The sequence below is a fragment of the Haemorhous mexicanus genome, chromosome 15 (genome assembly GCF_027477595.1).
Source record: "Haemorhous mexicanus isolate bHaeMex1 chromosome 15, bHaeMex1.pri, whole genome shotgun sequence".
NCBI lineage: Eukaryota > Metazoa > Chordata > Aves > Passeriformes > Fringillidae > Haemorhous > Haemorhous mexicanus.
The window spans coordinates 1435991-1574562 of NC_082355.1; the positions used below are offsets into that span (position 1 = coordinate 1435991).

Below are 138572 nucleotides of genomic sequence, written 5' to 3' on the forward strand. Positions count from 1 at the left end.
TGTCTCCATGGATGAAGTTCAAATCCCCTGACACCCCTCCCTGACAATGCCCCAAGTCTCCCCAGCTCATCTATCAAATGTTTTCTTGCCTTTACCCAGAAACTTCAGCAGGTATTTTTTCCCAAAGGTTTTCAGCTTTCCCAGGCACTGCTCTGACTCTCCCAGTTTTGTAGCTGAATTTCAAGGGCTTGTTTTTCATCCCTCTCTGTACAATTCTGGTTCCTGTATGTTGTTCAGCTACTCAGTGTACTTGTTTATTAAAATAAAACTTCACTCTGTTTCTTTTGTCCATGGTGAACTTTGTAGAGAATTTATTGCATCTGTGACTAACAAGTATTTCTAAAATTACAGAAAACGGTGGTGGAGCAGGGGCTGGGTCCAGAGGTAAAAATCCAAAGCTGGGATACAGAAGTTGTATATTCTGGAATTTATCCCCCAGTCTGGCTCTTTTCTTTTGCTTTAAATGAGACCAATCTGGTAAAATGTAAGACTGTAGCAGTCTGTTAAATCCTGTCATTTAAATGGGAACATTCATTAATCTTTTCGCTTGATAAATTTCAGAACCTAAAGAAATTTGTCCTGCTCTTGAATCCTGATTATCTTCACTGTCAAAGTAATTCATGTCTTTTACTCAATACTTGGTCATGGGAATGTATTTTCCCAGAATTAAAATTGTGAATGACTGAGGAATTATTGGAGGAAAATTTTGGAGCAGCTGGACACAGAACAAATCCAGCGCTATCCTTAATTCTGTTTATCTGGAAACCAGGTCCCAGCAATTAGGCAGCAGGAATGAAAATGAGGAAGGTAATATAAAAGCTCCTCATAGTTCAGAGGCTTCAATAAAGAAGTTCCTAGAACAGACTGCAAAATATAAAGATAAGAAAACAAAGATCAGATTGAGAAAACAAAGGGAATCTCAGAGTTTCCTCACAGTGTCAGAAAAACCTGATTTGTGGATTTTTGCTGCCTTCCAGCCTCATGGATATTCCCAGCCACTGCTTTGGTTTGTTGGGATATTTAATGGGCTGTGCTTGTGCACCAGACCTAAGGCACCACAACTCTCAGCAGCCCCAGGAGCGATTCAAGAAGCTGCAAGTCAGAGGTGTGAAGCACCCCCTGCATTTCCCTGGCACTGCAGTCTGCCCCTGATCATTCCTGACGTGGGATCCCTGGGATCCCTGGACATGGATCCTCCCAGGAGCAGCAGGAGAGCAGGACCTGCCCACCTGGGAGCTTCTGCCCACCTGGGAGCTTTCCCTCAGCTCAAAGCTGGCAGAGCCCAGAGGCACAGCAGCTCCTGCCACATACCAGAGCACAGCACATCAGCTGCAAATTGCTGCAAGTGACACCTGGAGGAAATGCTGGCCAGGCTGGCCAGTCGGGTCTGGGGGATGGAGCAGAGCCATGGAAATGTGGGCAAGGGAAAATGAGCAGAGCCTGAGCGAGCTGAGCTCGGCTTCTGTGAGACAGAGAATAAAATGCTGGTGTGGAATAGGAAACAGAACAGATCCTGCACTCAGGGAAGATGAGAGTGCAAAACTCTGCCCTGGAAAGGTACTTAAACACCTGGTGTGTCTTTATAGCTGCTGTATTTACAGCTGAGGGACAAGGAAGGGCTTTCCTGAGGTCCTACAAAACATTTTCTTCATTCTAGGGCAAGAGGTGATGAAATCTGGAAGCCAGACAGTGGGATCCCTGCAAAAGCAAAGCCAGAATAAAGCTGGCTGGGGTGAGCACAGCACCATTCTCACCTGAGCTCGTGCACCTCAGATGTTCTCTTAGACGCTTTAATTTTGGAATGTTGAGGTTCTGCTCCCTGCAGAATTAATTACTGTGTAATTAACATCTCCTTTGGTGATCAGGAGTGTCCAAGCATGGAGCTCTGGGGCAGTGGGAGGGTCCCTGCCCATGGCAGGGGTGGGGTGAGATCTCTGAGGTCCCTCCCAGCCCAAACCATTCCATGATTTACCATCAGCTGGGATGGAGAACATTCATCCCTCAGAAGGTGAAAGATTAAAAACATCTCCTAGGGATGCTGCTAAGCACTGAGGGTTTGTGGGGTGCAGAACTTTGGGGTTTTAAAGGAAGGCATTAATTCCCTCAGTCCTTTTATTTTGATTCAGCAATAGCTGTGTCAGAGAACCAGGATTCTGAAACCTTCCTAAAATAGAAACTGTGTATGTCCAAACAGCTTCCACCAGCAGTAACTGAGAAACAAGAAATGCAATGTGATCTTTTGTTTGGCAGCTGATCAAGACCAGAACAGAATTTTTATTGATGACTGTTCAGCATCTCTGATTTCTGATTGTTTTCCTTTGGGGTTTAGTTCAGATATCCCTGGGTGCCTCAAATTCTAAATTTTCCCACAGGTGGCAGTGGAGGGAGAAAGAAATGGAGGAACCCAAAACCCTTCAGAGATTCATAGAGCTGATCTATGGGATAAATCACAGGGTTTCTGTTAGGGAGAAATGGGGTGGTTTTGGTTTCTGCTGTCTGTCTTGTAACCACTTCACCATTCACATTCTGTGACTGTTCCAATGACAGCTCAACCCTAAGCCCTGCCCAAATTCCTTAATTCCATTTAGGTTTGCTGTGTCCTTCAGGCAGCCTCCTCTTGCTGCCACCCGTGTCCCCTGCCTTGTGCTGAGGGAGGGCAGGACAAGCTCTGCTGGACCTGGCTCTGCTCTTCCCACAGGAACCCTCACCTGGCTCATTTTTGGGGCTGATTTTTTGGATGTTCTGCTGTTTTTGAGGCTGTGTTGCTGTCTCAGGTTGGACTCGGTGACCTCTGAGGCCTTTTCCAACCTCAGAGATGCTGTTGACACATCCAAAATCCACAGGGATTGCCAAGAATTTATTTTGTTATTCCTACTTTGCCACAGAGCGTTGTGGATTCCTCTGGGATTGTCACTGAACCAGCAGCTGAGTCTTTGCACGCTGTCATTCACAAAAAATAACTCACCAGCAGTCTGCTGGCTGATGAACGAGCCTTGTCACCCAATCCCTCGGGGCCTGCATGAAACATGACTTTAAAACCGTGAGGGAATTGTGATTTCTGCTGGGATCCACCCAAACACAGCCATTAAAACAAGGCTTGGGTGCAGACCTGCCCAATGCTGCAAATACACCTGTGGGGCCAGGGTGAACTCTCCAGGGAAAATCCCTTATAAACCTTGCAGAGCCTCCAGAGGAGGGACATGGGGTGGGGAAGGGTCTGGAGAAGCCATGGAGCAGCAGCTGAGGGCACTGGGATTGTGCAGCTGGAGGAGGCTGAGGGGAGACTCCTTGGGGTCTGCAGCTGCTCCCGAGGGGCAGCTCCGATCTCTGGGACAGGGACAGGGACAGGGAAAGGCTGGGGCTGTACCAGGGGAGGGTCAGGGTGGATTTAGGAGAAGGTTCTTCCCCCAGAGGTGCTGGCACTGCCCAGGCTCCCCAGGGATGGGCACAGCCCGAGGCTGCCAGAGCTCCAGGAGGGCTTGGACAGCGCTCCAAGGATCTCAGGGTGGGATTTTGGGGCTGTGCAGGGCCAGGAGCTGGGCTGGATGCTCGCGGAACCCTGCGATGGTTTGGGCTGGAAGGACCTTGACGCCCATCTCATCCCGCCCTGCCACGGGCGCCTCCCGCAGCCGCGGCCGCTCCGAGCTCCATCCCGCTGTGTCCCTCAGCTCGGCACAGCTGGGACTGCAACCGCGCCAGCACGTCCGCTGACTCCCACGGCTGCCGCTCTGTGCTGAGCGAGCCCAGCCCCGAACGGAGCCCTCGGAGCCCCCGGTGCCCTCGGAGCCCCCGGTGCCCCCGGTGCCCTCAGCGCGGCGCGGGCGGTGCCGCCCCCCCGGGCGGGGCGGGCCCGCAGCGCGGCCGGAAGCGGAAGCGGCGCGCAGGAAGCGGCGGCGCTGGCGGAAGGGGCCGCGCAGGAAGCGGGGCCGGGGCTGCCCCGCGGCCACAACCGGGGCGAGGGCGGCGAGGGGAGCCAGGGCAGGTGAGGGCAGCGAGCGCCAGGGGAGGGCAGCGAGCGCCAGGGGACGGGGGCGCGGCCGGCTCGGCCCCCGGGGCGGCGGGGCGGGGAGCCGGAGGCCGCCGCCGCCTCCCGGCCCCGCGGGCTCGGGCCGGCCCCGCTGTCACAGGCCCCGAGGGCCCCCCGGGAGTGAGCGGAGGTGACGGGGCTCTGGGGCAACCTGGTTTTCCTCGGTTTCTCTCGGCACAAACCACCGCGTCCTGGCGTTTCCCCCGCTCCGGGAGCGCCCCTCGCTACCGGCGCTGCCAGGCCGGCCCTGGCTGCTCTCGCCGCGTTTTCCCTCGTTTCTCGCTGCTGCGGAGTCTCCCCGTGGTTCTTTAACCTTTCTAAGGTCCGTAGGGTGTTTACCCATCAAGAACAGAGCACGTCGAGCTGTTGTTTCGTGCGACGTTCGTTGTCGGGAATAAATTGAGGTGGGGCCGCAGAATCCCGTTTGCTTTATTGGATACATAAAGCTCTTCCTGCTGTGGAGATTTGTCTTTTATGTTCAAATGGGGTCAGCTCGCTGATGTAGAATGAGGTGTTAAAGCTGTGCTCATTAGCTCAGAATAACCCCAGGAGGAGCTTTTATTGTGCAGAAAATGCAGACTCATGGAGACAAATCCTTCTTCTCTCCCTTCATGGCAGGGACGGGTTGTGCTGGTGTCATTGGCAGCATTTTTCCTGCCTTGGTTGTTAATATTTTCATTTCTCTTGCCTTTTGCCCCAGTGCTTCTGCTGTTCTCTTTCCTGCTGGATTGTTCCCAGCACCTGGCTGTGCCAGCCTGGAAGGTTTTAGGTTGTGTTGCAATCCTCTGTTCAAGCTGAGCTATCCCAGGTGACTGGGGATTGATGTTTGCCTCGGAATTCAGTCTATAAATAGTTAATTTTATGAGGTTGATCACCCCAAACTGAGCCCTTATATCCTGCCCCCAACAGAACAAACACAGGGTCTTCACTCCTGGCTGGAGAATTCCCCCAATCCAGAGGAGCAGAGATCCAGTCAAACAATAAATCCAAGTGGGGATTTATAGTTTGAATATTCCCCTTTAAAATAAAGTAATAGCAGCAGGCAGGTGGTAATTTAAAATGCACCCAAAATGTGTGGAACCACGTGTTTTGCAGTAACTGGATCACAATGGAGCTGTCAGCATTTCAGTTTTTGACTGCCACGAGGCCTTGCTGAAAGCTTTTCCAAAATCTGCCTTTTTTTACCAGTTGTTTTTCCTCGATCCAGTGAATTTTGGCATCCAACCTGTTTAACAGGTTTACTGAGCTGGGGATGCTCTGCCCTCCTCATTCTTGTTCTTGTGTTAGAATGAAATAAATCTTTGCCAGGTGCAGTCATGAAAGGATCTCTCAGCATCTGTGGAAGGTGATTTTCTGTTAGCAGTGAGTTCATCTTTGTTTTAGTTGCTGATGTGTTGCTTCCATGGTAATTGTGGGTGTTTTTACACGGAGCCTTGGAGCCCCAGAGCCTGGCAGTGCTGCAGAGGGGAGGACACAGCTCAGGAAGGAGCAGAGGGAGGATCCTGCACGCTGCTTCCAGTGACCCCCAGTTGTTCTGTGCCTTTGATCTGTAACTCAGCAACCTGAATATTTTTCTTGCTGTTCTCACCTCCCAAGAGGAACTGGTTTGAGGGCTTTTAATGGGGCTTTTTGGGAGAGTGATCAGCGGGAGCCTATTTTTTTCCAAAAAGAAGAATAAATCATTTTTCTGCTGGACAGACTTTGGACTTTTATTTTGCACTGGAACCTTGTAGTTGGTGCTGAGCTGGTGATCCCTGCACAACTTCCCTGTGACTGCCTTGATCCCAGGGTGGGCACTCTGAAGGTTTTTATTCATAAAAAAAGCTGATCTCTGGTTAAACCTGTGGTGATATTTCTTCATCACCCCCTCAGCCGGGAGGGTTTGTCTGAGAATCCTCAGGTTTTGTGTGAGCCCTTCTGTCTAATCAAGCCACAGCCTGTTTTTTGCAGCTTCACTGCTGTTCCCTCTGTGCTGTGTCCCTCTGTGTTTCAGGTGCCTGAATTTCATGACTCTGTGCCCTTCTCCTCCCAGCAGAGCTCGCAGCAGAGATGGGGCCCCGGCGGAAAACTGCGAAAGCAGTGAGCAGGGAAGGGGCAGAGTCTACCAAAGCTGAGGAGCCAAAAGATTACATGAACCAGCTCTCTCATGAAGTGCTTTGCCACATCTTTAGGTGAGCACCTGGCAGAAATCAGTTCAGTGCTTCTTCTTACTTTGGAGTTGTTTGTTTTTTCTCCGACTTCACCTGTTTCTGAGACAGCAAACAGTGGATCTACCACAGGTGGAGAAGTGGCTAGAAGGGGGTGACAAATGTTTTTTTCAGTCTGCAAAATTCGTTTGTAAACTGAAAATTAATTTGTGTGAGTGTCTTGAATGTTAGAATGAAGAAGAAGTAAACAAGTGATTTAATTCTGTTATAAATACTGATTTTAGAGCAGAAATGCACTTCGGGTAGGGCACAGTTGAGGTGATTGTTTGGGAATTGTTGCATCTGCAGAAGGGTACTGGCATGAGGATGTGACCTCCCCTGCAGCAAAGTCCTTCTCCCAGGTGTTCACTCAGCCCTGTTACCCAAAACATAATGGGTCACCCACAAGTTCTTGGAAAACAGCAGCTCTCCAAAACATTTGGGAATTGAGCTTGCAGTATGTGCTAGAAAGAAAGTAACTTAATCAAACCTGTTGAGGGAAATGGCTTGGTCAGCAGGGTTTGGGTTGGTTTGCATTGTCTTTAAGGAAGAAATCCTTCCCTGTGAGGGTGGGCAGCCCTGGCACAGGTGCTCAGAGCAGCTGGGGCTGCCCCTGGATCCCTGGCAGTGCCCAAGGCCAGGCTGGAGCCACCTGGGACAGTGGAAGGTGTCTCTGCCCATCGCAGGGGTGGCACTGGAAGGGCTTTAAGATCCCTTCCAACCCAAACATTCTGTGTTTCTCTGATATACCAGAACCAAATTATCTGTGCATTTAAGACTCCATTTGTGTGACTCTTCCACCCTCAGTGCCAGGAGCTGCTGAGTCACTGCCCAGCAGAACTCCGGATTGAACTCGGGCAATGCCATGTGAGAAATGCCCCAGTGCTGCAGGCAGGCTGTGCTTTGGGCCAGCTGGAGGCTGCAGCAGGGGCTGTTTCTGCTGTCCCCAGGTACCTGCCCTTGCAGGACATCATGTGCATGGAGTGCCTGTCCCGGAAGCTGAAGGAGGCGGTGACGCTGTACCTGCGCGTGGTCAAGGTGGTGGATCTGTGTGCGGGGCGTTGGTGGGAGTACATGCCCACAGGTGAGCTCTCCCTGCCTCTCCCCTCTGCTCAATAAACCTGCACTTGTGGGGTCTTCCCTTCCTTGGCCTGGCTGCCTTGGGGAGTGGCTTGCCAGGTCTCTGGCTGCGTGCAGATACAAATTTGGCATTGCTGTATTAGGTCATAGGTTGGACTTGATGATCTCAAAGGTCTTTTCCAAGCTGGTTCATTCTGTGACTGGGAGTGCTCTGTAGGCACCTGTCAACACAATCTGTGTTTGTCTGATTGCTGGAAGGGAGCTGTTTGCATGCAGGCAGCAAAAAATACAATGGAGTGAGAAAGCAACTCATCTGCCAGCACTTAACAATGTAAGGATAAGTTTTGATGTCACACCTCGAGTCACCTGCAGATCAATAGATAAATTTGTCAGTCTGGGTGAACCCTGTGAGTACCAGGATTTCTGCTGGGTTTAAAATGCACTGCTGAGATTTGGTGGGGGGCACAGCTAAAATGAGGGAATTCTGAAAATGAGAGGATTTGCAAATTGAGATTGACTGTGGCTGGTATTAAGCAGGTGTTTAGACCTAGCCTAAAATTGGTGTAAATACAAGTCACTTAGCCAGTTAAAATCCTTTTTATATGCTGTCTTTCACTAGAATAAAATAAACCTTTGCTTTAAGAAACCATCCTGTTTCTGTGAGAAATGTGAGTTGTGTGGTGAATAGTGAGCTGAAATAAGGGATCCAGCTGGGATCTTTTGACCCATGGAGTTGATAAATGGAATTCCAGGAAAAATAGACCCACAAAGCTTCCTGTGAGGGTGGAAAGAGCAGAGTGAACCCTGCAGCCATGCAGCTCCTCTGAAGGAAACCCGTAGCAAACCTGCAAAATTCATGGCAGAGGAGTATTTAGGTCATGATTTCTAGAATGTGGAAGTAAAAGAAAAGCTATTGCTTCACCAAGTGCATCTTTTCAACACCGCAGAACTTGTACTGCCACATAGAGAGAGAAGTGTGTTTGGCTTTCCCTTCAGAGCCGAGTGTCTGCTGCCACACCAATACCAAATGTGTTGTTGTTGTCTTAGGTTTCACTGATTCCAGCTTCCTAACGCTGCTGAGGAAGATGCCAGACATTGAACAACTTTATGGTCTTCATCCCAGGTATCTGGAAAGGCGCCGGGTCCGTGGCCATGAAGCTTTCAGCATTCCTGGAGTTTTAGAGGCTTTGCAGGCCTGTCCAAATTTGCTGGTGAGTGGCTGGACTTGGGAGAGAACCTCCTTCAGCACTGTTAAAAATTGTGACAGGGACTTGGTGCTTCCAGGGCTGTGGTTTAGGCCTGGCTGCACAGGGAGGAATTAATTGTGACCCTGTTTGCTGATGACAGCTATTTTTAGTTGCACCACTGGGAATCCCAGGTGCTCTTAAGCCCAGCAAGGAATTAAAGCTCCAATCCCTCTGCTTTTAAACAGACAAGTCTTGCTAGAAATGAAAAGTGAAATAAAGTTGCATTCTGTAGTTTACATGGTTAAGAGGATGTTGTTGTTGAACTGGTGTTAGAGCATTTGCTTTGCTTCCTTTTATCCAGGGTGTTGAGACCTCTCATTTAGAGCTGGTGGAAGCTATTTGGACATACATGCCCCAAGTCCACATTTTAGGGAAGTTTCGTAATCGTAATGGTGCTTTTCCAATTCCTCCTGAGAACAAGCTGAAAATTCCTATAGGAGCTAAAATTCAGACTTTGCACTTAGTAGGTGAGTGTGGTCGTGGTGAAGTAGTTGGCTTCAACACAGGTGGATTTAAAGGCTTTGAAACTCTGCAGATTTGTAATTCTTTGGAGGAGAGGGAGTTTGGGCTGTGGCATCTTGGAGATCTTAGTTGGATATTTGATAGCAGGTGCAGGGGGCAAGTTCTAAAGAGTTATTGACAAACCAAGGTGAAGAACTTGTGTTTCAAGTGTTCACAGCTTTTCTCACTTGCCACAAAGCACAGAAAAGCTTCCTTTTGAGAGCCAGGAATTTGTCATGCAGAGGATTAGTTTAAAGCTTGTTTAAAATGTTTGTTTGTTTTGTTTATGTATTATTAGGGGTGAATGTCCCTGAGATTCCTTGTATCCCAATGCTGAGGCACCTTTATTTGAAGTGGGTGAGACTCACCAAACCACAGCCTTTTAAAGATTTCCTTTGTATCAGCTTACGTGCTTTTGTCATGAGGAACTGTGCTGGTAAGAGGGATTCTTCCTGTCTGAAGGGGATGGTAGAGCATGGAGGAAATCTGGTTCTGTTAAAGTCTTGGAATTTCGCATTCTGAGAGCAGCCCTTGTTTGATTTGTGGTGTTGGACAGAAATCTCTCCCTGTCCTGTCCCTTACTTGGTGCTGTGTGGTTCTGTTGACTTCCTGCTCTAGAGGGATTTGTGTGGATGTGTTTTAGTTCTTCCATGGGAAAATTCAGGGAGAAGTGAACAATGTGCTCTGTTTTTCTGGCCTTGTTGTGTGCAGGACCCACAAACTCTCTGAAGTATGTTCCCCTGGTGACAGGCCTGGCTTCTGCCAGGAATCTGGAGCACTTGGAGCTGGTCCGTGTTCCATTTCTTGGAGGACTTATCCAGCACGTGGTAGAAGACAGCTGGAGATCTGGTGGGAAACTCCTACTCCCTCATACCTAAATAAAAATAAATAAATAAATAAATTAGCAAATTCTGGGGGCTTTTTGTCTGTAGCATGTTTTTTTTTTTTTTTTTTTTGAGTGTTTGGAACTATGGTCATAGTGCTGAACATGCTCTGTATTGGGTGTAATTCTGATATTCTAACTGCAATTAATTCTTAATGAGCTACCTATGTTGATGAGCAGAACCAGGATTGGAGGAGTTGGGTGCAAATATTTGTTTTCTTGATTTGCTGGAAAAGATTAAGACAACACTGGTGAAAATGTGTAGGGCTGAGGGCTGTGATGTGAGGCTGAAGTGTAAGAAGGCTGTTCTTTATTTGCCAGGTGGTTTTAGGAATTTGCACACTATAGTTCTGGGAGCTTGCAAGAATGCACTTGAAGTGGATCTTGGCTACCTCATCATAACTGCTGCACGAAGGTACCTCCCTTCAGATCTCTCTTGGCTTCCCCTTTTTCAAAATGAAGGTTTAGAAATGACATCCAAGAGCCAGAACAACCATCAGAGCTTAAGGAATACACATACAAACTGTGCATAACGAGAGTGTCCTGTGGTCAGAATAACTGCAAATGCCCTCTGAGTCCTGCCAGAGTCTCTGTTTTGTTAGAACAGGGCACCTTCTTGAGTGTTTTCTGTGTTTTGGCCTGAATTTTTGATAGGAGCAATTCTGAATTCCCTGCAGGTTGCACGAAGTGCGGATCCAGCCTTCCTTGACCAAAGATGGTGTTTTTTCTGCTTTGAAGATGGCTGAACTGGAATTCCCACAGTTTGAAACTCTTCACCTAGGCTACGTTGATGAGTTTTTACTACAGTGTATGACACTTTTTATATCCATAAAACCCCCCAAGGATTTCAGAAATTGCTGTGTTTTCCATCATGTTCTCAGTGATTAATAAGAATATTAATGTTGCATGTGTTGAGGCTGCTGATCTCATACAGCCAATCTGGTTTTCCTCTTACCTGAGGCTGGGAAAGCTGAGCTTTAGTAAAGGAATGATTTGATCAGTAAGGAGTTAAAAAATCCTGCTATAAAAGGCAAATTTACTGCTGTGTCTGCTCCTCTCTTTTGTAGGTAAAATGACGAGTACGGACTTGGTGAGGTACGGCTTGGCTGATGTGGTTGAAAACCCAGGAATTATTACAGATATTGGTATGAAAGCTGTAAATGAAGTTTTTTCTTTCATCAAGTATCTGGTCATTTACAACTGCCCACATCTACATAACCCAAATAATTGGATCACAGGTATTGCACACCTTTGAAATTTCAGAGCTATTATATGAATTTCTGTGCTAAACCAGAATTTCTCTGCTCTAGTACTGCTTGTTCTGTTGTTAGTAAGTACAGTAGATGATGCTTGCTTTGGGGCCATGGTGATGCTGGGAGCAGGATGGAGATCCAGAGGATGCTGCTCTCAGATCTGAAAAGGGGGTGGTAAACAAGGAGTGAGGTGGGAATCCCTCAGGAAAGGCCTCTCTTGTGTTCCCAGACCACTCGAGGTGGACCCGCCTGGTTGACCTGACCCTGGTGAGGTGCCATGCCATCAAGCTGGACTCTTTCAGTCAGTTCATCGAGTTACTGCCAAGCTTGGAGTTCATTTCTCTGGACCAGATGTTTAGAGAGCCTCCAAAGGTAAATTCCAGGGAATGGTTTGGCTTTTTCTCATTGCCAGGGTTTTTACTTGTTTCCATTCCATTGGCACAACAGTGTGCATTCTTCTCAAAGCTGTCATTAATTGAAGGGATTGGTAATAAATGACTCTGGTTTGCAGCTGCTTTTAGCATGATATGCTGGGGAGAGTGGTGCTGCTTCTACAAATGGGAGCAGTGGCAGGGAATGAACATGAGACCAGAAAATAAAACTCCTTGATTCTATCAAAAGTAAAACTCACTCATTCTCTCAAGGTCTCTGCTGATAGTTCACTCTGCTGCTGCTTTTTGTGTTGTTCTTTCTTCCTAGACCTCTCTTTACAATACTAAGAGGTTTTTATGATTTTTTGCTGAGTGGAATGGGGGTAGCATTTCCCTTTGAAGTGCGTTCAGAGCTTAAGAATTTTATTTCTTCCTGTTGTCCCCTCCCACACTGTAACACAAACCCTTGGTAAGCTGCTGGCAGGCAATGGAAAGTGTAAAACCTGCTTCCTTTGACCATTAATGGCACCTCGTGTGCTGGGAAGGCTCTGATCTGCTGTTTGTATTCATGCCATCATCCCACAGCAAATTAATAGATTAGATTAACACCATTAATAGATTAAAATGAAGTGCTTTTAGGAGTTGAACAGTGTAAGTTCTTGGTTGCCAGCCTGAAGATGGACCTCTGCACTCAGGAAGTCTGAGGGACAGTTTCCCTGGCAGTGTTGTGCTGTCCCAGACATTGCAGCAGAGTGGTTTTCCTGGTGCCTTTAAGGGATGTTGAGATAACAGCTCCATCTTCTCAAATCTGAATTTCTGCTCTTTGTTTCAGGGCTGTGCTCGTGTGGGCCTAAGCGCAGGCACAGGAATTGGGGTTTCCTCTGCCCTGGTGAGCAATCAGAACTCCAACAATGACAATGACAACAACAACAACCACCAGAACAACAACAACAACCCCAACGTGCACCACAACAACCACCAGCAGCCCAACGAGGAGAACGAGCTGCGCCAGGAGGGCCCCGCTGAGGAGCAGCAGATTGGGGCTGAGGGTAATCCTGGGGGGCTCTGGGGGATTTGCAGTTGAGGGGAATCCTGGGGGGGCTCTGGGGGAGGATTTTATCTGCATTCCCACTCACACAGGCTCCTGGTGAAGACAGGAGTCTGCACTGAAAGCCTGCTGCTCTTTCAGCTCCTGGTGGGGAGCTTTAATCTGAATGAACTAAATCCCAAAAGTTAGGCTGGGCTTTGGCTACAGAAATGTAGAACAAATCTGTGAGATACTTTGTGAAACGCAGAGGCTCACCAAAGGAATCAAGGCAGTCTTTATTTATTTCCTGTGGGTGTTTGAGGGCTCAGTTTGTTCTGTTTCCTGTTCCTGACCTCCTGTTGCCCTCTGCAGCCCTGAATGAGATGGAGGAGGTGGCACAGGAGGAAGGGGAGGCTGCTGGGCAGGGCCAGGATGAGCTGCCAGCTCCCAGCCAGGCTGTTCCCATGGAGGTGGATGAGGAGCAAGCAGGTAACTGAGTTTGGGAAGAAATCACTTCTTGGTATCTCCCTGAGGGATTCACTTTCCACTCTAAATCTGGTTTTGGATGTTTGGCTTCAGCAGGGTTGCCTGATTTTGAATAATGATGTTAGCACAGCTTAGTTCTGTGAAGGAATTTATTCTCAGTTACAGCTCAGAGCTTTCTTTGCATGTGCCGGGAAATACCTTGACCTTAAACTTGGTTTTTGTGCTCAGCATAATAAAAGTGAGAAGGCCTGAATGAACTTGTCCTGTTGCTCTCTTGCTGTTCATGGCCTTAGTTCTCTCCATGCAGCACTTGGGTTGTTTTTGCCTTTTCTCAAGCCAGCACCCAACTTGTTCCAGTGTTCAGTCTTGATTCTTCTATTGCCATTTTTTGCTGGACAATATAATTTTCTACTGAATATCCCAACAACAGGAAGTAACACTCCATTGTGACACTCCTGCCCTTCCAAACCAGAAGGCTTTAATGCTGAAATGCAGTATTTTGCCCTTCTCCCATTTAGATTTTAGTGAGGGACCCATAGAATGGGTGGCTAAATGGACTCCATTTAATTCCTTACCAGTTTTTCAAGCAGTGCTAAAAGTTTTTCAGCCCTTTAATCCATGCTTGCTTAATTTTTACATGAAATGCTGATGTTCTCCTTCTCAGGACCAAGTGGAATTCAACCTGCTGTAAAAGCAGCTCCTATTACCATCCATGATTCAGACAGTGAGGATGAGGAGGAAAACATGGGCACTTCCAGAGCCTGCATCTCCAACAGCATTGCACAGAGTTACTCAGATGGGGAAGAGAAGAGCAGGGATCCAGTGGAAACCAGAGAACCTTCAGGTGTGCAACATTCCTTCTTAAGCTTCAGTCTTTCCATGTGGTTCAGGTTCATTTCTAGCTTGGTTTGGATTGTGGAATGAAGGTGGAAGGACATGTTTGAGCTGCAGTCACAGGTCTTGTACAGAAACACAGATGGTGCTGCTGCACTGATCAGAGACCTGCAGCTCCCCTTTGGGATTCCCAATGGACAGAATTTATCAAGCCTGTGAGTCCACAGTGTGGATGTCAGTTCTGGTTTCAGGGGGGGAAAAAAATCTGTGTTTGGAGAGAATTTATATCAACTTTTGTATTGCCAATATCTGGGATTTGGGGCTTGGGTAGTGTGATGAGCTGAGAGGATTCATACAGACATTCAGGTGGAATTCCTGCATGGAAAGGGTGCTCAGGCCCTGGAACTGCCCAGGGAGGTTTGGATCCCATCCCTGAAGGTGCCCCAGGAAGGGCTGGAGGTGGCTCTTAGTGCTCTGGGCTGGGGACAAGGTGGGGATGGGGCACAGCTGGGACTGGATGGGCTGGGAGGGCTTTTCCAACCTCAGTGATCCTGGGATTAGGTTCTGTTATGATTTGTGTGGGTTTTTATTCACCTGTGAGCTGAGCCTGCTGTTACTGCTGGCAGCACTGCCCAGACCCAGGAGGGGGAGCTGAGGGTTGCTGTTGAAACGTGAACTTCAGTCCTGTCTGTTCCTGTTTGATTCCTCTCATGTATTCCTCATATTTGAGAAAACAGAAGCCTCTCTAGATCTGATATTAGAAAAAAAATCCCCCCCTGGGAGGGTGTGATGCCCTGGCTCAGGGTGCTCAGAGCAGCTGGGGCTGCCCCTGGATCCCTGGCAGTGCCCAAGGCCAGGCTGGACAGGGCTGGGAGCACCCTGGGACAGTGAGAGGTGTCCCTGCCATGGCAGGGGTGGCACTGGGTGGGATTTAAGGTCCCTCCAACCCAAACTATTCCATATTCTTTGATTCTGCTATCAGTGTGTCTTTCCTATTCTGTGCCTGTGTGAGCAGTGAGCTGCTCTGGACAATCTGGTGGATTTGTGAGGCAAAGCCTCCAGCACGTCACTCCAAAAATAGCTGCAAGATGTTCCAAAGGTGCAGCAACAGCTACAAATACTAATAATTCCCATTCCTGGGGAGATTGTCATGGGCCTCTGGGCTGCCCTGTGTTTAGCAGCCTGCACAGATGAGCCCTCAGGTTTGTTGGGTTTCTCACTGTTCTCCCTCCCTTCACTCCCGCAGTGAGCGGCAAAGGCAAGACCCCCCTGCGGAAGAGATGCAGCACCAGCCACGGGGGCCAGGCCAAGCAGTTCCCCGTGGAGGAGAGCAGCTGTGAGAAGGGCTGCCAGGTGACCAGTGAGCAGATCAAAGCTGACATGAAAGCAGCCAGTGACATGCCCGAGAGGAGCAAGAGCAAGGATTCCTACGGCGGCTGCAGCAACGCCCCGGGATCCACGGCAACGCCCAGCTCCTGCAGCGCTGCTTCCCCCAGCCCTGACTGTGCCCAGGCAGCCCAGAGCCACTCTGCTGGCAGCAGCCCAGCTGCTGGAGAGGAGTGCAGGCAGTGTGGCTGCTCTCCCTGCAGGAGGGATGGGTGCAGCGAGAGGGAGCCCGAGGAGAGCTCCGTGTGCTCCCGCTGCTGCTCCCGGGCGCAGCACAGGACGAGCGGGGGGTGGGATGGGGAGAGCCCCTCCACCAGTGGGGCCTGCAGGGACGGGCCAGACTTTGCACTTAGGACACTGCCAGACTGTGGGGCTGCAGGAGAGCCTGGGCATGACAGGACTAGTGGGAGTGCCTGTGGGGCTGGCAGCCAGGAGCAGAGCACGCAGCCCCCGGGCTGGCAGCTGGACTGCAAGGAGGAGTACCCACGGAGACCCCTGACCAGGGCCAGGAGCAGGCTGTCCCACGTGCCTCTGGTGTCAGAGCCAGGTAGGACTCACACCCAGAGTAAGGGCTGAGTGCATGCAGTGCTGCCACGAGACAGCTCTGAGCAGCTGCAGCTCCCCAGGAGCTCTGAAGTGCAGCTTGTTAGTCAGGGGTTTAAACCTGAGTGGTTTGAAGGGGTCAGAGCTTGATGGAACAAAGGTGCCATCATCAGGTTTCTCTGAAAGTGCCACTGACTTTTTCTTCCATGCAACTCTTTGTGTTCTTCATAATTCTAACCAGTATTTGCTTTACTCCATTGAAAAGCAAATGCAATTTTTGGTTCTCTGCCTGCCTGTGGAAGCTGTGATCCATAGAAACAGAAGTTGTCTCTCCATTAAAATCCTCCCTGCAAAGGCAGGAGCTACACTTAGATCTGAACAAGAAGGCAAAGGTTATTACTGGTGCTTTATCAACTAATGAAGTCATAATTACAATTGAGCCAGGCTTGTGGACCTGCATTGGGTTCTGCTTCCAAGGGTTTAAGGCAGGGTGTTCAAACTTACTGAAAATTGTCCTTTTGTTAAACACCTTCATGCTTCACATCATTGTTTTGTTCACCTGACATAAAATAAAACCCCTGAAGGGCTGGAATGAAGGGAGAAAACAACAGATGTGAGAGGGGAACTTGCTGTATCTTTCAAATTTGCTTGGTTTCCAAAATAATCATCTTAGTGTGGCACAACCTCATATATCCAGGATTCTTTGCTGGGAATGTCTGGCAGGTAAAATGAAACTGAAAGATGAAATGTGCTGCTTACACAGCTGTGAGTGTTGGAGGTAGGGATGATTGAGGGTAAATTCCTGCCTCTGTTAACATGGAATGATTCCAACACTTCATATCCTGGTGTTCTTCCAGTTTATTTAGTGCTCCCACGTGTTAACAAAGCCTAAATCACCTCTGATCTTCTGCAGGTAGATGCAGCTCAGGTTTCAGGAAGAGATCTTGCTAATAAATTTAACATGTTTGGTTTCTACCTTAGGACCAGCAATTAATTTGGGGATCTTTGTGCACATATGTTTTAATAAAGATAGCTTAGTTTTAGTAAAATAATTTCTCATTTTGCTCTGTTAATGACAGAAAATTAATTCTAGGGCATTTTTTCCTCTTCCTGTTGGAGATAATGCTTGTGGTAATTTTTTTTCAAAGACTCATCTGTTAAATCAAGCAGGAATTAGAGGTCCCTGGTGGAGCTTGGGAGCATTAAAGGATTTTGTACCTGGGCATCCTTTGCAACATTAGGAAAAACTTAGTGACAGTTACAAAGAACAGATTTTCCAGGAGTTTGAAATAATTTCTCCTATTTAAACATTAAAGCTATTTTGGGTCTTGTATTTGTCAAGGATGTTCTGTTTCCTGCAGAGATTCAAGTGTAACCTAACCATGAATCTTTTCTTTTCCTGGCTCCACATCTTGCTGTGGTGTAGGTTCAGCATTCCTGGGTTTTCACCTGTAAAGTTATTTATTTAGTAATTCTGAGCACCAAGCTGACAGTGGGGTTTGAGCAAGCAGAGATTTGTTCTGAAGCCAGGCAGGTGTTTGGATTTACCTGTGGGAAGAGTTGTCACTGTCCCTGTGGGCTGTTCTCAGCTGTCCTGACATGGAGCAGAGGAAAGATTTTGCCTTGTTTTTGTTTCCAGAAGTAGCAAAGCCAAAGCCAAGGCAAACCACCAAGAGGAAAAGGACAGCTGACAAATCCACCAGCACCAGTGACCCTGTGATTGAGGATGATCATGTTCAGGTAAGGGCTTTTCCTTCCCCCTGCAGCTTCATCACCATGAACACCTCTTGGGAACTGAAGCTGTATTATATTCGTTCATATCCTCCTGTATCATAAAATTCAATTTATTTTTCTTTCATTTTTACCCTTTCATAATTTTTTTTTTTCATTTTTCCCCAGGTACTGACTTTGAAATCCAAAAACCTTGTAGGAATCACATTGACCAACTGTGGAATAACAGATTTGGTGCTGAAAGACTGCCCCAAAATGATGTTCATCCATGGTATGTGGTTCATGTCAGGGCTGCCTCCTCCCTCTGGCATTATTGGAAATTCCAGGAAGAATTCAAGTCAGGCCACTGCTCATTTTGTATTCATCAGCTGCATTGCTGATGAATTAGAACTCCAAATATTGCTGCTTCCCACTCTGAATGGCTCTTATAACAGCTTTAATAAAGATTAATATCTGAAAATCAACAGCTGAAATGATCTGACAATTAGGGAGATGAGATGTTTATTGAAGAGTGGTAATACAGTAATTAGGAGTTGATGAAATGACTTTGAGTACCTTGTTTTTCTCTCATTTCTTCACTCTGCCCTAGGTTTTTCAGCTGACAGGATGATGCTTTTGCTCCTTGACATGATAAAAATCTGTTTTCAGTGCTGGCACTTAGGTTGCATTAGTTTCACATGCCAGGGTGTGACTGCTCCTGGATTGGGTCATTTATTGTTTTCTGCACCATCCAAATGAAGACTTTTTCTTCTGACATCAGCTCTGTCTACTTAGCAGAAATAAGGGAATTCTTTCTTTATTCCAGAATACTTAGAACACACATTGGTTTTGAAGGAAATTTTCATTACACGAGCAGTGTTGCTAGAAAGGAAACAGTTTTATTTTCCATTGTGTGGCTTCCCAGTCCTCTGTGTTTGAGCTGATTTTGGAAGTTGTGGCAGTCCTCAGAGCATTTCAGTGAAAGGAAACAGAGGGAGGAAAAGGTTATTAGATGAAATCTGACCTGGCCTTTCAAAAGGCCACTTCTGGCAGGGTCACAGCAGAAAGGTTTGATGATAATATGGAGAAAATGAAGAGCTGGGCTATATCTGATATGTTTGTGTAATCTTTTGGGACTTCTATTGCTTGTTTGCCTTCTTTTGAACCTGCCAGCCTTGGAATGCTCTGACAGGGGGCTCCTGAGGTGTTTTATTTCCTTTTCCAGCCACCAGGTGCCGTGTGCTGAAGCACCTGAAGGTGGAGAATGCCCCCGTGGTGAATCGCTTTGACTACGCCCAGTGCAAGAAGCTGAACATGGATCAGGTGCTGGATCAGATCCTCAGGATGCCCCCAGAGAGGAACAGGATCATCTACCTGCGTCCCATGCAGCAGGTACAGAGCCAGCCTGGCCTCCCTGGGGCAGCCCTGCAGCTGGGGCAGGGGTGGGACAGCAGCACAACCCTGAAATTTGGTGTTCACACCCAGCAGGGCTTTTATTGCAGAGCCTGCTGCTTGGATTTTGAGATACTCTGCTGGATTAAATATTAAAGTTCACTATCTCCAGTATTGATTGCATTAGAGGATATTGTAAACTGCACTCCTAAAGGTGCAGAACTTCATATCCAGCATAAACAGAGCAGGTGACTGGGGATACAGACATCATAAAGTCACCCTAGGACAGGTGCATTGGGTTCATTTCAAACGGTAACTCAGACTGTGAGAGCCTGGGTGCTCCTTGTAGCTGTGTGTGAGCAGAGCCTGGCACAGGGATCTGAAATCCTTGATCCATGTCCTGCTAGACTGAGGAACAGCAGAGGTTGGGATTCTGGAGGCTCCATCCCCTCCTGATGCTGGAGTGTTGCAGGACACTGGTGGGACTGGGAGCCACCCTCTCCTCCCCCAGGCTGTGAAGGAGCTGGATGCAGGGACATTTAGGGAGTTGTTTAAATCATCTGATGAGGATTTATGAGGGCTTCATTTAAGATCTGGAAGGTTGGGAATGTTTGACTTTATCCCTCTGTGGTGCTGCTCCTCTCCTGCTTTCCTGTCTTGGTTTGCCAACAAGGAAAGGTTGATTTTACATAAAATCCATAAAATCAGCTTTGCTTTGAAACCACATCTCTTAAAGGATAGTGGTAAAAATATTAGATGGGAATAAAACCCCAAATCACTGATCCCCTCCTTGTAACAAAAATTCTGAGGAAAAAATGTAATTTTAGGCCATTCTGTAATTTTATTTCCATAGTGGAGTTGGGAAAGACATCAGAAATGAGACATTTCCCATCCAGTTCCAGTACTCAAGAAGATAAACTGGCAGAGCTGCCCTGGGGAGGTTTCACTCCCCTCAGTCCTGTGTTTCTTTGTGCTGTTAAAATTCTCTCCCATTGCTGCATTTCCCGGGGATTTGGTCAATATCTGTTTGCTCTTGACTCTGCAGCCCCCTGGCAGTGTTTGTGGTGCTCACACGTCTTTGTCCCCAGGTGGACACGCTGACTCTGGAGCAGAAGATCTTCAGTGGCCCCTACCCCTACCACATCTGCATCATCCACGAGTTCAGCAACCCCCCCAACGTCCGCAACAAGGTGCGGGTGAGGAGCTGGATGGACACCATAGCCAACATCAACCAGTGAGTACTGCCCTGGCCCTCCCCAGGGAGCCCTGGCCCTCCCCAGGGAGCCCTGGCCCTCCCCAGGGAGCCCTGGCCCTCCCCAGGGAGCCCTGGGACACCATAGCCAACATCAACCAGTGAGTACTGCCCTGGCCCTCCCCAGGCAGCCCTGGCCCTCCCCAGGCAGCCCTGGCCCTCCCCAGGCAGCCCTGGGACACCATAGCCAACATCAACCAGTGAGTACTGCCCTCAACCAGGGAGCATTTGCCCTCCATGGTGTCCTGGAGCAGCTGCAGCTCCAGATTTGCTCTATTCTGTCACCCAAATTTAAAAAAAAAACCCCTTTGGTTACTACTGAAGGTTGAATTCTGGGTGGTGCAGTGTAAATCCAGTGTTAAGATGCATTTAATATAAAACAGACTATGAGCCCATGTGGAAAATCCTGTAAATTCTCCAGCAATAACCTCATTCATCCAGCAATAATTCAGTTGTACGTGGAAGTTGTTGGAATAGCTGGGAAATGTCTTCAAAGCTGAAAACAAGTCATTTTTAAAAGAGTGATTTGCTTCAGGAAATAGTGTTGGGTTCTGTGGAAGGTGATGTTCAGTCAGTACCAGCTCCTGAAAATTCCCAGCAGCAGGGAATTGTGTCAGTGGATCTCATCCAGCAGTTCTGAACTGTCCCTGGTGGCTGTGGTTGCTCTCCAGAGTGAAGGGCTGGAGGCTGAGCTGCTGTGAGGGCCTTGGGGCAGTTTTTCCATGGATTCAGGCTCGTTGAAGGGAAGGTTGTGTAGTAGGAGTTCTCCTTTGCTCTTTGTCCCTCCCACCTGCCCATTTCCTGGCTGTGACCTCTCCCTCCTTCTCCCCAGAGAGCTGATTAAATACGAGTTCTTCCCTGAGGCCACCAGGACTGAGGAGGACCTGAAGAAATACCCCAAGTACCCCTGGGGCAGAGACATCTACACCCTGGAAGGTGAGAGCTGTGGGGAGCCAAGGGCTCTGCTCAGCCTCCTGCTCAGAGAAGAGCTTTGCATCATCCCCAGAGGTGTGGAGAATATTCCTTGTGAGGAGCTGGGGAAGCAGCTCAGTGGGGCACTAAGTGAGGAGCTGCTTTGTGTGATCAGAATTTGAGGGGTGCTGGTGCTGCAGGGGTGCTGTTTTCCTCTTGGCTCCTCACCTGTCTCTCTCCAGGCATTGTGGATGGTGCTCCTTACTCCATGATCACTGACTTCCCCTGGCTGAGGTCCCTGAGGACAGCAGAGCCCAACAGCTACGCCAGATATGACTTTGAGGACGATGAGAGGAGTGAGTAACCTGCTCTGGTTCTTCACAGATTTCCTTCTTTGGCAGTGCCTCCCTTTCCTTCTCAGTTTCCTGCTCCTCAGGCTGGTTTTGGTAGATCTGTTGTTAAGTTGGGCTGGAGAGAAGTGAGAAAACTCACAGAAATTTGATATAAAAGTCAAAAACTGGACTTGGAAACTCTGGCATGGTGAGGATGTGGGTTAGAATTTACTGCAGATGTGGCTCTTTCTGTTGAGGAGCGGCTGAGTCTGCTCAGATGTGATGGTAGGCAGGGCCTGGGGCTCCGTTGAAAACCTTGCTTGGTAGCAAAGAAAAATAATGTTCTTCCATTACTTAATTAGGAGAGTCCTGGTTAAAAATACCTCTACCTTCATTAGAGGTATTTTTAATTGATCCAGATTTGGATATTCTTACCCAGCTCCAGTTTAGGAATCTCAAGAGGACCAGGAAGGGATTTTTTTTTTTTTTGGGCTATACTTTTCTCTGGTTTTATTTTTTAATTTCTTTTTAAAATTTTATTGTGGCCTGATGTAATTTAATTTCATTTTAGCTTGGCTTGATGCCTGTAGTTCAGTATGAAGGCTGAATTACCAAAGAATTTGTTAGTATTTAGGAGTCAGGATGTTAAAAGAGTCATGGTGTTAAAGCCATGAAAACTCAGGAGAGTGCTGCTGCTTCATTTGCAATTTATAGCAATTGCTGTTGTTTATAAAGCATTTAAGCAATGGATAACCTGGAATTATGTCAGAGAGGACTCAGGGAGAGGCTTTCTGGTGCTGTGGGGTTCATTCCACTCCCAGACATTTGGACATGGGGGCTGGAGCTGTGGAAGCTCTGAGGAAGGCAGGAGAGAACATCCCTTAAACGCGGCCGGTCGAGGGAGGCCTTTCCTCTTTGCCTCTTTTGCCAAGTCTGAATGCAGAGCCAGCCTGGCTGGGCAACACTTCTGGGAGAAACATCCCCTTTTCCTTGCTGTCTCTGCCCAGCCACCATCTACGCCCCGAGGAGGAAGGGGCAGCTCTCAGCTGACATCTGCATGGAGACCATCGGCGAGGAGATCTCGGAGCTGCGCCAGGTCAGGAGGGGCGTGTTCCAGAGGGTCGTGGCCATCTTCATCCACTACTGCGACGTCAACGGGGAGCCCGTGGAGGATGACTACATCTGAGGGGTGCCCCCAGCCTGCCCTCCCTCCCCCTGGCACTGCTGGCCAAGAAAAAGCAGGGTTTTTGTTTTTCCAAATGCAAAGCATTTCCCGCCGAGGCGCCCTCGGCTCTCCCCGTGGCCAGGAGGATGTAGTTAAATGTAAAATGGAAAGTACAAATTGTATACTAAGAGTTGTACATAGAGGAAACAAAAAAAAAAAACCCCACAAAAACAAAACTTCCTAATACTGAGACTTTATTTCATATGTTTATACAATTTAATTTAAGTTCCATTTTAATGAAGGCCAATAATTAGGAAAGGGGAAGAAGATTTGAACTTTCCAACCCATACAATTCATAGCAGTATTTTTTTTTCCTTATAAACAACAATTCCATTTGCTGTGTTCAAAAGAGTCATCAGAGTCTCTTTTAATCTGTGCCTTTTTCTTGAGCATTTAAGAGTCCAGTCTGAGTAAACCTGTTGAGCACAACCTTGGTGTCTTGTGTGCATTTTTGGAAGGGTCAGAATATTCTCCAGCTGTTGCAAAGAAGGCCAGAAGCAGGAGAAAAAAAAACAGAAGTAGAGAATTTGGTGATCTGTGGTAGTTTCTAGAGATATTCAACCCATTTTTGGGGGGAAGGAAGCCCCCATGTTTAGCACCTTGGAAGCAGAATGTTCTCAAGCATTTTGTACTGTTAGATTTCATTTTCTTGGTGTATTTGACTCTGTACTATGGAAATCAAGTTGCTGATTGTTGGTTCCACCCTCCTGAACATAACTCTGCTCGTTCAGGCTGGCTGGAAGCTGAGCTCTCCCTTCAGGCAGGCAGAGCAGGGGATGTGGAGCTGCCTGGTGGCCGTGGCAGCACGGGCTCTGACACAGCCAGGGAGCTCTGGGGCTGCCTTGGGCTCCCCCTGAATGCACTGGTCAGTAAAAACTGCTGCTATTTGCCCAAAATGTGTGTGTGTGGTGTATTGAAAGGTGCTCCCAGTGCCCACAGGTGTTTGGTGGGGATTTGCTGCCAGTGAGGTGGGACGTGCACATTTTGGTGTGGCACTCCCAGGGCTGGCAGAGGCCACTTCCCACCTCTGGCCTGGTCTCTCATCCATGCTTGTTTAAAACTGGCTTTACCAGCCTAGAAAATGACACTTCTGAGGTAAAAGCTGTACAGTTTAGACCATTTTATCCAATTTTTCTCATCATCCTGATGGTGATTCTCTGAATTTGGGCTGAATGTGGCTAATGGGGATTTCTGTGCTGTTTAGCTCTGTAAAACTGAGGTGAAGCTGCTCCACACAGCCAAGGCAGTGTTGGTTTTCTCTCTGTGGGAATTCTTGGGATAATGTGGAACTAGAAATACGTGGGCTAAGAGGGAGAGAATGGTGCCTAGTGGGAGCATTTCCTCAGCCCTGCTCTGTGCTGACTGGAGGTGGAGCACTGAACAGCAGAGAATGTGAATGTTACTAAATTTGCTTTAATGCAGGATCACAGTCAATGGTTTATTATAACTCTTACATTTAATTAACCATAGATAATGTATTCCATGATATTCAGCCAAAACAATTGTGACCCTTTCTAGAAGTGTTTCAAGTCCTCTGAGTCATTGATTCTGTCAGATTTACCATTTTAGTCCAGAAAATGTTTCTGAGTTTCTGGAGTATTCACCACGTCTCCAGCTGGTATCTCCTCCCTGCAGCCTTTTGCAGAAGTATTTACACAAATAAAGTGTTTGTTTATGTTCAGTATCTCTGGAAGCAGTTGAACCTTGCAGTGATTTTGCCCTCTGAAGTGTGACACCCATTTTACACCAGTGCCTGCACGCCCTGAGTGCATCTCCTGAGGGCTGGGGACAGGGAGGAGCTGGGATCTTCTGGGGATTTGATCTTTTGGCTCTGAGCTTCCTCCTCTCTCCATCTCCTGGCAGTTTTGGGCACTTTTATTCAATCACCAGGGCAGGGGAGGCTTTCCCTAGCTCAGCTCTCCTTGGAGCATCCCAGCTGTTTCTGTGCCAGGCTTCTCCTCCCTCCCGTGCCTGGAGTGTGGCAGGAGGAGCAGCTGCTGTCCCTGCAGGGGAGGGGACAGTGCTCCTGCTGCTCCTGCAGCACAGGAGTTCCAGCTCTCTCTGCCCCTGTGGGGACAGGCTGGGGGCCAGCACAGCCCCTGGATCCAGGGCTGTTTGCACCTGGGTCCCAGAGGGAGCTCCCAGGGCAGCCTGGCCAGCACTGAGGAGATGATGGAGGAAATGTGACTGCACCACCTCTGTGCCCTGCCTCCCCCTGGGCGTGGCTTTGGGGAAAACATGGAGCAGGAATTTCTTCCCTGGGTCAGCTCTGACCCAGCCACTCCGGGGAGGTGAAATCTTGGTGGGGTTTCTGTCCCTCTGTGCAGGTGCAGTCAGAGGGGGCTCCTCTTACAGTCCCTGAGGAGCAATGAGCACCCCAGGTCCAGGAGCTGCTGGGAGTGAGCCTGAGGTGACTGGCACTGCTTTTCCCACAGCTCTTCCTGGAAGAGGATGCAGAGATCCCAGCTGGGAGAGGCTCAGGTGCCTGGAAATGTCATCTAAATAGTGCAGAAGGTAAACAGAGAAAGGCCAGGGTGTGTTTGGGCACAGCACAGGGGGCACAGCCTCCTGCTCACTGTGCTGGGGCTGCTTTTCCCTCTCCTTGAGGAGGAGGGCAGAACCAGTGCTTGGGTTTCAAAAAGGAAAGGATTTTGGAAGTGTTTTTGTGTGAGAAGCTGTAAGGGGTTGATGGAGCCAGGAATGTTGCCCCTGCTCTCCAGGCTGCTCAGGCTGTGAGGACCCCCTTGCCCAGGATTTCCTCTTCTAGTTCCCAGATAAGCAATTCCAACTCACCCTCTTGTCAGGGTGGGACAGGGACACCCTGGCCCTGTGTGCACTGCCTGTGACAGCAGGACAGCCAAAGCCAGGGCCCATCCCCTGGAGAGCTCCCTTCAGCTCCTCAGCACTCCCTGGGTGTTGGCAGGAGATAAACTGGGGATTCATTCAGCAAGATTTATACCAAAAGTGCAAGAACTAAAAGCTTTGGTATATTTTTATTGAGTCTGTATTATTAATCCCCTGCAGATTTCTTGCCTTTTGGCCTGGAATGCTCAGAGGTGGCTCAGGAGCTCAAATGTGGAGGAAAAGGGGATCCTAAACTGGGGAAGGGTTCCCAGCTGCCAGGTACAGAATGGAAATGCTCTCCTTGGCTTCAGCACTCCCAGAGCTGGGTGGGAATGACTCAGTGCCTGTGTGGGCTGCCTGCTCCCAAAGCAGCTCCTGGCTGGAGCTGCTCCCTGCTTTTCATCTGTGCTGGGAACGAGCTGGACACGATCTGGGCCCCATTGGTTGGTTCTGGGCACGTTATTGAGCCAGGCTGACACCAAGAAGTGCCTCAAATACCTTCAGATTCTCCCTCCTCTTGCTGAGCAGGGCCAGCTGGGAGTGAGCTCCACCCTGAGCCACAGTCCTGGGTGAGATGTGCTTTAGGCTGAAGATACCTGCAGTAATCCCTGAACTGAGAGTATCTGGAAATGCAAAAGCAGCATGTATGTAGCTAATGCAGCATTGCTGACTGTTCACAGAGCTCTGGAGCCAGAGGTAAAGTCAAAGGAGCAGATGAGGTAAAGTCAAAGCCATTTTGAGTCAGAGGCAAGGTGAGCATCATTTCCCTGTCAGCTCTGCAGGTTTTCAGTGACACATTCCCATGTCTGTCCTCCCTGAAGTGTCCTTTGGTGGAACAGACACCCTGGAGGAGCAGAGCTTGCCAAAAAAGTGTCTCTGGAGCAGGGGATCCACTGCCCCGCATCCAGGGGACCCTTGGCTTTCATTTCTCACACGAATCCCTTTGGATGGCTCTGATCCCATCAGCAGCTCCACAGGGACCTGGGACTCCTCCAGGTAAGGGGCCAGGACAAAGTGGGGCCTCCTGGACTGCAAATAACTCACAGCTGGGAAGGAACAAATTCCTGTGAGCAGGGGCACAGTCAGGACCAGGGCAGGGACTGTCCCCTGTGCTGGCCCTGCTGAGGGACCTCCAGGGGTCCCGTTCTGGGCCAGTTCTGAGCCCTCAGGCAGGAGGGACCCAGGGAAGGGAATGGAGCTGGGAAGGGGATGGAGCCCCAGGAGAGGCTGAGGGAGCTGGGAAGGGGCTCAGCCTGGAGAAAAGGAGGCTCAGGGGGAACCTTCTTGCTCTGCACAGCTCCCTGGGCAGTTCCAGTGCCTGAGCCCCCTTTCCATGGGGAAATTCCTGCTGTGCCCACCCTGAGCCTGCCCTGGCCCAGCCTGAGGCCGTTCCCTCTCCTCCTGTCCCTGTTCCCAGCCCAATCCCCCCGGCTGTCCCCTCCTGGCAGGGGTTGTAGGAAAAGCAGAGGGGCAGATTCCCCTCCCTGCTCCAGCCCCTGGAGCCTCCTGAGGGGCAGCTGGGAGGTGGCAGCTGCTCCCAGCCTGGGGCTGGAGTGCCAGCAGCACCAGAAATCAGCCCAAGCTGGAGTTCACTGCCATGTCCAGAGAGGAGCTTTTATTTTTAGGAACAGCCACTGCAGCACAGACACTGAGCACAGGCAAGGACTGGCACCACCAGCCAAGATGGGCAAAGCTGAACTGGGAGGCCACAGGAGCAGCCAGGGCAATCCAGAGTGGGGCTTTCCATGAGAGCCCTTCCTTTCCAGGGGAATTCTCCACTGCTGATGGCCCAGGGCACTGCTGGGTCACAGGAGCTGTGCTGGGGTTATTGGCTGAGTGAGCAGGAGCTGCCAGGTGGGTCCTGACAGGGTTGCTGAGCCCAGGGAGGGATTAGAGGTGTCCTGGTGTCCATCCAGGACATGGACATTTGGTGTTTGGAATTTCATCCAGTGGGAAGGGGGGAGCCTTTTCCCAGTGAGAGCCTTTGACCATTTTGGCTGGGGAGCCACTGCTCCCACTGACAGAGCCTTGGGAATGTTGTCCCTGGAGAAAATGGGAGTTTATTTTAAATTAAAAAGAGATCTTTTCCTAATGCACATAAAAATAAAGGAGAAAACAACACCTGAAGGACAAAGCAGAACCCAAGAACCTCTCCCTGTGCTGCTGGTTCCATCTCACTCCAGGAAATCTCACACCAAGATTTGATGCCCTTCAAAGGGGACAGAGAAAAGCTTTTTTTCAGGATTTCTTTAAGAAATTTGACACTTGAGGTGAAACCAACCAAGCTGTTCTGCAGCCTCGTGTGCCCAAAGCCCAGCAAACCCCTGTGGGCACTTCCACAGGGGGAGGATCACAGCACTGAGGCAGCCTTGGATGTTTTTTTCCAAATTTTCAATAATGGCTTTTTTTCACTCCGCAGTTCTGGTGTCGAGAGTAAAGTTAAATGAATTTTTTTGGAAACAAAACCCTGTAAAAACAGGTCATTGCCAACCAGGTCCCAGAGATGAACCAGGAGCACCTTCCACCACAAACACCAACAATTTGTGTCTTTCCAGCAGGCAGCAATTTTCTACCTCAGCATTCCAACTGGGGCTGTTTCTGCCCTGTGTCCTTCTGAATCCTACAGGAAAGGGATGTGAAGCTTTACCAGTGACTTTGCTGTGGAAGAAGTATTTAAAGAAGTCAGACACCATGGCCAGGAAGCCACTTGTTCTTCTCATGCACAACATTTCTCCTACTGAGCAACATTTGTGTTTGTTCCGAGCGGGGTTTGTCTGTTTGCAGTAAATACCTGTCACATAGCAACAGAAATATTACTAAATAATAATACATAGAATGTTAAGCTCCTTGGTCTAGAAGCTTTTAATGAAAAAAACACATGTTCCTGATAAAAAATAATAAATAATGTCAGCTTCTCTTTGTACATTAAAAATATCTGTACATGGTTCCACGACATGACAAAGTACAGTTGTATTTTCTAGGCTCAGCGTGGCATCTTGGGGTAGATCTTCACCTAAAAAGGGTCGAGGCTCGTGGTCTTCATCCTGCATGAAAATCCTTTTCCCAAATTTGTGGAGTTCAGAGCCTTGCCCACCCTTTCCATGCAAAGGGGGAAGCAGCCCACGAGGAACGTGGCAACACCGACATGCAGGAAGCAGCTGAGGGCTGAGATCTTTGCAAATGCAAGACTGGAAAGTCTGGAAAACTTCTTGCCTCGACTGGAAGAGACCAGCAACAAATAGAAAAATAAAGGTGGCAAAGGTAAGTGGAAGTCTCTCTTCCAAATGCAGCTAGAAAAGGGTTTAGGTGGTTTGTTTTCCAAGATGGCACTTAGTGATCCATTGGCTCTGGCTCCTGGCCAAGCTTCTGCTGTCTCAGAACGCCCAAAGTTTGCTGAGGGAGGGATGGGGACAGCTCTGGGCTCCAGGGCACGTCCCATCCCCTGGGAATGGCAGAGCAGGGCCATGGCTCTGAGCTGGGCTGGCCCTGCTGGTCCCACTCAGCTCCTGCACACCCTGGGATCCTCCCTGGGCACTGCAGAGCTCTGCAGGGTGGGGGAAGCAGCAGCTGGGGCTGGAACCAAAGGGCAGCAAACATTTCCTCTTGTTCTCCTGGAGAAAACGTGGGGCTGCTCCTCCCCTGGCAGTGCCCAGGCTCCAGGCAGAGCCAGCAGGGATGGGGCAGCTCGGTGCCACCCCACAGCTGTGACCTCCAGGGTGGGCTGAGCTGAGCAGGGGCAGCTGGAAGGGGAAGGAGCAGCAGGAAAGGAGCTGCAGGAGTCCCTGCTCAGGCTGGTTTGGAGCTGTTTTGGTCCTGGCTTTGCCAGGAATGCCTCGCTCCTGGAGCAGGGCTCTGGCACAGCTCCAGCTGCTCCTGCAGGGACAGGGACAGGGACAGGGACAGGGAAGGGACATCAGTCCTGACCCTCCCCATGCTCCCACCCAGCTCCTCCAGCTGGACATTCCTGGGAATTCACTGCAGGAGGCACCGGGACAATGCAGATGGATGGATTTTCAAGTGCTGCTGTCTGTGAATCCTTGGGATGTCCCAAAAGGCCTCTGTTCCTCCTCTGCTGGGCCAGGACTAGAAACAGGACTCTTGGGATTCAGGGTCGGTGTGGATGGGAAGCTTCTCCTGTTCCTGGTGGTGCCCGTTGTGTAAAACCGTGTACCTGGCAGGGGAACACAAACCTGGGTCAGTGCCAGCTCAAAGGCCAAACTGATGGAAAATGAGAGCAAGCAAACCCCAGAGTGAGTTCAGGAGAGTGATTCTTCCAGATATCCAGATCCCACATTAAAAAGTGTGAATCCCTGCTTCGGGAATGAAATCTTCAGTCAAAGCAATGCCTGAAAACCAAGAAGCTGCTGGGTTTCAGGTGTCTGAGGGGAGCTGCACTGCCTGAGTGTGGGCTGAGGATGCTCCTGCAGGAATTCCCAGCTGGATGCTGGCTCCCAGCATGGCCAGGGCACTGAATGTGCAGGTGTTTCCCTCCAACATCCCTTGGAACTCCAGCACTTCAAACAAGGATCGGGAATTTAAAAATGTGCTCCCAACGAGTCACAGACTGGATGTCAGAGACAAGCAGAGACATTTTGCACCTCACACTGAACAGACTCCAACGAGACAGCCACGAAGAGAGAACAGAGCTGGGACTGATGGACCAGGTCAGACAGGGACACTGTGGGACACAATCCACCCGGGAGACCTCGGGAATGCCAAAGGCTCTGCCAGAGATGGAGCCAGGGAGAGAGCCCTGACACCTGGGCAGCTCAGCACCATGGACAGGGACTGGGATATCCAGGGATCCAGAGAGACAGGGACTGGGGTATCCAGGGATCCTGATGGACAGGGACTGGGATATCCAGGGATCCTGATGGACAGGGACTGGGATATCCAGGGATCCTGATGGACAGGGACTGGGATATCAAGGGATCCAGAGAGACAGGGACTGGGATATCCAGGGATCCTGATGGACAGGGACTGTGACATCCAGGGATCCTGATGGACAGGGACTGGGATATCAAGGGATCCAGAGAGACAGGGACTGGGATATCCAGGGATCCTGATGGACAGGGACTGGGACATCCAGGGATCCTGATGGACAGAGACTGGGATATCCAGGGATCCTGATGAACAGGGACTGGGACATCCAGGGATCCTGATGGACAGAGACTGGGATATCCAGGGATCCTGATGAACAGGGACTGGGATATCCAGGGATCCTGATGGACAGGGACTGGGATATCCAGGGATCCTGATGAACAGGGACTGGGACATCCAGGGATCCTGATGGACAGAGACTGGGATATCCAGGGATCCTGATGGACAGGGACTGGGACATCCAGGGATCCTGATGGACAGGGACTGGGATATCCAGGGATCTTGATGGACAGGGACTGGAATATCCAGGGTTCCATCTGGACAAGGACTGGGACACCCAAGGATCCTGATGGACAGGGACTGGGATATCCAGGGATCGAGAGAGACAGGGACTGAGACACCCAAGGATCCTGATGGACAGGGACTGGGATATCCAGGGTTCCCAATGGACAAGGACTGGGACACCCAAGGATCCATCTGGACAAGGACTGGGATATCCAGGGTTCCTGATGGACAGGGACTGGGATATCCAGGGTTCCCAATGGACAAGGACTGGGACACCCAAGGATCCAAACCTTCCTCCGTGTTCTGCGGCCATCCCAGAGTGGAGCAAGAGCAGCAAGAGCAGGCGGTGCTGATTGTTAGAGGTTCATTAAGCTAAAGAGGAGTCATTAAGGTGTCCCAGGATGTCGTGTGGCACAAAGTGTCTGTCTGAAGCCTCTGGCAGTGAGTTCAACACTTCCAGCTGTTTACCCTGTGGGGAAAGAGGACTGCTAGGACAGGAGGGAAGAGCATCCCTGGCACAGGGAGTGCCAGCTCATGGATTGCTCAGGTACCAGCACATGGTTCCTAAAATATTCCCAACATCTCCAGGAGTCTGTTAAGGGTGTCCTCTGCTGCCAGGCCTTTGTGTTCTGTGGGGTTCTCCATACCCTGCAGCCTTTCCCTTCAAATATAAGTTCAGAGCCCCCTGCCAGTGGTAGGGCATTGATTTAGTGCTGGATAAAAGCTGGGATTTTACAGCCCTGCTTTTGTTCTCACAAAAAGTTTTTGTTCTCTCTCTTTCCCTGTGCCTTCACTGATCTCTCTCTGAAAACACACCTCATTTCTCAGCTCTTGGTACCTGTGGGGAGCAAGTTTCAGAGAAATTCTCATCTGCACTTGAAATTCAGCTGCTTCCCCTGCAGGAACACACCTGGTGTGCCTCAGCTCCCACCCCGTGGATTTGCCAGGGATTTGCCCTACAATGCCAGGAGGAAGCAGCAATGGAACCCTCCCTGTGTGGGCTAAAGGCTCCAAGAGAAAGCAGCCAGGTAGGTGTGAGAAACAAATACATCTGAGGGAGCTAGAATTTGTGTGCAGGGAAAAAACCATTAAAGGGGTTAAATGCATTAAGTAAATTATTTACAGCAAATTAATTGTGCTGTTTTCCTGCCCTGATGGGCTCCTTGATGGGATTTGTGCTCAAAGAGAATCCCAGGCTGTCCCTCCCCCAGATCCCAAGCACCCCCCAATAAATTAATTATAAAACAATAAATGCCAAGAATGGGAAGGCCCTGCCCCTCCAGGGCCCTGCTGCAAGCCCTCCCCATGGCCCTGGAATTGTGCTGATGGCCACTTTGGGGACAGTGGTGCTGCCAGCCCCAGGGAATGACAGCTGGGCTCAGCTCTGGGCACCAGGGGAGCTCTGGGGCTCTGCAGGACCAGGAGCTCCAGCTTGCTCTGGGAGTTTGGCAAATCCCAGGGAGAAGGCTCCAAGGGGAGGCAGTGGCTGCACTGCTCCCACTTCCACTCCCTGCAGAGCTGTCCCCCGCACCAACCTGGACATTTGTTAGGAAAGCAAAGCCCAGAAATGGCTGGGGTTTGGTTTCCCCAGCTGGAATGAAAACCAGACACCATTTCCCGGAGGTCCTGCTCAGTCCTCACCCCTGGGACCAGCCCTGAGCTCTCAGGGACAGGAACTGTGAGCGTTTGGATCACACTGGTCATAAATAAAATTGTGAAGAGAGGGAAAAGCCAGGCTGGCCCAGCCACAGCTGAACCCTGCTGGCTGAGGGATTTGTGGCTGCACTCCTGCCTTTCCCACCTTCCCAAACCCTCCAGGGTGTGCAGCTGCCTTTGCTCTCTGTTCAATAATCCCTTCCCACTTTACAGCTGCTTTCTTTATTAATTGCTTCCCTTTTGGACTGGCAGGAGGTGGTTCCTGCTGTCCTGACAGTCCCTGGACACTCAGGGGAGGTTCTGCACCTGGCCTTTGTGCAGGGAGGGACCTGAGCTGCCAGCTCTGGGCCTTTGCCACTAAACCCATTCTCCCTCTGCTCAAAAAAAAGGAGAAACAATAGGCAGAGATGAGATTTTAGTCCAGAAATAGGGATGGAGGGGGGATTTTTGGTGTGGGGTACCTCAGGTCTCACTGGGTGCACAAATGGCTCAGGAAGTTCAGACACGAGCTACCAAAAAGGTGCTAAAGCCCAACTTTGGCTGGGTTCACAAATCCCTTTGTAATTGTTGTATTATAAATGCAAAATAGTTACTGAGAGACCCCCAGAGAATGCAAGAACAGAAGAGAAAATCCAGGCATCAAATTCACTGAGTTCTGAGCTGTTCACTTCATTTGCTTTTCTCATTCTCCAAACTTTTCCACTTTCAGATATTTTCCCCTTTTCTGATCTGGAGAAAGTCTTCAACTCCTCGTGAGATAAAACAAAGAAGAAAGAAGCAGAAAAGAGCAGACTGCAGTTGATGTTCAATGCCTTTGCTGCTTTTATCAGGGGACTGATCTCCCCACTGTGATATTGCAATTTTGGGAGTGAACATGCCCTGCCTGTGTCTTCATTTCCTCCTTTTCCAGAGGCTGAAGCCCAGCTCCAAATGAAACAATTCCAAACACTTTTCTTCCTTCATCTACAACCAGAAACTCCCCCAGGAGCAGCCACCATCCCACCTGGAACAGATCTCCAAGGAAAAGGCAAGTAGGTGATGATGGCTCCCACCTATCACAAACCTTTTGTTATTTGCAGGAGCACCCAGGAAAGATTTGCTGGGACCAGAGGCAAACAAGATGAAATGATGTAAAATGGCATAAGCTGGGAGGATTTGCATTTGGCTTGAGCAGAATCCTGTTCTCAATAATGTATTTTTACACCATTTTTCTCCTCAACCACCTAAAATAGTGGAAGGTAGAAGAGGTTTTGAGGTAAAAGTTGGCTGGAGCCACATTTTAAATGGAACTGAGCTTCCAAACTGAATGAAGGATTGAAACTTTTCCAAGATTTGACAACTGTGTTGCTCCACTATTTATCTTGCCCTGCATTTTCCTTTCTCTCCCAAAGTGATTTTGCTCTGGAATATTTGCAGCACCACTGCTGGAGCTTCACCCTCCAGATCCACTGCTCAAAGCTCTGCTGCTCCCAGAGGGACTTGCAAGAGCAAGAACAAATAATTGATCTGCAGTGGGACTGTGGTGAACAATCACTTGGCAGAGGTTATTTCAATGAACACATCCCTGCAATCAGCCTTGCACCATCTGCTCAGCTCCAGAATTACAAATTCTCAATTAGAAAACAACAGAATTCATAAACCACTCTAGAAGAGAGGAGAAGAGAGCAGCTTCAGAAGATTTTTGTGCTTTATCCCAGCCTGGGCTGGCTCTGCTCTGCCCCATTCCTGTGTCAGGAATGGGTGGAAAAGAGGTTTTTTTTTTTTTTGTTTTTTTTTTTTTAAATCTGTGTTTTATGGCAGCCACAAAGCCCCAGGAACCAACCCCTGGAAGTGCAGGATGGGTCTGGGGGGGCACCAGGAATTCCCCAGGCTGGAAGCACCAGGAAAAGTCCCAGAGATGGAGCTGCAGTGGGTCAGGAACAAAATCTGAGCCTGTTCTCCAGGACATCAGCAAGGTCCCCTCCTGCTGTCTGCCTGGAAAGGAACTTCTGGTATTTTTGGAAAACAGAGAACTGGGAAAAGTGTGACACAAAACCCAAGAATCTCTGGAATCCCCTATTTTAATCTGTGATATTTTTGCACTTTGAAAGAGCAAAACCCTCAAATCTGAACTCCACCAAATGTCAGAATGAACTGGGAACAAAATGCATTATTCCATTTCCATCTTCTGCTGAAAAAATGAATCCACAGAGGCCAAATGAAATGGAATTTCACAAAGCATTTGCTTTTAATGCAGCTGCATACGAAACTTCCACAAATGAGAGCAGAATTATCCCTCTCTCAGCATTCCCAGGTTCACAGACTCCAGAAAATTAAAAACTTCCCAGTAACTCTGTAACCTCTGGGCTGAATTTATCCTGCTCCCATCCCTGCAGTGAAGTTCTGCACTTGGCCATCAGCATAAATCCATTAGAGCAGGGTAAGAATAAACTGAATTATCCCATTGCAGCCCAATGTGAAAACCCAGATCTTGGGAAAACGTTGGAATTGCTGAATTATTTACATGGCTCTGACAGCAATGTTGATTTTGGAGTCCTTTGTAGTCAAATCTAACCACAAATCTCTCTCTGTCTCATGACAAGTGTTTATTTTCCCACTCCTGAGCAGTTAAGCTGAATCTCTTAATTATCTTTAAATCAAATAATGCTGTTCCGACCTTGGGAGCTGAACTCAGCCCTCGTCATTCTTTGCTAAATATCAGGCAGAGGTTTTATAAAACATCTGTCTCCAGCCCACACCTCCCAGCTTTCAGTGCAGTTTGTAGGATTTCTGCAGAAATCCAGATTTAAAATCAGCAGTTCTCAAGTAAGTCAGTACTTATTTCTCTTGAATAACAGAAACATTAAAAAAAAAAAAAAAATAAAATGGAGATTTTTTTTTTCTCTCTGACAAGTCTCAGGAGACAAAGAGAGCATCTCCCAACACGTTTGTGTCTCTCCTTTTTTTCCCCATTGTTCCATGATTTCTCTTTTTTCTGGCAAACCAAGACTAAACCCCCTCCAGTCCCTTTATTTTTGTGTTTGCAGGAGCTGTGGATCCTTTTCAAGGAGAATGTTTAGAAGTGCAGGCAAATAATAACCTGAAATAGGATCTTGAAATGAAATCTCCCAACCCTTCAGCATCTGCTTTCCTTTTGGTTTTCTCCTGCTAAATTTCACCCAAATTTTGTTTCCCTGGGACTGCAGGTGCTCATTTCCATCTTCCTTTTTTATCCTCTTTATTCCAGGCTCTGTTAATGAATTTCTCTGTGATCCTTTCCAATCCCCCTCAGCACAATTGCTGAATTTGATCATTTTCCCCTTTTCCCACTCTCCTTCTGCTTTCAGCTGCTCCACCTGGATCATGTTTGTAATTTTCCCTATTTTCCACTGCAGGATGTTTTGCTCAACTTCAGCTGGAACCCCTGGAATTTGGGTATAATGAGGAGGAATTGGTGATGGAAAGCAAGGGAACCACGAGGTGGGGATGGCCCAGAGCTGCTGAGCTCTCCTCCTACAGATCTGTGCCACTTTAATGCTGCAGGGGTTGATGTTTCCACAACAGAAGCAGCGATTTGGGCACCAAAGGACAGAAATGAAGGAAATTTCAGAATCAACGAGGAGCTAGCTCCTTGTTTGCAGTGAGTGAAATGCATTTGCTCATTAGAAACCAGGGTAAACAAGTAAACAAATGAGAGAGGCCACGTGGGGATGTGGGGAAGAGGAGCCCTTTCCCCTTTTTCTCCCATGAACTCCCTATTTCCATTTCTCTCTCCTTAATGTTAAGCTTGGCACTCCATTACAGGCACTAATTAGCTGCAGATTTTGGCCTCCAGTTGGTTTTTGCACCATAATTAATGCAAGAGCCATAAGAGCCCCAAATGTGATAATGAGGAGAGCTCTTGGAAGTGCTCAGCCACAGCAGAGGCACAGAGCAGCTCACAGCCACCCCCAGATGGGAGCTGCTGGCTTTAAGTGCTTCAATTAATGAAACACAAGCAGGATCAATTAATAATATTCAAATGGAAGATAAAGATTTGTTTGCTTGTTTTTTTTTTTTAGTGGAGGTTTCACCACTGGCATAATTAAATCTTTTATCTGCTGGGGGAAAAGCCTACATTTGTTAAAGTTGTGGAGTGAAACAGTGGCAAAACCTGGAGCTGTTCAGTGGAGTTTGTCAGGTTTCAAATGTGCCACAGTGGGAGAATCCCAGAATTTCAGGCTGGAAAAGCCCTCCCAGCCCATCCAGTCCCAGCTGTGCCCTGTCCCCACCCTGTCCCCAGCCCAGAGCTCTGAGTGCCACCTCCAGGGATGGGGATCCAAAGCTCCCTTTCAGTATTTACCAGCCCTCTCCCTCTGGGAATTGATGGCTTTTCCCACTGAAATACCCAGTGGAAAATGGAATTACAGCTCGTTGAAGTCTGGCAAACAATTCCCCCCCCTTCCCTGCTCTGTGTGTGAACAGCAGAGCTTTTTTTAGGTGTCAAAAGCAGATTTTCTGCCCAGCATCATGAGTTTGATAACAAAAGGCTGGCATGTGCACATTGTTCCTGTCACTCCTTTGGGCTCCTTTCTCAGGAGCAAATGCCACCAACTCCCTCAGAGCAGCTGGGCCTCCCTCCCACCCTCCAGGCTGAGGGGAGAGTTCTGCTCCCCAGGGAATGGCTCACCCAGCCCTCCCTGCCTTCTGTCCTGCCAAATCCACAGTTTTGTGTCCTGGGGACTTCTGCACAGCCCCAAGGTGGTGCTGGGAAGCTGTGCTTGCCTTAAGGTGTTTCATTTAAGGGCTGAAAACTGTATTTTCTTCTAATGGAGTAATGACATAAAAATTAAATAACAAAATACCAGTTAAATAAGAGTCAATTAAAACCTGTTAAATTTAATAAGAAAAAAAAACAATTTAAAATTAATAGTAAATAACCTTGTGATGCCTTTAATATCTCAGTGAGGACCTGTTGTAGGTTAAGCTCAGTAAATCTTATGTATCAATCTCATCACAAGTTTAATTTAAGTTTATTTGGCTGCCTTTCCCCAGGTCTCCATCCTGCTGAGGGAGCAAACACCAGGTTCCACTGTCTTGTGTTCAGTGTGAGTTTCTTCTCCCTCTCCTTCTGTATCCAGATTTTCCAATTAATAATTCTGGGCTGTGATTAAAGTAGCACATTCCTGGCTTTGGACTTTCTCCCTTACAACCCACTGGGTGTGAACCTGTACAGCTTCATCCCTGAGACTGTGAACAATATTAATTAATTGTGAGCTCTGCTCCCCCTCCTCATCCTCTGTGAGCCTTTTATCAGGATTAAATGTCACACCACAGATGGGGACATTGGCAGTGGGTGCTGAATTTGAATAAAATCTCCAGATTCTCCCTGCACAGCCTTGGTTTTGAGTGCAGGCTGGGATTTCAGGCTCCCTGTGCTCACAGAGAACTCCCAGCCTCCCTCCCTGGGCAGTTTCAGGCTGTGCAGGTTCCCAGCCAAGGAGCACAGCTTGCCTGGGGCTGTGTTCCTTCCCCTGTTCTCAGGAAGGATGATGCTCCCCTGGCTCATCCCCTTCCCTGCCAAGAGCTCTCTCCCAGCAGGGTCAGATCCTCTGCAGGAGGGGGACAGGAGCTGCTGCTTCATCTTCCTGTGATTCAGAGGCTGCTGAGTCCCCAATTTCTGCCACCCTGTCCCCAGCCCTCCTGTGCTGCTGCTGTTATCCCACCTCAGCCTTCCAGGAGTCCTGGGATTTTATTCCAATTAATCCTCTGAGGATCTGTGCAGGTGGTGCCAGGCCCTGCTCCCTCTGGGATTTCAGGGACCCTCTGAACCTCTCTGGAACAAAGCCCTGAGGAAAACCTTTCCTAAAGAGCAGAGCCTCAAATCTCCTGAAGGTGCCCAAAAGAAAAATCTCCAGCTCAACATTTGAATGTGCCCTGTCCAGGGCAAGGAGGGGCAGAAATCTCAATATAAGGCACAGCTTATTTTGTGGGGAGGATGAGGGGAACCCAAAAAACAAGGGACCATAAACAAGGAGATATTTATTTATTCTCTGATGGGTTTGGGGTTTTCTTTTACTCAGAGTAAAACCAGCTCTCAGCAGCTCCTCTGGAGATCAGTCCTTAGAGAAATTCCCTGTAGAATGGGACATGACATGAAGAGTGCCACTGATCAATGAATTGATTTTGAGCACAGGAGGAGGCAACCAAGGCCATCAAAACCCTTTATTTCCATATCCCTGCTGCTTACACAAAGCTATTTCTGATATTTTGTGCTTTCTTCTGGTCCTTCTGCAGATCTGAGTGTCTTTCAGAGCCACCTGTGAGACCCCACCTGTCCATTTCCTGTTCCACATCAAATTTGCTGTGCAGAGCAAACCAATAATTTCAAACTCCTGAAGGTTGTGCCATCCCTTGGTTGCCCCTGGGCCTGTCTATTTTCTGCTCCAGAAGAGATGACACAGTCCATAAATCTCTGCCCTAGTCCCTGCTTTGGTAAATAAAATCTGCTCAGATTTATGTCTGCTCCTTCCTGAGGAAAAGCAAAGCAGTGATCCGTGTGGCAAATGGAACAGAAAATTGCTTTTCACCCATCGAGTTTCCAGTGTAACTGACTAAAGTTTGGGCTCTCCTACAGCAATAACTGGTCTCACAAAATGAACCCAATTTTGTAGCACAGGTCTTTGTGCCATGTAAAGGCAACAAAAGATGTGCATGCCCAATAATTTAGCAAGTGGTTTTAAACTGAGAGTAGGTTTAGGTTGGATATTGGGGGGAATTCCTTGTGAGGGTGGGCAGGCCCTGGCACAGGTGCCCAGAGCAGCTGGGGCTGCCCCTGGATCCCTGGCAGTGCCAAGGGCAGGCTGGACAGGGCTGGGAGCACCTGGGACAGTGGAAGGGGTTCTGGGGTTGGAACTGGATGAGGTTTAAGGTCCCTTTCAACCCAAACCACTCTGGGATTCTCTAAGGAATGAGGATCGTGCTGCTGCCTCAGAGAGGAAGGGAAGGAAATTTGTGTTTATTTTGGCAGAGCTTTAGCTGTGCTAAGGAGCCTCCAGAAATCCAGCCTTTCACTGCTCCAGCTGCCCAGGGATCCCTGTGTTTGGCCAGGAGAATGGGGCTGGTCCAGGGCTAAACCCAACCCCTTGGAATCAAGTTGGCTTCTGAAAAACAATTTATAAACCCAACATCCCACCCCTTTGCTGAGCCAGTTCTGAATTGCTCCCTTTCATCCTCTCCAGCTGTAATTCACGTTGCTTAATTAATCTTAATTAAGTGTTGTGGGCATCTCTGGAGCTCAGTTCTCTCTTTATTTAATTACACTAACACACCATATAATGGGCTCTGTTTGATGGGATGTTTTGCACAAGAGTTTAATCCAGAAGCTGAAAGAATTAATTAGTTCTTAGAATATCTCCAGAGGGTTGGCCAAGTAATCTGTGGGTTTGTCACAAATGCCTGGACTCTTCTGTGACCAGAACCCTCCCTGATACTGCACACCTTGAGCCACAAAACCATTTCCCCTTGCTGGGGCTCTCAGATCCCTGTGGGAACTTCTGGAGCAGGAATCAGAGAAACAGGGAGATCTGGGATTGGTCAGGAGTTTCCAGCTGGTTCCTGCTCCAAAAGCTTTACCCCTGTGCCCTGGCCCCTCTCTGCCCACCCACGGCCTGAGGCAGCCCCCAGAAGGGATCAGCTGCCATGGAATGGCAATTCCAGCAGGGAATGATGCCCCTGTTTGCCAGGGCTTGGTGGGAATTCCCTTCCCCAGCACCTCCTGGGACCTTGGCACACCCACGCTGATTTCTTTGCACAGCAAGGGCTGGAGCTGCTGGGCCTCCTCCTCTTCTCTGCCAAAAAGATCCTGGGATGGCAAAACACAGAGCACTGCAGGGCAACTCCTGGGGCAAGGACAAAGGGCAGCAAAGGCAGGGACTGTCCTGTGACCCCAGGGCTCCTGATGCTCCTGCTCTGCTCGACAGCTCCACTTGTGATGATTTTGTCACAGATCTTCTCTCCAGCTGGGATTCCTTCAGGAACACAACTGCAGGGCAGCCCAGGAGTTCCACAACAACCCTCCAAGGCTGGGCTGCTTAGCATGAGCACGTTGAGCACCAAACTCACTGCAGAAGAACGATTCTTCCCAAAAACAGACAAGCAGAGCCTGACTGGTTTGCTCCCAACATTTCCATGGACTTTCTGCTTCTTCTTGGCCCAAGCAGGGAGGTGTGGATGCATCAGCCATCTCTGCAGGGGTCTGTGGGTCAGGAGAGCGTGGTGATTGCCAGAGACTCAAGTTCTGAGGGCCAACTTCCATCCATTCTTCAGGAACTGGCTCCATCCCAGTGGAGGGAGATTCCAGGGGGGCCAGGCCCTCCCGAGCACGGCAGCTGGCAGTCCAGTGCTTATGGCAGAACCATTCCAAGAGCTATGACAATGACACTGTTGATAGCTCTGGAAATGGCGCTGCCATCGGCACCACGCGAGGCTCCGTCCCCCCCTGCTGCTCCTCGTGCTCCTCAGGGGGAAGGAACGAGGATGGAGGAGCAGCTTCGACTCAAATCCCTGAAATCTTGAGGAAAAGCTCCCAGTGAGGGTGGCTGGAGAAGCCTTGAGAGGTGCTGGCTGCAGTCTGCTGCTGGAATGTGCCCTTGGGACACAGAGCACACACACACACACACACAGACACACACACACACACACTCGTGCCTGTTTCCCCTTTTACCCTGGGGTTAACTGGAAAAAAAGGGAAAGCCTCCCTCTCTTTCCTCATTCCCCCATGGCAGTTTCTTCTCCTTCCCTTTGGATCCACGCCAGAGCTGCTGCCCAGCCCTGGAGTTCCTTGTGCTGAGAAGAGCACATGGAGCTGGCAGGGCACCCACTGCAGCTGCCCAGCAAAGTGCCACAAATCCAGCTCAGTTCATCCTGGGGATGCTCACAGGGAAGCACTGCTCATCCTTACTGCCCTTCCAGGCTGGGGATTTCCATTGCTTCTGTTCCTCAAAACAGAAGGATTGCTGCTTTGGAAAGCTGGGCAGCCCCTGGTTTCTGCTGCTGAAACCTCTTTCACATCCCTTGTACAGCCAGAACTGCCAGCAGGGATCATCCTTACCACACCAAGGGGTTGTTGATGTAGGAAAAAAGACCAAAGGGAGCTTTTCCTTCTTCTTCCAGGCACATCCTGCAGCCTCCAAGGATGGTTGTGGGGAAAGGTTCGAGTTACAAGTTGAAAGCACTTTTTCTGGTGCCTGAGGTGTTTCAGTGAGCTGTGCTCCTACAGCAGGTACTGACAACTTCTCTCTCAGTGCCTCTAAGCCTCAAAAAACCCCAGCATGATCTCCAATAACTTTTGTGCAGCCTCACTGAGGATCTCATCAATAACAGCTGTGACAAAATCAACTGGGGGACATAAACAAGGACAAAGAGAGGAGCAGAAGAATAAGAAGCAGTTTTCTCACCACAGTTCTGTCTTCAGACCAGGGAAAATTGGCCCAGAGCATGGAAGGGGCTGCCCAGGGCACCTTTTTCCAGTGTATTTTGATTTTTTTGTCCTTGCTCCTTGTTGCTTCCTGAATCTGAATAATTTTGCTGCTGTCCTGACCTTGAGGGAGGTATTTGTCACTTTGACCAGGGAAAATCCTACCAGACCAGATGGGAAAGGTTTTGTAACTACTTTGCATAGATATGATGGAAAATCAAGATTTTCCTCTCTGTGCTCAGCAGAACCAGGGGAGAGGTGTTATGCCCAAAGGTCACAGGGTTTGGCAGCAGCTCAGATTGGATTGTTCCAGGCAGAGGCAACAACTCCCCTGGAGAGCAGAGAGAGCAGCACACCCAGCAGAGCACACCTGCAGCCTCTCTCCAGTGCAGTTTTTTGGGAAAACTGCAGCCAAGATGGATCACAACAAAGGGGTGGACACGGGGATGCTTCCAGAGGGGTGAGAGCAGACAGAAACACTCACAGAGGACATTTCACAGACAGCTGGCACAAAGGACTGAGGAAATAACAGCTGGGTACAGCTGCCATGGAGACCTTTGAGTGAAGCCTTAGATCCCAAAATGTGAGGAATCCTGAGGTGTCCCAGGCCAGGTAGAGGGAGGGTGGAAGGTGCCCATGGCAGGGGGTGGAAGAGGTGAGCCCTAAGGTCCCTTCCAAGCCATTCCACGAGTCTGTGTGTCCTGCAGGCCTGGGAGGGATGGTGGCAGCTCTCCCTCAGTGCTGGGGGTTCTGCAGAGCAGCTCCAGGGAGCAGATTGCAGCCTGAGCTCAGCTCTGCCTCCCTGTGTGCCCAACCCTCCCTGGGGAAACTTCCAGATGGAGGGAACAGAAACTGCCCTGAACTCTGCTGGTGTAAAGGAACTGCAGAAATCTGCTGCCTCGCTGAAATCTGTGTGCCTAATGAGGAATAAACAAAAGCACTGAGGGGAGAAGGAGAGGAAGCCCCTGCCTGCCCCAAATCTGTTGGGATATTGCAGGTTCAGAGGGAGCTGTGCAGTGTGCCCAGGATTTGGAGCTGCAGGTGCCTGGGGGTGTGGCACTGAAGGGAAAGGGGCATTCCCTGGGTCCTGTCAGTCCCTGTGACTTGTCAGCCCAGGTCCCACACAGGGAGGCTGTCACTGTGATGACCACCAGGATTTTCTCAGTCTTGGGTGAGCCCTGCTCCTTTCCCCTGCCCTCCTTCCAAAACCATTTTGAGGAGGAAGCCAATTCCACACTTATTCCACTCTTCTGGAGCTGCACGTGGGAAGTGCCTGGCCCTGGATCATTCCCATGGTGGCAGGAGCCCAGCTGGAACCTCAGAGGGAAGGGGAAGCCTCTGAGCTGTCAGGTTTAACCAACTTAAAACAGGTCTTGGACTCTGCCAGGGATCCAGGGCCTCCCCACCCTCACAAGGAAGAATTTTTCCTGATATCCAAACCCACTCTCTGTATCCTGCTTCTCTCTGTGTGCTGCCCACTGAGGGACCCTGCAGTGCTGCAGCCTGGTCCTGGGAGGGAGAACAACTATCCCAAAGGGGAAAATCCCTCTTATCCACATTACCCTGCAGCAGGAGCCCACTCCCCATGCCCTGCCAGACACCCCTGTTCCCCTGGGGCTGCTGCCTCCACCCCACAAGTGTTAAGCCATAAATCAAGGAGGGTTTACAGTGGGTTGCAATAAACAGTGAACAGACAGAGCTGCAGTAATAAAAGAAGGGACTTACAGAGCATGGTCATGGCTAGACAGGAGCTGGTCTGCTGCAGAAGAGCAGGAGGAGCTTGGAGACAGAGGAACAGCCACTTTTAGTGCAGGAAGGAGCAAAGACAGACACAGTGAGGGAGTTAAAGGGGAAAAAGGAAAAAAACACAGCGCTGGTTAATTGGGAAACAGCCCCACATCAAACACTGAGCAGTCAATGCCATCAGAGCTACCTCCCCAAACCTCCCACTGGAAGGAGCCTGACTTCAGAACCATCTGAGCCATCAGCTGGACTCCTTTTCTCCTGGGGGCAGAACCTTTCCCAAAATCCCCCCTGACCCTGCCTGGCCCAGCCCCAGCCCTCCCCTGGCTGCTGTCCCTGTCCCAGGAGCAGAGATCAGTGCCTGGCTCTCCTCACTCCCACAGAGGCTGAACAGAGCTGTGCCCAGGGAGGGATTTGCAGGGATGTCCGGGGGCTGCAGGAGCTGCATCCCTGCCTGGGAGGTGGGTGGGACACTCCTGCAGGATAAAACATCCCCCCTCCAGCTCTTTGAAGTTCTCCTGGCAGCACTTGTGGCAGTGCCACTCCTAATTGCTTCCCTGCCTGCAGAGCAGTTGCTTTGTGCAGTTCTTGTCTCAAAAGCTGGCTCCAAGTGTTATGAAGTGCTTTCAGGGCTAATAAACACCAGCTCAGTGCTGGGAAAGCCTGTCACAAAAGCAGCCCAGGGCATGAATCTCCCTGAATGCATTAATGTGCCTTTAATATATCAGTGGGAAGTGGGACTGCTCCTGTGCACTGACAGATCAATCTGTGATAAAGTTACTCATAGATAACATTAATGTGAGACATGACCAGTTTCTTGATTTTTTTCTTGAGTTTGCCTGTTTGGCCCTGCTCTGTTTCGTGCAGCTTTGCAAAGGGATAAATCCATATTTTTTCCTTCAATTCTTAAATAAATCTCCACAATATATCGCTGTGCATTGCACTTAAAGTGTTGTTTATGTGTTTTTCCAGAAGTGGCTCCACTTCAGTGGTGGAAAAAGCACTGCCAGGACCAGAGCTTGGACAACACAGAGGTTAAAGGAGTTGTTAGACTTCATTTTGAGAGAAAAGGATTTCAGAGCAGGAAAAGGCTCCTGTGTGGATGTCACATCTTTGGGCTGTGACATCACATCAGGGCGAAGGATAAAAAAATGGAAGGGTACCCAGGGAGGGTTGGAGTGCCCATCCCTGGAGGTGCCCAAGGAATTCCTGGAGGTGGCACTCGGTGCTCTGGGCTGGGGATGGGGCACAGCTGGGACTCCATCCTGGAGGGCTTTTCCAGCCTCGGGGTTTCCTCGATAACACAAACACTTCAGCGATAAAGCAAAAAGCTCTTTAGTGCCACGTGCCCTTCCCGAAGTGCTTTGATGGCTCAGTGGGATGACACAAATTAACAGGCTCATTAGCAACCCTTCTGCCACATCTTCAGGAACATCTCCGAAGGGCTGTCAGTGACAGTGGCAGACACAATCCACACTCGGGGACGTGACTGACTTTGAAACCACTGCCAGGGAAGGCTGAATGAAGCAAGACGGGAATTCTGGCTGCTCTGAGGGGAAACAGCAGCAGAGGGAGGGAGGAATTCCAGAGGAACCGTGCAATGCTCCTGTTCCCAGCCCAGGACTGCCAGAGCAAGGAAAGGGCACACAGCCAAGCCTATCCCAAGGATTGCTGTGCAAAACTCATTTCAGACTGGGCCTGGAATGTGGCTGTGCCTTCCAATCCAATTTAAGGGCAGCCCAGCAGAAGGGCTGGGTAGGAGCCCCTGGGGAGTTCCCAAAGTGCCTCCTAAATCTGATTAGCTGCTTTTCCAAATGCTCTTTTCTGGGTGCCTGGAATGGTCTGTCACAGCCACAGAACAGAAATATCAATGCAGAAATGAGGACTGGAAATCATCAGCTCCTGCAGGACCAGCCTCAATCAGCTGGATTGAATAGGGATGGAATATTTGCAGAGCAGGATGTCATTCCCACATTCCCATAGCAAAAGTGCAGCTTCACTGGTGGCAAACCCAAAGCAAGGCTGGCTCTGGACCAACTCCCAGGCCAGGTCACCCACTCAGGATGCACTGAGCAGCAGATGGTGGCAAGGATCACCTTTGCTATGCCAAATAAATCAACCCAAACCCTCAAATGCCAATTTCCTGCTTTGAAATGGAAGGCTGAAGGTAGAAAGATGCTCAGAGCTGCCCAAGGGCTGGGCTCACAGGCGGGTGAGCACCACAGGCAATGGGAGGGATCCCAAAAATGGCAAACTGTGAAAAAACAGTAACATCACAACAGATGTGCTGAGAGTCCTTGACACCTTCCTGGAAATAACAAATTTCTGGCCAAAACATCTTGGGAATAACAAGGTTTTCTCTCCCACAGACGTTCCAAAAGCCTTAAAAGCAATTTTAACACAGCAACAGGGAGCTTTTCCACATTGTGACTTTACAATGGGGTGCTGCATACAATGCTTAAATAAATTCTCTAGCAATCAGAAAGGAAGAGAATTATTGACAAGAAGAACAAAGAAGTGAACCTAAAATTAAAATGCACTCACACAATTAGCTCTGAGTTGTAGATACTGCTGCCCCGAGGAAGAACAGAACATGACAATAATTGCTGAGGTTTTCATAGAATTTCTAACCCTAAGGCATGTACAGCTCTTTGCACATGCTGATTTGCATTGTCTGAAAACACTTTGCTGATAAACCAAATTAATCTCTGGAGAGGAGAGAACCAACCCAACACATTCAAAGGTCAGTTGAAACAGAAGGAGAGTAGGTGGAGAGCAAAGTTCTATCCATAATAGAGTTTATTCAGGCACCAAAATTAGTTTTAAATCCTGTTTTGGACCTCTGGAATGAGTGGAGAGTCTGGCAAAGGACTGGGAGCTGGATTCAATAGGTGCTGCACTGTGAGGGATGGCTGTGGTTTATCTAAATGCAGTTGGAATGTGGAGAACATGGGGCTGGGGGCTCTGCCTGGCCATGGATCCCTAATTCCAGCTGCAAGGCAGACCCTGCCCCACCACAACACCCTCACTGCCCAAAGCACAAATCATGCCACTAAAGCAGACAAAGATGAGTCACATCTGAGTCCTTTCAAAGCTCCAGGTGCCCTGCAGAGCCTCAGCTCCCCCACCAGACACAAACTGATGCAGAACTTCTGATCCTCAATCTTGTATTGGGCCAAAGGACAAAAAGGGGTTTAGCTGCACTGTAATCTCTTTTTCCAACATCCAAGCTTATTGAAAGAGATTATCTTTCAAAAATGGAAGGAAACTGTGCTATTGTAAAACTCTAATCCCCTCTCTCCTTTGTAGGAAACAAGACAAATATCTTGATTTCACTCAGCACAATTACAAGAAGCTTTTCTCTTATCAGAAGCTCTCTGCTCCCTCTGGGGAGGCATTTTTGGAGCTGGGACAGGGCTTCAGCAGTTCCTGCTCTTTGGGGAGCAGGGCTTGGGGGAAGGAGGCTCCTCTGACACAGGGTGGTAACTTGGGCTTTGTGGAGCACCCACACTCCTGCACCTGAGGGTTCCTCTGCTCCTGGACCCCACAGCAAATCCCAAATCTCCCCTGACTCAGCCCAGATGTGTCTGAGGGACCTCTGATGGTCACAGCACCCTGTGCCCTGACAGCCCCTGGCACAGGGAATGGCACTGTGCAGGCTGGCACTGATGCCAAGCTGGAAAACCACACCAGGGAAGATGGAACAGAAGTTTGGTGGTAAATATTGGCAAAGCTTCATTAAAAAATTAAGAAAGCTCCTTCAAGAAATGACAAAACTCTTTTTTTAGTTGTTTCTGAGTCTAACCATCCCCCATATTTTTAGAGAATCTCTTTCCAGGTTGGCAGCTAATGAAATTTAGGTGAAAATCAAATTACCTCTTGACTGTTTAACAATATTAGCATTTCCAGGCAGCAATCAGATCCCCTCAGCTTGGGCTTGGTCTGGAGCCACTTCTGCTGGCACAGGGAGCTGATCCCTGAACTGAAACCTCTGGAGTGGAAAACACATCTTGAGCAACCTCTGGCTGCCCTGCCCTGGGCAAAACAAATGAAATATCACTGAACTCACCATTTTTAAATGCTCATCATTTGCTGTGTCTCTCAAGCTTTTGCTCAGGAATTTCCAATAAAAGAATTTAGTGGGAATGTGCTTTATCAGCACCTTGGCAAGGGGGGAAACTTCCCTGGTGGTGCCATGAATAAAGGGACTGCTGGAGAAGGGGCAACACAGACCCCAAAGCTCTGCAGGTGCCACCAGCACAAAAACTCCACACTTGCCTCCAAAATCCCTCCAAAAATGCCCAGTGCAAATCCAGTGTGAAACAGGGAGTCTGGGGAACAGAGGAGAGGGCAGAGCAAGCCCAAAACATCCACCTGGTATCCATGAACTTGTCCTGAAGGAGACAGAACCTCTCAGAGCTCTGGCTCATCTTGCAGGATCATTAAAATTCCCCAAAATTTCATCCCTTTCCAACCCCCAGCACTGACTGTGCTGCTCTGCCTTGGGAAGCTCCGTGGTCTCTTCACCTGCCTGAGTGCTCAGGGAAGGATAAAGAACAGGAGGAGGAGGAACAGGAGGAGATATTTTACCTGTCAGTCCAGATCCTGAGAGACCTGCTGGGTGCACCAAGAACAGCTCTGAGGGACAACCCCCGTGTTTCCTGAGCTGAGCCACAGCTGCAGCCCATGAAATCCCACCCTCAATGAAATCCCACCCTCCCAGGTGGGGTGGGATCACTGCTCCACCCCCAGCACCACCTGTGCTGTGGGGGAACCCTGGCTGAGAGCCACACATCACAGACCATTCAAAAAACATCACAGACCATTCAAAAACCATCACAAACCATTCAAACACCATCACAGACCATTCAAAAACCATCACAGACCATTCAAAAACCATCACAAACCATTCAAAAACCATCACAAACCATTCAAACACCCACACAAGCCATCCTATGCTTCCAGGATTCTGTGATCACTCATCCTTTTGCTCCACAGCAGCTCTGACCACTTTCCTACCACCAGGGATTTATTTTTATTCCACTGGATCCATGGAGCTGTTAAACCTCTAAAAACTGGAGCCTGAGCTGCTGCACTCCTGTTCCAGTGGCAGCAGGGAGCACTGGGGCTCACTGCAGTTCCACCCCCCCAAGGTGCTAATTTCTGCTTTTTCCCACTTTGTTTCCCTTGGCTCATTCAAGAGAAAAATCAGGAAGTGTTTTCCCTTGGAGAAATTCAATTGACAGTTGGAGAAGACCTCTCAGTGGTGGAAAAGGAGTGGTAAATAAACCTCTCACCAGAGCTTCCCCTGAAGAGAGCAAGGCAGGGCTCTGAGCACTTCTGAGAGCAAATGGGAACACAGCAGAGTGACCTCCCTGACCCAGATGTCCCAGAGTTTGTCTGCTCTGATCATTGCTCAAATACATTTCACCCAGAGTCCTCTTCTTTGCTATGGCAAAATTTCACAACTTGTTTTATCCAGGAATCCCAGTAATGCTGACCTGGCTCCCCATCCACTTGTGCTGTACAAGAGTTCAGTGATTCCTGGAGGCAGGAGTTTGTTGGTTTGTGTTGAATAAATATCTACTCGTGACAGAAGAAATGCAAACACTCTGTTTCAAGGGGAGCACAGCATTTTTCAGATGATTTTGGCTTTTTCAGTCTGGTGTTGCACAGAGCCCTGAACACCCAGAAATCCCCATCTATTTCCAGCTCAGTGTTGTGCTAACTTTTGTCATAGCTGAGTTCAGCACAAGGTCTGTCCCTCTTGCCACTGCTCTCCCTGCCAGGGGACAAAAAGCAGCTGTAAAATCCCGCTGCCACAACCTCCCCATTTGCAGAAATTTTTGGTCCCTTTCCTAAAGAAGATGCAGCAGGCAACATCCACAGGGTCGAGCTGTTCCCTTCAGACCAAATGATGCCAAAATTCACACACAGCTTCTGCATTCTCCCAGCTCTTTCTGGGCACCTCTCTGGAGGAACTGCCCATACCTGTTCCTTACAAACCCAGGCTGTCTGAGCACCTCAGGATTGCTTTTGTCCCATCCCTTTCCAAGCACTGATACCACCAAGATACTGCAAAATGAAAGCAATCCTGTAGAAACTCCTCTTGCTGGTGGCTGCAGGCTCTGGGCAGCCCTGGGCTGATGCCTTCAGTTGGAGCTTTCCTATTTCCCAGACTCTGCCTTGGTGAATAACTCTGAGCTCCCTGTAAAGTGTCAGCAAGGTCTCCTCCCAGCTCAGTCCCACAGAACAATCCTTGTCCAGCCCCAGAACCAAGGACACCGCTGCAGCTTCAGCCCAAAGAGTGCAAACAGCAGGGAATGGAGGAGAGCAACCTGGGAGGGTGGGACTGCATCCCCTGGAGCTGGGCTTGGACACTGAACCCCAGCATGGAAATGGAGCCAAACTTATCAAAGTGGGAGAACTCGTGGCCAGGAGTCCATCTGGGGTGGAGCCAGGGCCGGGCTCTGGCACTGCCCAAGGATTTGAAGGCCTTTTCATAAATCCCTGCTTTATTCCTTTAACACAGCCCATCCTCAGCAGGCACCGGGGCAGACTCACCTCAGCACGTGCGTGGAGCCGTTGATGGTGGTGGTGGAGCAGGGCACGGTCTGGCCCAGGATGGAAGGCCTTCGGTAGCGCTCGTCGCCGCAGCACAGGATGATGAGGAAGGCACGTCTGAAAGCCTTGTTGAGGAAGGCGTAGAGGAAAGGGTTCAAGCCCGAGTTGATGTAGCCCAGCCACAGGAAGGCCGTCCACAGCTTGCCGGGCACCGTGTAGTTAATGAAGGGATCCACGATGTTGGTGACAAAGAAGGGGGCCCAGCAGAGGCAGAAGCAGCCCATGATGATGCACAGGGTCTTGGCGGCTTTGGTCTCCGTTTTCATGCGGTGGCTGCTGTGCTGGTCAGGGGGGCCCTGCCGTGGCTCCTGAGGGCCCTGCCGTGGTTCCTGAGGGCCCTGCCGTGGCTCCTGGTGGTGCCGTGGCTCCTGAGGGCCCTGCCGTGGTTTCTGGTGGTGCCGTGGCTCCTGAAGGCCCTGCCATGGCTCCTGGTGGTGCCGTGGCTCCTGAGGGCCCTGCCGTGGCTCCTGAAGGCCCTGCCATGGCTCCTGAGGGCCCTGCCATGGCTCCTGAAGGCCCTGCCATGGCTCCTGGTGGTGCCGTGGCTCCTGGTGGTGCTGCCATGGTTCCTGAGGGCCCTGCCCTGGCTCCTGAGGGCCCTGCCGTGGCTCCTGGGGGCCCTGGCGGGGCTCGGCCGGGTTCCCCGCGCGCTGCAGCAGGCGGATCTGCCGCGCGTGCGCCCGCGCCGTCACGTAGATGCGGTGGTAGGCCAGCACCATCAGCAGGAAGGGGATGTAGAAGGCCACCACGGAGCAGGTGATGGCGTAGGGCTTGTTCACCATGAAGATGCAGTAGGTGGAGTTGGAGGCCTTGTTGAACTGCCTTTGCTGGATCTGGGGTGCGGAGGGGAGGGTGAGGCAAGGAAGGAGGGAAGAAGTGGGAGTCAGAGAATGGGTTGGGCTGGGAGGTGTCAACTCTGTGCTCATCATCTCAGTGCTATCAATCAATTTATGAAGCTTTCTCTATGGCCTCGGGTCAAATGTAGTGCTCTCTTGGGAGTCAGAGTCTGTCAAAACAGAAAGTCTAAAATTCTCAGCGTCCAGGACTCCAACAGGGAGGGACCTTAAAAATCCTCTTGTGTTACTCCCTGTCATGGGCAGGGACACCTTCCACTAGACCAGGTTGCTCCAAGCCCCATCCAGCCATCCCTGGACACATCCACAACCTCCCTGGGCAACCTGTGCCAGGGCCTCACCACTTCCCAGGGAAGGATTTTTTCCCTAATATCCCATCCAACCCTGCCCTCTGCAGTGGGCAGCCACTCCCTTGTCCTGGCACTACAAGCTCTTGCTTTTTCTACCAAGAGAATAATCCTGCCTCGTATTTAAGTGGGAGCTGCAAAGGCCAAGGGGACCAAGGACTCCTGAGGAGTTGTCAGGGGCCAGCTGGGCTTGGCCTCCTTTCCAAAGACTCCTCACTGAACTCAGAGTGAATGTGGCTAAAATCCACTGCCAGGCCACCCCTGTCCCTGTGTCAGTCCTTCCAGGACAGAGCCACCTCAACCCCCTCTCAAAGACCCCTCCAGAAATTCAGCAGCCCCTCTGCACTGGCAACAAGAAGTTTCTCCTTCTTTTTCCCTTTCCCTGAAACTTGCTTTTTAGAGAAGAACCAGCACCCACCCAGCACACTGGATGGGTGTCCCTGCTTGGCTACTCACCAGATCAATGATGCCAATGCTATTCCAGCCCTGCATGATGGGGAGGAAGGAGATGAAGGTGGGGATCACCCAGCAGCCCCCCAGCATCAGCGCGATGCGCAGCGGGGTCATCTTGTTCCTGTACACCAGGGGCTGGCAGCAGATGGCATAGTACCTGCAGGGCAAAAATGGGTCACAAAGAAGGTTCTTGGTGCAGAAAAGCCAATTCTTTATTCCCATAACTCATTTTTCTGTAGTTTTCACAGACTTTGTGCTCGACCCCAACTGGCTGGCAGTTTTCCTGCCACTCAGTTCATTGGTTAGGAGGTCTTTGTGTGTACCTGTTCACACTTTTTCTGTTCACAGGTGTTTATGTATTTCCTTTGTGGATTCTCATGGGACAGATCTTTTGTTATTAAAGGTGCAAACTGGTTTTCTTCAAAAGACAAACTTGTTGTGTTAACTGGCTTTCATTTTCGAGATTCTTTCACATGGAACTTAGCTAGCTGCTTAGCTCTACTTAGGAAATTACCAGGCCTAAGCCCTGATTTGATAAAGCTTTTCTCTTAGAAGATTCCTACCTGTATGCAACACAAAACCAGGACAGAAACAGTCAGAAGAGACTTCCAAGCCTTCTAAAAATTAAATTCTAAAGCCCTTTCTCCAGCTGCCTTTCAAACCAGAGGGAAAACAGGAGTCTGTATCCTGCTTCCATGGGGCCTCTCACACAGAACTTGGGACATTTCCCCATGTGGCTGGCAAAGAAAAGCCACAGTTTTCTGCTTTCCAAGGAGAATGAGGCACAGGTAAATGCTGTGGGTTGTCTGAGGTGGCAGGGCAAGGGAGAAATCCCATATTCAGCCCTGCTCTCCCTCTGCACCGAGGATGTCCCCACCCTCCAAGGAATATCCCTTCCTTTCTGGCAGCCTTAACTGAATTTCCTGCACTGGGCATTTATTTTGACAAGGCTGCAAAAGCTGTTAGCACAAATTAACAAAGTCTCCCAAAGCTGTGAAACTGGCAGTGAAATGAGGTGTGTTCTTCCATTTCCCAGGATTTCACCTCTTTTCCAGCTGGGCTTTAACCTTCCCAAGGACAGGACAAAGGTGTCTTTGCACCATCAAGGGGATGTGCCCTGAACTCTCCTCCCTCCTCCCGATCCATTCCAAATATCCCAAGCACAACAGGTCCCTGATTCTAAAACAGCTATGACCTAAAAATGTCTTCTCAAAGAAATATGAAATCAAACTGTCTTTTTGTTTGACCCCTGTGCCACTCCCTGCAGGTGGATCTCTCCATCAGGAAGGGGTAGCAAACCTAAAACTGGAAATCTCTGGCTCTGAAATTATTATTTATTCCTAAGAAGAGCGGATCAGCAAATATCCAGTTGCAGACTTTCACTGGTCCTGACCTGACAATCAGTCTCAGGTTCCCAATAAAATATTTTTTGCTCTTTCAATTTTTGGATTTCAGCACCCTCTGTAAAAAAATTTTGTGAGGGCAGCAGAACCATGAATTAGAGGAATTAAATTAGCAAACACACGTGTGTGTATTAAAGAGCTGCTCTTCGAGCTGTGCATTTATTTAATCAAGATTTGAGTGGGAACCAAGAGCTTTGTCCTAAACAGGCACAAAAATACAAGAATTTCCATTTTTTCCTAAGGCTTTTTTTTTTTTTAGAGTCATGTGGAGTCAACGGAATTGCTTTATTTTGATAAAATCAGATGATATATTCCACACAGAGGCTTGAAATAATATCAAAGTGTCAAAAGAAAACATTTCTTAAAAGTCTCTTTGAAACAAGATTCAAAATGTCACAGGGGAAAAACGCTGAAACAGGCATTCAACTCCTGCAATTTGATAATTCCTCTGTTCTCCTCTGGTTTCCTGTGTGCATGAAAAGTCAGCCTGATCCTCTGGAAAGCTGCACTTCCAAAAAATAGGAATTGCCAGGAGCTGATCTTTTAGAGCTGTGGATGAAATGTTCCTCTGGTGGAGCTCCAGCTCCCCTGGGGCTGATCCCTATCCAGGAAATGACCTTGGAATTCCATCAGGAATTCTGGGCAGGTTTACTGGGACAGAGGGAGCTTCAGAGCTGCTCCTCTGACTCTGAACACAAAGGATCTATATTAAAAAATTAATTTAAACTATTTCATTGTTTCTGATCTCGAAGCCACCTGCAGGAAGTGCTGGACATCAAAGCCAAGGCATGAGAGACTCCATTTCTTTGCAGAAAGGGCAAAAGAAGAAATGCAATAAATGAAAGGATAAAACCAGCCAAGCCAGCAGCTAGCCTTTGACAGGTTGGATAAGCAAACAGGAAGAGAAAACCACTGTACACTGATAATTAACTGCAGCAGGAAAACAATTCTTGCCAGCAGTTTGAGTGATCCCATTTCTCTGCTCCTCTCTCTGCTGCAGCTGAAAGAATTACACTGAATTGTTCCTGCTATTAAAGGCCATTAGAGTAAAAATTATGCCTGTAAAAATGACACCTTAAGCTCTCATATTTCTTCCCTCCCAGTGATTCAGCAGCAATTTTCCTCCACTTTCACGTCAGAAGATTTTATTTTATTTCCCTTTGGCTGCTACCAGAACTTCCCCCGTGCTCAGGCAGCCCAGCTGGGCTCCTCCTGTCACTGTTTTGGGTGACAAAGTGCCCTGAGCAGGGTGTGGGTGACAATTGTGTGAGGGGGAGGGAGGCAGAGGAGCGCAGCACCCACCCCTCAGAGCCCAGCAGGGTTTCCATCCAGGGAATCAGGTATCAGACAGCTGTGGGTGCCTGGGAGTCACAGCTGGTGCAGGGGCTGCTGGTTTGATGTCTGTGGTGGCCTGAGCATTTTAGCAGCTATTTATTCACTGGGAGAAAAGTAATTCTCTCTGTGAGATTGTCAATATTCTTAGTCAGAGGCTGGAATAGAGACATGCTCTGTGCTTGTGCTCCATCCCAAGCAAAGCTGTTTTCCTGGGCTCCCAAGGAATGGCTGTCCCGTGCTGCTGTGGCAGCCTGATGGATGAACTTAAAATGCAATACATACACATGATTAATACCATGTCCAGGCCCAATTAAATATTAATTCTCTCTATTATCAGTCAACTTCCTCGCAAATGTTCACTTCCCTGCTCCCTCCAGCAGAGCAGCTGATGTGAAACCTCCTCTCCTCTGCAATGACATTCTCCACTGAAGGGGAAACACAGGAATCCCTTCCCAGAGCTGCAGCTCTTCCAATAAAGCAAAGGTTATTATACTGTAACACTTCTCCTTTTCCTTATCAGACATTTGCCACCGGAATGAATCAGGTGCTAACATTTCACAGGTGGCTGGAAGGAAGAAATCCATCATTCCTCTGGCCTCATGTCTCTCCTGGCCACTGCAGAAATCACAGAGTCACAGGGAAGGTGTGGAATCCTCTGAACTACAGGAAGGGACTTGGGAAGGGACCTTAAAGATAATTTAATTCCCCCCCAGCCATGGCAGGGACACCTTCCACTATCCCAGGAGATCCAAGCCCATCCAGCCTGGCCTTGGGCACTGCCAGGGATCCAGGGGCAGCCACAGCTGCTCTGGGCACCCAGTGCCAGGGCCTGCCCACCCTCACAGGGAGGAATTCCTTCCCAAATCCCACCTATCCCTGCCCTCTGTCAATGGGAACCATTCCTGGCACTCTCTTTCCATCTTCCCCCAGGCCCTGGAAGGTCCCAGTTGGAAGCAGTTCCACAGTTCCTGCAGCTCCTGCCAGCAGCACAATGGGCTGTGGGCCATGGCAGGGAATTATTGATTTATCCAAACACCTCCTGCATCCCCTGGCTGTGCCAAAGCTGCCCTGGAGTGCTCAGCTCCTGCCTCAGCCCCTCTGAGGCTCTGGCCACAGCCCAGCTCCTTCCTGCCTCCTGGGCCCTGCAGAAATGGAGTTACTGAGCTGCAGGAGACCCTTCCCTGGCCCTGGAGAGAAATGAAAGCATCTCCTGGTTTGCAGTGCAGTTTGGAGCTGGGAGCCTGCAGGCACCACCCTGCAAGGAGCTCTTCAGCTCTCACAGACAGACAAATCCACCCCCAGCCTTATTAACAGCCTGGCTCTGGGGGTGGCCCACACTTCAAAGCATTTGGTGTCATGTGCATATGGAAAATGATGTACAGAGCATATGCTGGATCATCCTGGGGCCAGGATGAGCCACAGAACACTCACTGAGCACTCACACTGAGTAATATTTCTCCCCCTTAAATCATCTAGGAAAAAAAGAAGCCAAAAGATAGGAAAACTGGGGGGAAAAGAAGGCAAAAGGATGGGAAATCTGGAAAAAAGAGGGCAAAAGGATGGGAAAACTGGAAAAAAGAGGGCAAAAGGATGGGAAAACTGGAAAAAAGAGGGCAAAAGGATGGGAAATCTGGAAAAAAGAGGGCAAAAGGATGGGAAAACTGGAAAAAAGAGGGCAAAAGGATGGGAAAACTGGAAAAAAGAGGGCAAAAGGATGGGAAAACTGTGGGTGCTACTGGCTGTCTCCCAAAGTTAGGGTGCAAGTGTCAGTGGGAAGGGAAGTCACTGCCCTTGTCCTTGTCCCTCAGGGAATCCAGGCTGGGACAGAGTCTCCAACTGAGCCCTGACCAAGTGATGAACCTGAGCCACAATTTCAATTTATTTGTGCCTTTGGGAAATTAATCCCACACTGCTGTTGCTGATATTTCAGTGAAAACAGGTTCTGGCCTCTGTATAACCAGATTTTAACATATTTTGGAAAGAACAGCTCTTTCTATTTTCCTTTTTCCCACTGAGCAAATAAGCTTTGGGCTCTCATTGTGCCAAAGAAAACAAAGTTCTGCATCGTTGGTCCAGAAAAAGAAAATACCCTAAAATGATTATATCTAACAAAATTAAATTCTTATTAGAAAAACAATGGCCTGCTGGTGTTGAGATAATTACACTGAGAAAAATGCAAAAGAGAACAGTTAATTGGAGCTGGATAAATTTAGCAGGGCACACAAACAAATGTATGTTGCCAAATGGAGAGAGAGGGGGCTCCTGATGGTCCCCGTGAGGCTGAGGTGTGTGAGGGTTGTTGGCAATGAGGGTGGTGAAATAAATGAAATATTTCTGGAGGGTCTGCAAAGATGGGCAAAGGGCAGAGCATCCCTCAGCCTGTGCTGCTGCCATCTGCTCTGGGATTTTCCTCGGTGCTCTCTGAGCTGGTGTCCTGCCTGGCAGGGACAGCTCCACAGCTGTGTCACCTCTCGGTGTCACCTGCCTTGGGGACAGGCCCAGCTGTCCCTGCCTGCGCTGCCTCCGTGCTCCCACCTGAGCTGTCAGATCCAGGTGAGACAGGCACAGGAATTCACAGCCTGGGCAGAGCTCCACCTGCAAACTGGGGCATTTAATCAGAGTGTAGCCATTAATTACTGCCAGCTAGCCAAAGCTGAATCACTGTCCCCACTAAGCATGTCCTGGTGGCCCTGGGCACAGTGGCTTCCTCCCAGCCTGGGCAAACACCCTGTGCTCCCAGCCACAGCCTGGGCATCCTTTGGGCACCAGGCAGTCCCTGGAACCCATGGGAAGGGGATGAGCAGGGAATGCTGGGCTGGAGCCCCAGAGCAGGGCAGTGCCCACCCGTGTCCCCAGGGCCACGCTGTGTGCCCTGGCACAGGGACAGGGCTGCTGTCACAGGATGTCACCACAGGGCTCGGGAGGCTTTACAGCATCACCTCTCCCATGGGGCTGAGCTAATTTGCCATCCATTAATGGTAATTAATGTTTGCAAGCAGCACAAGGAGCAGCTGTCCCTCTCCGGCTGCATCTGCCGTGCTTTAGCCCTGGCTTAGAAGGGATTTTGGGCTGGGCCTGAGCAGAGGATCAGTCTGGGATCAAAGGACACACTGAGGGCTGGTTTGTGGTGTGCAGGTGTCTGACACACTCCAGCAAACAGAGCAACCACAGGGACACAGCCCTGGGGGACCTTCCCGGGCTGGGGCAGCCAGGAGGGGGCAGGAGGCAGGCAGAGGATGCTCCAGCTGCACAAAGAGGGGCCAGATGTGCATCCAAACCCCAACCCACGGACATCTGGGACCTGTTTGTTCCTCTGTTGTTTTCTCCACCCCCCCAAAGACTTTGAGAAGTAATTGCATTGCAAATTGGACTGCAAATATTGGAGGAGAAAATTGCCTCTCCTGACAGGTTCGCTGTGTTTGGAGGCTCCAGCAGAGCTTCTGGGTCTGTTTATCTGCAGTGCAATTATTTTTTATTGCACTGGCACAAAGAATGGACATGCATGCATAAAACATGCAATAAATAAATACTTCAGGGGTAAATCTCTCTAATATATTAGAATATCAAAGAGATGATGAAAAAGCTTAAGGCAGTGGCAGCAAACTTGGGATTCAGTGAGCCCTGAGATACCTTTGCTACCTTGGAAAATCCCTTTTCCCACTGAGACTGTCAGAGGCTGTCTGCAGTACTTCTCTCCCTGTGTCTGAGCAGTAAAACCAGTTTATTAGTGGTGATTTCTCCAGATTCTCTCCAATGCCTTTGAGAATTCAAGCCTCAGAGCTTGTTTCCTTCTTTTCCAGAGGCAGCAGTGGAAATAGATACAAGACTTTATCAGATAAAAGTCTTTCCAAGCAACACTTTGTGAATATGCTGAAGGGAATGACTTTCAAACTGAGTCTTTAGGATTAGATTAACCACCCAGTTTTCCTAAAAAACCCTTAAAACTCACACCTGCATGCCCTGAAATAAAACAGAAGGCAGAAAATAGATCACAGAAAAACTACCAAGCAGAAGCAGCAGACTCCCATAAATTCTGAATGAACACAAGAGCAAACAGCTGGAAAAATTGAATTAAGTCCTGGGAAGGAAGCAGTGCTGCCCCTGCAGCCCAGGGAGGATCGATGCTGGGCTGAGTCATCCTTCCCTCCACAAAGACCTCTCATTCATCCACCTGCTCTGCCCTTTTGGGTCATCCACCACCCTCTCCTCATCTGGTCTGGCCCCTTCACACTGTTCTCAATCAGTCCTCGCTGTGGAAAAACCAACCCCAAACCAAGTAAAAAATGTCAGAGAAATTCAGGTTAATGCCAAGGGCTCAGGTGGAGGGGTGTCCCTAGAGCATCAACTCCGAGCCCAGGCTGTCCCAGGATCTTGGGGACAGATAGGGACAGGGAGCAGGAGCAGGAGCTCTGGACATGGGGGTCTCCAGGAGGGCAGGAGAAAGGGGGAACCTCCTCTCTGTGCCCTCTCACAGGAGGTTCCTCATCCCCTGCTGCAGAACTGGGGCTGAAATCCCATTTCCCCTTCTCTCCACAACCCTCTCTATTTAATTAAGAGCCTGGAGAATCAAACTCCAACATTTCAGAGAGCAAGGTCGTGTCCAGAGCACGGTGCCCAACATCTGCTTCCCTGGTAATTGGCCCAGAGTGGCAATTTGTCAATGGTTTGAAGATAATGAGCTTCCCATTTGTGTTCCAGCCATCTAAACTTGCAGATAAGGACAGGAGCTGTGGCTGTGGGATGTCAGCTTCTCCCTGGATCCAAACCTGCCTGTGCTGCTGCCCTGCCTCCCACCCCACAGCACTGCTGCCCATCAGCACAGAGGTTAAGCAACTTTTTTTTTGAAGTCTGGCTGCACTCAGACTCTCAAGGTACTGAAATGCCACACATTTAAATATCAGCTGCCACAATAACAAGAATAATTATGGTTATTTTGGCCCTGTTAGCAATACTAAGTAAAAGGGTTTTTAAAGGTATTGAAATCTCCAACAGAACTCAAAACAAACCCCAAAACCCAACCTCTAAAAGTATTATCAGAATAGCCAAAATGTTTTCTACTGAGTGTTTATCTTGTGAAAAACTCTTGTGGAAGTTCTGCCATTTACCCACAAATCTGCAGACAGCAGTCAAACAGAACTGCTCACCATAAATTATTGAGGCTTTGGGCTTCGTTTTCTGGTGGCAAGAAAAGTTTGAAAGAAAGGAAAATTTTTAGGAATCTTCCAGGAGTTTTAGGCTGGAGAAGACCTGTGCCCAATCCCCACCTTGTCACCAAAAGCTCTGAGTGTCACATCCAGGTGACACCTCCAGGGATGGGCACTCCAACCCTCCCTGGGCAGCTCCAAGGCCTGAGCACCCTTTCCATGGGGAAATTCCTGCTGATCCACCCTGAGCTCCCCTGGTGCAGTTTGAGGCTGTTTCCCCTCATCCCAGGAGCAGAGGAACCTCTCTGCTGGAACAACCCCTGTGCACAGTGTCCCTCCCTCTGCCCCAGCTCAGCTCCCACCGCTGGACACAGCTGAGGTGTTTTTACTCCAAAGGAGGAACAGAACCACACCTGGTCAGTGCTGCCAACAGAGCTGTGCCCAGAACAGCCCAGGCCCTCCCCACAAATCTCATCCCATTCCAAACTGCTCTGCCCTCAGCAGGATTCTCCCCAAATCAGCCCCTGGGAGGGATTTATTGCCCTGCCATTCCAAGCAGGTCCATCTTTGCCCTCTGGCAGCTCAGGATAGCCCAGAACTCACCGAGCCTTGCAGCAGTGCCCCTCTGCAGCTCCTACCTGTCCAGGGAGATGCAGCAGAGGTGCAGGATGGACGCTGTGGTCAGCAGCACGTCCAGGGAGGTCCTCACCAGGCAGAACATCTCCCCATAGATCCAGTTGTCCTGAACCAGCTCCATGGCTCCAAAGGGCATCACCAGCACCGACACCAGCAGGTCAGCAAAGGCCAGGGAAACAATGAAATAGTTGGTCTTGATTTTCCTGCAAGGCAGATCACACAGTTAGGGTGGGTTCAGTGCAGCAGCCTCCACACATGGACAGAGATTCCAGCTTGAATTTGGGGTTAATCTGCTCCATCACACTAAAAGCTCCTCTCTAACACACTCCTCACTTTTTATGGTCACCTGGGCTTGCTCCTGGTTTTTAAAGCTAAATATCCATCATTTTCCTGGCCTAAATCTTTCTGCTCACCCAGAGGAGGCAAATGGATGCTCACAGGCTCTGCATGTGGCTCAGCCTCCCAGCTTGCACTGGAGACTCTGGGCTGGAGGAAAGGGATTTTATTTTAACTTTTAAATGGAGGATATCCTTCCAGAAAGCACTGAGAATAATCTAGACTGAAGCTGTAATTTTAACTTGAAGAGTACTTTTAAAATCACAACAATAAAATAGAATTAAATCCATTAAAAATCCCACGCAGCACATGAATAGAGGCTGTTAAATCTCCCTCTCTGCTCCTAAGGCTAGGCTGACAATTCCCAGGGTTAGCAGCAGCCTTGAGACAGGAATTGTGCCTGTGACCCCCTCAAATCATGGGCAACATTTGCTAAGTTGTGCTGGTGCTGCTCAACCACAACCAGACCTTGGTCTGTGTGCTCCTGATGAGCTCATTGGGAAATCTGAGATGGAAAAGGGCCAGAGGCCAACCTGTATCTCCAGGGAATTGCTGCTTAGGGGTGCTTTTCACTGATTTGTCTGGTTTTCTACAGAGAATGCTAAAAAGATGAGGATGGGAATTAAAACGGTGCCAGCGCTGCAGGAGGAGCCGAGGGCAGGGAGGGTCTGCAAGGCAGGGGCACTCCCTGGGGGCTGCTCCTGCCCTTGGCTCACCTGGAGCCCTGGGTGGGCTCACCTGAGCTGCCTGTCTGGGCACAGAGCCACCAGGACCAGCAGGTTGCCATCTCAATACCACGATGTTCATGCATCTGGGACTTCACCCACGGTAGCTGTGATATTTCCTGAAAAATCCCTTCGCCAGGATTTTTCTCCTGAGAAGCTGAGAGGCCTCACAGGAAAAGAAAGACAATGATTATCTGCTGCTGTGGAATGCAACGGGTGCATCTTTGATTGGCCTCATGTGGTTGTTTCTAATTAATAGCTAATCACAGTCCAGCTGGCTTGGACTCTGAGAGTCACGAGCTTTTGTTATCATTTTCATTCTAGTCCTTTTCTTTCAAGCCTTCTGATGAAATCTTTTCTTCTATTCTTTTAGTATAGTTTTACTATCAGATATATCATAAAATAATAAATCAGCCTTCTGAAACTGAGTCAAGGTTCTCCTCTCTTCCCTCATCCTGTGAACACCAGCACAAGCCACGGCAGATTCCTGTTGTTCATCAGCCAAACAGCCTGTTTGCTTGCTCCTGAACAGCTTTTACAGGCAATTCAAGCACCCCCAGTGCTACACAGTCATTGGTCTGGCCCCTACACCCCCAGCCTCTACACCAGGTTTGTATTTCAGGAGAGCTGTTCCTGCTTGGAGCCTCTGTCAGTCAGCCCAGACTGGTTTATGGAGCTGGGCTGGGTTTCTTCTTTCTCACTGGATGAATGCTTTAAAAAACCCCAGAGCAGCCTGTGCTGCAGCAGCCAGGAGGGGCTGTGTCCCAGGGGGGCTCACCTGAGCTGCCTGTCCCTGCACACGGCCACCATGACCAGCAGGTTGCCCAGGATGGCCATGAGGATGACGGCGGAGATGAAGGAGAGCAGCAGGATCTTCTCCGCGATGCCGAAGCCCTCACTCCAGCTGGGGGGAACCAGAGACAGAAGTGGGAGAAACAAGGCTCACTCTTTACATTTTTAAAAGTTTGACAAGGGATAAAAGGGACAGGAGACAGCTTGACAAGCTGCCAGGGCACTCCAGTTAGTTAGAACAACTTCCCTTGTATACTTTTTCATTGCCCTGATCAGATGCATATTTATGAAGATTATGCATATTCAAATATTGCTTTGAGTTCTTTTACATGTTCTGGGAATTCTTTAGTTTTGTTTGACTCCTGACCTGCCATGCAATAGTGCAGATTTGAGTTTGGGGAGTTGTGTATGTCATTTCCTCACAATGTACATAACATTTCCTCACAATTTATTTGTTATTTCCTCACAGCTCCATTCTCTTTACACACAAATAGTGATTTTCCATGCAGAAGCATTTTGGGTTTGTTTGTTTGGTTTTTTCCTGTAGTTTTTTTCATTTTTTTAACAAGGTTTTAGTATCATATAACCACAGAATGGTTTGGGTTGGAAGGGACCTTAAAACTCATCTCATCCCACACCTTCTGCTGTCCCAGGGTCTCCAAGCCCTGTCCAGCCTGGCCTGGGACACTCCAGGGATGGGGCAGCCACAGCTGCTCTGGGAATTCCTTCCCAGCCCCTCCTCACCTCACAGGGAAGGTTTCTTTCTTCCCTGTAACCTCAATTTCCCCTTTTCCATTCTGAACCCATCACTCTCTGTCACCACAGCTCCTGCTGTGATGTGACAAGGACTAATGGGTTCAAACTTTCCTCAAGACAAGCATTTTACATCTTCAGTTTTGAAATCTACATAATGTTTTGCCTTTTTCTCTCTTCACTCTGTGCTACAAAACACAAAACAGTCTGGCTTTTTTTTTTTTTTTAACTTTTTTTTACTTACTAACCTTTCCAGAGTTAGGGAAAGGAAATAATTTTGTTTTCCAAGTGCCTAATTTTCCCCTTCTCTGAGATCAATAATTCCTTTCAGTTAACAAAGAGGAAGAAAAGAAAAAGGAAGAATTGCACAAACTCCCCCCCACCACCAATGTCAGCCACATTTTAAATCTGCATTTCTACAAATAATTTGCTGTATCAAAGAAAGCTTTTGGGTTTTCTTTTTTTTTTTTTTTCAGAGCTTGCAAAAGAGAAGGAAACACCCAGCATGTAATAAATTCCTCATAAACCTGATTTTATTACAAAATGTTGAGTTGTTTTTCTCCTAAAGCTATTTCTAATGATATATCCTGAATAAACTGCATCCTGAACCTTCACCTGCTTGTGTGACTTTACTTCCTCAGGTGGGGAAGGGATTTTTCCTGTTATCAAGTGTGGCTGGAGATAAACTGGCATTAAAAGCAACACTTGACACTAATTCAGCAGGGAAATTCCTTCTCAGCCTACAGAGTGGTGCTGGACCCCCAGGATTAACGCTGGGAGATTGCTCAGGGCACTGAGAAATGGAACTGTTATTCTGTTTTACCTTGACTGGCCCTGGGGTCACTTTTCATTTACTAAACAACATCCCGGCCTTTTCACACTTTATCTCACTCTCCTGATTTGGAGAAAAGCTGAAAGAGATTAGAACCTTCTGGCACACAGAAATGTTGAGTTTTACTCACCCAAACAAGCTCTGGAAACCCAGAGGAGCACAGCCCTGAGCCACTTCTCTTCAGACACTGCCTGGGGTTTTTTCACCTTGGTGAGTTTTAAATCCACATTTCCCACCCTGTGCTGAGGGTGGTGGCATCCTGGTGGCATCCCTGGGCAGAAGGGGTCACCACCAGGCTCAGAGCAGAGCCCAGCAGGGCAGGAACTGCCCCTGGCACACCTGGGAGAGGAACTTCAGCTCTGAAATCAGTTTTGGGAGTGTTTCCCTCGTGCCATTTCCCACTGCTCCCCTGGGGAACATCACCAGGCAGATCCCTCACTGGGGGGCAGGAGGGATTTCATCTGGGCTCCTTCTGCCTCTGCCATGATCCATCATCAGGAACACATGTTAATTATTCAGTCTGAGTAATTCCAAGTTGTTAATAATGGAAGAAGTGGATATTGCTGCAAATTGAAATCAATGGTTTGCATAACATCTTTTATCAGATCCGAGTGCTCTGGCTCCCAAGCCTGCTCCCCTCTTTAATAAAGCAGAGATTGATGGGTTTGCTATTATGAGGAAATGAGATTCAGGCAAAATGATTGCTGGTTAGCAGGAATACAGAAATCACTTAAGGAAAAAGGTGAAATACTGATGGGGAATGAATGCTTAAAACCCACATATGGACATATTGAAAAAGCTCTTCTGCATAGTCATTAATGTGAAAGTAAAAAGAAGGGTAATTACTCTTTCAAGCTCAATTTTCACTTTCCTGTAAACACCCCAACTTTTCCAAACGAGCTCAAGTGCTTTTGCATATTTTCTGCAGCAGTTAAAGAGCACAGAGCAGTCATGGGGGCAGAGCAGGCACCTTCCCTGGATCCCACTGCACGCAGAGGGGAAACCCTGAGATTCAAACCCTCAGAAAGAGCTCTCCTGATTTAACATTCCCTGGGTGTGGGGAATAGAGGGCTGGGCTGATCATTTCCAGCCAGGGCTTTTCCCTCGGTAATGTTTCATAACCACAAAGAAGCTGTCATTGGCCTCTCCTCTTTCCTGCTTCCCTGATTATTCCTAGGCATAAAAAACCCATCAGGTCTGCACCTACAAATCAAGATAAGCTGTTTATCAGTAAAGCTGATAATGTGGCTCAGTACAGGAACATGACAATGGAGAAGTGATGATTTGATCTCTGCCTTTCCAGCTGCCACCACATCCTTTTCTGAAATATTAATCAGGAGTCAGCATTAATCCAGAAGCATTTAATTTCCTTTAATGCCTTTAAATGCTGCACTGCTTCACTTCAGCCCGTGCAGATGGCAGGACAGCTCCCAACAGATCCCAGTCAATTATGTCCTTCACTTCTGTTTTAGAAACAGACTGAAATTAATTAAAGTATTGACAAGCCAGGAATAAACAGCACTCCACGTATCAAAATAACTCGGTCATATGATTTGCTTATTTGAGTGGTTTTTTGAAAAAAAAAAAAATCAAATAAATTGTGGCGGTGGGGTGGGAGGGAAGGGATGAGGTTTTCTCCTTTTGTGCTGGTTTGAAACAAAACTCCTGATACCATCACCAGCCCTGGCCCGTGAATCTCCGGAGGCTGAAAGCTGCAGTGCTCCAGAGAGTGAAGTGTTTTAAGCAGCTGATAATGATTAAAACCAATTGTCAGGACGAAGCAGAGAAGACAGGCTGTTTGAATGTTTCAGAAATTGCTGTGTGTGGGCTGGAGCAGTCAGTCCGTGCTGGGAGCTCTCCCCAGTTTGGGGACAGGGACCTGCTGGGGCTGCCACACACGGGGGGATCTGGGGAGACCCCGGGACCTCCAGCCCTGCTCCCACCTCAGCCTCCGGGACTGAATCAGGAATATCCTGAGCTGGGAGGGACCCACAGGATCACCCAGCCCCTGGCCCTGCACGGCCCCAGAATCCCACCTGGGCATCCCTGGAGCAGTGTCCCATTCCCTGGGGAGCCTGGGCAGTGCCAGCACCCTCAGGGGGCAGAACCTTTCCCAAAATCCCCCCTGACCCTGCCCTGGGTCCTGTCCCTGTCCCAGAGCAGAGACTGGAGCTGCAGACCCTGAGGGACATTTCAGATGCCAGCCTGGGTCTGGCTGCACCTCTCCTTTCAGTGCTCTGGTATCAGGTGCTCTGCCTGGAGAAGGGTTCAGGGCTCCTGCTGCTGTATGTTCATAGAATCACAGAACCACAGAAGGGTTTGGCTTGGAAGGGATCTTAAAGAGCATCCAGCTTCACTCCCCAGCCATGGCAGGGCCCCCTTCCACTAGAAATGAGTCAAGAATTTCTTCCTAACACCTAATCTAAATCCTTTTTTTTTTAGTTTAAAACAGTGTCCCCTTTCCTCATCTCTATCATCTCTGTCTCCATCATCTCTATCTCTATATCTCTGTATCTCTGTATCTCTATATCTCTATCTCTGTCTGTTTATCTCTCTCCATCTCCATCTATCTTTATCTCTCCATCCCCATCTCTCCATCCCCATCTCTCCATCTCTCCATCCCCATCTCTCCATCCCCATCCCTATCTCTCCATCCCCACCCCTATCTCTCCATCCCCACCCCTATCTCTCCATCCCCACCCCTATCTCTCCATCCCCATCTCTCTCTCCCATCCCCATCTCTCTCTCCCATCCCCATCTCTCCATCCCCATCCCTATCTCTCCATCCCTATCTCTCCATCCCCATCTCTCTCTCCCATCCCCATCTCTCTCTCCCATCCCCATCTCTCTCTCCCATCCCCATCTCTCTCTCCCATCCCCATCTCTCCATCCCATCCCCTCAGCCTCCTCCAGCTGCACAATCCCAGTGCCCTCAGCTGCTCCCCCATGGGCTCTCCAGACCCTTCCCCATCCCCTGTCCCTCCTGGGAGGCTCTCCCAAGCTTTGGAGAGATTTTTCCCCCTGTGGCCTGCCCCAGGACTGGAGGTGAGGCTCAGGGAGCTGCCAGTGCCCAGCCCCTGAGCTCTGCTCCCTGCTCTCTCCCCAGCTGGCAGCAGCAGAACTTCTGCCTTTGCCCAGTGGGAACTGGATCTGGGGCTGAGCACTCACCCAGGACAAGGAGCTGGTTTGTCATGGTCTGAGCCAGAGGCAGGAGTTTGCACCTGGGAATGAGGGAGGAAATAAAGCCAGGCCTGGGGAGCTCTGGGCTCTGCCTAAGCCCTGGCTCTGCGCCTTGGCAGGCAGCAGATCCCCGGTTAGTTACATAATTTACACCCACATGTGAGCAGATACCTCTGCAGGGCTGATGCATGTGAGTACAGCCCTCAAAACCCATTAGACTGTCACCTAGAATAAAGCTAAAATTAACTCATGAAATCTGCAGGAGATTAGGATCACAGTATTTACATGGAGCTGCTGCAAATCCTTTGTTTGGCATCCTCTAACAACTTCCAGAGAGCCACCAGATCCCACCCTGGCACATCCAGCTGGGCTCTGCAGCACCCTGCATTCCTGCATTAGCCTTTTTGCCCTGTGATATATTTGCAAGCCTGCAGACTTTAATCCAGCTGTCCTCTCCATGTGCTGAACATTCCCACTGTGTTCTCACACTTGGGGATGTGCAGCCCAGGGAGGACCTGGAGCTGCCCAGAGAGCCCAGAGGAGGCTCCAGGAGGCTCAGAGGGATGGAGCAGCTCTGCTGGGAGAGCTGGGGGTCTGTGCAGAGCCAGAGTGTTTCAGTGGAGGTGCCAAAGACCCCACAACAATGAAAAACCCCAAATCTCTGACTTAGGCAGGGATTCAGACACACCACAGAGCACAGCAGAGATGTTGTAACCATCATTTCTCTTTGTAAATGCTGAATAAAACCAAGGATCAAACACAGAAATGCCTTGATCAGTTCCTAATCAGAACTGCTCCTCCAAAGCCAGCTCATGGCCTCTGCCAAACCAACTGCAGCTCCAGAGGGGATGAAAGAAGCAGAACAGCAATCCTGAATTTTGGTGCACATTCCATAAGGATAATTGATTATCCCCTCTTTTCTAGGTGGCTTTGCCTCTCTGCTGTCACACCCAAGGCTGAGTGCTCAACAACAAACAGCCCAGAGCTCAGGAGAGCTGCTGGAGGGGAGCTCCTCATTTCCAGTATTCCCAATAATTCCCATTCATTTCCCTTCCATGTTCCCCAAAGGCTGGAGGCAGAGCCCAGGGTGCATTTCTGCACAAGAATGTTTGCCATTTGGCTCCTGCACAGAATCATTTTACCTGCAGAGACCTCCCCATGACACACATGCACCACCCGAGCTCCACCTCAGGGAGGGACTGGGTGCAGATCCACAGCACAGAGTGGGAAAATAAAGGTTTAGGCTCACACCAAACATACTCTGAGTGCCCAGGTTTCTCACAGAACTGAGAATTTGAGAATTATTGCCTCCTGCAATGGCCTGGAGCAGAACTGGGGTGCACAGAGCCCACAGCTCTTCAGGAGTTGTGCTGCTGCTCCTGGGCTCAAAGCATTTAATGCCCTGTCTCATTACACCTTTTCAAATTGTCAAAAATCCTCCAAAATAAGGCCTGCCCTATGCCCAGAGATTTGTACCTCTTGATCAAAACCCCCTCTGACAGTTCTCATTCTCATTCTGACTTCTTTTTCTCCAACCTTTTTTCCCATCTTTGCCCAAAGCCTGGGAGTTTCAAGATGCTCAAATCAGAAACCGTGAAGGTCCTGCTCTGCTTTTTCAAACAACATCTGCAGTCAGGACAATATTGTTAGAGGAGAGGCATTTAGTCAAGACCCTTGGAAGGGTCCTGGCACGAGGCTGGGTATTAAAATATCCAGGCTGTGCCCTTTTCCCACTGCCTGTTTACACCTTGGACAGCAAAAGACAAATACAGCTATTGGCTGTCTCACTTCTGATATTTCCTGGAGAGTTTCCCAGTTTCAAACCTCCAGAGGAACAAAAAAGTTCCTTGAAGTTACCTCTGCTAATGGAACTCTTGGCACAGATAGGATAAAGCATTGATTTCTAAAATACATTTTATTTGAGACCCTCCCCGACCCCCTGTGGGACTCCAAGCCACACAGGAACAGTTCCCAGCTCATTTTGAGCTTTACTATAAAAAAACCCAAAGTTTGTTAAAGGTAATTCCAGTGCTGGCAGCCAGAAACCTCCCAGCCTCTGGTGCTCACCAGCTCATTTTTATGCCCTCACTGGTGTGGGGGCTCCAGTCAGGTGTCCTCTCCAAGCAAGGACATGGAATGCCCTTGACTCTAGAGCAGAACACTTGGATTCCTTGGTTTTGTTTTGGCTAAACCTCCTCCTCCATCCCCAGCTAAGTGCAAGTTCTGAGTGCTCTCCACCAATCCCCCATCACAATCCTCACTCCAAATAAACAGGGGAGGAGGCCCAGGTGCTCTGAGGATGGGCAGGGCAGGCTCAGCTCAGATGGAGCTGATGCCACCCAGGAGGCAGGACCAGCCTGGGAAGCTCTGGGAGTGTTTGTTAATTGTGTTTAATTGGGGCTGAGCAGGGCAGGAGCTCCCAGCAGGGAGGAGCTCATCTGCAGAGGGCCCTGACTGCTGGACCAGCCACTCCTGGCAGAGAGGGCAAGGCAAACCTGGGGACAAGTGGAATTTTGCCAGCCTAGTGCTGAGGCTCAGCCCTGGAAATCGAGGGAGGTGTTGTGGAAATCCCCTGGCACTGCAGCTGCCCTGGGCAGAGGCTGGCAATGAGCTCCAGCCCATTTCAAGCCCTGGAGCCCAGGCTGCCCTGGGATATCCCAGTTTTTAGGATGGTTCTCACATCCTTCCAGGGCCTTTTCCAGATCTCCATCGCTGCCCCTCTGTGCACAGACACTGATGCTAAAAACGTGATGCCAGACATGAAAAAGTTCATGTTAGTGGGCCAGCTCCTAGTGCAGGGAATTTCCACGTGCACAGGCTGCTCTGATAAAAGCAGAGGAAGCCTCAGAGGCGTGGGGTGGCCTGAGCTCCCCGTGGGGCTGGGCACAAACACCAACAGGAGCTGCCCCTCTGCACCCCAGCTCTATTTCCAGAGCCTGTGGGTCTCCCTTGCACAGCTGCCACCAGAGCACACCAGTAATTTGCAGGAGCTGGAGCCAGGCTTAAAAACTCCATTAATTAAGTGTTGGCGGAGGTGTTTGGAAAGATGTTCCCATAAATACAGTGCTCGAAAGTGTTTCCCTAGAAACTGAGAAAAGAGTTGAACAATGTGAAAAATACCCAGGCTGTGACTCCCCCGTGGAGCAGGGCCTGGGCTGGAGGGAGCATTTAGCAAGGAGAACTTTTCCCCCAAGGCTTTTTTGGCTACTGGAAATGCTTGGCTGGGAGCACCAAATGCAAAACTGAGTCAATTTATCATTCCTTGCTCCCTGTGCCCTCCTGCCTTGCCCTGGTGCTGTGGGCAGGTGGGGGATGCTCTGTGGCTGCAGGTTCAGGAATGCCCCGGGTGTCTGAGTGCTCCCCAAGTGTCCCTGCTGTGCCCAACCACCCCAGCACCTCCAGGCACAGAGAGGATAAACCTGGCAAACCCCACAGCCTCTTTCAGCTGGCTGCTTACAGCATTTCATGGAATCACTGAGGTGGGAAAAGCCCTCCCACAGCACTGAGTCCCAGCTGTGCCTGATCCCCACCTTGTCCCCAGCCCAGAGCACCGAGTGCCACCTCCAGCCCTTCCTTGGGCACTCCAGGGATGGGCTCTCCAACCCTCCCTGGGCAGTTCCAGTGCTGAGCACCCTTTCCATGGGGAAATTCCTGCTGTGCCCACCCTGAGCCTGCCCTGGCCCAGCCTGAGGCCATTCCCTCTCCTCCTGTCCCTGTTCCCAGCCCGACCCCCCCAGCTGTCCCCTCCTGTCAGGAGTTGTGCAGAGCCACAAGAGCCCCCCTGAGCCTCCTGTGCTCCAGGATGAGCCCCTTCCCAGCTCCCTCAGGGATTCTCCAGCCCCTTCCCAGCTCCCTCAGCCCCTCCAGGTGCTCCAGACCCTTCCCCAGCCTGGGGGACCAGGTGGAGGAGACAGGGCTTGGCAGAAAATCTTCCCCATCAGTTCATTTACTCTGCAGAAATGCAAGAGCAAATCCCTCCCTGGCTGGGTGCTGCTGGTCCCACAGAAGGATTCCAGTTGATCTGCCCTTGGAAAGGGAAGGAGGAAGGGAGCTCCAGGCTGATTGTGGCCTGTTAAATGACATTTTATAGCCTGCTGTTTCTCACCTAAACACACGTGTGATCAAAGGACTGGAGATAAACGAGGATTTAATGACCCCAGGTGTAGGAGCTGGAGAGGTTTTGAAAGGAGCTTGTGTACACAGGAATAAACACTTTACTGCACCCTCAGCTGTTTGCTTTCCATGAATCCCCACTGCCAGGGCACTCTGAGCACTCAAACACTTCCCTCAGCTCCTTCCATTCCCACACTTTGGGCCATTTTGGTGCCTCTTTGGTTGCAACCACTCAGCCCAGCTCTTGTCCCCCTCAGGAGTGGCTGGCACTGTGCTGAGCAGGGGGGTGAGGCACCCCCAGCTCCTCCTGGAGCTCCAGGAATGGGACTTTGGGTCCCTGTGTCTCCCTCCACAGCTCCTTCTCCTGTTCCTCCCAGGTTTGGATGGGCAGAGGGGATTGAGGACCTTCCCTGCCTCCTCCTGCCCGTGCACAGCACAGGAGCCAAACCCATCCCAGCAGAGCTCCACAGGGAGAAGGAGCCAGCACAGCAAACTCCAGGATTTGGGGCTCCCCAGACCCACAGCTCCCTGCCAAGGGCGTGGATGGAGCTCAGCTGGCAGCACCAGTGCTCCCCGTGCTCTGTACCAGGGCTTTGGGTTAAAAAAATGGGATTTTGCCTTGGCTTCCAAACAAACTCAGCCAACCCCAGCAATGTGATTCCTTGTTCCCTCACCTTGCTGCTCATTCCTCAAAGTCAGGAGAAGATTAATGAGCTGCACACAGAACTGCTGGAGGGCTCTGCACTTTTCAAGCCACAAAAACACCTTCAGCAGCAAAGTGAGAAAACTAAAGCTGATAAAGCCAAGTTTGGAAGCAATTAACATCAATCTAAAATTCAGCGGGTTTGGGGGCTCAGCTTAAAAATAAAAAGCAATTACTGCTGTGGCAAACTGGAATAATCCCTTGTTTTTGCAAAGGGAGTCTGCCTTCACCAGCAGCTGGAATTAAATGGTTTTGTAGAAGCTGTTTACCAGCATTAAAGGTGCTGGTGATTTTTTTTTCCCACCTGTTTATCCAGGCTGTGACAACCTGAGGAAGGAAGAACCCTTTACTGAGTGTGAGGCACTCAGGACAATATCCCAAAATCTGCCTGGAACACAACTGTGGGATCAACATTCCCCTCGTGTGGGAAAAGGCAGCATCCATAAAGGAGACAGAGGAGCCCTGCAGCTTGATCAGAATAAAAGGAGATATTCCACTGGGGAGCCTCCAAATTCCTTTCATCCCAAACTCCTGGCTGCCTCTCTTCCTTTCCCCACAGGTTCTGCAACAGGCTTTGTGCCATGAATTAACACCCCTGGAATTGTTTGTAAAGACATTAGCACACACCTTAATGTCAGCATTGAGGAGATTTTCCAAGGAAAGCTTCAGCCAGCCCAGGAAAATCAGGTGCCAGCTTTGAGCAAAGCTCAGATTCTCAGTTAAATGCCATTTCCCAAATTGTTGCAATGGGTAAAGAGGAAAGAAATGGGAAGAAAGGTGAGGGGGGAAAAAAGGGTGGGAAAGAAAACCAAAAAGGCAGGGGGGGAAAGGATGGGGAAAAGGAAGGGGAAAAGGCAGGGAAAAAAGCAGACTAAAGAAAAAAAGGTGGGGAAAAAGGAAGGAAAAATCAGGCAGGGAAAAACCAGGTGGGGGAAAAATGGCAGAAAAAAAGTTGGGAAAAAGGGGGTGGAAAAAAAAAGGTGGGTGAGGGTGAAGGGAGGAGAAGGAGCAGAGGGAAAAGGGCAGGAAAAAAAGGCAGAAAAATGCAGGGCAAAAGTGCCATGCAGATCTGGGGCAGACAAGGGTCACCTGTGCTCCAAACCCACAAGAGAATGAGATTTGGCTCCCGTGACAGAAGGAGGGGCTGTCAGAGCATCAGAAGCTCTGCTTCACTCCTGGCAGCTGGGAGAGCTCTGCAGGGAGGTGATGGAGCCTTACCCAAGGTCTGGGGAGGTTTTCTCAGTCCCAGCCATGGCACAGTTGTGACTTACTCTGGTCAGAGCCCAAACCAGGCAGAGCTTGGCCTCTCTGGATTGCTGTAACCAAACTGAGGGTTTCATTTCAACCCCCCTGACAGGATCTCATTAACCTACTGCCTGTGATAAATGTACCCAATAACAATCTCTGAGCCACGTGAGATTAAAAAATCCAATAAAATATAAATAGGAAATACTCGTGGGTCATTTATTTTTCTGCTCTGGAATTAGAGAAAATGAGGTCTGCCACCTCCCTCGAGCTGTGAGGAATGCAAGTTCCAAACTGAACTGTCAAAAATTTCCAGGAATGTCTCTCCAACATCACACTGCAACCTTTTCAAAATTCATAACATTTTCCACTGAAAAGAAATCCTTGACTAGTCTAGGCCACGTTTGACACTTCCCCAAACACCAGGGTGATGTCACGTCCTCAGAGGAGCTCCAGGGAGCCCCAGAGCAGGCCCTGCTGCACCAGCAGAGAGTTCTGTCTGCAGGCAGGGAGGAAATGCTCCCTGCAGCCCTGCAGATGCATTCCAGGGTCCCTGCCCAGCCCAGGGGCTGCAGCAGCTGAGTCCCTGCTCCTACCTCACATTCACATCCAGCTCTTCCATCACAGGCAGCAGGCACAGGTAGCTGGGAGTTCAATGTCCATAGGAGAGACCTCATCCTGCAGGGGAGAGAGGAATACAGGGTTGGCTCCAGGGTCTCCCAAAAATGCAGATTTCCCCCTTGGAGACACCCACTGTGGGACCCAGGCCAGGTGCCCTCGGTGTTTTGGCCCCCTGGGCACCCCCAGCCCATGTCCAGCTGCCCCAGGCCAGCACTTCCAGCTCTTTTTCCATCAGGCAGCTCCCCAGCTCTCCCCCCAGCCTGCCTCTGCCCATGCCAAATCACCTGCACACCTGCAAGACTTCCCCAGCACCTCCCCAGCTTCCAAAGGTACAAAAAGTAACTCGAATAGAGGCAAGCTGGAGAAAGTTTGCAAAGCCCAGGTGGGAAAACACAAGCAAGAAGGCTTGGTAAATTAGTTTCTGTTTTTACACAAACCTAAAACATTGACTTACCACTAAATTAAACCAGGTTTCCTGTGACACTCTATTGTGCAGCCTTATGAATACTTAATAGCAGTGCTGTAATTACAAAGAGCTAAATGCTCTGCAGCTTGAGTTAAAATAAATGTACTTACTTCCAGCACCACTAAGTGATGTAAATATTAATGGGGTTTTTAACTCTATCAAAATTCCATCCTGACTCCAAAGAAATGAATGCACCATCTTAATAATGGGCTTGTGCATTTGCTGCTGCTAATCCAGTGGAAAAAATAGGCTCAGTTTGGAGCTCTTGAGGCTGTTGATTACCCCTTGTGCTGTCTCCAGGGAGCCAGGGATAAAGGCACCACCACAGCATGTCAGGGCCAGCCCAGATGCAAATGATGCCACTGTGGTTCCTTGGCTTCAAAGGAGAATCAGAAGAGAAGTGCCTCAGCCTTCCCAGACACTGATGGCAGCTCTGCAATGCAAATGAGCCCCCCACTCTGCAGACCTGGCTCAGGATGGGTGGGATTCAGGGTGTGGGTATTAGACAGCATTCTGCAAGGGAAATTTGCTGCAGTCCAAAGGAGATTTTTATCAAAAAGAAAGGCAGAGTTGGGCTGGCCCCTGTTTGCAGCTGGTGGTTCTGTGGGCACTCTGCTGATTCCAAAACTGCTGCTGTGTTCTGCAAAGAAAAGGGGGAGAGGTCCAGGGATTCACCTCTGTGTCCCTAAGGCCTGACCTCCAACCTGCCTTTGGAGGAAAAAGCCAAAAATCCACTGTCCTGTGCTCCTGCTCTGGAGCTCTTCCCCAGGACAAAATACCTGGTATGGTTTCACTCGTTAGATAGCAGCATAAAATTAATTCTGATTTCTCCTGCAAAATGGATTAAAAACTTTTCCGTGGTTTTGCATGTCAAAATTCCAGTTAAGGGCATCTTCCTTCCTTTGTTCTTCTGGGGAAATTGCAATTTTAGTGTGCACTGGTGTTACACAATATCTGTACCATCTTGCTATCATGGAGCCTTCTACAATAACTGAGACTTTCTATATAAGAGTGAAAAAAAAAAACCCAAACTAGCCCCCAACAAAATTCCTAAAATGGAATAAAAAGTCTTCACAAACAGACAAACCCCCCCAAAAAACAAAGGCACTCCAGGAGCCAGCATGAGAAGGCTGCACTGGTGGCATTGGGGAATGCAGGGGTGCTCCAGGGGTGCTCCAGGGGTGCTCAGCTGCCAGGCTGAGCTCAGCTCAGTCCCTCACCTGGCACACCACTGTCCCCTTGGCCTGCCTCTGCCCCTCCTCCTCCTCCTCTCCTCAGGGAAGTGGGAAAACCCAGTAAATGGATAAAAGGATAAAAGGATAAACCCCATCCATGGATAAAGGGATGGATCCATCCCCTGGGTTTAAGGCATTAACAAAGATTTCACCTGTCACAGCCACAGGGGTTGGCTGGTGCCACCAGGTGACCACAGGGCCCCACAGACTCACCTGCTCTGCCCAGGGGAGGGGGAAATGTCCCCCCAGGTGGCAGCAATGGCCCCACCATGTCCCCTGCCAGCAGCAGCTCTGAGACACTGCCACTCTCCATCCCACCCAGCCCCTCTCTGTCACTGCCAGTGGTGACAGCAGAGCTGAGTCATGCAGAGCTGCCACCCCCCTTTCCTGCAGGGCTGGGCTGGGCTGGGAAGCTGCTCCACCACTGTGCTGCTGTTCCAGGGGTCCCAGGACGAGGGGACAGATGAGAATCTTGACTCCATGCTTCACAAGGCAGATTTATTATTTTATGATATATATTTTACTAACAGAAAATGGTATATTAAAACTTCACTAAATAATAGAAGAAAGGAGTTCATCAGAAGGGTAGCAAGGAATAGAAAGGAATGATAATAAAATCTTGTGGCTGCTCACAGCCTCGACACAGGTGGCTGTCACTGGTCACCAAGTAAAACCAATTCACATGCTGGGTAAACCACTCTCCAAATCAAATTCCAAAGCAGCAAAACATGGGGAAGCTGAAACTTCCCAGTTTCACAGGAGGAAAGATCCTGGCAAAAGGATTTTTCATCAAATATGTCCGTGCCACACCACGGTCCCAGGTGGGCTGAGCACTCTGCAAAAGCCATTTCCCTGCAGACAGACCCACACTGGGCCTGCTGCTCTGGCAGGATGGGGTTGAGCCCTGAACCAAAGCAGCAACAGGGACAGGCTGCAGGGGCAGGAATTCCTCCAGGAAAACCTGAACCAATGCAGCAACAGGGACAGGCTGCAGGGGCAGGAATCCCTCCAGGAAAACCTGAACCCAAGCAGCAACAGGGACAGGCTGCAGGGGCAGGAATTCCTCCAGGAAAACCTGAACCAATGCAGCAACAGGGACAGGCTGCAGGGGCAGGAATCCCTCCAGGAAAACCTGAACCAAAGCAGCAGCAGGGACAGGCTGCAGGGGCAGGAATTCCTCCAGGAAAACTTAAACCAAAGCAGCAACAGGGACAGGCTGCAGGGGCAGGAATCCCTCCAGGAAAACCTGAACCCAAGCAGCAACAGGGACAGGCTGCAGGGGCAGGAATTCCTCCAGGAATTCCTCACAGGGCAGCAGGGACATGGAGCACATCCCAGAGCACTGGTGTCACAAGGAGCACATGAAGAGCAGCTGGCAGCTTTTCCAAGATTCATTTACCAAGGAACAAAGCAAGTGAGGAGTCTCACACACCTTTCCCACCTTTCCCACTGAGTGCAGTTTGACTTCCAGCCAAACACTTTTTTCCATAAATACAAAAAAAATTCCTTACCTGAGACTGAGAGATTCCTCCCTGGGCAAGGCTGAGACCCTGTGTCCATCACAGACCTCAGTGCCTGAATCAATTCTGATTGAATCCATGCAGCCAGCTCCATCAGACACAAACCTGTGCTCAGGAGACTCAGGCTGGACCCAGCTGCACCCAAACTCCATCAGGAGTTCAGAGAGCCAAGGGTTCCTCTGAGCCTCACAACGCCCTGGGGGAGTCTCCCTGACCCTTTTGGGTCCCTGTGGAAATCATTTGTAACTCATCCTACATCAATTTTAACTCTCTGTTCCTTTGTGTTCTCCCCCTGCAGTAAGGAGCAGAGTGAGCCTTGCCATTGAACGTTCTTAATTCACACTTTCACCACATCCTGCCAAAACTCTTCTGCCAAAGCCTTTGGACAGAACTCTGAGTGATCAAAATCACCCATTTGTGACACACTCTGCTGCACCACAGAGCAGGGAGGGGGATGTAAAAATAAACTAAACTAAAACAAAACTCAAACTAAAATAACTAAAAAACCCCCAACACTAAATAATAAAAAACTAAAAATACTAAAACGAAATTAAATTCATTTTCTGCACGTCTCATGCTCTCAGTGAAGAACTGGACTTGTCACTGAGTGACTTTGTTCTTCTCTTTGTAACTGTAAGGTTAAAAATCCTCTTTTTCATAGTGCTGTGCCAGCTTTCTGGAGCACAGTGTGGTGTGCAGGGATGGTTGATTCCAGGGCAGTTTTCTGGCAGACACAGTTTTTTTATGGGGTAACACAGAGCAGAAGATGTTTAGGGACTCCTCAGCCTCCCCCTGGACATTGCTGTCCCCCAGAGCTCACACAGGAGTTCTTGGAAGTGCAGGGAGTGATTTAGCTCCCATCCAGAGTGGGATTCCTGACTGAGGCCAGCAGAGCCACCCTAACATAAATAAAGACTGCATTTACCATTAAATCCAGGATTTCAAGAGGCTCCTCACTTTCTGTGGTGAGCAGCTGCTGAACTGAACTGGGATTGAATAAAAACAGAGCTGTTGCTTGATTCCCTACACAGTTCACTTTTGGGGTGGTGATTTTCCTCATAGCTCCATCATTACCAGAGAAAAAGAAGTTGTTAGCAGAGGTGAACTGGACCAGATCTCCCCAGCCCACACTAAATGCTATTTTTGCAGTGAGAGTCACCTCCATCCAAAGACAATTTCTTGCTCATCACTGCAGAGAAGTCCAAAACCCTTCAAGTGCTGTAAGAGAATATCCTGCTCATGACAACGCTTGAACAGGAAATATCAAAGTGATTCACCTTTCCCAGATAAAAATGGATTTATTTCCCCCCCATTTCTGCCAAAGGGGGGATCACTGCCCCCTCCCACAGCACCTCTTGCCTTCCTGGCTCTGGTGTCTCTTCCCTCCCCAGGAAGGGGATAAGGAGAGACAGATTGCTGGGCAGATTGAACCCAGCCTGACTCCAGCAGGGCTCCAAAAAATCCCCTGGGCTGTGCTGAATTACAGCACCTGAGATTTCAGCTCCACCCAGGGGTTTGGTGGGCAAACCCCCCTGGTTTTACAGAGCTGGAACAGGAGTTAAGCAGAGGGATGGAATGGAAGAGGGTGAGAAGCACCAGGTCACAAACCTGCAGCACCTCAAACCCCGCGGGCAGGCTCGGGGCAGAGCTCCCAGCTGTGCAGAAATAGAGGAGAAAAATGCTTCCAAACACACAGAAAAAGGGGAAGCTGGGAGCTGTGGATTTGTGGTAGAAGTTTAGGGATTGTCAGAAAGCAGTAAGAGTTGCAAACAAATCTGCAGAAGAGCTTGATTTTGAGCATATTGGTAAAAAAAATAATTAAAATGAGCCTGAGCAGGAAGAAAAGATTTAAGTTGATGATGATGAAGTTGATTTAAGAAAAGGCACACAGCCAATAAATACTTCAAAAGTTGGGCTCAGTGATCTTGAAGGTCTTTTCCAAGAATTGAACCCAGCCTCCCTCCAGCAGGGCAGAATGGAGCCCTTTGCTCAAACACAGAAATCACCAGAGAGATGTGCCACATCCCCAAAAATGAGATGGACTCCAGCTTGACATGCAGAGCACAGAAGAAATGTCTTTGTATTTTTCAGAAGCTCTTTAAGGAAAGTCTCTGGCTTGCCCACCCACACCTGGCTGAGGTAGGGGCTCCCAAGGGATGCCAGTCACAGGTGGCACTGGGGTGACAGTGGCAGCCACACCTCGTGTGCAGGCAGCATTTCTGGGTGCCAGCCTGGCCTGCACAGCCCCCAGCCGTGCCCCCCGAGCCTCCTCAGCCTCACCTCAGATTACTCTGTCAATGGCAAAGTTTAAATTTCATCCTTGAGTACCAGAATAGCCCCAGCAGGCAGCAGAGCCCAAGGGCTGCTCCCCAGGGAAGGGCACGGCCAGGGAAGGGCATTTGTCCCCTCCTGGATCAAATATTGACAGCAGTAAACTGCTCAGGGGTGACTTTGTTCCAAAGCAGAGACATCTGCAGCAGCTCCTGCCTCTGCCAGGCTGTGTTTGTGTGAGGGGAGAGGGAGCAGCAGGAAAACCTGCGGGTTATTGCCTGTGACAGGGGCATGATGAGCTCTGCCAGCTCGCTGCTCTCACCTCAGCAATTACTGTCAGCTCTGCTGTCCACACCCAGCCTTCAGCTGCACTCAGACCTCAGCCCAGAGACATCCCACGGGACAGCCTGGCTCTCTCAGAAGTCCAAAACCACAGTAAGAGATGTCAGTGAGGAGCTGAGGGCAAGAGGGAGGGGTGGATCCCTTCTCACCACCCGACTCTGATCCCTGCAGGGCTGCCGTGCTCCCTCTTTGCTCACAAATCACCAAACTTCCTCACAACCTTCATTTTCTCTCCTAAAATCTCTTTCCAGCTTTTCTCCTCCTCACACCAGCACCAGGGGGGTGGGAACTGCTTCCCCAGAAAGGCTCCAGCTGTGCTTTCTGTGTCAAACACCTGCTCTGTTTCCTGTCCATGCAGACTGGGAGTGCAGGTAAATGTGGGCAGCCCTCAGCTCTGCCACGGGGCTGCTGCTGCTGCTCACTCCCAGCCTCTGCAGGAGATGATGCCTCCACTTGGAGCTTTCCTATTTCCCAGACTCTGCCTTGGTGAATAACTCTGAACTCCCTAGAAAGTGTCAGCAAGGTCTCCTCCCAGCTCAGTCCCACAGAACAATCCTTGTCCAGCCCCAGAGCCAAGGACACCGCTGCAGCTTCAGCCCAAAGAGTGCAAACAGCAGGGAATGGAGGAGAGCAACCTGGGAGGGTGGGACTGCATCCCTTGGAGCTGGGCTTGGACACTGAACCCCAGCATGGAAATGGAGCCAAACTTATCAAAGTGGGAGAACTCGTGGCCAGGAGTCCATCTGGGGTGGAGCCAGGGCCGGGCTCTGGCACTGCCCAAGGTGTGTCCTGTGAAGGGCTTTTCATAAAAACCTCTTTATTGCTGTAACTCTGCCCAGCCTCTGCTCCAGGCAGCCTCTGCAGGCATCAGGGAGAGCACAACTTGTCCTTCCCATGCCCCAGCTCCTGCTCCTGCTCCAGGTGCTGTGCTGGGCTGGTGTCGCTCCCCATCTGGGACTCAGGCACGAGCACAGCTTTATTGGGTCAGAGTTAAAAGGCTCTGGTTGGTTTTTATTGCTGCCATAAGCTGGGTTTGGAGGCTGTGAAACACCAGCAGGAAATCAGCTTTGAGGCCAGTGCCAAGGCCCAGTTTGTGGATCTGCAGCTGGAGCAGGAACAGGAGCCTCCCCTGGCCTGGGTGTCCTTCCCTGCCCCAATTCTCCTCTGGAGCTCCAAAAAACCTCCTGGGCTGTGCTGAATTACAGCACCTGAGATTTCAGCTCCACACAGGGGTTTGGTGGGCAAAACCCCCTGGTTTTACAGAGCTGGAACAGGAGTTAAGCAGAGGGATGGAATGGAAGAGGGTGAGAAGCACCAGGTCACAAACCTGCAGCACCTCAAACCCCGTGGGCAGGCTCGGGGCAGAGCTCCCAGCTGTGCAGAAATAGAGGAGAAAAATGCCTCCAAACACACAGAAAAAGGGGAAGCTGGGAGCTGTGGATTTGTGGTAGAAGTTTAGGGATTGTCAGAAAGCAGTAAGAGTTGCAGACAAATCTGCAGAAGAGCTTGATTTTGAGCATATTGGTAAAAAAAATAATTAAAATGAGCCTGAGCAGGAGGAAATGATTTAAGTTGATGATGATGAAGTTGATTTAAGAAAAGGCACACAGCCAATAAATACTACAAAAGTTGGGCTCAGTGATCTTGAAGGTCTTTTCCAACCTGAAGGATTCTGTCATTTTATTTTGGGGACCCTATTAAGTGGTGATGTTTTCCATCCCCACAGATTAAACAGCAGTTACTAATGCTGGTCACTTCAAGATTAGCAAGCCCACTCCACTTCCTTCTGAAATTATCAAAAAGAAACTTCTAAAAATCCTCTGGAAGCATCCTGTAGTTCCCATGCTGCTCATGAGAAGAATTTTCTACTTTTTATTCCCATGCAGAAAGAGTCTCTGACTTTCTGCCACTTAACAGCCACCAGGAATATTCCAGCAAACAAATTGATCAGAAATCCTCCGGGAACAGCAGATTTTTAACTGAATATTGGGCATTAGTGATTAAATAGTTCTGAATTTACAGTGGCAAGGATTAGCAATGAAAACCTGAGTTGGTGCCTAAGATAATTCAACAGGACAAAGGAACCAACAGTCTGGGACTTTTATGTCCCTTGGAACTGAACAAAAACAGCTGCAGCATCAGCAACCAAAAAATTGCAATGAATGCCCCACAAATTGGCACAGAGAAGAATCTGAATGTTGTCAGAGTTTGTGATTTGTAGCTCTTAATCCAGAATTCATCCACACCTGAAAATCTCCAGTGTGAAGGTCAGCACTGAGCCACCTGCAGAGTTCTCAGGAGAGAGATTTTCCTTCTTCTTGAGCTCCCCTGGACTCAGGGTGGGTTCCTCCTGTGCTGAATTACTTTGGGGGCTGCAGCTCGCTCAGACTGCAGGGATTTATGGATGGGGTGGGTGCAAAGGGCTCAGGCAGCAACCCTGAGGGTCTTTAGTTTGAAATTCTGTGGTTTTCAACAAGAAAAAGGGTTGGTCACAACCAGGTAAAGCAGCTTAAGAAAGACCTGAAATCTCTGTGAAAAATACAATATCAAAGGTTGTCCTTGGTGGATTCATTTGGGGCAGGGGTCTAAGGCAGGGCAAGAGCTTCTGCTGGCCAGGAAGGTTGGAAATCCTCTTAATTCAAGGTGCTTTGGGGCATTTTCCAGCAAAATTCCTTGACTTTCACCTGCTGAAGCTCCTTTCTGTCCTGGTCTCAGTGCTTGTGCCAAACCCTGACCATGAATCAGCTGGGCCTGAGCGTGGCCAGCCCCAAACAACTGCAGAGGCTCCAAACTGTGCCAAGAAAATCCAAACTTGGCAAGTTTTCCATACAGGAGCTGCAGAAGGGAATTGCCACCTGACCTCTGGAATTCCCTCCTTGTTTCCAGGCTCCCACCTGGCAGCACAGGGATGCCTGGGGACAGCACAGCACCACTGCAAATTTTAACAAAAACCCCAAAAAGTGCCTTTAAAGTGGTGAATTCCTGTTTGCTCTCCCTCTCTGGAGCACAGGGACACACAGGGCTGGAGGAGGAGCTGCAGCCTACAGATGCAGTTTGAGGCTGCTTTTAAAAACTTCCATGTGGGTGTTTGCCAAAGGAGCTTTTTTTTTTAATTCTATTTTATTTTCTTCCCTGCTCGTGAAACAGCTGACTTTTATTCATATTTACACAGCCCCTCAGAAAGCAAACGAAAAACTCTTCCTGAGAAGTTGCAAAGTATTAAATTAGCCAAAAGTAAATGTTATTTTTGGAAAACAAGTTCCAGGTGTGGCTGCCAGACTCCTTCCACCCAAAGCTGCAGCATGGAAGGGAACAAAAGAGCCTGGATATGACAAAAGGAATGTCACTGCTACTGAAATAAAAACAGATTCTGCTCTCAAGCAAAAGCTGTTGGAGAGCCATTTCTTTCACCTGGATGCTTTTCCCAGGGCTGGCAAGGAATTCAGGGGGCTCTCAGTCCCCAGAATGGTCTGGCAGCCTCCCAAGACATTCACAGTCACTCGCCAGGAATAATTTGTCATTTTGGATTTTTTTTAATTTCTATTTTTTGTTCTTTCTCTCCCTGGTCCTTTAAGAACCCCCCCCACACATATTTATCATCACATACTTTCCTGCTTTGGGATTGTTTTACCCTGAAATCCCCTGACTCCAGCAGTGCTGCACCTTTTAGTGGGTCCTAACTTGCCCATAATGAAATTATTCCTTGGAGGAATAAAACACCCACCCCAACTCGAGAGCTGATTCTCCCACTGCATTAATTCTCTCAATTAATTCTATTTCCTTCAATTAAATATCATTTCTACCAGCACAAGAGACCCAGCCCAGTGTGGCCAGACCCTCTCTGTCAACCCCTTAGGAATTAACAGCAGCTCAGACTTTGGACTGCTGGTACCAATTTATTGATTTTTATCCCAAGAGGAGGTGCTGCCTGCCTTGTCAAAACCCCACCACCCCCAGCTGCCTCTGGAAGCTCCTCCAGACAGAACACAATCCAAAGCAGCAGTGGTGAAGGGTAAATTATCATTTTTAAAGGCTGCTGAGCACAAGGTTTGCAGCAGAGGCTGGAAGGGCCGGCCAAGGGCACAGTGCTGCAGTTGAAGTTAAATGTGGATTTCTCAGGGTTGGATCCCCTGTAACAAACCTGCCTGCACCCCTGACCTCCCTGAGATCTTTCCTAACATCCCAGAGGATGCACAGAAGCGTTTTTGCAGGATTTGGCACAGCCCAGGGCTCCTGCAGGTCACTGCACAGCCTGCTGTGGGTGACACTTCTCCCTGGGATCGAGGATGAGGATGGAGAATCCTGAGTTCCTTGAGCTGTGCCCGTGTCCCACCAGGATTTTGGAGCTTGCCCTGCATCCCTCCCAGCCCTGGCCTTGGAAATCCCAGCTGTGATGGCATCGTTTGAGCTGACCTCCCCAAACCTGTCTCATTTCTGCACTACCTGCTGCAGCCCTTCTGCTTCTGCTCCTCTTCTTCCTCTTCCTCCTTTTCTTCCTCCTGCTCCTTCTCTTCCTCCTTCTCCTCCTGCTTCTGTCCTTCCTCTTCCTTCTTCTCCTTTTCCTCCCCCTCCTTCTCTTCCTCCTTCTCCTTTTTCTCCTCCTCCTTTTCCTTCTCCTCCTCCTCCTTCTCTTCCTCCTGTCCATCTTCTTCCTCCACCTTCTCCTTTTCCTTCTTCTTTTCTTCTTCCTCCTCCTCCTCTTCCTTCTCCTCTTTCTTCTCCTTTTCTCCTCCTTCTTCTTCTCTTCCTCCTCTTCCTCCTGAGGGGAACGAGGGCAGGCTGAATTCCTGGGAGAGCCCCCTGAGCCCTTCCCAGGTCCAGAGGTGCCTCCAAGCCTTCCAGGAGCTCTGAGATCTCCCTTTGTTTGCTGAGAGCAGGGCAAGGTGCCCCCAGGCGTTCTCAGGCCTGTCAAGGTTTGTTGGGCTGTGAGAGCAGCACCAGGAGAGGTCAGAGGGATCTCAGAGACCCCCTCTCTGCAGGGCAGGGTCTGCTGTGTGCTCCCAGCAGTGATTTATCCCTGGAGCATTCCCAGGGCTCTGCTGGAGGAGGAAGGCACAGCCTGGACAGTGTTCCCTTCCTTCTCTGCACCAGTCTCTGCTCCCCTGGCTGCCTCCCCATCTCCCCCCTGCACAAACCTCCCTCGCTCACAGCAGCACACTCTGAATTCTCCCTTTGCCTGCCAGGAGATGCCACAGGCATCTGGAAGGTGCAGAAGTGAAGTTTGAGCTGCTGAGCACAAATCAGTGTCAGGGCAGGGAGGGACACCCAGCTGTGGTCACACCGACCCCCTGGAAGCTGCTCCCTCCAGGAATTCATGGGCAGCACTCAGGGGTTCCTCACCCTGCTTTCCATCCCAGCTCAGAGACTGGGATGGGGAGAGGGCAGGGGGAGGCTGGGGTGGGAGGAGGAGCAGACCCAGCCTCAGGAGAGGAACTGACGTTGCAGTTTTTGCCCCGCTCATTTTGCAGTAAAGAAAGAATTAGGGAAGATTGCTGGAAATGTGTCCATTCAGGCAGCAGCTGGATTTCCTGTTCATTGCTTTGGGAGGGAGGGAGGGAGGGAGGAGGGGAGATGTGGAGAGATCCCAATGAGCAGCCCGTGCCTGCTGAGTGCTGAGTGAGTTCCCAGCCCCTGGCTCTGCACTTGTGCTGCTGCTGATGGGAATGGAGAAGTGCTCTGACAAACCCCTGCTGAGTGACACAGGACATAAACCATGAACCCATCCCTCAGGGAGACAGAGTGCAAAGGGATTTATCCTGGAGTGGCACCAGTGCCACGAGCAGGGCAGCCCCAGTTCCCCCAGTGGCTCCCACTGCCCTGGGACTGGAGCCAGCTGAGCACAGGGTGAGGAGGGGCCTGGCATGGGAAGGACCAGCTCAAATCTCAGAAACGTGGGATGGTTTGGGTTGGGAGGACCTCAGAACTCATCTGTTCCACCCCCTGCCATGGCAGGGACACCTCCCACTGCCCCAGGCTGCTCCAAACCCATCCAGCCTGGCCTTGGGCACTGCCAGGGATCCAGGGGCAGCCACAGCTGCTCTGGGCACCCTGTGCCAGGGCCTGCCCACCCTGCCAGGGAGGAATTCCCTCCCTGCATCCCATCTGAACCCACTCTCTGCCAGCTGAAGCCATGCCCTGTGTCCTGGCACTCCAGGCTCCTGTAGAAGTCCCTCCCCAGCACTCCTGGCTCCCTCCAGATGAAGCCTGTCCCGTGCCAAGCCTGGCCTTGTCCCTGCACCTCCCTGGGCTCACAGGGATGGAAGCTGCTGGAAAACCTGGGAATCCTGGGATATTCATCCTGGTGCCCTCAGGAAGGGGGAGGGAGAGCCTCTGCTAACATCACACCTTCCAAAGCCAGCCAGGGCAACCAGCAAGAAGGGGCTGTGAACAGGGAAGCAGGAAACCCTGAGCTGGCACAACCTCCTGCCCTGTTATCTGCACCTTTGGTTTATTATATTTAATCAGGCTTTTGATCTGGAGGCAGAACATCCGAAGAGGAAACGGCACCAAAACCTTTTGTCAGCACCAACTCTGCAGATCCAACAAAAGCTCAGAGCAGCATCAAGGCAGCAGATCCAGCAAACAGCTTTCCTTTGTGGTCTTGGCTTTTTCACAGACAATCACACTACACTGCTTTTCCAAGCAGGCTTTTCCAACAGCAAGTTCCCCTTTGTCACTCAAAAACCAACTCACCACCAAGAAAATCTGTCATGCAGTTGTTTCAGCTCTGTGTTTGTTTCCAGGCTGTAAAGTGGATTCTGAGGCCGTGGAGAGAGGAATCAGATGGAGGAGGAGGCCTGGAAGAGACCCTGAGGAGCAGTTTCAGCAGACCCAGCTATACTTTACCCTGACATTGGGAGATGGAGATTCCACATTCTCCTTATGCAGCCTCCCAGGGGAAGCACATGGAGGGATTTTTAAGGCTCTCTCCTAAATCCTCCTCGCTGCATTTTATTGCTGTGGCTTCTTTTCCTGCCCTTGATGGAGTTTGTTTATTCCTCCTGCTGCAGCAGCCCCAGGGACTGCCCTGGCTGTGCTGGCACTGACCCAGAGCCCCCTGCCCCAGCTCTGCTCATTCCTGAGGGCTCCCAGACCCCTCCTGTGCCTTTCCCAAGGAGCACACCTGAGCAGAGCACTGGGGGGAAGGATTCCTTCCCTGCCTCCCACATCCCACCCTCTGGATGAGCACTGCTGCAGGGTTTGCCCTTTCCAGCACTGGCTGAGGGGTTTGGGATTCCCTGTTCCCTGATGCCACAGCTACCTCCTGCAGGTCTCATGGCTGATGGGGAATCCCAGGGGAATCCCAGGGGAATCCCAGGGGAGTGGGTCCTGCTCACCCCACAGCCACCTCTCTCCAGGCTGCTCTTCCTGCAGGTGCTCCTTTTAGCTGGGTTTTGTGAAGTGCTCATCACCTAAAAATGTTCCCATGAGCCAAGACTGGAGCTTGCAGTCTCTCCTGGGCTGCCTATTTTTGGATGCTTGATCTGGGCTCTCGTTGCCGATTCTTTTTTTGTTTGTTTGTTTTTAAATAAACAAAAGCTGGAACAATAAATGTCTGGGCAGCCAGAGAGCAGTGGGGGATCAGATGTTTGCTGAAAGGAGGGATGTGGAGAAGAAAGGAATTGCCTGGGAAGCACTGCAGAGCCAGAAGAGCTCCTTTGTCAGGGAGGGCAGGGATGCAAACAAACAGGACAGGAACATAAATCCAGAATTAATCTGCTGCCACCACTGGCATTACTGCCAATAACAAGCAGTGGGGTGTGCTCACAGCCCTTCCTCATTGCCAGAATTCCATGCAGCAGGAATTCCTGGCTGCTGGAATCCCTTCCTCTGCTCCAAGCTTTTCTTCTCTGAGCTCACAATTTCCCATCTTCCAGATATTCGTGCTCACAGTGCCCTGGCCTCAGACTGTGCCCCACAGGTGACCAACCCAGATTTCTCCTCCCTTTTAGCATTTACATGGTGAATGGCTCTTCCCTGGAGCAGGGAAATCCTGAGCTGAATGGGCAGAAGGAAATCCCTTCTTCCTCCTGCTCCCAATTCCCTGGCTGTGTTTTTATCATCCCCCAGCAAGTTCTGCTTGCTGTATTTTATTAAAAGCAAACACAAGTGCAGAAGGGCTGCTTGTTTTCCTCCCTGAGCTGTAATAGAGGGATCTGATCAATAAAACAACTCAGCCAAGCAGAGCCCATGGAAAAGGAGGCACTCATAAAAGGCATCTTTGCAATTAGTTTTTATCAGCTCCATGATTTTCTGCTGACCAGGGAGGCTCCTAAGCTCAGACCAGCAAGGAGATGCTGGCTCTGCACTTCCCTGCTGCCCCTGGGCTTCAGAGCAGGCTGGGCCATCCAGGCTGGTTCCCACTGGGGGATTTTGGAGGCTGCAGAGCTGAATCTCCTGTGCCTGTGCTGGTGGGTCCGTGAGCAGCACAGCCTGGAGGTCAGAGCCAAGGGCAGGGAGGGGATGGAGGAGGGAAAAGGAACTTCATTTTCCACAGCAGGAGGGAGAGGGAACTCCATTCCCTTCCTTTTCCACAGCAGGAGGAAGAGGGAACTCCATTCCCTTCCTTTTCCAGAGCAGGAGGGAGAGGGGAACTCCATTCCCTTCCTTTTCCAGAGCAGGAGGGAGAGGGGAACTCCATTCCCTTCCTTTTCCAGAGCAGGAGGGAGAGGGAACTCCATTCCCTTCCTTTTCCAGAGCAGGAGGGAGGGGGAACTCCATTCCCTTCCTTTTCCACAGCAGGAGGAAGAGGGAACTCCATTCCCTTCCTTTTCCACAGCAGGAGGGAGAGGGAACTCCATTCCCTTCCTTTTCCACAGCAGGAGGGAGAGGGAACTCCATTCCCTTCCTTTTCCACAGTAGGAGGGAGAGGGAACTCCATTCCCTTCCTTTTCCACAGCAGGAGGAAGAGGGAACTCCATTCCCTTCCTTTTCCAGAGCAGGAGGGAGAGGGAACTCCATTCCCTTCCTTTTCCACAGCAGCCTGGGCTCCTGGGTGCTGTTTGCCTCTGCCCCAGGACCTGTTCCAGTGTCACATTCCCATTCCTGCCCCCTGCCTGCTCTCACCTGGAGGCTGGTGATGGCCCAGCAGGTTTTCTCTCCTGGAGGGCTCAATGAACTCTGTCCTCCCCTGTTTTGGCTCTGCCATTTGAACCCAGCAGAGCAGTTCCTGAACACAACATTCTGGAGGTTCTTACTGTTCTTGGGAGATGCTTTCCCTTCATCCTTGACCCCCTGCTCATTACTGTTTCACAGATTCCTTTAGCCTGCCTTATCAGACACCTACATGTCCTAATTCCTCATTTATATTCATTGCTGCAACTTTCCCTTATTTTTCTGGGGACAGTGGTGACTGGGTTTGGGTTTCTATTTTATTTCCCTTTTCCCTTCTCTGCTGAATGATAAAAATTCTGCTTGGCAGTTTTTCCTGTTAGGGAAAACATGTTTTTGTCACCATCCCATGGAGAGCCCATGAAGGAGAAACAGGTTCCACTGCCTTGGCTCATCTGAAGCCAGCTGCAGCCTCAAGTTCTGTCAGACAGAGCTCTGAGAGGGGCTTTAAAGGGGGCAGCCTTGGCTTCAGGGATGTCACAGCAGCCATGAAGAGCCAGGTCACCTCAAACATCCTCCTCAAGCCTTTCTGGTCCATGTGGAACCAGCCAGGCTCTCACCTCACCAATCATTGCCCTGCCAGGACCCAGCCCAGCAGCCCCTGGTTGAGCTGAGGAGCCCCAGGAGAGCCAGGACACCTCAGAACAGCTTCTGGGAGATGAGCAGGGAGGAGCTCCTTTGCTGGATCCAGAGCTTCAGCTGCATCCCTCGAGTCCTCTCAGGGAGACCTCTGAGAAGGATTTGGTTGTGATCTCCCTGATGGTACAGCAGCCCTGGTGCACCCACAATGGGATTCAGGAGGTCAGATGGACCCTCCTGCCCCTGGGGAAGGTGATGTGGGCTCTCCATGGTGCACCCAGAATGGGATTCAGGAGGTTATTAACCCTCCTGCCCCTGGGGAAGGTGGGGTGGGCTCTCCATGGTGCACCCAGAATGGGATTCAGGAGGTCATTAACCCTCCTGCCCCTGGGGAAGGTGGTGTGGGCTCTCCATGGCTGCTCTGAGAGCACCTCAGCTGCTGGCAGGGCTAATGTGGAATTTTAGAGCTGTTGAGGACTCCCAAGGCCAAAGGTGGGAGCCTCAGGCAGGAGTGGGCACAGCCAGACACTGCAGGCACAAAGAGAAGAGGGGAGAGGTGGTTTGGGGGGTGAGAGCCTTTGGGGATGAGGGCAGGGGGAGAATTGGGGATGAGATTCACTGAAGGCAGGGCTCTGAACTGCTGCCTCAGCTCGGGGAAACAGCCCCAGAAGCCAGAGCAGGAGAATGATCTCCCTGCTCAGCTTGGTGCAGGAACAGCTCCAGCCCTGCTGCACCAGCCAAACCCAGGCACTGCTCTGCAAACCCTCCTGGGAGTAACCAAACCCTCCTGGCTGCACCAGGGCAGGGCAGAAACACCAACACCACCCCCAGAGAGGGGCAGAGAGTGGCTTTTCACCCTCACCTCCCCATGCCAGGCTGGGGACAGGACCCTGTGCCCAGGGAGACTCTCTAGAGCAGCTGCCTCCCTCAGGGCCACTGCCCCTCCAGCGATTTTCTCTAATTGTTTCCCTAATCACATCAAATTGCCCAAGCTCCGTTTGTGCTCCTGCAGGGTAATTTGCTTTTCCCTGGGCCCTGCTGGCCGTGCCTGTCCCTGCAGCCACTCCTCACATCATGGGCTCTCATAAAAATAATTCTAATGGAATTACACAACAAGACCAGATTAAAGGCAGCTGCTTTGCAAATCCTGGGGTTGGATTGGTGTTAGCTGAGGCAACAAGCACACAGATCATCCCTCTCCCTCCCTCTGCCCCAGCTGAGGCAAAGGTAAGGTCTCCCTGACAAATAGCAATGTAATAAAGGTAGTGCCACCAAAAGTGCACCAGGGAACGGCAGCAAACAGAAGTGCAAGGGGTTAGATGCAAAAGCCATGAAGCACTTTCCCCCTTTGCCATAAACTGCACCACAAGGAGGTTCTTCACACTCTGCTTCCTCAGGGGTCCACCAGGTCTGAGAAACATCGGCACATTTAACTGGGTGTGTTGGTCTTTTTAGAAAGAGGTTTTTGAGAGACTCCCTAAGGATTGAGGGACAGGAAGGACAAGGTCAGAACAGGGGACAGTCTCCAACCTGACACTCATCAGTGTCTTGCTCTGCAAAAGGGCAGGGAAGCCCTAAGTGGGTATTAATTACTAGTGTTCCCATGAGAGATTTCCTTTAGCCCCCAGAACCTGGCATTGTCACCCCAGCTTTTAGCCACGGGGTTCTCAGGATTTACACCAACATTCCCTGCAGTCACAACATCCCAGAATCATTTGGAAAAGCCTTCCCAGCCCATCCAGCCCAGGCTCTGCCCCATCCCCACCTTGTCCCCAGCCCTGAGTGCCACCTCCAGGTGACACCTCCAGGGATGGGCTCTCCAACCCTCCCTGGGCAGCTCCAGTGCCTGACACCCTTTCCATGGGGGAATTCCTGCTGATCCACCCTGAGTCCTTGTGGATGCCCAGGCAGCTGAAGCCAGAGGGGCTCCTCAGTGGAGTGACAGATTATTTCCATTTTGCCTCTGAGAACAAACCCACCCGGGGCAATCCTGCAGCAGGAGGTGGGGATGGCTCTCTCCTGCTTTTCCCTCAAACAGCAGCTCTGCTTTCAAAGACACTCAGGGAGTACCTGCAGTGTGCAGTGGGATGTGCAGGGCAGGCTGCTGCCTCCTCACACCCTCCTGGCACTCCTTCCACCCCCTCCTGTGCTCCTGCAGCCAGCACAGCCAGTCCCCACAGAGGACACTGGGGTCCTCACCTTGTCCCTCCCTGCTGCTGTCTGCAGGAGCAGAGGAGAGTGGAAAGCAGGATAGAGCTGGGCAATTCCCAGCTCCTCCTCAGCCCCACTCCAGCACAGGCTCCTGCATCCTCCATCCCAGATCCAGCTGCATCTCCCCTGAATTCACCTGGGAACTCCTTCCACAGGTTCCAGGTATTTCCACCCAAAGGGCTCAGCCTGTTCTGTCCCTTGCTCTGTGTCCTGCCTCGGACTTCCTGGAATACCTGGAAAAGGTGGAAAACTCGAGGCATGCCAGCTGGTTCCAGAGGATGGGGATAAGGAGGAGGGGGAGAGGGGGAAGCACTGCTGGCACTTGCAGGAGCACAGTTGGCACAGAGGAGCTGAGTGTACAATTTGGAGACTTCCTAGAAGGACCCAACAGGCTCAGTCAGAGCACTCTTACTTTTAAATCAGTGTTTACAAAGTCCTGGGCAAACTCAACCATTTCTGTCTGTCAGGTCAGAGCCGGCTGGAGGAAATGAGACAAACACACCTCGGTGTTGAAGGAGTTATTATTTAAACAAACTCAGCCTGACTCATGTTTGTTTTTTAACGGCGTTATTGGACAGCACTGGCAGAGCCAAGGTCAGGCTGCAAGGGAAGAGGCAGAGGGAAGATCTCAGAGGAGAGAAGGTGCTGCTGCTCCCTGCCCATCACAGCAGTCCCCGTTCCTGCTGGGAATGCCCCCATCCCTCCTCCCTGTTTCCTGGGCACACCTGTGGCTCTTCCCCCGGGGAGTGGCACTGCACATCCCTGGAGGGTGACCTCAGCCACGCCATCCACACCCTCTGCTACACTGACAAAATCCAAACAATCTCCTAAAAAGCTCCACCCCGCCTTTGCCAAGCAGAGCCAGCCAACTGCAGTAACAGGGGACAGAGAAAAGCCATCCTCCTTCAAGAAACACTGGGCAATATTCCCACTCAAAATAAAGTATTTTGGGTTTAAGAAGAAATGAAGTCATAATGACATCACACACCTCAAAGCACACTCCAGGCTCTGAAGCTGGCACACCAAGACTTGGCTCCTTCCTCACTGCCCTCACAAGCACAAACTTGCAGCTGGGTAATGTTTTAATTACCCTTCTCTCAAATCTCCGAGGGTGAAGTTTGTTTTGGAGCAGGGGAGATGCCCCAGGGCTGGAGGGAGTGACGCTGCTCTGTCACTCGCAGGCACAGCTCTGTCTGTCCCCGAGCGGGAGCCACAAACTGGCTGCACTCCCAGCACCTGAACCAAAGCACCCGGGCTTGGGCAGGACTCCTGCGAGCCTCCCTCACCCTGGAGCCATTCTGAGCAAGCTTCAGCAGCACTGAAATGCTTCAACCTCAGTGACACGAGCTTGGAACAGACACAGAGCTTGGGGAGCCCCAGTGTGAGCAGAGCCTTTGCACTCTGGACCCTGGCACACAACTGGCACAGCACAGAGATACCCAGTCCTGGAAAACACCTTCTTCATCACAGAATAGCACGATTGTTAAGGCTGGAAAACCCCTCTGAGATCCTCGAGTGCAGCCGTTCCCCCAGCACCGCCAAGGCCACCAGCGAGCCATGTCCCCAAGCTCCACAACCTGCCCGTCCTCTGAACTCCTGCAGGGACAGCCTTTCATCCTCGCTTCAGCCAAGTTTCCCACTCGTGCAGAGCCCGCCGAGCCTCCCCTCCCGGTGGCTTCCCCCGTGCCAGGGGCTCCTGCTCTCTGCCAGCCTCGTCCCGCCGCTCCTGCGGCTCAGTGCTGCCCATCCCAGCGCTCGGCTGGGCACGGGAGCCGCTCACCCCAGCGGGGCCGGCGGCGGCTGCTCGCTGCCACCTTCACCTGTGCGACCGCGCACGGAGCAGCCTGCCTGCCTTCCCTCCGCTCCCTCCGAGCGCCCGGGGCTCTGCCGCGAACCCGCGGGACACCGGGCACCGCACACGGTGGGGGGCACCGAGCACCGCACACGGTGGGGGACACCGCACACGGTGAGGGACACCGGGCACGGTGGGGGACACCGGGCACCGCACACGGTGGGGGACACCGGGCACCGTACCCGGCAGATGCCCGGCACCTCACCGAGGGACACCGGCCACCGCACATGATGAGGGACACCGGGCACCGCACATGGTGGGGGACACCGGGCACCGCACACGGTGGGGGACACCGGGCACCGCACAAGGTGGGAGACATCGGGCACCTTACCCAGGAGATGCCCGGCACCTCACCGAGGGACACCGGGCACCGCACACGGTGGGGGACACCGGGCACAGCACACGGTGAGGGACACCGGGCACCGCACACGGTGAGGGACACCGGGCACCGTACCCAGGAGATGCCCGGCACCTCACCGAGGGACACCGGGCACAGCACACGGTGGGGGACTCCGGGCACCGTACCCAGGAGATGCCCGGCACCTCACCGAGGGACACCGGGCACCGCACACGGTGGAATACCGGCCACCGCACCCGCATCCCCACCCGCATCACTCCCGCCGCTGCCGAGGGGCGCTCCCCGGGCGATGCCGGCCAACAGCCGCCCCCGGAGCGGGTTTGCCCCCATTCCCCGCTCCCTCCGCCGGCCGCTGCTCACCGTGGCCGGGGCAGAGCCCAGCGGCGCCCGGCGCGGCTCCCCCGGCGCGGCCGCTCATGCTGGCGGGATGGGGCAGGGCGGCTGCCGGCGCTGCCCAGGTGCGGGTGCGGTCTGTGCTGCCCGCCCAGGTGCGGGTGCGGTCTGTGCTGCCCGCCCAGGTGCGGATGCGGTCTGTGCTGCCCGCCCAGGTGCGGATGCGGTCTGTGCTGCCCGCCCAGGTGCGGGTGCGGTCTGTGCTGCCCGCCCAGGTGCGGATGCGGGGCTGCGCTCCCGCCGAGGCTCCGCGGGCAGCGCCCGCCCCCGGCCCGCCCCGCACGGAGAGCGGGGATGCCCGGCCCTGTCCCCGCCCCGCCCGGGGAAAGCCGGGGCCGTCCCCCCGGGAGACCAGCCCCGAGCTCGCCCCGGGAGCCGTGCGGGTGCTGGGGCTGTGGGCAGGGCAGCTCTCCCTTTACCCAGTGAATTCTGGCCGGTGCTTCTCCCTCCGATGCTTTCGGAGCGAGTTCAGGGATCGGTGGTTTGGTTTGGTTGCTTGTGTGCAGAAGGGAAGTGGAGCGGACCCATCTTACTATAACTTGCTGGATTGGAGCCGCTTTTTAAAGATCTGAGGGGTTTTGGCAAAGATCTTTCAATGGATTTCTCAAAACAAACAAAAAGTTGGCGGTATTTCCAAGCACGCTGCAAAGGCTTTTTCAGTTGCAGCATCAGTCCAGCTCCTCTGACATTACTGGAGCTTTGGCAGCTGAAATCTGGTCCTGACACCCTTAACAAAGCTCAGTCTTGGCAGAGCAGGACACCACAACCAGCTCATCAGCTGAGCTTTTAAAATATCCCTTGAAACAAACCCAGCATAAAGCCAGGACCTGAGCAGCTCCTTCTCCAGGTGTGGTCACCTTCACCTTTCATTCTGGAGCTGCAGTTTGGGGGTTGGGGCTTTCAGGCACTGCAGGGCTGGGATCTCTCAGAGATCACTGGGTGCCCAGGGAGATCCAGAGCACACTCAGGGTCAGAGGTGTAATTTGGTTTGGAGCATTTCCATGCCCTTTAACCACGGCTTGCCCCTGGAAAAGGGACATCTCCAGTTGTGTGTGGACCCAGAAGAAACCAGAGCACCCACAGAAGTGCAATCCCTGCTGCTGGCTGACAAAATACATCCAAAAAGTAAATGTATATTAAACACATTATCAACTTGTTTGATAGGACTCGGGTTTTTTTTAAGATCTGGGGAGTTTTGGCAAAGATTTTTCACAGGATTTCTCAAAAATTTGGTGGTGTTTTCAGGCAGTGCAGGCAAACAGCACCCAGGCATGTGTGCTGCATGTGTTTGTCCATCACTATAGAAACTGAAAGGCAGAGAAAGAATAACATTAACAAAAGTAAACCCCATCCAATCCATGAAGAAACACTTTGTCACAGTGTGGATTTTCTCAGACTCAAAGGACCCAAACCAAAGTGAATGGAGCTGGTCTGGGTGGAGCTTTATGTTCAAAAATTCCTGAAAGAATTTTGCTTTGCCTGCATTTTCCTCTCCATGGTACTGATGTGAGTTTTCTGGACATTATTAGTATTTACAATAGCAGACACTAGTGGTAGCTACTCACTAGTGTAGCCTCTAGCTCTAATGCTGAATTTATGAATAAATTCTTCATGGAGCAAACAATTGGAGTTCTTCCTGGCAAGACCTGAGTGCTCAGAGCAGCTCCTCACCTGCCTTCCAAGGTGTTCCCAGCCAGGATCTCCAGCAGCACCTCCTAAAGGGAAAACATGGCACAAAAGGGAAAAATCAGAGTGTGGAGCCCTGAGAAAAGCCCATCCTGAGTTTGCAGGAGGGGGAGAATGAGCTTGAGTGGGTTTCTGTGCTCTCCTCTCAATGCAGTGCTCTGGGCAGGGCTAAAGCTGCTCAGGGGGAGGGTTTGGTGCCTGGAGAAGGCAGAGCCCGAGCCCCTTCCACCCCTGGCTGCTCTGAACCTGGGCCAGGCTGGCCCCAGTGCTGTCCCCAGCTGTGGCCACGGTCCATCCCAGCTCCTCTCAGTGCAGCTTCCTCTCTGGGATTGGCAAAAGTTTATTCCACCTGAATGGGATGCCTGAAAAAAATGGATTTAAATTTTTAAACAGGAAAATTAAAAAGGATTTGAGAGGGAGATGAAGCACTGGAGTTTGGGGTATTTTTTTTCCTGTTTTTCCTCCCCTCCTCCTTTTCCTCCTGCTCTAACAGTGATGAATCCCAGGATCTGGTTGGGAAGGAGAGTGGCTGAGTGATTCATCGGGACTGAATCACAGTCACTCTGCAGAGGAATTCGCTGCTACCGCTGCAGGTGCAGCTCCATCCCTGCCCCGGGTTCCTCCCTGCTGCCCCTCCAGGAGCAGAGCGGGACAGGAACCCAGCAGAGCCGAGAGAGCAGCGCTGGGCGAGCTCCCTCTGAGCAGCCCTGCTCTGCTCTGCCCACGTGGGAGGGATTTCATCCGAAGGGAGCCGGAATACACTGATTTTCTGAGGGTTTTACCCGCGGCTGGATCACGCAGCCTCCCACTCTCCCGGGGGAGAACTTTCCTTCTGTTCCTTTTGGAATGCAAGCTTTCCCCCTCCCTCTCAGAGAACCCCCCACTAACGCTGGGATGCAGCAGCAGTTGGTTCCCAGAGCTGGGCTGGAAAGTCGGGATGCAGCCACTGAATCCCTGGGATTTCCCAGGCTTGGATTTTCTGAGGGACTTCAGAGGAGAGGCAGGAGAAAAATTCTGCTCTGCAGCTGATTTACAGCATCAGCTGGGCTGATGCTTGTCCTTACACGGAATTTTGTCTCTCTGTTGTCACCACCTCCTCTCCTCACATCATTCACTCCCAGAACTCCGGGGATTGCCAGAATCCACATTCCCAGGCTCCTGCTGAAAGGGCTCAGCCAAGCCCAGGTGGGGACCAGCTCAAAACTGAAAGGGTCAGGGAGAAGAGGGTCACCCTGGTGGTTCCCAAACTGTCAGGATTTTAAATAATGCAACTCTGCCATCTGTGGCAGGAGCTCTCCCTGCCTGCAGAGCACTCTGCTCCACTCCCCACGGGTCATTTACAGCTCTGCCTGCAGACACAAACCTCAGTCCCAGCTTAAGGCAGGTCTGACCTGACTTGGAGCTTTAAAACAGAACTTTTGGGTCATTTTTACCAGTGTAACCATCACTGTTCATAGCACAGACATTGTTGGCTCAGCTGTCATTGGAGGGGCACAGAATTATTTTGCAGGCACTGAAAGCCCCTCTCAGAGTGACCCTTGGAGAAATTTGTTACCTCGGGGCCAAAGGTGGAACCCAAGCAAGGTTGGTGCTTCATGTCAGCATCATCTGGAGAGTCTGAGCTGGAGGCAAATCACATTTACCATCTGTGGGCTGGAAACTACTGAACCATCCCTCAGAAGTGCAAGGCTGAGACTCCTCCCTGGAGAGCCCTCTGAGTCCTGGCCCATCTCAGTCTCTCTAGGCCACACAGGTGGGACAGAACTTTCCATAACTTCAAGTGGTTTTTCCTAAAATCCTACTTCTAATGAACAATTTGCACTTGGTCCTCTGCTCCAGCAAGGAAGTTTTGGAGGAAAAAGAAAAGGGAAGCAGAAATCCATCTCCTGCCTCCTGCCATCCCCCCAGGGCTGAGGGGTGCTTGGGTGTTTGTCCTTCTGCCCCGCAGAGCTCCTTCCCTTCCCTGCCAAGCACGGGATGAGTTCTGGGACGTGGAGCCCTCCTGGGCTGCTCATTTCCATGCAGATGAGGCTGTGTGTAATTCCAAGTGAGTGTAATTCCCTGTGAATGCAGATAACTGATGGGGCTGTGAATAAGAGAGCTGAGTGAATCATTCATCATGGATTATTGATAGGATTAATTTTACCTCTTTTTCTGCTCTCAGGATGCCCACGAGCCCCCTCCCCTCCCGAATTTATTTCCCCCTCTTTTATGGAGTATTTCTGGACATAAAGTAGATTAAAGCCGAGTCATTTTGCTGCTCTTTGCTGGGCTGAATGAGATGTTTGCTGTCAGTTAACCCTTGCAGACTCCCCCAGAGTGTCTTCCCTGCTGGGGCTCTCACTGGGGTTTTAAACACCAGCTCTGCTCCGGACAGGACCTCCCCAGCTCTGTGTGTGGCGTTGCTGTGTCCCCTCACTGCTGTGACAAAGTCCTGCCCTGTCTGAGCGTGGCTCCCTCGGCCCCAGGGGATGGTTTGGGGGATTTTCCCCAGGGATTGCTCCCTGGAGATGGCTGCAAACCCTGCTGGGGCCCTGCTGCTGTTTCCATGGCAGCACCGAGCCAATTCCACTGGGATTGAGCACAAACCAAAATAAACCTGCAGAGAGATTTCCCCCTGCCCACCCCTGGCCCTGGGGACCCTCTGCCCCCCTGGCAGCCTCAGGCTGCTGCTGTGGCTCTGTCCTCTGAGCTCCCTGGGCTGCTGTGAGCAGTGCCTGGGCTGTTTGGGGCTTCTGTGAGATGCAAAACCAATTTCCCAAGTCCTTTACCTGCTTGGTGAGGCAACATCATTTCTGATTATCCATTCCCTACCAAAAACAAAAGGAAAAAGAAGGAGAATTCTTTATTCAGAGTGGTTCAAAGGGATGAGAAGAGCCTGCAGGGGGTTTGCAAACCCTTCCTGCCAGCCCCCAGAGGTAAAGCCAACCTGTGCCCAGGGCAGTGAGTCCTGAGCTCAGCTCCTGCCAGGGCTCCCCTTCCCAGGATGGTTTTTCCTCTTGTTCCTCTCAGGTTTCCAGGCTGGCATCCAGGGATCTGCAGCCAGAGCTGCCCAGCCCAGAGCTGGTTTAGGCCAGGCTTTGACAAGACAGACACAGGGCTCTTCCCCTCTCTGGCTGGGGCTCAAAGGCACTGCTGGGATTTGCCCAACCAGCCCTGGGTCCAATAAATGCAGAACACAACTCAGTGTTTGCCCTCTGAGGAAAAAAACACCAGGAGGTCCCCACCCAAATTTAACTCACCTCTTGTGCCACGTTCAACCTTCAGCCATTTCCACACCTCCCTTCTGCACTTTCCACCCTGATTTGGGCAAAATTCATGGCAGAGCCTTGAAGGGAAAATCATTCTGCAGCTGCCCAGGCACAGCAGGGATTTTGAGCTGAAAGGGCACCGAGGATGGGCTGGGCACAGGGTGGGGAGGGCTCAGCGAGAGGAAATCACCTTTCACCAGCAGCAGCTGCTGGCCCTCCTCTCTGGGGCCACACACAGTTATCTGCACAAATGCAGCTTCTGGAGTGACAAAAAAAGAGGGAAAAAATAGAAAACGTAGAAAGAATTGGTTGGTTGTGGTCCAGGGACAGCCCCAGGGCGGGGACAGTGACACAACGGGGCCATCCTGTGGCAGGTGACACTCGGGACACCGAGAGCCCTCACCTGCCCTGCTGTGGGAAACAGCAAAGGCAAGAAGACTTTCAGAAAGCTGGGAAAGGAGGCCTCAGAAGCAGAGCAGAGAAATCAGAGCTGGCTGCAGCTGCAAGGTGTGGAAGTGGAAAAGTTGCAGCAGTGCAGCAAGCAAGGACATGAAACAGCAGCTTGAGTTTCAGGCTTGGCTGAGATGGACCTTGAGTGCAGAAAATATGCCAAGGCAGACAGTGGAAGGTTTAAAGGTTAATGATGAAGTGTTGTGTGTTGTTAACAGAAATCAGACAAGCTTTGTGTGCAGCAGGTGTAGGTGTGCTCCTAGTGATGGCCAGAACAATTACCTGGGAGTTTAGCAATTGGCCAGAAAGTTTTCAAAATGCTCTGGAACAAAGAAATCCTTGGCTGCTGCTGGCAGGACGTGAGCTTTGCCTTCTTCCAATTGTCTCAGCCACGGGATGAGGCTGATAAATAAAGCTCCAGGAACAGAGCCCAGCAGTCCCATCCTGTTTGTGAAGAGCCCCAGCACTCCCTGCCTTTGGGGTTTCCTCATCTGGGATAAGGCAGAGCTGCCCAGCCCTGTGCCATCCTGTCCCCAGGTGGCAGGGACACCCCCCCTGCCAGCTGCCACACCCACAGAAATGTCTGGAAGAGAGGGCTAAACACTGACTGGAAGCTCAAAGATCCAATTAAATGCCTTGTTCTTTAAAAAGAATAAATTAGTGTGAGGTAGAAAACCTTAGAAATAGAAATAGAACCAACTTTGAGATGTCAGCGTTCAGCACTTGTATTTCTGCTTTGCTCTGGTGAACTTTGGGATCTGCTCTGCACTGCCTGCCTGGAGCCTCAGCTGCTGCAGGCTTGGCAGGTGTTTTACATTTCATCTTTCCACAGAAGCCACAATGGTACCTGCTGAAACACTCCCCAGTCACCAAAGAAAGAAAACAAAAGAGACATTTTCTTCTTGTTGCACTGTTTTTTTCAGACTTTAAGCTCAGAAAAAGCCCCTTTTCTGTGGCTCCTTTTCTAGAACTATGCAGTTTTTTTATTTTAGAGGTGCAACAGCCATCTCCATGAACTGCTGTGGTTCCCAGGAGTTCAGGCATCTGCCTGAAAACCCTGAAGCTGTGGAACACGAAACCAAACTGCAGGATTTTAACCAATGCAAGGGCAGCAGGTGACCAGAGCTGCTCCACTGCAGGTGGAACTCCAGTTTAATGCTGGTGCTCTCAGCTCACCTCTCCTGATTCAGGGGTTTTAGTTCCTCTCCTGCCTTGCCATTTATCTCTTCCTTCTCCCTGCCCTCCTCTGAGCCTTTTCTGGCTCTGCTGGAGGCTGGGAGTGCCAGAGGCTTTCATTGCAGGGACAGGGGACTGCAGGATTTGTCACCAAAGGGAGCAGGGGGGCTTGATCTGCCTCCTCCTTCTGACTGAAGGGCAGCAAAGTGACACAAAGTGGGAGAAATTGGCTCCATGCAGGAGGAAAGAGGAGCAAAGGGCAGAGGCAGCTCAGGGGCACAGCAGCAAGCACAGGAAGATTTCCCAGCCCCTGTGGGAGATCCCAGGCACCTCAGCCACTGCTGCCTGCGAGGATCCTGCCCACTGCCAGAATTCCACCCGGAGTCATTTTCCTCCTCAGATCATCTCATCCTGTCCTTGCCCTTTTCCTGTCCCTCTGCTAGAGCTGACAGCTCTCCCAGGCCCCTCTCTGTGGCTCCTGACTGTCCCCAAGCTTGGCTCTTACCCCAAAAAACCAGAGCCATCCTCACCTGCAGCTCCCTGCTCACCTCTCCAGCTCGGTTTTCTCTGCTGGGGAAGTGCACAGGGCAGGCAAGCACAGGCTGGCAGCTCATTAATTGCTTCAGAGCAGTTAGAGAGCTGCAGAAGCAACTCCTGGCCATTCCAGGGGCTGTTTTTCCAGGAACAGGCTCTGGGAGAGAGGAGAGCAGCCCTTGGTGCAGCCATCAGCGTCTTCAAGGCTCTCCAGAGGGGAAGCAATCAGCACCAGCCACAACCTTTACTCCTCAAAGCTCCCCAGAGGGAACATTTCAAAGCATCAGAAGGATTTGAAGCTGTCCAGCTGCTGCTGAGCCATAATTACCAGTTGCACAGTCAGCTCCCACTGTGGCTGACAAAGGCTCAGCAGCAAATCCTCTCCCTGTGCCACTGCTGGGGTATTTATAGAGCCCAGGCAGGCAGGGGGCAGAGGCAGCAGCAGCAGGAGAAGGCAGCTGCTTGCCAGGGGGGAAACATTTGCTCTCAGCTGCCTGGCCTTTCCTCAGCCCCTGGGGAAGCTCCAGCAGGGACCCTTGGCTCTGGGACACAGTGGACACACGGTCCTGGGGCCTGTCCCCAGTGGGACATTGGGGACTTGGGCTGGTGTCCTCAGCAGGAGCCCCTCCACCCCCAGGAGCTGCCCCTTCCAAGGATTGGCCTCCCACAGCTCTGCTCACAAACTGACCTTGGGCTGTGCCACCTGTCCCTCCTGTGTCACAGCTCCAGCCCTGGGCCTCCCACAGAAAGTGAGAAGTGATAGAAAAGCAGCAGCTCCTGAGTGCCTGGGCAGTGTGGGGACAGCAGGGCTGGAGCTGGGCAAGCAGGCAGGGCAGGGGCTGCCAGCAAGGTGCCAGGGCTGGAGAGGACAGGGGGGAGAGGTCATCACCCCGAGAAGTGCTGGGTGTCCCCGGGGCACTGTCCCAGCTGCCCATCTGTGTCCCACGGCAGGATCTCTGCTCTGGATTGCACCAGGCTGTGCCAGCACTGCCTTTAGATCCTGCTGGGCCTCTCTGACCCCGCTGAGACCATGAATGCCTCTGAGGCCTGACTAAAACAGGTTCATTTTCTCCATAAACAGCTTGCAAAGGAGATGATGGCAATGCTGCTCAAAAGGGGAAGGGGAGCAGGTAACAGGAGGTTTTTACTGCCTTGCTGGTTTTACTTCCCCCCTGAAGTGCCCCATTCCTCTGTTCAGGGGCTGAGGTAACTCCCTGAGGAGTTTCCTCACGCTGGGATGGCCTGAGAGGATCCTTGGACAGAGCTCCTGGGAGCTGCATCCCACCCACACCTGGAGCACCAACATCCATCCCTCCCTGCAAGGAGATCTTTGGTCACGTCAGCCCCCCTGGCACAGCCTTGCCCCCAGGACTGCAAGCAGCTGGGCACACCATTTAAAACAGTTTTTAAATCCATTTAAAATCAATTTTTAGGCACGAAAAGGCATTTTCCTGAGCACAGCCTCAGGATTTCTTTTCCACACACTTTATTTACAGCAGTCTCCCATCCCTGGGCTGCCAAGCCACAATTCCCTCCAGCAGGATTTCTTTTGGGGGTGGGGAAGGGATGATGCTCACGGTCCCTGTCACAGGAGGGATGGATTAGGATGAGTTTTGGGGTCCCTGCCATGGTGGGGGATGGAATGGGATGAGTGGATAAGTTTTGGGGTCCCTGTCATAGCAGGGATGGGCTGGGATCAGTGGATGAGTTTTTGGGGTCCCTGCCATGGTAGGGGACGGATTGGGATGAGTTTTTGGGGTCCCTTTCGTGGTGGGGGATGGATTGGGATGAGTTTTTGGGGTCCCTTTCATGGTGGGAGATGGATTGGGATGAGTTTTTGGGGTCCCTGCCATGGTGGGGGATGGATTGGGATGAGTTTTTGGGGTCCCTGCCATGGTGGGGGATGGATTGGGATGAGTTTTTGAGGTCCCTTCCCGAATTCCCGGCAGGTCCCGGCCCTTCTTGCGGCTCACCCGCGCCCTCCAGCGGCCACGCGGGGCAAGCGCAGCTCCGGCCCCCACTCCGAGCTCAGCCCTCCCCAAACCCTTCCCACCCCTGCTCCATCCTGAGCATCCTCCAGGCTCAGCCCTCCCCAAACCCTTCCCACCCCTGCTCCATCCTGAGCTCAGCCCTCCCCAAACCCTTCCCACCCCTGCTCCATCCTGAGCATCCTCCGGGCTCAGCCCTCCCCAAACCCTTTCCACCTCTGCCCCATCCTGAGCTCAGCCCTCCCCAAACCCTTCCCACCTCTGCCCCATCCTGAGCATCCTCCGGGCTCAGCCCTCCCCAAACCCTTCCCACCTCTGCCCCATCCTGAGCATCCTCCGGGCTCAGCCCTCCCCAAACCCTTCCCACCCCTGCCCCATCCTGAGCTCAGCCCTCCCCAAACCCTTCCCAGCTCTGCCCCATCCTGGAGCATCCTCCGGGCTCAGCCCTCCCCAAACCCTTCCCACCCCTGCTCCGTCCTGAGCATCCTCCGGGCTCGGCCCTCCCCAAACCCTTCCTACCCCTGCCCCATCCTGAGCTCAGCCCTCCCCAAACCCTTCCCACCCTTCTGTCCCTCTGGCAGAGCATCCCAGCCCCTCCTGCTCGCTCTGACAGCACAAACACCGAACCTGCTCCCTTTAAGAAACCTCTCCTCGCCCCCAGGGCTACAGAGACACCTGGAAGTTCTGTTCCTCGGGCTCCGGGAGAGCAGCCTGCTTGTCCTTGCTGTCCCCCCGGTGCCAGCGCTCAGCGAACTGCACGGCATCGTGGATGCTGTGGAAGGCCAGCTGGCCCCCAGCGCCGCCTGCCTGGCCGGCCCAGCCTCCCTCCCGCAGCCGCTGGCGGATGGAGGGGTTGCAGTTGGCCAGGAGCACCTGGACCCCGACCTCCTTGTAGTCGTGGTGCGTCTCCTTGAGCGCAGAGAGCCCCACGGTGTCTATGAACTGCATGGCCCCGCAGTCCAGGATCAGGGTGTGCATGTCTGTGGAGGGGGGACAGGCATCTCCTGGAGGGCTCTCTGTCCTGCTCCTGCCCTGCTTCAGGCAGCCACACCCGGGCCTCCAGCAGCCCCTGCCTGGCTCTGGCCGTGCCCGGGCCCCCAGGCTGGCAGCCAGCAGCACGGGGTTGAGCCCGGTTTTCTGGTAGAGCACAGCCTTGAAGTAATCCTTGTTGGCGTAGTAGAGGGAGCACTCGAAGCGGAAGATTTTGACGTGGGCGATGCTGCTGAGCTGTTTGTAGGCGGCCTGGTCCTCGTAGACCTCCCTGTCGCCGACCTTGCCCAGCAGCGTGGCGCGCGGCCGCTGCGTGCGGAAGATGATGCAGAGCAGGGCGAAGCAAACGCCCACCAGGAGCCCGATCTCCGTGGTGACCAGCGTGGAGCACAGCATGGTGGCCCACCACACCACCGTGTCCAGCTTGCTGAGCTGCCACATGCCAGGGGTGTCACGGAACTTCCTGAGGCCGCCCCGCAGGTTGACGATGGTGACCACGCCCAGGATGGAGGTCTGCAGCGAGTAGAAGAGCGGGGAGATCCACAGCAGCACCAGCAGCAGCACCAGGGAGGTGACCAGGCCGGACACCTGGGTCTGGCTCCCCGTGGACTCCTTCAGCAGAGTCTTGGTGAGGGCAGCAGAGCTGGCAAAGCAGTAGAAGAAGGAGGGGATGAGGTTGCACAGGCCGATGGCGATCATCTCCTGGTTGGCGCTGACGGCGTAGCCGTGCTTTTTGCCAAAGATTTCTGCCAGGGACACGGTCATGGCAAAGCCGATGACAGCAATGGGCAGAGCATCCAGTGCCAGGCTGGGAAACAGGCTGATGTCAGGGACAGTGGGCTTCCTGAAGCCCGTGGGGATGTCCCCACACACTGCAGCCTTGTAGCGCTGCTCGAAGTCGAAGTAGTGGGAGATGAGGGTGGCTGCGATGACCACCAGCAGCTCGATGGGGAACGGGGCCTTCAGCCTCTCCTTGTAGCGCTCGTTGAGCTCCTTGACGGGCACTATGATGGCCAAGGCCGCCAGGCTGGTCAGCAGGTCGCAGATGTTGGTGTTGTGGATGTGCCTGAAAAGGTCCACCCAGGTGAGGATGAAGGAGCCCACCCCCTCGTGCCGGGGGATCTTCAGGCCCAGCAGGTATTTCATCTGGGAGGTGATGATGGTGAGGCTGGAGCCTGTCACGAAGCCACCCAGCAGAGGCTCTGACAGGTAGACAGCCACAAAGCCCATCTGTAAAACCCCCAGCAGGATCTGGAAAGCAAAGCAGCCACAGCTTTAGCAGGGTGAGAAGGGCTGGAAGGCAATTTATGTCACTTTGCTGCCACTTTAGCAGCTCTGGCTACTCTGTCTGGGGATGTGCTGAGCATTCCATGTTTGAAGATAAATTCCATGAATTTGTCTTCAGGAGTTAATCTGGGGAATGGAAAACTCGAGAGACCTACCTTGAACACTTCTCTGTGGCTGGGGATGCCACACAGAAAATCCTAGGAGGTCCCTGCTGCTGCCTCCTCACATGGAGCCCCATCAGAGCAGCTCTGGGTAGCACTCACTTGGGATGCCCTGAATTTTAGCTGTCCCAGTGGAAAGGCCTGGAATTGCTCAGTGACAGCTCGGCCTAGGCAGTGGGGACAGTGCCAGGGAGCATAGCAGGGTCCTTGAGAGTGGTCCTTGCCAGCCCCAAACCTGCTCTGAGCTGCCCAGCTGCAGGACTGGGGTGGTGGGAAGGTGCTTCACAGATCCTTCTCTTCTCTTGCTGAGGATGTTTCAGACACATCCAAGGACCTGGTTGTCCCATGGAGGAAAACAGCCCCCATTCAGCTGTGTTTGCACTTTAAAAATCACTGCATTCACAAATATTCAGGGGTGTCAGGGTCTAGAAATGTTTCTCAGGACTCTTAAGTCTGACCCAACACTTGGGGATCTCAAACTCAGAGACATTCCTAGGAGGAAACAGCACCAGGGTGAACGTTTTACCTGGTAAAGGCCCACCAGGAAGCTCAAGGAAAGGGCCACGGTGATGGCGTAGCAGCTCCGGTCACAGAGCTCTGTCCCGTTCCTGGGGGAGCTGGAGTTGCCCCCGAGGGTGGCACTGCTGTCCCCATAGCCTGCCAGCTGCAGGTGGCGTGTCACCGACTGTCCCACCATGAGGCACAGCACCCCGAAGGAGCCCACGCTGGCGTGGCGCGACGTGGCCGTGGCCGCGTAGATGATGTTGCAGAAGAAGTTGGTGTAGATGCCATAGATGGGGTCCTGGTTGGCCAGCAGGGAGTAGGAGATGGACTGAGGGATGGCCACCACGCCCACCAGGAGCCCCGAGACCACGTCCCCGAGCAGCTGGGTGCGGGGGCTGTACCGGGGCAGCCACTCCAGCACCGGCAGCAGCCGGAGCAGGGACCTGCCCAGGCCCCCGGGGCTGCACCTGCAGGCAGCCCTGGCCTTCTCCAGGATCAGCTCCCTGCTGCTGGGGGCTGGGGGGTCCTGCTCCTCCAGGCTGATAAAGGTGGCAGGAGCCTCGTGCGGCCTGAGGGAGCCCAGGGTGGCTTTGCTGGGTGCTGGCTCCTGGCTGGACGTGTCCTCCATGGGCAAAGGGGAGCTAAGGTGGGAGAGCAGGCAGGTGTGAGGGGCTGCAGGCACGAGCACGGGGGCTTTGCTTAGCCCCAGGGCTCGGGGCATGGGCAGATAAATAAATAAATAAATAAGTAAAGAGAAATTATCCCAGACAAATCCAACAAAAGCGTTTTCCCGAGGTTGATTCGTCCGTTGTCACTTCTGGAGCTGATTAACCACAACCCCCAAATGTGAGCTACAGAGCCCCCCGTGCTCCTTCCCCATCCCTCTTGTTTTGAAACAGGAACTTCACTGAATTTCAGTGGAATTTCACTCAAACTAAAACTCCTTCTGCCATCAAGACACTGCTACTTAGGCAAAACCTTCTTTTGGAAATGTTAAGATATTCCAAGGGATACTTTAGGAATCAAGATGTGGGTAAGGGAGATAATTTGCAAATTAATTTTTCCTTCCAGATTACATAGTTTTACATTGCATTAGTGGCTTCCATCTAACAGGGGCTCCCATCTGCAGAATGAAACCACCCTGCTTTTTCAGGCTGGTTAAGTTACAGAGACACCTTCAGAGCTACTCCAAACTTTTTCAGTCAAAATGCAGCTGCACCAAAACTCCTTTTTGTGACAACTGAACAACGGACAGAGAGAAAAACACTCCTGAAGGGAGACCCAGAGTGGCTGTGGTTTGGAACTGAACTGGGATGAGGAGAAATCCCATTCCCCTGCCCTGCACACAGCACCAAATCTTACCTCTGGCTGCAAACTGGGGGTTTCCTCAGCACCTGGAGCTGCTCCCCTGGGCACAGAGCTGTCTCCACCTGGCAGCACCTCTGGGCAGAGGAAAAGCTGGCCCAGGTGTCACCTCCCTTGGGGTCTGAGCTCCTGAGCCAAGCCATGTCTCTTTTATCTCTGCGGGCGCTGGAAACGCCGCAGCCACCGAGCAGAGCTGTGTTTGGAAAACAAACACCATTCTCAGAGAGTATTTTGGCTGACAACTTGTTCTGGACACCAAGAATGATTGAGGGGGCTTAGAGAAGTGCTCCTGCCAGATAAGAGGATTGCTTGGATCTGGAGAAGTGTTTGCTAAACAAGGGCAACGATGGAAAGAAACCTCCCTGCTCTGCCCCTCTCTGAACTGAGCGAGTTCAGGTCCCACCAGGCTCCTCTGCTCAGGTTTTCAGCTATTCTGGACAAGCCTTTGTGCCAAAAACCAAGCAGCAAAGCTCATTCCAGAATGACTTTCCTTTCCTGGTAGTTTTTCCTCCACAGAGGCTGTGCCAAGCAGAGAGCAAAGCTGTGGTGACACAGGTTACTTCTGGGAGACAGCAGAACTTTGGATGTGTCCAGTCTGCACAATTCACATTTTGCAGAGCCTTTTGGCACACATAACAAGGGGCTTTGCTGTGCAGAAACACGACTGGGAAAAGAGCAGGGTTGTATTATTGGGTAGGTAAAGGTGAGCAATTGCAGCAGCAGCCAGGAAAAGAGGATTGTTCATCACCCTGAATGGAAAGAGCAGCCTCATAAATGCCAGCTGGAACTGCTCTGCCCTTGTCAGCTGTGCCAACAACCTCCAGCAGCCCTCTGAGCACACACTCCCCCTGTTCTGCCCCCTTCTTTTCCATCTCTTTCCCACTGACCCAGTCCAGATTTTGCTGGATGTGCCGTGCCCTGTGCAGCTGGATGAATTCCTGCCAGAGAGGCACCTTGGAGAGGGGGCTGGGAGCTGGGCTGGGGATGGAGAGGTGGAATTCCACAGGGTTTGGATGCAGATGCTGGGGAGACACCCTGAGGGGAGAGAAGGGGAAAACCAGCGTCCTGAGCTGCATTTATCTCATCAGGGGAAGTCTGGATCTCAGTAATTAGGAGTAAATAAATAAGGAACATCCGTGTTCTCTGGCAGCAGGAGAAAATGGGAGCACATGGTAGGGAGGCAGCTGCTCAATCTTTTTATCTATTTATATCAATTCTTTTTTTTCCTCTGCCATTCCTCCACAGCTCATGTATTTTCAGGTGCAACGTTGAGAGTTCCCCCTTCCCTTCCCCTGCTCTCAGTAACAAAATCTATCTTTCCTTTCAGGCACTTTGTAACTGTTCCTACTTACAGCTCCTTTTGTGCCTTGGCCTGGGTGATGTGGTCTCCACTCACTCATTTCCTTTTTCCATCTTCTTCCCCAGAAAATGACCCAAATTTCTAGTTTCTCCACGAATCCTTCATCTTGAAATTGACTGAAGAAGTGATGAGTCAGCCATTGAAGAGCTGGCCAGGCTGGACTTTTAAATCTGATTGTTCCCTGGGATGAAACACAGCTGAGCACAATCCATCTTTGGGGTTGATCTCATTTAGGAAGTTCCAGCTCTGGATCTCTGCCCTGAGCACCACAAAAATGGGGTGAAGCACTTCTTCAATGTGTGACAGGATTTAGGTCACCTTCAGCCTGCTGCTGCTTTTCCTTCCCTTCCATCTTCATTTCTATACTCTGCAGCTCTTTTAGCTGTTGAGATTTCCTTTATGCCCTGATAAATCTTGGGAAGCCCTGACAGAGCCCTGCTCTTCCCCCTCCCCAAGATTTCTGCCTCCCAGCCTTCCCTGCCATCCTTCCCTAGAACTTTTTTCTCCCCTTTCTTGTGTTCAAATTCCCAGTTGCTTTTGCACACTCCAATAATAAATATCTATTTAACTACATCCCACACTTTACTTTAAGATATTCCATACTTTTTGCAGTTCTCAAGCTCCTTGTCCCTGCTGGTTCTCTGTGCTGGAAATTCCAGCTGTGGGCACTGAGGAGAGGCCACTCCATGTCCTCCATCCCAGCAGAGGGGCTGTGAGGACACCCTTGGTGGCACTGTGGACATCTCCAGAATTCATTTTTCTGCATGAGGTGAGGCGAGGGCAGAAAATACAAAAGTTTCACATTTACTGTGGGAAAAGCATCACAAAAAAAAAAAAAAAAAAGAAACCCACCAGGGAACTCCAGGTGACCTTGAGGCACCCAAGGCTGCACTGCCCTCCCCTGTGCAAGGCCAGCACAGCTGAAAGAATTTGTTTCCAAAAGCATCTTCAGGGCTTGCTCTTTATTGCAACTATAAACTCAGTCCGTGTTCAGCTCCATCCTGGGCAAGGCTGGGCTGCACGGATGGTTTTGGACAATGCAGGTGGGGACAGGACCCTGCCTGCACTGACACAGCCCCCTCTGCTTCCCAGAGCATGAAATCCAAAGTTTTTATTCCTGGCATGGTGTGTGAGCAATTAAACATCCATCTATGGCCCACTGCAGGCAGGTGAGAAACAGAGCAGTGCCAACAAGCTGCAGGCACAAGGAAATGCAGGAGGGGCATTTGCTGTTTTCTAGCCTGAAGTGAGCAAAACCCATGGAATTTCCTGTGTCTGTGGTTGGTATCCAGGCATTTTCAACAGGCAAATGCTGCAAATTGAAGTTTGTGCTGCTGTGTCAATGCATCCCTTCTGTTTTACACCTCCAGTTTTCCTGGGAACAGATTTAGGTGCACTGCACCAAGGGGCTTGGTTTGCTTCAAGGTTTGTAAAGATATTTGTGATTATTTGGCTCCTGGAAGCCTCTCAGGTCATGGGCCAGCCTGGCTTAGCCATGGCTGCACCCACTGCTCCCCACGACTCGGATCACAATTGTTATTTCAGAAAAAGGAAGTGAGGCAGGTAAAGGTGCCAGGTTAAGAGAGATGCTTTCCCTTACCTTCACCTGGGGGGTCTGGCAGCACTTTTGGATGGCTGCTGGTTCAGCCTCACTTGAAATGTATTTACTGCAAAACATCATCTTTTTTAAGGGGAAAACAAGGAAAAGGAGACAAGCCCAGAAGTGGTGCCACTGCTGAGATGGCAAAACACAACAGAAGCACCCAAGGACACATAAGCTGAAGAGAACCTCTGCAGTTGTTTCTTGGAAAGGGATTATTTACATTTCTGCAGGAGATAACACATCCCAGGAAACATCCCCTGCTCCCTGGCAGGGCAGTTTAATGTTCAGGGGCCCCAGCAGGGCAAAAATAACACAAATATTGAGAGGCCAAAAGTGTCCCTGCCCCTGGGGGGCTGAGGGACCAGGAAAAATACAAATAAACAACAATAAAGAACATTTTCACTCCCGGAAGATGGGAGAAAGAGCCAAGCACATCAGCTATAGAGGTTTTGGGGAGCACTCTACACAACAAGGAGGAAAAAAATTCCTTTTGCTGCCCCTTGTAGCTGTCCCTGTGTTTCTCCCTGCATGACATTCCCAGTGCTTAGAGCCCTTTTCCAGATTATCCAGCTAATCACTGCAAAGGGGCCCTGCAAGCAGATTCCAGATGAACACAGTGGAGTTAGAACACTGAGACATTTCTGTTTCCTACTGACCTGCACCCAGCCCAGGCTGTTGGGCATCCTCAGGGGGTGAGGACCTGGCACAGGGTGCCCAGAGAAGCTGCCCCATCCCTGGAAGTGTCCAAGGTAAGGCTGGACAGGGCTTGGAGCACCTGGGAAGGTGTTTGGAATGAGGTGATCTTCCAAGCCAGTGAAGAGTTTTCTCCCAGTACTGTCACCCTGTTTTTCTAAGCCTTCTGATGTTTACATCATTTTTGTAATGGAATTTCTCACACGCTTTTATGAAAATAATGATTGGGTTTGAATTCCTTTCTGGAGGAGGAAAAATTTGATGGACTGTTGGTTTGACCAGCGTCGTTGGAGAGGTGGCAATTCCATTCTCCAATCCAGGGTCACTTCTAGAATTCTATATAAATCGAGATGGAGAAATGAACTTTCTTCTTTTTAGCTTGGAAGTTTCAGCGTGTGTGTTGTTCATTTCTTGTCCAATTGCAACACAACACCTCATCTGATCTCCTGCCACGTGACAGGACTGGATCTTCCATCAAATTTCAAACAGAAGGTTTTTCCCACCACTCAATGATTAGGATGCTGTCACAGGGTGTGGTGGCAGCTTTGGGACAAGGGGTGATGGAGCCTCTCCATGAGGAGGTGCTGCAGAAGCTGTACCAAAGCTCTCACAGGTTTGTGTGGGAGGGCTCTGAGCAGGCTGGAGCCCTGGGACACCCTTCCCAAGCAGCCCCAGAGGCAGGAGAGGGGGCTGGGGGTCCCACGGGAGCGTGGATGGCAGGGATGAGTTAATCCCAGGAAAGGCAGAGCCTAAAGCTGCCCAGGTAAATAAAATAAATAAATAATTAAATAAACAAATAAATGTGCTGCTGGCCGAGCCTGGTTCCCTCAGCTGGGAACCAGCCTGGTTTGGCTGGAGGCAAGGGCTGTTCTCTGCTTTTCAGGAGGAAGCTGCTGCAGGCATTGCCATACCCCAGAGCTCCTTCTACTCTGCTGGCACCAGCACAGGAGCTGCAGCCTGTGCACAGAGGTCCCCTGAGGTAAAAGGCATCCTCAGGTCAAAGCTGAGCCATGCTGGGCCAGGAGAGCCTTTTCCATAACTCAAGGACACCTCTGCAGACACAATGTCACAGGAACTGCCCAGAACTGCCCTCACAGCTGCTCACAGGTTTTTCCAGCTTGTCCTGGCCACGACCTGAGCAAGAAACAGAACCTGGGACAGAATCACAGAATCAAAGGGAAGGGACCCACAAGGACCATCACACCCAGCCCCTGGCCCTACACAGCCCCAAAATCCCACCCTGGGCATCCCTGGGAGGGTTTTCCAAACCCTCCTGGAGCTCTGGCAGCCTCAGGGCTGTGCCCATCCCTGGGGAGCCTGGGCAGTGCCCAGCACCCTCTGGGGGAAGAACCTGTCCCAAAATCCACCCTAAACCTCCCTGGCACAGCTTGATTTATCTCAAGGAGCACTGAAATCCACAGCAGCAGTTTTGCAAGGCTGAGTGTGCAGTGCCAGCTGCTGTAACTGCACCTGGTGTAAAGTGCAAGCAGCACCAAACACCAAACAAAATGTGGCCATTTCCACAGCTCAGGAACTCAGCCCTGGCTCAGGAGGTGCTGCTCCCTGGCACAGGGCACATCACTGTCCCCACAGGCTGATTTTGGTTATTAATGCCACCACAAACCCATCCTGGCTGCCCAGAGCAGCTGGGGCAGAGCAAGGCGAAGGTGCCATCAGTCAGTGACAACAAAAAACCCCACAAATGTCATCTTTTAATTGTGCAGAAGAAATCCCAGTGATTTTCCCAGATTTGACAGAAAACTCTCATGCTGACAAATTAACAATGAAGAATAACAATGGGTACAGCTCAGACAGGACAGGGCAAGGAGAGCCAGCCACCACCAGGCAGGGCTTGGGCACAGAACTGGTGGCAGGACATGGGACAAAATCCAATTTTCCCCACAAACCTGTGGCTGGTGGCAGCAGCTCTGTCCCCACCCTGGGCACAGGGTGACACAGCTCCCCCAGCACCCTGTGCTCCACCACCCACCTGGGGCCTTTTACACCTTCTTTTTACAGACAAATCACAACAAAAAAATAAAGTGATCTTTTCCACACACTCCATAGTTTCCCCACCTTTTACTCCAGGAACACATAAATTATTTTGTAAACAAGTCAGATCTGCTGACCAATGGGATCTAGTCCAGGCCTAAGGTCCTGTTTGGTTAAACTGGGTCTCCAACCAGCTCCAGGCACAGTTTGCCATTTTGTTTTTCTGCAGAACGATATTCACAACTATCTAGAATTATTCTAAATTTTCAATTATTAAAAAAATCACACCCAGACCGTACCAAGGACATACTAGAGATATTCGGGGACACAAAACTAAAGACTCAAAGAATCATGTGCTTGGCATAAAAAATGAGATTTTTACCTCTCCTTAACCGTGTTTCAATTGCATTTCATATATGCATAAAATTTACTTCTTTAAGTAAAAAAAATCAGATATAAAAAATTGGACCCAAGTTCAACAAAATGTTTCCCACCTACATCTTTAGATCATTTGGGAGCTGGACTAAGTGCTGTCAGAGCTGGGATTCAAATGTTGAAGCAGTAATTTTACCTCAATGGAAATTTGGTTCTCCATCCAGTGCTGAAATATTTGGAGAATTTGCACATCAAAGAATACCATTATGCCTTAGCTTATAGAATCTCTAGAGAATAAAATAGACAGGTACTAATTATGCTATGAACTAAATCTAAATATTAAATATTTGCCATTTTACCCACCCAGAGGCCTTGCTTTTAGCACTGCAATGATCTCCAAGGAAAAAGCAAGGCTCAGAATGATTTCCACTTCAGAGAGAATCTGACTGAAATTATAAAAATCAGGTTGATTTTCACACGAGCAGCTGACCCTCCAAAGGCTCATTAGGATGATGACCCAGTGTAATTAATTCTTGGGATTTAACGAGGCCATTCCCAGCGCCAAGGCTGCACTAAAGCCAGGATTGCTCTTGTCTGTGCCAGCAGGGAGGGGCAAACCTTGTGGTGTGGAGAAACACACCAAGGCTGGAGTCCCAGAGCATCATCCTACACCCAGCAGAACAAAGTCAGTGGCACAAATACAGAGCCCAGCATGGCCAGAGCAGCACAGGAATATTTGCATCTCAGCTTCACAATGTCCACTGAAAAAAAATTTAAATGTCAGTTAACTGTAGTGTTTAATCCCTTTTCCAAAGCAGGTGGAAGAAACCCAAGCCACAAGAGAAGATAATGCCCTGAAGCAGATTTCTGCCTGAAGAGTTTCACCCTCAGCTGGACCTGGGACAAAGCCCAGGCAGAGCTCACCAACCTCAGCCCAAGGCTCTGGGCACAGCTCAAAGCCAGGATTTAACTGTTCCTGCAGTTCTCACCTCTGCTCCTCAGCCCCACCAGCAGTGGATTCCAACCCCTTGGCAAAAGGCAGCAGAGACAAAAGGGTGGCTGAGATTCCTCCCAGGAGGGAGCACCTTCCACGGCTGCAGCTCTGCTGGCCTGGCTGGTGTGGACTGAGACTACAGTGAGACAAAAATAAATAACCACAAACCCTGAAATCCCTGGTTTCTACTCGTGCCACATTCACTGTGGACAAAGGGACAACAAACCACAGCAATCCCAAAATACAGACACCTCCAGGTTCAGCTGGGCACCACCAACAGCCCCACACATCCTCTGCCAGCCCCACCATCCCCCTGGCAGCCCCACACCAGTGTGGGACCCCTCAGCCAGCAGAGCCCAAAGCCCTGGCTCTCCCCCAGAGGGCTGGGGGGTTTTGGGGTTGTTTTACACTCACTTTACTGCTCAGGAGCTTGGGCTTTATCAGAAGATCATGAGAAGGGAGCAGCAGGTCACATGGCACTGATCACACACAGCTTCTTGTGTTTACAGTCAACATTGAGTGACTGGCAGCACAGCACAGGAGGAGGGGCTGGTCCTGCAGGGCTGGGAGCAGCTGGAGCTGCAGAGCCTCACAGGACATCAGCATCACTCAATCCCAGCTTGGCAGGGTCAGAACGAAACCCAAAACGAGCTCCCCGTGCCCACTGCAGTGCCTGAAGTTTGTAAAGTGGACTGAAAATGGGTTTTGTGTCAGAACACTCAGACAAGTGAAACATTTCGAGGAAAAAACAGAGCCTGGCATCCAGCAGGAGAGTGCTAAAGAGATTTCCAGTACAGCTGAGACCGAGAGCTCATTTCCATAATGCTCTGTTGTTGTCATTAATGAACGTGCTAATGATCTCTTAATTCTTCATTTAGACTGATAATTGCTGACTGGGACATTTGGGAATAGAGCTGAGCTGATTTACACCAGCTTCCAGTCTGGTCTGGGGGTCTGGAGGTCGCACCTGGGAGGAAGATCCCTGCTCCAGACTGATGGATAACCCAAACCCAATCGTTCTGAGGGGCCCTCTTCCCAAATTCACAAATTCAGAGGATGGGGAAGGCACAGGAAGCAGTGAGTATGGCAGATTTCCCCTTAAAAACCTGGCACATGCCCAGCACTGCCCATTTCAAACAGCAGAAGGCAGGAGAGCCCCTTCCAGGACAGGACAGGAATATCACAAAAGCATAAATAGAGATATCCAGCTGCTGCATCCATCACACAGCAGCAAAATACAATATAGAAACACATGGATTCCTTTATAAAACAAATGCTTTGGAGGAAAAGTTTCCAATCAGTGATCCCCAATTCCTAAAGATAAAACTGGATTGCTTTAAAAGGTCCATACAAAAAAAAATGTGCTGCTTGCCAGCAGGCTCAAATCAGATCCATGTCACTGCTAAAAAACAATTCCAGGCCTAAGAGGGACAGGGCTGGAACCCAGAAATTCCAGCCATAACAAGCTTTAATCTCCAGTTAATTCCCAAGAACTCCCTATTGCACTGAACTCTGGCAAATGGCATTTATTTCAGTTCCCATTTAGCCAGGGCAGCGTGCATTAATAGATACTTATGAATTTTAAATAAGAACATTAAAAGTATTTATTTTGGCTGCTTTTGCTGTTGCATTTTAATAGTTTCTTGTGTTTTGCTGGAAATGAAATTTGGAGGCTGCACAAACAGCACTGAGGCCAAATGCAACGTGCTCCAGGTAATGTTCAGCACATCTTTTAGATATAATCTAATTTAATTACCTGAAAAATCATTTTATGGCTGTTTTATAGTGCTTTTATGTAAATAAATACCTAGAAGCCACAAATACACATCCTACTAGCTGCAGGAAGTGGGTCCTTTTTGGAGTTAACACTGCTATTCCTCCCTTCCTGCCACAGGTAGGAATGGATTTACAAAACCATCTTTTAATAAATAAAGGTTTGGAATTTGGTTACACAAACCTGTGCACCGTCACAGGTGAAAAAATCTCCACCTGGGCAGCATGGAAAGAACCTGGGAGAGAGGGGAAGAGGGAAGAATCACCCAGAGCAGCTGTTATTTGACTTTTGTCCCATCCTGGCTGCCCTGCAGTGTCCTGGGCTGCAGCTCCTTCCTCCCGTGCCTCAGGGCAGAGGGGTGAGAACAAGCAGCTGCAGGAAGGCAGGAACATTTGCAGTAACAAATAAAACATTTGCAACCACCACGTGCTGTCCTTTATCATCAGCACTTTCAGTGCTGCTCTGCCCTCTGGCAAAACAGGAGTTAAAAATCAGCATTTCAAAGCTGCATCGAGGCTTTAGTTCAGAGTTCCAGAGATTCTTTCTGACCAGGTGAACAAACTGAGCTGCAAGGGGACTCCCCCAGGCCATGGCACTGTCACCCCTGTGGGGACAAACCTGCCCTCCCAGGGGCTCTGCACACAAACCAGGTTTGGTTAAAAACTGAAATACAGCCTAAAAAGGTAACCCTGCTCACTGCTGCTCCACAGCTCAGCCCAATCCTCCCTGGCAATGCCAGTTCAGTGAGCACAACTCCCCAGGCTGCACAAAGCATCCTCAGCCCAGCAGGAAAACCTTCCTGCAGGAGGTTACGGCAGCAAAGGAAAAATTTGGCAGAATTTGGGATTCATCTCCTTCACAAAGAAACCTCAGGGCTGAGGCAGAACAGCGTTTGTGGGGTTTGAACACTGCAAACTTTTCCCAGTGACACACAGGGGCTTTCTCCTCAGCAGGGCCAGTTCTAGGACGTGCCATGGGTGGGTATCAGTGAGGTTCTCCCTTTCCAAGCTGTGTTGCAGCCACCCCTCACCTCCCCAGCACTTCTGTGCTGCTCTGTGCCCTCAAAAATGCACTCAGTTCAGTTAACACAAAAAGGACTCATCTTCCTGCTGCCTCATCCTTCTCTGAGGCTCCCAGAGTGAAGTGATCCATGACATTCAGCTTTCACAGAAAGAATAGTTACTGGTCCTTGCTCAGAAAAAAAACCCAAACAACAAAACAATTTAAACTCAAAATCTCCTTCTATTTAGTAAACATTTCACAACTCATACTGCATTGTATACCTTTTTTTACTTCTGACTCATTATTTTTGAATTATTAAGGATGAGAATATTGCCTGTTCACAGCACCTTTCCCTTTTAAAAGCTGTGAAGCACCTGAAATCCAGACTGTAAACTCCTCTGGAAGGAAAGCACCCTCTTCCAGGGATGTGTGCTGTGCATAGCTGGTATTCAGGAAAAACTGTGAATCCCTCAATCCTGCCTTCACCATTTTACTCTACTGCTGGGAGAAAAGCAGTAAAAAATCCTATCCTTGTATTTTAGCATGAAGAACAGGCACTCTTCACTTCCATAGAATTTAAAATCAAAGTAAAAAGCTCTATTTATACTCACCTGGTAAAAAAAGGTCCAGGAAAGAATTTTCCTGGCTCTTTTTCCAATGGTCTGTGCACTCCCAGGACAGAGCAAAGGGTTTATAGCCAGTAAGTCCTGCATCCATGTACAGTCTGTGTGACATGGACGCATTTGGGCACATGCTGGATAATTTATTTGTCCCTTTTCACTTTGGTGCTTGTGATTCTCTCTACCTGGCATAAAAAACTGCCTAGAAGGGACTTTTTTTGGTTAAAATTAAAGAGCTAGATATTTTCCGTATCTAATGCTCACAATTCTAAAGAGCTCCTAAATATTAGGAAAACAATTGACTGACCATAAGAATGAATCAGACTTCTAAAGAGTCATCTGTGGAAAAAAAAAAATCATTAAAATCATGCTGGAGAGGCAGCATTTCCAAGGGCACAGGCAGGTAAAGGTCTGTGCAGAAATGAGATAACCATGTCCTTGTGGCCTGGCTGAATTAGGAAATTAGGAGGCAGTGCCAAACCTCTGGAGGTGAGAGGTGCTTGCTTAGAAGATATTCATCAAGATATTTTCCTGCATGTTTAGATTTGGTTTCTCTATCTGAAATTCAGGGAGATTGCAAATTCAAGCACTGCCCAGTAAAGACCAGAGCAAACAGTCCCTGGCAGCCCTTCCTGGGCAAACACAAGGGTGTGGTGATGGAAAGCAGGGCCAGAATGAGGGATGAGAAATGAGTTGCCTCATTCTTCAGCTGCACAGGATGTCCAGACTACTCCAAAATCCCACCCCATCCACAAGGACAGGGTGGCAAAAAAGACTTGATCAGAACTTCAGGGTGGAACTGAGACACAGAAAGCTCCAGAGAGAGGACATGAGCTGAACAACCCCGTGCAAACTTAAGATCTGCAGATTGGCCACAACCACGTTAAGAACTGCCTTCGTTCAGCACCTCCCATGGAATCACTACCTCAGGCAGGTAAATCCAGAGAGATTGCAGAGTTCCAGAGTGCTGGCACCACCCTGCCCCGCTCCCTGAGCACACACACATCAATTGCACAGACACACAGACACGTTTGCCCAGCCCTTGTTCCAATCCCTCTCTTCCCAATCTAGTTCTTGGGAGCACCGTGCCCCTGAGTGCCCAGGGCGAAGTCCACGGCCTGGTGCACGCTGTGGAAGAGCAGCTGGTCCTCCCCCTGCTTGAAGAACTCCCCTCGGAGCAGGGAGCTCCTGACAGAAGGGTTGCACTGGGCCAGCAGCACGTGGACGTCGATGTCCCTGTAGTCCTTGCAGACCTCCTTGAGCGTGCGGATGCCGGCCGTGTCCAGGAACTGCACGGCGCAGCAGTCGATCACGATGGTGTGGAACCCCACGGGCTCCGACCCCAAATCCATGGGGATGCTGCTCTGCTTGTCCCCAGACCCTTCCTCCTTCTCCTTGAGCTTTCTTTTCTCTGCTTTCTTCTTGGCTGCCTTCACCCACACGGGGTTGACCCCAGTTTGCTTGTAGAGGGTGGATTTGAAGCACTCCTTGTTGATGTAGTAGATGGGGGCCTCAAAGCGGAACACCACCACGCCAGGCTTGGTTTGCAGGTTCTTGTAGGCAGAGAGGGACTCGTAGGTCTCCGACTCGGCCACCCAGCCCAGCAGCGGCGCCTCGGGCCGCTGGGTGCGGAAGATGACGCAGAGCATGGAGAAGCAAACCCCCACCAGGAGCCCGATCTCGGTGCTGATGAGCGCCGTGGCCGCCATGGTGACCCCCCAGATCACCGTGTCCACCCTGCTCAGGTGCCACATCTTGGGCAGGTCCCTGAACTTGCACAGGGCCCCGCGGAGGTTGACGATGGTTATGACGGCGAGGACGCATTTCTGCAGGGAGTAGAACAAAGGGGCGATCACGAGGAGGACCAGGAGGATCACCAGGCTGGTCACCATGCCGGACATTTGGGTCCTGCAGCCCGTGGACTCCTTGACCAGGGTCTTGGCCAGAGCAGCGCTGGTCGTGAAGCAGTGGAAGAAGGAGGGGATGATGTTGCAGAAGCCGATGGCGTACATCTCCTGGTTGGCCCTCACGGAGTAGCCGTGCTTCTTGGCAAACATCTCCGAGAGGGACACGGTGATGGCAAAGCCAATGACGGCAATGGGGATGGCATCCAACGCCACGTTGGGAATCAGGGTCCAGACTGGAGGGCGCGGGGGCAGAAACCCCGTGGGGATGTGCCCAGAAATGCTGGAGCTGTAGGTCTCCTTCAGCCTCCCAAAGTGAGATGCCAGAGTGGCTGCCACAACCACGAAGAGCTCCACCGGAACCGGAGCCTTGAGCTTGGATTTGAAGCGCTCGTTAAGCTCTTTGGCTGGGATGAGCACCAGGAAGCACAGGAAGCTGGTGATGAGGTCACAGATGTTGGTGTGGTGGACGTTCCTGAAGATGTTTATCCAGGTGGTGAAGAGGGAGCCCACGCCCCCGCTCCGAGGAATGTCCAGGCCCAGCAGGTACTTGACTTGTGAGGTCAGGACAGTGATGGAGGCCCCCGTGACAAACCCACTCAGCAGCGAATCCGACAGGTACACGGAGACAAAGCCCACCTGGAAGAAGCCCATGGCCACCTGGAAGGAACCAACCACACACAACATGTCAGGACACAAATCCCACAGATTTTGTCAGCTGGGATAAAAACACCCAACATCGTGCACGGCCCTGGAGGATGAGGCATGGTCTGAGCAAGGAGAAAAGTCTCCAGTATTCAAACCAGGCTTTTTGGGGGATCTTCATCCCCTGAACAAATGTTTATTGTCTGCTCTGCTAATTACCCTGGTGGGGAAAAAAAGAAAAGAAAACCTAGGGGAAAAATCCAAAGCCCACATTTGAAATACTGCCTGCTCTTGCCATTTCTCTTTCAGTTCCTCTAAACTCTGTGAACTTTGCAAGGATCTAAAACTTTCCTGGTGGCCTTTGTCTGCCTTGCACTGGAGTTCAGAGCCTGCAATAAAACCACAGCTTGTGGGGTGACATGTCCTTTGCACAGCAGAAAGTTTGGTGCCTCTGACTCAAAGTCTATGAGCTGCAAACTCCTCTGCTGCAGATCATAAAAATAGAGATAACCGGGAACTCCATAAGAATTTCAAAGAATTACTGAAGATAAGGCAGGTTTGGAACCTGGACTGGCTGGAATCAGCTCACAGCTCTCAAAGGTTCCCTTATAGCCTGGTTAATTAATTCAATATTGTTCTAAGTGTAAAACATCAATAATAATTAGCTCACCTAGTTAGTATTAACTGGTGTGAGAAGATTTTCTGATTTGATTGTAAAGTTTCTGATACAAAGAATATGTGATTTTGGTTGAAAAAAAATAAATTTGAGGGAGCTGGCCTGTAGAGAATATGCCTAATATTCAGAGGGAATGAAGATAAACTGATCTGATTTCTCCAGATAAAGGAACTTAATTGTATTTGTACTTGCAAATTGCAATTCACAAACTGCACCCATCCCACAGGGATGAAAGATGAAACCCAAAATCCAGTGGACCCTGGGAGAACCAGAATATTTCTGAAATAACAGGAACTTGCAGAACAAAAAGTTCCAGGTTGTGTCCAAAACCCGTGTTTTAAAGTGTCACAAACATGTTTTGTTCCCCTCCTATATATTTTGATTGGCTGTCATCCTGGACAGATGAGAACAAATGAATGTGAATTCACAAACTCAAATACCACAGCTCTGCAGTACTGCTAAAAATAATCCCATTCTGGTTAATGTGTAAGACTCTAAAAAGAAGGATACCTGCTTTAATTTAGGCAAGCAGTGAGTTCTAGAAAATAAAGAGAGATATGTAAATATAAAATATATTGTATCCTCTCAGTGGAATCCTTTCCATGCAGTAGCATTGTTTTGGCTTCAAACGGGCAAACAGCAAATTTTTAAAAGCTCGTTTACAAATAAAAAGAAACTGGAGATACTTTTACTGTCCAAATTTTTCTTTGTTAAAGGCTGGAATGATTAAAGACTGGAATTAGGAGATGATGCACCACATTTTGGTCTAATGAAATGGGGTCTAATGCCAAAAAAATAAACAGAGCTTCAGGCCACAGCGAGGAAGGTGGTGAGCAGACCCTGAGAGCTGGAGGTGCAGGTAAAACCTTACCAAAGAAAGGCCTTGTAAAATCAGGACTTATTACTATTTTAACTGAATTAACAGTTAGTCTATTGAGTTTCTAGGAGAAACAAATTCTAAGAGTGAAAATCAATTTGCATAACAATCTATTCTTCTGAAAAAAAACAAGATGCACTTACAAAACAAGAATTCTGTCTCATTAGAATATTAATATAGAAGAAAGTATGTAAACTATCTAAAACTAGAAAAGTTTGATAGACATGTACAATCACCCTTACCAACCAATGAACTGAGTGTCACTAGATTACTAACCAATTACATTGAAACACAGTACCTTCTAATGCCATATAAAAATGAACTCTCCATAATAAAAAACATAAAATTCTGCACAAAAAAATCAGATGTCCAGTCTTGTTCCTATGTCTAACACAAGGCCAACAACAGCTCCAGCAGAAGTGTCCCACCTACCTACCATTAATATGTTTTCCACTTCTGTACATTATTTTGATCAGGTGCAATGTCCTTGTAAAACCAGTTCTGCCAAAGGGAGAAGTGCTTTATTTTTGCACGTGTCATTGGCTGTAAAAAGCCACTTCTTGGGTAACAAACCTTCACAGTATTTGGCAGGTGAAAAAAGAAAACCCCAAAACAACCCACAGGAGGTGTGGAACAGCTCCAGCCCCCCTTACCTGGTACACCCCGGAGATGAAGGTGAGGGTGGCAGCCACGGCTATGGCGTAGCAGCCACTGTCACAGAGCGGCTCTGTCCCGTTCCCAGTGCCATTCCCGTGCCCTCCCGGGCCTGGCAGGGCGCTGGGCACAGCTGGCTCCAGCTGGTAGCCAGCCCTCTCCACCTCCCTGTCCACCACCTGGCCCAGCATCAGGCACACCACGCCGAAGATGCTGACGGAGATGTGGCGGGAGGTGCCGAAGATGCAGTAAATGATGCAGGAGAAAAAGGAGGTGTAAAGGCCATAAATGGGCTGCAGCCCTGCCAAGAGGGAGTAGGCAATGGACTGAGGGACCAGCAGGACCCCCACGATCACACCAGACATTACATCCCCCAAGAGGTACTCCCTGAGGTTATATTTAGGGAGCCACTGTAAGATGGGGAAAAACCCCAAAACGCAATCTTTAACTTTGGCCGGGGTGCAGCTGCAAGTTTCCTTTGCTTGCTTAACCAGCAGAGCCTTCATGTTCCTCTTCTTCTCTTGGGGTTCCAGGAACATCGTGTGATGGAAACTGCACTTGGCATCATCTCCTTCTGGCCCTTCCATCACTTCATACATATGGTTGGTCTCTGTCATCGCTGCCATCACCAGGACTCACTGAAAACACAAAGAAAGACCATTAAACCAAAAATAAATGTACAACGTGAGACTTGAACACAGCATTTACGAAAAGCAAGGGCTGAAACTCTCAGTTCAGCAGAGAGAAAGCAATTTCCAAGCATAATGGGAACCTCTCAGCTTGCTTGGAAATTGAGAAAATGAGATTTTCTCAAGGGAGCCTCCCCACTGTATCCCTGTGAAGCAAGGAATGACCTTTCCCAGGAGGGAAGCTGACATCCTGTGGGATACACCTGCTGCTGGCAGGGCTGGGAAATAGACAGGAATGCAGCAGCACTGCCTTTCTGGCAGGCTTCCTTGAAAAAAATCTCTGCCTGCAGCCTGTTCCACCTTGCAAAGCCAGACAGAGGGTTTATTGTAGTGCCACAGCCACTCCAGCTCAGCTGCTAAAAATTAACTGCAAGTGGGACATTTACAGCACAGCACAGCTCAGTCTACCTCTCTTGTGGGTTGTTTGTTTTCTTTTTTTGATGCAGGGATTTAATCTGCCAAATACTGTAAAGGTTTGTTACCTAAGAAGTGGCTTTTTACAGCCAATGACACGTGCAAAAAAAAGCACTTCATAGTTTTGCAAAACTGGTTTTACAAGGAAATTGCACCTGATCAAAATAATGTACAGAAGTGGAAAACATATTAATGGGCACAATGGTAGGTGAGACACTTCTGCTGGAACTGGTGCTCTAGACCAAGCTGCCCACAGACAGTAAAACAGGGTAACTATATCAATAATTTAATCCTGGGAACGAGCAAGGTCTTAATGAGACAAACCCTAATGGAACTTGAGCATACCAAGTGACTGCCAGCACTTAGACAGCTCTCCCACCTGCAGAAAACATCCAGAATTCTCCAGAAAACTCCTTAAGCCCCAGTACAATGAGGCCATGTCAGCCAGAAACTCACTGGTCTGGGGTGAGACCCAACAAGAGAACCCTGAGAAGTGTCACTGCCAGGCTTCCCTTTCTGGCACTGCACTCCCAGAGTGCCAGTGACAACATGGATTTGATGTGCTGCTCACGTCCTCTCCCTGCAGTGCAAACATCAGCCAGACTCCTGCCCATGGAACGCTCACTGCTGAATTAATTGCCCAATTAATTGTCCAACTGTCCTGAATTAATTGTACCAATTAATAAATTGCAATTGGAACTGGCAGTGCTAAGGATGCCATTTGAGTCTGCCCCAGGATGTGTTCAGTTAATCACCATTTCTCAAGCAGCCACAGCATCACAGAACTTGGAAAATCTGAGATCTCCCAGTCCAACCACTCCCAGCAGAGCCAAGGCCTCCACTAACCCATGTGCCCACGTGCCACATCTACAAGTCTTAAATCCCTGCAGGGATGGGGACTCCAGCACTTCCCTGGGCAGCTGTGCCAGGGCTGGACAGCCCTATTGGTACAGAGATATTTCCTAATGAAAACATTCCCTGTTACCATCCCTGCAGTGTGAGCTTCCCAAAGGTTTGGAGGGAGAAGTGAGAGGAGTGACTTTGTGTGGTGCCTTCTGCCTTAGGACAGCCTGAGCAGAAGGAACCCACAGGAGCACAACCAACTACAGAATTTAATGCTTACAATGGCTTCTTCAGAGACTTCTAGAACCAATTAGAAAGTAATTTCACCCAACTAATCCAGCTGTGGTGTCCCTGTCCCTGGAGCTGCAAACACGTCTAAAGCCAACACACAGAAAATACCAGGGAGGAGTTTCTGTTTCATCTGTTGCTCCATGCTGGGACTCCCAAAGGAGTTTCCATTCAGCACAGACCCAGACAGGGAGCATCTGTTCAGTGGGTGAGCTCCTGCACCCTCCCAAATAACCCAACCCTGCCACTGTGCTGGGTGTCCCTGAACTGGTACTGAAAGGAGGGTTTCAAACACAGACCCCAAAGCATGGCACCAGCAGGGATGGATTTTCTGTGTCACAGGGGCTGTCTCCCTCCCTGCTCTAATACCCCAGGATCACTGAGGCTGGAAAAACCCTCCCAGCCCCAGCTGTGCCCAATGCTCACCTTGTCCCCAGCCCAGGGCACTGAGTGCTATGTGAAGAGTCAGGATCTTCAAACGAACAACCTGCACTGCCAGAAGGGACATGCTCAAGATGATACAGTGATCACACCTGGAGGAGACCTCCAGCCCTACCTTGCAGGTTTCCAATCTCACCCACCTGTACAGGACTGCAAATTGTGCTCAGGGATGATTTACAGCCCTCACAACCCCCCTTAAATACACAGAGAGAATCAAGGGAGTATTACAAAAGCCTGTGTCAGCTCTACTTTACAAAAGTACATTTTGGAGCTATATTTGCTCAAGAAGTTTTATTTGTTTTACCATCACAGAGTTACAAATCAAAGGGCTTCTCACCCACCCAAAGCTCAGCAAATCAACACTGTAAAAGCTGAGGGAAAAAAAATCAAGCCAGGCTACTTTTTATGTGTAGCAATGAGCTTGTTTTCTGAGATTTTAGTAAAGATTTCAGTAGAGAAAATTCTTTTGATTCTTTCTGTCCCTCCTCCAGGACTTGCAGGCAGCTCAGTCAAACCTGGGAATTTTCTGAAATGTGCCAAGACAAACCCAGACAGCTCAGTTTGGTGCTGCTGTAAAACATCTGCATGGGAGGGGGTGCCTGGGTTTCAGTCGTGTCCAGACAGTAGGGAAATGTTCGAAGTAAAAACCTTTCTGGCTCCAGAGCTCTGAGCATATACTGGCTCTTTGTGCTGACTTGCATGACAGCTTTCTCTCCGTGGCATGAAAAGGACCTTTCAGGACCCAGTCCCTGCCCCTTGCCACGTCAGGACAGTAGGAAATGACAATCTCCAACACTCATTTCACCCTTTTCTGCCTCAAAGTACTGCCCTGTATCAATTTTGTAACCGTTAGCCCAGGCTTGTCTAATAAAACTGGATTTTATTCTTACACATTAAAAAAACCAATCCTGAGAAAACACCTTTGGTTCATGGTTTGGACACTGAAGGAGATTCTGTATACAGAACCTGAAAAAGGAGCTGCTGTGGTTTTCATTCTGAAAGCTGCTATTTACACACAACCCTGAATTCACTTTTATCACTCCTTTTGGCCTTTCAGGGAGTGTCTCGTTGTGACAAACTTCGTTTAAGATAAAAAAAACTACAAGACAGAACTGAGGAAATTTCCAGTATCTGTTATCAACTGACTGCCATAAAATGAAGATACAGGGAGGTCCTGCAGTCTCTAGAAGTCATCAGACCTCCAGACTATCTCTGGAGCCCATCTGGGCCCTTCTTTCTGATCTCATGATGTGGCAGCATCTGCCTGGCTTCTGTTTTTGGGGGAGCACTACCTGCAGCCCAGGGGTGGCTTGGACTTCATTCGTCTGTGGCACATCAGAGTCACCTTGAAAGGAAGAGAAAACTGGATTGTGAAGCTCACTCACCTGCTGAAATAATTACTATGAGGTGGAACTTCAGATGTGAGCATTTCAGAGTAGAAACTGAATCAAAAGTATTCCTGCTACAACATCCATCTCAGTTTTCCTTATTTTTCTACATTTAAATTATCACTTTATGTGATCACTCCCCAACCTCATGTACCCCTTGCTAGACAACAGAATTCATGCACTGAAAAGTCATGCTTAAATCCATTAACTAAAAAGACATGAACAATTTCTGGAGAACTGTAAAGGTGAATCAGAAATCCAAGCTCCACACAAACTGACCAGAGCTGGGCCCTTAGAAAATGCACCTCCTAAGAATATAACAGGAAAATTGTATCACATCATTTTGACAACTAAATCTTTGACCTTCCTCTTGTTGGACAACAACCTTTTTCAAATAGTGTCTTTACTGTTGTGGAGCAACAAGGAAATTCAATATTACCATGATAACACCCAGATAAGCACGGGAACAACACTGCCTGCACCTTGGAATTTGACAGAATTCTTCATATCCTCCAGCAAAACATTCAAGCCACAAACATTTACTTCCACAAAGGACTGAAAATAACTTGAATAATGAGAACCACGTTTAAGGAACACATGTGGAAACAGAGCTGCCTCGCTTTTGGCACAATAACCAGCAGCCATCCACTCATGTGGGAAAACCTGCAAAGCCGGACAATAAAACCTCGCTTTTGTGAAATGTGGGACCTGCTCCCACTCCAAATACGGGATCTCCTCACTTTTCCCGAGCAGCAGCAGCCTCCTGCATTTTTGGGGAAGATCCCACGGAACCCCTGCTGCAGCCAGCTATTCCAGGGAAGTTGTGTCACCTCCCAGGGCAGCTGAGCGTGCTGGCTGTCCTGCCCTGGCTGAAGCAGATCCCTCCAGCAGCTTCCATCCCACCCGGATTCCTCAGGGAGAGTTTGCCAAGGCTTTCAGCAAGTTATTCCTGCGTTAGGGCCCTTCTCCCACCCTTTCTGTGAGCAGAGGAAGGTGGCACACTGAGCAGCCTGGCCGGGCACTGAGGATGGGCTGGGGAAGAGCTGCCCAAAGGGATTTCCTCAGGCAGCAGCTGCCAGCTCAGCCCAGGGCATCCCACACTGCCCATCCCTGCCCGGGCTGCATCCACAGGGCTGGGACTGTCCCACGCCAATAGAAACGCACCGGGACTGCGCTGCATAATGCAATTGTTGTGTTTTAATTGTCAAAAATTAATAAAAACCTGCAAGAAGAAGCCCACACGCTGCGTGTCCCTGACACTGCGGGTTTGCTGAGCGCTGTGGAAGCCAAGGCAGCACTGAGGGTCCGGGCAGGGCGGAAGGGAAGTGAGAGAACAGCTCAGCTCTTCACGAACGCCACATGCACTCTCCGCTTCTCGGGGTTCCGCTGCCTTCCTACCCAGCTTCCTCATGGCTTCCATGGGCATTTTCCTCTCCTCCTGCTCGTTCCGCGGCTGCGGGCAGAAGGTGAGGAGGGTCCGAGCCGGACCCCGCTGTCCCCCGGCCCTTTCCCTCAGTACTCACCGCCCGCGGCTCCCCGGGGACCTGGGGCGGCTGGGAGCGACCGACGGACGGACAGAGTTACAGACAGACGGACGGCCGGACAGACGGAGTCACGGACAGACAGAGGGACCGGCCGCCGGCCCGCGGCGGGCCCCGGCAGCACCGCCCCGCTCCGGGCGGGCAGGGCCGGGCAGGGCCGCGCCCCTTCCACCGCCCGGCCCGGGGCACTGCTGAGGGGATTCCGCTGTGCGGAGCCGCGGGAAAGGCAGCTTTGCACGCAGCCCTTTTAAATTGAAAGTACAGGGGTGATAATGTGAGGTGATAATGTGAGGTGAAGTGAGATTAAACTTTGTGCAGCTGGGGAACCGTGGCGCTCTCTGGGCCCTTTCTGCTCTGAGGTACCTCTGGGATTCAAAGAAACCTGGATTCATTGAAACGAATGGGATTCAATGAAACCTGGATTCATTGAAATGAATGGGATTCATTGAAACCTGGGAAGGATGAAGGATCCTTGGCTATGTGGGTATTAGAAATCCCAGGTTTCTGTTAAGTGCTCTGCTCTTGTCTCTGGGCTGGAGGTTCAAGGTCGGAGGGGCCATGCCCAGCCCTGTCTGCCTTCCCTTCCCTTTGCACAGAAAAGCAGATGTTCCACCTGAAGTCAAACATTGCCCAATATTTGCATTCCAGATGGAACCTTGATTGCAACCTGTCAAAAAGCCCCATCAATACACAGTTGGAGCAAAGGAGGCCAACTTCAAGCCTGCAGAATCCGTGCTCTTGTCTTTCAGTGTTAAGCAAATGCTGTAAATCTTCCTGTAGAAATACTGAATATTTCCACAAAAAACATTTCCTTTCTCCACGAGGGTTTATTAGATGTCATGGTAACCAGAACAGGCAGTTGCAATGGAAAAAGAAGAGCTCCCTCCCTCTCCCCTGACTGTCCATTGTCAAAACCATCAGTGACTGGCTTCTCAATCCCTTTAGGGACTTCCACAGGAGTTTTAATTGAGTTTGAAGTATATGGTGACTTCAAGACAACCAGAGCAAATCCTTGGCAGGAGTGACATCTATGACAAAAGCCTTCAAAGCCTATTGTGCAGGGACTCTGCAGAATCCTAATAAGAAGTCACAAACCCAAGCTGCGGGTGTTCCAGCATTTTCATTCTTGTTCTAGAAGCACAGGCTGTGGAAAACTTGGATCATCCAACACATCATGTCTTCATGGAAGAAACAGGGAAATAATAACTTCTTGGAACATGATAGTAAAAGAAAAAAAATCCCAAGCATTATTATTTTTCTGACCTAAAAATGGAGGCTTTTTTCTTTCTTTCTTTTAGACTGATTTTCTTAAAAATGGGTGGAAAAAATCCAAGCAATTATTTAAGGTAATTAAATAATTTCACTTCCAAGTGCTTTCCTCTTCTCGAGGTATATTAAGCTTTATGGTTGATATATTTCTGCGCTGAGGGAACCTTTGGCCTTGGAGAAATGTGTCTCTGGGCTCCTCACGCTCCAGAATCTCCTGCCAAGGAACTGGGGTTTGCTGACACACAAATGCCAGCACGTGCCATCTGCCCATCCCACTCAGCCTGCCTGGCAAACCTGCTGCTTCTCCAGATCACCACATCATCTTTGGAATATCAAATCTCCACACACCGGTTGGTCAGACTGCAAAGTAATCCTGAAAATTGCTTTTTTTCCACAGAGCAGGTACTCCTGGGCAGCCCTGGCAGCCCTCCCTCCTTGCCTTTTGCCCAGCAGCTCCTGTCCAGCCCTGCCATGCCCTGGTGCCACCTGGCACATTGCTCTGCCTGTGATGGTGTTATCAGCCCTCTGTCCATACACCCAACAGGCAGTGGCTCTCCCTGGCTCTTCCCAGCTTTTCCCAGGCTCCAAGCTGCTTTGTGCCACCTGGCTCCCAGCCTTGAGTAAGGAGCCTCCTGCCTTCCTTCAGTCCTGTCCTCCTGGCACCTCCCTGCCCAGTGCCCTGGTCCTGCTGGTACAGCTCCACGGGAGGACGGCTGGGTTCTGCTGACAGTGGTTAAAAATGAGTTATTAACTCTCCTTGCCCTTCCCTCCCTCTACAGCTCGCAGTGCACTGAGATTGGGGCCTGAATTTGCACATTCTTGCATTAAGTTTGGAGACTGAGAAGATGGAACTGCCTGGTTGCCATCTGTGAGTTCTGTCAGAGCTGGGACAAACTTCCTCCCCACCCTGACCTGGTGGGCTTGGAAGGCCCTAATTAATGTCACACACACAGGTCTACGTGTGGCAGGTCTGACTTACTTAGAAAACCCATCAGACTAAGTAACAGGAAGAGGCCCATCCTAATGCTTGAAATGCATTTAATTTAATTCAGTCACATCATTCAGTGCTTGGCAAAATCAAAAAAGAAGAGCTAAAATGAGCTGCTTTTAAAGGCTTCCATCAAGGATGAGACAAATGCCAAGTAAAAATTGAGTGGTTGGAGGTGAGAGGGCGTAATACAAAAGGAAAGATGCAATGAATCAGAGTTCTTAGGTAATCAAGATACTTAAGCCATAAAGATATCAAAAAGAAATAAATTCTGTCCTTACCTCAGGACCATGCATGTCACAATTATACTGCAATCAAGAAAAAGTGTTCTGCACAAACATCTGTGCAGAATTGCTGCACTTTCAGTGTGTGCCACGGTCCAATGTTGTCATCTAGAGTCAAGAAGTAATTAGGTGATAAAATTTTCAGTGTTAATGTGTTAGAGGGCTTAGTTAAATAATTGCTGGATTCTGTGTGTTTTCTTACCCTGCTTTCATCCAGTCTTTCAGCTCTTTGCTTCCTCAAGGCTAAAGCACAGAACATGAAAAAAATCACAAATTCCACTGAGTCCCTTTGCAAACAAGCAAATGTATGGGGGAATTAAACTGCACCATCAACTTAGCATCTAACTCAGGAACTCCACCTTCCCAGATTCTCATTTCCAACCAAAAGCTTTGTGAGCCTGCAGCAGGATTACAAATCCCAGGTGTGAGGGAGGGTTGCTGTCTGCAGGGGTTTGCAGCACTGCAGGAACTCTGTCTGCAGCAGCAGCACTGACCTGCCCTGGCTGCTCCCAGCTCCTTCAGCTGGCAGCCAGGGAGAAGTCAGGAAAATACTGAAGGACAGGCTCAATTCTTTTGCCTCATCCAAGTGGCTGGGAGCAGCTGCCCTTTGTGCCTTGCTGCCTTCAAGCAGGAAGGAATATTTGCAAAGTCACCTTGAGCAACTGCTGAGCTCCCAGAATTTGGCCACACACTTTCTGTTATGCTGACAATTGATGGGTGCAGCAGAGGCAGGGCTGAGCACGCAGCACAGCCTGGAGAGTCCATTTAAAGCAGGAAAAGAGATGTTACCCTAAATCTGACATGGACTGCTGTGCTCATTTTTAATCCCTGAAACCAGGTATGTGTTGATTATCACAAGTGGCATCTCAAATTCCAGGTGGATGTTTGAGCCAGCCCTTCGTGCAGCTGGGGCCTGCAGTGCTGCTGCAAAGCCTCTCGTGCATCTGGAACTGTTGGTGTGCTGTTGCACCACTGAATTACAGCTGACACCCAGGCACCGCACAGGAAGTGGGGAGTTATAAATTAAAGATAATAATAAAGCCTTCTAGCTACCAAGCTTGTCCACAACTCAAAAACTGGCTGGGAAATGAGCTGGTTATCTCTGCTGCCAAAGGCTGTTCTCTGGGAACTCAGCTGTGGGAGGGTCACCAATGTGCATCCAGGACAGTGTTCATGTAAACTGAACCCTAGGGGCTTCATCCCTGATAAAAAGTTTTCTAGCAATACAAGCCAGTGGTTTCTATGAGAATCCAGCCAGAAAACTGAAATTTAAAGGGACAAGTGTAACAGCAGGCAGGGATCTCTCCATCCCTGTTACTTGTGTGGATGTGGTGCCCTCTGGCTCAGCTGGAATACAGAGCAGCTTTGCAGCACAGGGTGCTGGGGTTTGATCCCAGTTATCAACACCATATTTTTTCAAATAAGAAAACAAAAGTTCTGAAGTGGAACATACCTGTCTGTGACTACTTTCAGATCCTACCAAGAGGATTGTAAAAAAAAGAAAAAAGAAAAAAAAAGGAAAAAAAAGGAAAAATATCATTAGTGTGATTTTCAGAAAGGTCACCTGGCTGAGAAATAGGCAGATCCATGAAGAAAAGCAGAATACCCCTGCTTACTCTGAAGAAGAGGAAAACACCTGATTGCTCTTTTATCGTCTGCAAAGCCTGAAAATTCTGCTCAGCCTGGTCTCTCTTCTGTTCCATTTCCTTCCTTGCCTTGGTGACAACTGCCAGGTCTTCTTCCTCATCAGACTGATGTCAGCCAGGAGAAACTGCTGGAGGCTTTCTCTTGGAGCTTTGGAAGGGGTGGCCTTGAATGCCTCCTCGATGTTGCACAGCCTGCAGGTGTTGTGCAGCTCCAAGGTGACACCCAGGTCGGCCAGAGGGCCCGGGAATACGGCACCTCCTCAATGCCCAGCTGGCAGAGGCTGTGCTCACAGCTCCTGGGACAGCTCCAGGCAGATGGGGCAGATAAGGGGCCTCCAGCCCCTCCACATCCCTTTTGCCATGGCTGCAGCAGGAGCACAGAACCGAGACTAAAGCCAGAGGCAGGCAGCCAGCCCGGGGTCTTGCCAGCCCTCCCCCTCCAGCCCCTTCCTCCACCCCAGGCCAGGCAGAGAATAGTTCCCTCCATCCCACTGGATGTGCAGGATGGAAAGAGGTGGCAGAGGCAAAAGCTGCTGCCTCAGATCAGCAGCTGCTGTCTAGTTCTGTAGCAGTTAATGTTGTGCTGTCAACTTTTAGATAAAATAAACTGCCATCGCGTTTAACAAACTAATAACATGACTTTATTAACATGAACCTAACACCGTACTTAAAACAGCTCAGCAAAAATGCCCAACTTATTGGTATTTCCATTATGATTAACAGAACAAGTAAGACAGGAGCTCTTGCAGGAAGAGGTGGGGGGCTGTGATACACCCCCTCACAGCAGCCCCCAATCCAGCTTCTGATGGGCCACCTTAGCACAGCCTCCATGCAAGGCACACGATTTCTAGGCCTGAAGAAACAAAACAACACCTTGTAACCACATTACTAACAGGAGCTTCATCACACTGATGGCAGCATGGATGGGATACTTGAAAGGGATGGTTCCAGTCTCTCTAAGCCTGAAGTTCTTAGCAGGACATCCAGCCTTGACAGACACATCATGAAAAGACAGTGTTTCTTCTACCATTAATATCTTCGACCTAAGGAACACACAGAGGCAGCATTCAAACTAGGCACAAACAATTCCAAGCCTCCAGCAGCTCTCATTGCTGGCATCCTCCTCCCAGCAGCTCTGGGATGGCACTGTGTGTATTGGAGTCCTGTCCTGGTTTGGGCTGGGAGTCATTCTAATCATGAGAACTCCATTCCTGAGAATTCATTCTCTTCTCAGCAGCTGGTACAGTTTTGGGTTCAGTAGGGAATAATGTTGGTAACACGATGGTTTGGCTGTGGCTGAGCAGCTGAGCCAAGGAGCTTTCTGTGCCTCGTGCTCTGCCAGCGAGGAGGTCACAAAAAGCTGGGAAGGATCATGGCTGGGGCTGGTGACCCAAAGTGGCCAAAGGCACATTCCACACCACAGAACACCACGCCCAGTGTATGAACTGGGGGCAGATGGCCACAAGGAGTCAACTGCTGCTCGGGAACAGTGGCTGGACATCAGAGAGCAGGTGATGGGGGAGCAATCATGCTGTGCATTGATAGTTTTGGTTGGGTTTTCTCTCTCTCTTCCCTCCTTTCTATGAGTGTTATCATTATGATTCCCACTGAATTTGCATTTCGTTAGGCTAGTTGTAAGGAAAATGAAAGGTAGATCCATATGTGGATCCATGGTAAGTTGTACCACCACTAAATGGCATGAGACCTAAAGAGAAAAAACGCATTGATTACCAGATAATTGTGGACATTTGGAGTCTGCCTCTGTCCTGACCTGAGGCCCCGCTGCCAGCAAGGGCTGTAGCAACATCCAGAGAGCAGTACCTAGGGAACCCTAATTTCACCAATTCAGTCAGACAAGTGTCCACGTGCACAGCTCTGGGACTGCAGGCTATGCTTGCAAAGCATTGCAAAGGAGTAGAAGGATTTACATAGGAAGAGTAGGTTATTTATGTCCGACCCTGCTGCTGCTGGGATGAGTTCTCAACTTTCCCCTTGAATCAAAGGGAGGCCACAGAGGTATTGCTATTATCTTCTCTTAATCCTCCCACAAAACTCTTGGGACTTCCCAACCTCTTCATCCATAGCCTGGTTTAGCAAGGTGCATTCAAGACATGCCCCAAGGCCCTGAATGCCAGGACCAGCTCTCTTTGCTGCAGACACATGTGCAAATAAGCACACAGTGTAAGGAATCAGCACTTCTAGAGGTACTCAGTGTACTTGGTGCCTCACCTTTCTTAAAGATGTTTTATTGACTTCCCCATTTGCTTTTGACATGGTAAAATGAGCACTTACCAGTCTGTGCTGCTTCGTATGCCCAGGATGATGGCTGCTTAAAGAACATCTCCATGTTTGAGACGAATTTCTGGAAAAGTTTCAGAATATCATCTTTTGTTGATTCATCCAAAGTAATGGGTGGCTTTGGCACACCTTCCCTTTTAGGAAGTGGCTGGCATTTCCTAAAACATGCAGAAGGAATCACAGAACCACAGAATCACAGAGGTGGGAAAAGACCTCCAAGGCCATCGAGTCCCAGCTGTGCCCAACATCCACCTTGTCTCCAGCCCAGAGCCCCGAGTGCCACCTCCAGCCCTTCCTTGGGCACTCCAGGGATGGGCTCTCCAACCCTCCCTGGGCAGTTCCAGTGCTGAGCACCCTTTCCATGGGGAAATTCCTGCTGTGCCCACCCTGAGCCTGCCCTGGCCCAGCCTGAGGCCGTTCCCTCTCCTCCTGTCCCTGTTCCCTGGAGCAGAGCCCGACCACCCCGGCTGTCCCCTCCTGTCAGGAGTTGTGCAGGGCCACAAGGGCTCCCCTGAGCCTTCTTTGCTCCAGGCTGAGCCCCTGCCCAGCTCCGTTCCCTTCCCTGGGCACGCTCCAGCCCCTCAATGTCTCTCTCACCATGAGGGGCCCAGAATTGGACACAGCACTCACGGTGTCACCTCAGCAGTGCCAGCACAGGGGACAGTCCCTGCCCTGCTCCTGCTGGCCACCCTATTGCTGAGACAGCCCAGGTGCCATTGGCCTCTTGCCCTCCTGGGCACACCTGGGCTCATGTTCAGCCAACACTGAACAGCATTCCCAGTTCCTTTCCTGCCAGGCACCTTTCCAGTCACTGTTCCCCAGCCTGGAACTGCACGAGATTGTTGTGACCACAGTGCAGGACTGGCTCTTTGCCTCACTGACCTCCCACTGCTGCCCTTGGCCCATGGATCCAGCCTGTCCTGATCCCTCTGCAGAGCTCCCTGCCCTCCAGCACAGCCCCAGCCCTGCCTTGGGCTGTCTGGAACTCACCGAGAGCTCTGTCCCTTGTCCACATTGGCAATAAAGATACTGAACCTCAGAAGAGCTTACCTGCCTTTGATAGCTGAAAAAGCCTGTAAAGACATTTTGGAAGCAGAATCAGCACAGTGCAGGCACATGCCAGCCCTGGAGCTGTGTGTCTCTGGGAAGGGGGATGCTGGTAGGTACCTTGGTGAAAAGAAGTGTGTCCTTCTGACTCCTCAGAGCCTCCAGCTCCCTAACGTCCTGGCTGGCCAAATCCTTCATCCTCTTGTGATTATTCACCTCTGTCTGAATCTTAAAAAGTTGTTCCTCCTCATAGTCACTGAGAACTTTCAGGACCTCCCCTTTTTTCTTCTCTAGCTCCTTATAGATATCCTTGAACAGGGTCTCCAGCCGTTCCCTCTGCTGGCTCTCATCAATCTATTAAGAAAACAATTTCAAATTTGCAAGGAACATTTTCCACATTAGCTCTTACTCAGAAAAAAAAAAAATCTATCTTTTTTCTGGGATTAAAAAAGTAACTAAACGTTGAAGGTTGGAAAAATAAAAAAGCCACACACCAGCCACTCATCAGGAGGCACAGACTTTCAAGCTTAACTAAGAATGGACCTCGCAGACTGTTAAGAAAATTCTGCATCATCCTTCCTCAAAGAAGAAATCTCAAAAATGCATGAGAAACCACCCAGGAACTAAAAAAGCTTCAGAATCCATGATCTGGGGAAGGGCAAAAGAAAACTTTATCTCATTATTTACCAGCAAGCAACCACCCCAAGGTGATATGGGACCTTGAGACAAACCTTCAATCTCTCCATTTGTTTCATCAGTTTTGTTATGGCTTTATCCACGGCAGCTTCATGGTTTTTCAGTGTTTTCAGAACTCCATGAAAAGATACCTACAAATAACACGGGAAGGAGATATCAGGAGAGGACTGGCATAATGCATGAGATCACCAGTTTTATCGACGGGGGTTAAGCTAGACTTGCTAAAGGTCTGCTCACTGCATGCTCTCAGGGCAAATCAGTAGATAAAGGGTCACTGGAAGGTTTTATCCCTGGACAAATGCCACAATTACAAGGACAATCAGGACAATTTGAAGCTGAAAACTGTTCATGTGCACTAGCCACATATAAAGCTATTTCCCCTGTTGGCACCTTTCTTTCTGTTACTCTGTCATTAATTATCTTTGCATAAGTGCAGCTCAGGCTCATCTTTGCCTTGGAGGTGCACCAAGGACTAAAACCTTGCAGGAGCACTCAGACCCACCAATCTGGCCAAACTCTTCCCTCAGAAGGGGAAAAAAGCGTTTATAACATCTTGTTTGATATCTCAAGGGCCAAAGCCAGAGAGAATCCAGGACAAAACTCAGAATAAAAGCCCAGGACTGCAATTCAGCCCCATGCTGGGTCTGCAGCTCTCAAACTCAGGAGCTGCTCCTGTGCCATGGGCATCTCTCTGGGGTTTTCCTGGCACAATCCAGGCCAGTGCCACCGTCCCAGCAGCCTCTTACCTGGGCTTCGCTGAACGCCTCCTCCAAGCTGATGATCTTGTGGCTCTTGTGGGAGATGACGGAGCACAGGACGCAGATGCACTCCGAGTCGCTCTCACAGAAGCACTCCAGCAGTTTGCCGTGCTGGGAGCATCTCCTCTGCTCCAGAAGCTGGCCATCGCAGGGCTCCACCAGCACGTGGCTCTTCTGCCCGCTCCTGCTGTTGTGCCTGCTCAGGTGCGCCTGGCACAGCGAGGCTTCGCAGCTCAGGCACGTCTTCACCGCGGGCTGCGGCTCCTGGAGGCACGAATCACACAGCACCACCTCCCCCGCCTGCCCCGAGCTTTCCGCCGTCTCCTTGCCTTGCCCGTCCTGCTTTTCCTCCTCTTGGTGCGCGGGAGCATCCACGAACCTCTGCACGATGTTGCGGAGGTGGAAGTTGGGCCGCAGCTCCCCGACGGGCGAGTGGCAGAGCGGGCAGCGGGCCGGGCTCTGCTGGCCCCGCAGCGCCTGCTTGATGCAGTCCTTGCAGAAGCTGTGGCTGCAGCCACAGCTCGTGGGCTCCTTGTAGATGTCCAGGCAGATGGGACAGGTCAGCTCTTCCTCCAGCCCGGCCATGGCTGACAGGGAAAGTCTGCTGGGAAACGAAAGTGAAGGCGGGCAGGTACGAGGAGCGAGCTTTACCCCTGGCTAAAGGCTGCTGCCTCCTCCTCCTTACCAGGGAGGGTCTTCCCTCCTCTCTCTCCAGCTCCCTGCCTCTCGGGGCCACCTGGGCGGGGGCTGTGGCTGTCCCGGTGTTGACAAAAAAAGTTGTAGCAAGTGGTGTTTAATTAACTCTTGGAAATTCCTTTCGGTTTAGCGGGCAGGGCTTTGTTCCGTGTGCAAGCGGTTATCTCAGCCGGAAAGGCTGTGAGCCTGAGCAAGGCTGGTAAGAACGAATAACCTGGTCTGACCGCAGCGATGGGATGCATTCAAAGAGAAGAAAGGTTTTTGGAGAACTGTGACCAAAAAAGAATCGTTGGAGAAATGGGATGTTCCCCAAACTAGCCAAGACCCTGAAAAGAACCCTACTCCAATGAAAACAAACTCTGAGAAGTGATTTAAGCATGCAGAAAATTCAGGGAGTGTTTAGCATATAGGTATGAGGTTTGGGGAAATGTATTGGATGTGTAAAAGCTACATTAGATTTCAGCTGGTCGGTCAGCCAGGTGTGGTGTGTGTAATAGGGAGTTATGCCCCGCATGCCTGGGGCTGAAATAAAGAAATGCCACTTTCTGATATTGAAATTACAGTGTTAGAGAATTTAATT

At 50.4% G+C, this 138572-nt stretch overlaps 6 protein-coding genes across 12 annotated transcripts in view; 2 read left to right on the forward strand and 4 right to left on the reverse strand.

Moving 5' to 3' along the window:
• The window catches only part of SPINK9 (serine peptidase inhibitor Kazal type 9), a 4931-nt gene extending 4642 nt beyond the window's left edge, over positions 1-289 (forward strand). Inside the window, exon 4 of the mRNA XM_059860262.1 lies at positions 1-289. This exon is cut by the window's left edge and continues 219 nt beyond it. The gene's annotated coding sequence lies outside the window, so the exon portion shown is untranslated.
• A 3580-nt stretch (positions 290-3869) lies between these two features.
• FBXO38 (F-box protein 38) lies at positions 3870-23076 on the forward strand. 3 transcript variants are annotated; one of them, XM_059859762.1, is made up of 22 exons: positions 3870-3982; positions 6063-6198; positions 7164-7297; positions 8341-8504; positions 8842-9007; positions 9340-9477; positions 9753-9890; positions 10246-10339; positions 10602-10732; positions 10992-11162; positions 11407-11549; positions 12381-12597; positions 12948-13064; positions 13726-13905; positions 15142-15828; positions 17464-17564; positions 17724-17826; positions 18760-18926; positions 20015-20160; positions 21011-21114; positions 21333-21446; positions 22430-23076. In XM_059859762.1, exons 2-22 carry the CDS (start codon positions 6077-6079, stop codon positions 22606-22608), a joined length of 3516 nt encoding a protein of 1171 aa, XP_059715745.1. In that variant the 5' UTR covers positions 3870-3982; positions 6063-6076; the 3' UTR covers positions 22609-23076. The 3 variants fall into 3 exon arrangements, with proteins under 3 accessions (XP_059715745.1, XP_059715746.1, XP_059715747.1); XM_059859763.1 differs by having other exon boundaries at positions 3890-3982; positions 6060-6198; XM_059859764.1 differs by lacking the exon at positions 3870-3982 and adding an exon at positions 4408-4431.
• Positions 22667-77332, reverse strand: HTR4 (5-hydroxytryptamine receptor 4). Of its 2 annotated transcripts, XR_009488331.1 has the most exons (8): positions 77020-77332; positions 73783-73864; positions 62347-62472; positions 60510-60710; positions 51993-52146; positions 50276-51168; positions 31167-31345; positions 22667-29662 (listed from the first exon to the last, which is right to left on the reverse strand). XR_009488331.1 is itself a non-coding variant. In XM_059859765.1 (7 exons), the coding sequence occupies exons 2-7, from the start codon at positions 73806-73808 to the stop codon at positions 29575-29577; spliced, it is 1488 nt and encodes a 495-aa protein (XP_059715748.1). In that variant the 5' UTR covers positions 73809-73864; positions 77020-77332; the 3' UTR covers positions 22667-29574. The 2 variants fall into 2 exon arrangements, 1 of the variants encoding a protein (XP_059715748.1); XM_059859765.1 differs by lacking the exon at positions 31167-31345.
• A 26476-nt stretch (positions 77333-103808) lies between these two features.
• On the reverse strand, positions 103809-109370 carry LOC132334349 (sulfate transporter-like). The gene is made up of 2 exons (XM_059860324.1): positions 106195-109370; positions 103809-105471 (listed from the first exon to the last, which is right to left on the reverse strand). The coding sequence occupies exons 1-2, from the start codon at positions 106891-106893 to the stop codon at positions 103894-103896; spliced, it is 2277 nt and encodes a 758-aa protein (XP_059716307.1). The 5' UTR covers positions 106894-109370; the 3' UTR covers positions 103809-103893.
• Positions 109371-112885: 3515 nt separating this feature from the next.
• On the reverse strand, positions 112886-128447 carry SLC26A2 (solute carrier family 26 member 2). Of its 2 annotated transcripts, XM_059860327.1 has the most exons (4): positions 128293-128441; positions 127992-128222; positions 122706-123344; positions 112886-120514 (listed from the first exon to the last, which is right to left on the reverse strand). In XM_059860327.1, exons 3-4 carry the CDS (start codon positions 123330-123332, stop codon positions 119018-119020), a joined length of 2124 nt encoding a protein of 707 aa, XP_059716310.1. In that variant the 5' UTR covers positions 123333-123344; positions 127992-128222; positions 128293-128441; the 3' UTR covers positions 112886-119017. The 2 variants fall into 2 exon arrangements, with proteins under 2 accessions (XP_059716310.1, XP_059716309.1); XM_059860326.1 differs by lacking the exon at positions 127992-128222 and having other exon boundaries at positions 128293-128447.
• A 4668-nt stretch (positions 128448-133115) lies between these two features.
• LOC132334277 (E3 ubiquitin/ISG15 ligase TRIM25-like) lies at positions 133116-138141 on the reverse strand. 3 transcript variants are annotated; one of them, XM_059860212.1, is made up of 7 exons: positions 137982-138141; positions 137285-137897; positions 136574-136669; positions 135963-136196; positions 135846-135868; positions 134790-134953; positions 133116-134202 (listed from the first exon to the last, which is right to left on the reverse strand). In XM_059860212.1, the coding sequence occupies exons 2-7, from the start codon at positions 137879-137881 to the stop codon at positions 134126-134128; spliced, it is 1191 nt and encodes a 396-aa protein (XP_059716195.1). In that variant the 5' UTR covers positions 137882-137897; positions 137982-138141; the 3' UTR covers positions 133116-134125. The 3 variants fall into 3 exon arrangements, with proteins under 3 accessions (XP_059716195.1, XP_059716196.1, XP_059716197.1); XM_059860213.1 differs by having other exon boundaries at positions 133116-133350; positions 137285-138141; XM_059860214.1 differs by having other exon boundaries at positions 133116-133540; positions 137285-138140.
• Between the last annotated feature and the right edge of the window lie 431 nt (positions 138142-138572).

What these genes read in the sequence shown, in the direction of transcription:
- SLC26A2 (XM_059860326.1), bottom strand. Translation starts at nt 123,332, where the DNA reads ATGGCAGCGATGACAGAGACCAACCATATGTATGAAGTGATGGAAGGG. An exon ending in TCATCTCCGGGGTGTACCAG is followed by an intron (nt 120,515 to 122,705) that starts GTAAGGGGGGCT and finishes GGTTCCTTCCAG; the next exon opens with GTGGCCATGGGCTTCTTCCA.
- FBXO38 (XM_059859762.1), top strand. Translation starts at nt 6,077, where the DNA reads ATGGGGCCCCGGCGGAAAACTGCGAAAGCAGTGAGCAGGGAAGGGGCA. An exon ending in TTGAGGATGATCATGTTCAG is followed by an intron (nt 17,565 to 17,723) that starts GTAAGGGCTTTT and finishes ATTTTTCCCCAG; the next exon opens with GTACTGACTTTGAAATCCAA. An exon ending in CAAAATGATGTTCATCCATG is followed by an intron (nt 17,827 to 18,759) that starts GTATGTGGTTCA and finishes TTCCTTTTCCAG; the next exon opens with CCACCAGGTGCCGTGTGCTG.
- HTR4 (XM_059859765.1), bottom strand. Translation starts at nt 73,808, where the DNA reads ATGGAAGAGCTGGATGTGAATGTGAG. An exon ending in GAGCTGGATGTGAATGTGAG is followed by an intron (nt 62,473 to 73,782) that starts GTAGGAGCAGGG and finishes GGTTCCCCCCAG; the next exon opens with CTGGAGTGAGGGCTTCGGCA. An exon ending in TGCTGCATCTCCCTGGACAG is followed by an intron (nt 52,147 to 60,509) that starts GTAGGAGCTGCA and finishes TTTGCCCTGCAG; the next exon opens with GTACTATGCCATCTGCTGCC.
- LOC132334349 (XM_059860324.1), bottom strand. Translation starts at nt 106,893, where the DNA reads ATGCCCCGAGCCCTGGGGCTAAGCAAAGCCCCCGTGCTCGTGCCTGCA. An exon ending in TCCTGGTGGGCCTTTACCAG is followed by an intron (nt 105,472 to 106,194) that starts GTAAAACGTTCA and finishes TTTGCTTTCCAG; the next exon opens with ATCCTGCTGGGGGTTTTACA.
- LOC132334277 (XM_059860212.1), bottom strand. Translation starts at nt 137,881, where the DNA reads ATGGCCGGGCTGGAGGAAGAGCTGACCTGTCCCATCTGCCTGGACATC. An exon ending in AACAAATGGAGAGATTGAAG is followed by an intron (nt 136,197 to 136,573) that starts GTTTGTCTCAAG and finishes TTTTCTTAATAG; the next exon opens with ATTGATGAGAGCCAGCAGAG. An exon ending in ATACGAAGCAGCACAGACTG is followed by an intron (nt 134,203 to 134,789) that starts GTAAGTGCTCAT and finishes TTTTCTCTTTAG; the next exon opens with GTCTCATGCCATTTAGTGGT.